Genomic DNA, 142816 nt, shown 5'->3' with positions numbered 1-142816 from the left:
AGAACCTGCCCTTTGATTGCCATTCGTGGCTCAAAGCGAATGTCAAAGTTTGCTAGCTCTACTGCCCACTTGGAGACCCTGTTGGATAGATCAGCCTTTCAAAAAAGGCTCTTGAGGGGGTGCTCCGTTAAGACGACGATGTGGTGTGATTGGAAGTAGGGCAGGAGTTTCCTAGCCGCCGAAATGAGAGCAAGTGCTAACTTTTCAAGGGGTAGGTAACGTGTTTGAACTGGAAGGAGTGTCTTGCTTGTGAAGTAGATTGGCATGTCATCTATGCTATCCCGCCGCACTAGTGCAGAACTAGTTGCGTGGGCGGAAACGGCAAGATAGAGATACAAAGTTTTGAACTCCTTGGGTTTCACTAATAGTGGGGCCGAGTTTAAGTATTCTTTGAGTTCGGCCAAAGCGGAGTTACAATCCGGGGTCCATTCAAAGTTGCGTCGACTTTTTCCTTTCAAGGCATGGAAGAATGCGTGGCACTTGTCTGAGGACTTGCTGATGAATCAGTTTAAAGCCGCTGCCATCCCAGTGAGCCTCTGTACTTCCTTGATCGTCCTCGGTGGGCGCAAGTCTTTAACAGCCTTTATCTGGTTAGGGTCAACCTCAATATCACGTCGGGTGACCAGGTGTCCAAGGAATTTCCTAGCGCTCACCCCAAATGCGCATTTTTCAGGATTTAGTCGTAGCTTGTGTAGTTAGAGGATTTCGAAGACTTCTGCCAAATCTCGGAGGTGGTCGGATTCCTTTTGGCTCTTTGATTGGCAGCTGTGGGCAGCCCCGTTCCGCAGTCGGCAATCTTATATGCGTGAGAAAAAAAGATCTGCTTCCTGTAGAAAAGAAAACCCTCGCCTCCAATGGTTTTTTTCGTTTCGTCCGTCCGCTTTTTTTTTCGCTTCCGTCGTACCCTATTTTTCATTGTATTCCCTCCTTTTATAACCTGTAGCCGACAACACCTTTGTAGCAGCAGCCAGCCCACTCCCTCATTACTTACAAAAAGCCCTCGTAAAATATAAGTAATTTGGCCCCATTCTTCTTTGTTTTGTCAGCCCTATTCATAATCAAACCAATTAATAAAACATTTACTTTGGGCCCACCAAATACACGTGTGAGTTGGAGTACTTCCTGCAACACATTTCAGTTCAAGCACCATTGAGCTGTGGAGGAAAAATTATATGGTGCAATTCACGCTTCGATCGGCAATTAACGTATTAAGCTTCCAAACACCTACAGTACACAAACTAAGTATTAAGCTCCGATTAACAATATAAATAGACTTAACAAAGATAAATTAGGAAGTGTTAATGGGAACATTTACGCTCCTATCACTCTTGACAACGAGAATGTCATTGTAGACTTCCACGGTGTGTCCAATTTGTTCTTGCAGCATTTTAAATATGGCTTTGTTGAATGTGGCGCTTGAATTCTTGAGCCCGAACGGCATGACTTGGTAGCAAAAGATGCCATATGGTGTGATAAAAATAGTTTTTTTCATGTCGTCCGGGTCCATGGCGATTTGGTGGTAGCCACGGTAGGCGTCGAGGAAGCTTAACTGAGCATGGCCTGCTGTTGTTGCTTGACGATTTCTTAATCCTAAATTTATGGGTTGCCCCAAGCGTAGGGCGGAGACCGACGTAGCACAATATCTGGTAAGTCCGGAATCGAATCCACAGAGACGGTGATGTGTGCTGACTTAAAAACTCGGATTGTTATAATTTAAACGGGCTCTTAGGTAGCCACCCCTTGTATGATTTGATTGAGATTAAGTAAAACCTAGAAATTGATTGTACTTTTCGAATAATTTAAAAGCATGTACGGTCGTAGGGTTCATAGCACTCGCAACCAGTTCCGAACTTATCTACTCCATTCAGTATTCTTAAAAACATTTGACTTTAGAGAGAAAAAGATACCCCGAAAGATGCGAACCTTTATGGTCGTTGTTTACTCATACGCAGTAGAGAATGAGTTTTGGACCCTCATTCTCCCATTCACATGGGCTCCGACGATGCCCGAGTTCGTCTAACGAATGTTCTTTAGTAACCTAAAATTGCCTTTGCATTATTATTCTAAAATAGGAGCAGAAAGTGTCCGACCTGGCCATGGCGTACTAATCATCCTGCAACCCTACCTTTACGACTACTCACTCAACATCAAATAAAAAATGAAAGAAACCCTAAATTGAAACATACTTCTATTGTGCGAGATGAAAAATAAACAGAAAAATATCAACTAATTAAATACCAACAAACAACTTTAATTAAGAGCAGAAATTAAAACTAATTATCGGAATACAGGTAATTGAACAAAGCATAAAACCTTGAAAGAAAAAGAAAATACTCAACAATATGCCGCAGCCCCGTCCGTAACTTGTTTTCTTTTCCACGGACAGAAGAAGAAGCCGCTTTCTGAAGTCGGTAGCCTGACTTTATAGGAGTAGGGTTTTAAACCCTAATAACATAAAAGGCCCTTGGACTTCACATTATAAGACATTAGTCATTCAACTTTGAAGGACTTTGCATTTTGATCCAGAACTTTTATAAATTCTTCTTTTTACCCAAATTATTGGTAACTGAGCTCGAACAACCTAAAAACAGAAAGAAAAACAGAAATAAATATCAATTAACCAAAATGAATGACTAATAAATATAGTTTTGAGGGCCAAAATATGTATATTTTGACACTTATCACACCCCAACTTACACTTTGCTAGTCCTCGAGCAAAGAAAATAAAGAAGACAAATTCTAACTACGCCACTTTCATAAGACTCACGATTGCACTTAGCCTGTACAACAAGCCTTTTAAACCCCCAGGCGATCCCTACAGGACGAGTAGAGTCTCGTGAGGATTTTCAGCAGTGATCATCCACAAAACACCGCGGATCCCTTTACTTGGAACCCAAAAAGAAAATGCAATGCAACTCTTTGATACGCCAATACCAAGAATATAGCATATGCGAAAAATAGTTCTAGAGGCTATCAAAACATAGAAATAAATCATTGCACCCAAGCTTAGCGTGTGTGAGTAAGGACCTTAACCACAAGTGAACCATAACCAAGTACTCTCTCCGAACCGAGTCTTGCCTTCAATTCTCATCATGTCTTGCACTCAACAAAAGAAAACGCTCAAAACTAGGTGCATTTAATAAACTCTCAATATATGCGGGCGGAAGTTATGCAATATGAAATTAAAGTACCCCGCACACTTAGACACGAAAAGAAAGCTTTTTAAAGTAGACACACGATCTAATGAAAGGAATGTCAACCATTAAAGACTATCTATCCATTGATCCACAACACATTACCCCTAAGATCAAACAGGATTTTTATTCGGTTATATCGTTAGGTAAGGAAAAATGCTTCAAATGTTAGGATAAATCATAAGCAAGTGTCCGAGAATAGTCTAAAATAACATAGGGCAAGTGTACCAATGTGCACCCTTTTATCATTCTTTTCAACTCCACCATATCTCTCAAATTTTTCACCCTTCACACAATTTCCCAATGAAATTCACATGTTTCTTCAAACAAATGCATGAGTGTCTTCCCCTTTTTCATTCAAGTTCCTTTCTTTCTTTCTTTCTTTTTTTTTTTTGTTATTTTCTCAATTTTTTTTCCTTTTTAGCTATGAGGAAGAACACACCACATTTCAAGCACATTTCTCAAATATATTTTCTTCATTCTCTTCAAAAATTAACCCTCACATGATTTACTTGTCATTCTCAAGACACAATATGATGGTTTGTGAAGCTGAACAAGAAAAAGACTCATGCAAAAGGCACAATGTGACTTGCAAGGGATTAGTGTTTAAGAAAAAGAAACGAACCGGTTCAAAGCACAAAAATGGCCTGCTATCATCTCCTAGGGGCAATACAACCATATAACTTTCCATTTCCAAAAGAAGAAATAATAGGCATGCATTAAGTCCCAATACTTGACGACAAAGATAATGAGATCGACAACAATTAAACTTCCCTTTTTTTTTAATGACAAACAAAAGAATTTGTGTGACACCACTCCAAAGGAAGATAAGGCGCTAAAGCTCATATGGGCATAAGTCTCCACTAATCTAGCCATTGAAAGCACTCAAGTCACAACTCACAAGTAGTCAAGGTCCAAGAAACGTACAGTGCAAAGATGCCAAGAGTGTATGCCAAGATAAATTCCTATCGCCAAGTTAGCAAAAAGAACTACCATGCAACATAAATATTCAAGAAATGACCACAAATTCTCAGCACAAGCAACCAACAAGTAAACATTGCAATCTCCAAATCTCAACGAAAGGATCCAACAAGTAATTTTTTTTTTAATTTTCAATTTTTTTTAAAAAAACTTTTATTAACAAAATAAAGAACAACGTGATCCCTTCTTAATCCTAAATTTATGGGTTGCCCCAAGCATAGGGCGGAGACCGACGTAGCACAATATTCGGTAAGTCCGGAATCGAATCCACAGAGACGGTGATGTGTACTGACTTAAAAACTCGGATTGTTATAATTTAAACGGGCTCTTAGGTAGCCACCCCTTGTATAATTTGATTGAGATTAAGTAAAACCTAGAAATTGATTGTACTTTTCGGATAATTTAAAAGAATGTACGGCCGTAGGGTTCATAGCACTCGCAACCAGTTCTGAACTTATCTGCTCCATTCAGTGTTCTTAAAAACATTCGACTTTAGAGAGAAAAAGATACCCCGAAAGATGCGAACCTTTATGGTCGCCGTTTACTCATACGCAGCAGAGAATGAGTTTTTGACTCCCATTCCCCCGTTCACATGGGCTCTGATGATGCCCGGGTTCATCTAACAAATGTTCTTTAGTAACCTAAAATTGCCTTTGCATTATTATTCTAAAACAGGAGCAGAACGTGTTCAACCTGGCCACGGCGTACTAATCATCCCGCGACCCTACCTTTACGACTAGTCACTCAACATCAAATAAAAAACGAAAGAAACCCTAAATTGAAACATGCTTCTATTGCGCGAGACGGAAAATAAACAGAAAAATATCAACTAATTAAATACCAACAAACAACTTTAATTAAGAGCAGAAATTAAAACTAATTACCGGAATACAGGTAATTGAACAAAGCATAAAAACTTAAAAGAAAAAGAAAATACTCAACAATATGCCGCAGCCCCGTCCGTAACTTGTTTTCTTTTCCACGGACAGAAGAAGAAGCCACTTTCTGAAGTCAGTAGCCTGACTTTACAGGAGTAGGGTTTTAAACCCTAATAACATAAAAGGCCATTGGACTTCACATTATAAGACATTAGTCATTCAACTTTGAAAGACTTTGCATTTTGATCCAAAACTTCTATAAATTCTTCTTTTTCCCCAAATTATTGGTAACTGAACTCGAACAACCTAAAAACAAAAAGAAAAACAGAAATAAATATCAATTAACCAAAATGAATAACTAATAAATGTAGTTTGGAGGGCCAAAATATGTATATTTTGACACTTATCAATTGCATCCACAAGTTGGTCAATCTTGGGGAGTGGGAACCAATCCTTTGGACAAGCGTCGTTGAGATTGGTATAATCCACGCAAACTCGTCATTTGCCGTTTTTCTTCTTAATGACCACTGTGTTGGACAGCCATGTTGGGTATTGTACTTCTTGGATGGCGTTGACTTCCAGCAAACATTTAACTTCTTCAACGACAGCGTCGGCGTGTTCAGCTGCAGACCGCTGCGACTTCTGGATGACAGGCTTGGCATCTTTCTTGATGTTGAGAGAGTGACTGATAAAATCAGGATCGACCCCCGGCATCTCGTTGGGGGTCCAAGCAAAAACTTCTATGTTTTTTCTTAAGGTATTGGAACATTTTTTCGCGGTCGGCCTCGCTGATGGAAGAGCTGATTAAGAAGAATCGGGAGCCATCTTCGTTGATGGGCATTTCGACGAGGTCTTCTTTTGTTTTGTCTTCAGCTTTCTGGCCGACGTCATCGATCACGGTAATGTCTGGGACTTCGACCTATTGCACTTGCTTGGCTTTGGTGGAATTGTGGACGGCTGAGACGTAGCACTTTTTAGAGGCTATTTGGTCGCCTCGTAGATCTTCCTATCTCCCATTGATACCGATGAAGCGAACGATCTGGTGGTAGGTTGAGGCGATTGCTTGCATGCCGTGTAGCCAAGTTCGGCCAAGAATTGCATTGTATGAGCTAGGTACGTTGACGACGATGAATTTGACGCTCAACGTTTTTGAGCCAACGACGACTGGTAGGAAGATTCGACCAAGTGGCCAAACGGATGCTCCATTGAATCCGATGAGGGGTATTTCGGCGGGTTGCAAAGCCAATTTTGGGAGATCAAGCTTTTTGAACAAGTCATAGTACATGACCTCCGCCGAGCTTCCCTGATCGATTAGAACGCGCTTAACGTCATGAACTCCAATTTGGATGGTTACGACGAGAGCGTCGGAGTGTGGTGTTTGCACATGTTCTAGATCGCGCTCGGTAAAAGTTATTGTCCATTTGGGTAACTCTTCTAGACGTGGACATTTGGATCCAGGTCCTACCGCAAGTACTTGCTTGGAAGTGGATGCGCAGTTGAGGTCGGCCCGAAGGTTAGTTTCAGATTCCTTTGTCACGGGGCCGTGAATAACGTGTATCGTTGGCCGCTGTTCATTTGGGTTGGGATTGCCAGCAGGTGGTTGGGTGGGTGTTTTGGTTCGATTGATGTACTGATCGAGATGGCCTTGTGCTATCAGACGCTCCAATAGTGCTTTGCATGGTGTGCATGCCGTTGTGTAATGACCAAGCTCGTTGTGGTATGAGCACTTCTTTCGTGGGTTCTATTCTTCTTGGCCAGTGTCTGTGCCCAGCTTTCTTGTTGGCCATTCGAACCATGGTTGCCTCATGATTTCCTTCAAGAAAGACCAAATGGGTTATTTGAAGTGTGTGGTTTCAGCCACATAGTCATGTACCTTCGGCTGGTGCTTCTTTCCTTCCTTGATGTTGTGGACAAGTTTCTTTGGCTGAGGTTGCTGCGGTGCGACTGGTGCTGGCAACTGAGGTGTAACCGTTGGGAGGCTTGTAGTTGAGTTTGTTAGCCTTTGAGCCGCGCGGTCCGCGTAAAATTCTTCAAGAGCGCAGAACCGTTCCACGATGCGCATCAACTTGCCCATGCCATGGGAGGGGCGAATAGCAAGTTCATCCAGGATTTTGCTGTTAATCTCCCAGCCATTTTTGAAGGTTCTTGCGGCCCAGTACTTGTCGATTCCAGGAATTTCGTTGAACAGTTGCCAGTATTGTTCAGCGTACTATTGGAGAGTTTCATATGGGAGTTTCCGCATTTGGGACAATGACTCAGGCTCCTCGGTGGTCCTATTGCTTGTGATAAAGCAGGTGTTGAAAGCGCGTTCAAGGTCGGCTAGGTTCCGTATGGATCCAGCGGGCAATTTGTTGAACCATTGGAGTCCAATGGAGCCGAGGTTGGACGGGAATGATTTGCTTTTGATTTTGTCCTTTGTGGTGCACAGCTCAATGATTTGACGGAAGTGAATTAGGTAGGTATAAGCTTCGCAAGTGGTTGGATCGAACTTTGTGAACTTGGGCAGGTGGAAGTTGTGTTCGGCCGTTGTATTGATTATGTGGGATGTGAAGGGAGAGACGCCGAGGTCCTTCAGCTGCCGGTCAAAGCCAGGGCGCGGTGGCTTGTTGTGCACATCAGTCTTCGTTCTTTTAGAGTCTCTGTCTGGGGATTTTCCAAGGTTTCGATGTCGAAGTTTATCTCGTAAGTCTGCTGTCATTTGGTGAGGGCTGTCCACAGACTTTCCTCCATCCCTACGGGTCTTGGTTTCGTTGTTCGGCTCTTCGATATGCACGCCTTTCCCGTTCCGTCGAGCCTGATTGTTATGGTCGAAATTTTCTGCTGGGATTTCCCCGAGACGTTCGGATACATGGCGTCTGGTGTCCATGGAATCTCGACTACAGTGGGAAACCGTTGTGCGAGAGAACTCCGCGCGACCAGTCGAGTATGTGCTTGTAAACGACTCAGTATCCCTGGTGTTTGTTCGATCATGGTGGCTCTTTGAGCGGTGTGTTCTGGATGTTGTAGGCCGTTTGTAAAGTATGATTTCCCTTGCATCTCCTTGGTCTAGTGTGATGCCAAGGCTGTCCTTGATGGAGCCCCGATAGCCGATTTTGGGAGGATGCTCGTGTGGTGGTGGCGGGGGTGGTGTTTGCTTTCGTCGTCTCCTGCTTCTACCTCTCGCGGATATAGATGTAGCAGGAGTGGTGTCTCGCTGTATCTGTTGTTTCATTTGGGCAACTTCCGCCCTCAGAACTGCCAGCTCGTTGTCCCTATCTTCGTCACGACGCTGTAATAAGCGGATGTAGGCCGTTGTTACGTCGTCCGCTGCTGGGGAGAGGTCGGAACTAGGGGGAGTGAAATGGACATGTGCCTCTCCGAAAATGGTGGAAGGATTGTGTTTCCATTGGCGTCTTTGGCCCCTGAGACGGTGACGTCCGCCAGATCTCCGCCCATGGTGATTGAAGCTGTGGTGGTTGTTAAGAGGAAGAGGGTGAATTGAAGGAGGTTCGAGCCATTTGGATTAGAAGTTTAACGTTTCACGTCAGGTTCACCAATTGTGTGGCCCGTGGTACTTTGATCTGGGATCCTCCTCCGTTGGTTCGTGGATTCCCTAGCCTTCTCTCTCAACCCTGCACAATGAATGCACGACTAAGACCTGGCCAGGGTTGCCCGGCAAGGCCCTCCGGCGAGAGGATGAGAAAGTGCACAGAATTGAGTAAGAGACTAGCGTTTTTAGATAGAGTAGTATGTGTACCTTTTAGGGTTTTTCCTTTGATATTTATAGTGCCTCCTTGACTTGCTCTCCAAGTACCGTCATGTGCTTTGCACGGGTCAAATGACGTTGCCTTGACGTCACTGAGCAGATCTGGTAACCGTCTTGGTACGAGACCTCCCATGTGTGCTCATCATTATCTTTTGGCGTAACCGTTTCGGTCACGTGAAAGAGCACGTGACTCAGCGGGCGGCTGAGCCCCGCATGTGGCCGAGCCCGGTACATGGCCGAGCCTGACGGGCGACCCGTGTGCGGTCGAGCCTGAACTACCCATGTCGCCTGAGCTTAGAGAAAAGACCTCGCTGATGGATGAGTCTCGGCCATTAGCCGAGTCCCAGTTCAAGCATGGTTCGGCAGCCGGTCGCGGACTGTTGCGTTCAGTCCGTTACAGCCCAAATAGCACTTACAATGGAATCCAACCAAAGCTACGGAGATAAGAAAATCTATGTGCATCCTAGCCAACAAATATCCAAATTACATCCAAGCGCTACCTAAATACTTTTATCAAGGCACATCACACACTACACTAGCAGAACTGAGTCAACCAACGACAAAGAAAAAGGCACCCAAGGGATCACAAATAGCGTCTAGCTCTTTGGGAAAGTTGAGAACAATCGGAAAGGCATAATTTTGGCAAATTTCAATTACCGACGCCAATTCGTATTCAACTTTTCCTAGGCTATACTCCATTTGTGAATCCATTTCTGAGTCCTCGTCATTTGGTATGTGCTGCAGATGATTGTCAGGCAGTAACATCACTCTTCCTTATGAGATGTACCTTTCTAGGACGGAGAAACGAACCCCGTTGTTCGAGTTTGATCTTGTATTCACTCACTCGCTAAAAATTTGTTTAAGATTAGAGTTTGAAATCGAAATTGAGTAATATTTTGAAGCTTGCTAAATTCTAAATCAAATCAAGTTATAAAAAGCTACTGTTTGGATCGTCCAACTTATTATGTTCAAAAATTTGCTACTTGTAATCTGCTCATTTAGAAAAATGTTTGAGCTTGGTTGGGCTTATTTGGAAGTTAAGCTTGAACTTGTCTGAAGCTCGTTAAGTATCAAACCAAAATTAAATACTTCCTCCGTCCCATTTTATTTGTTTTTTTTTATGTTTGTGTCAGTTTTCAATTGCTTATATCTTCCAATATGAATTTTCAAAAATATGTAATATGAATCTTATTTGATAGTTATCGATTAGGTCTATAATACAAAGTTTTTAAAATATGAAAAACATTATAGATTAGAATATATAAGCGTTTAAAGAACGATACAAATAACGAAAATGAACGAACAAAATGGGACAGAGGGAGTAATCAACTAATTAATTGCTCGGCTAGTTCGGCTCATTTGTCAGTCCTATACCTGTCTGTATATGAGCGGCGCTCTTAGCATATGTTATGTCTAAATCCTATTATTCATAAGATTGCCGACGGGGTCTTTACATAACTTCTGGGGCCTGGTGTTCCTTCGCCTAACTCTCAAAGTCCCTATACTAGCTTCAATCATAAATGGGTGGATTCTGGGAATTCTGAGAGATGTAAAATCATGAGATTGAGCATTATAAACTTTGGTCGTACATTTCCCATTGACTAAGATTCATCGTTTACCTTTTTTCTGAAAAGCAATCCTAAGTGGCTTTTTTTTTGATATCTTCTGGGGCCTGACTAGCACTTCTTCCACCGAACAGCCTAGGACGTCGTTTTGGGTGGGTTTTATAGTGTTGAAATATTTGATTTTATGGATCTCTCACGGCTCTTCAATGAGAGCTTTAGAGTTAAAAATTAATTATGACATTTTAAGATAAAATGATCATAAAAATAAGATCTTTGCACTAGTTCAAACGAATTAAAAATTAGAACACTTTATTTTTTAATTATATTTTTAAATATATAAACCACTAAGAGAACTATAAAACAAATGAAAAAATTAAGTACTTCAATTTTCAATTCGTTTGAATCAGTGCAAAGATATTATTTTTTTGATTATTTTATCTTAAAAGGTCATAATTAATTTTTAGCTCTAGGACTTTCGTTGAAGAGCCCTAAAATAATCATAAAACTAAATGAAAAAAATTAAGTGTTTCAATTTTCAATCCGTTTGAACCAGTGCTAAGATTTTATTTTTCTGATCATTTTATTCTAAATGGCCATAATTAATTTTTGATCTAAGGCTCTCGTTGAAGAGCCCTAAGAAAACCATAAAACCAAATGTTTCAACACCAAAAAAAACCATCCAAACGTCGTCGTATGCTGTTCGGTGGGAGTTCACTGACTCCCAAGATCGGTGGGCGTAGTGTTTTCGAGCGATTTGTGATTCGTCCCCAGCTTCCTCCCTTGCTTTTCCTTGAGGAGGTATCAGTTGTTATCTATCTTCTCATTGGTAATCTGGAAAATCTGGAACAGATCCCACCAACCTCAACCTTAGATCGTGTGGTCACACCGTAAGCCGTAGCCTCCGTCCACGTCTATTTTGCACCAGCTTTCGCTTGTGGGGAGGGTGGCCCTAGCCCTAGGGATTTTTCTCTTAGTAGTAGGCTTCTAATTATAAAGTTGCTTTGTTTGCATGTTATTTTGAGTCACACAAATAGTTGTGAGAATGACGTACTGCCATGGATTTAGTTAGGGAGACATTTGGGCTCCCAGAGCTTGATATTGGAAGAGAATTTAATTCTTTAAAAATATGAAAGACTGGAAAGGAATTTGTTTTGCTTTGTTTCTGATTTGAGATTTACTCTCTCTTCGGAAGTACGGCTCCTCTCCAATCCAATTCTTCAATAATCAGAGGATCATTCAATTCAAATTCAACGGCCAATATATTCATCACATTAAAAAGCCCAAGTGATTGAGCACACAGAAAACTCTCTCTTTCTCTTTGCCCCTCCCTCATATTCTCACTCCCAACCATTCTAGCAAAATTTTTCCAATCACCAGCACCTCAAACAAGGATACATCGGTATTGTTTTCTATCAGGAATATTTGACAGTTTTTTTAGATTGAAAAAGTTGATTTGGTTATTGGAAGGATAAATCGGTATTATTTTCTATCAGCACAATACTTGACAGTTTTTTAGATTGAAAAAGTTGATTGGTTATTGGATCTGTTACAAATTTCGACATCCATTCCGTTATTGGATTTCTTTTTTCGAGAACAAGATCAACCCAGTTAAGTTCGATTTTCCTTGCCAACAACACTTGAGATCACCTCACCCCATGCGTAAGCGTGTGAAACGGCTGTGGGAGAGGCTGTAGGAATTAGTCCGAGGTGCGCGCAAGCTGAGCTGAGACACTCTGCATTACCCAAAAAGACAAAAAGAAAACAAACAAGACTGTGTTAATTGGAAATTTGAAACCAAAAATTCCACTCAATGTCAATTTAGTGGGTTTGATGGTGATGTCAAGAGGGCATGGCAAGGATGGGAGCAAAGGGGATGCAATTAGATGGGCAACGAGAAGGGGGAGGAAGGTGGTAATTGTTTGCCGATAAAGAAATACTGTAAAATAAAAAAGATGGCAATTGTTGGTTTGATCGAAGAAGTGGGTTTGGTAATGATGGTAGCGGCATGTCGGCAAAGACACAAATGGGAAGGGAGAGAAGTTATCGCGTGTTTCAACCAGATTATAAGGAGGAGACCATGCGCAAGAGTGATTTCAGTCGTAAGATTTAATAGTAGCCACATGTCAAGTTAGAAATAAGATTAATCATCCTCCAATTCTAAAAGGATTGGAGAGGAGCCGGACTCTTTTTCAGGTTCCTAAAGTATACATGCGTGAATCTATGAATTACGGGTACTAAAAAAATGTTGTTGTACGAGTACCGAGTATGGGTATGGGTACAGGTACGGTGGTGCGGCAAAATATATATCCGGTATGCCAAAACGTATCGGGTATGTGTTGGTATCCAAGTACGGTGCCGATACGCCACGGGTAGGGGATGAGTACCACACCGGTACGCATGTTCTCTTCTTCTTCTTTTTTAAATGTACTAGATAGGAGTATTTTGCCAATGTTAATAACTACTCCACTGTTTTCCTCCCATTCTTATTTCATATTGTCTACTTACACTATACTTTCTTATTTTGCAAAACAACTAATTTGAAGTATCTCCACATTAGAAAAGAGGGGGAAAAAATCAATGTGGAGTGGAGGTGGGATGTCCATGAATAAACGAGGCCATGTTTTCCAATAGCATGCTAGAAATATAAACAATATTATCTTACCCGTACCCTACATTTTTTAGGGGGATTTTTTTTCGTATCTCGTGTCCGTACCTGTACCCGTACTCGTACCCGTACGTTAATTGGTGTGAATATCATGTGGATTTCTGAAGTTTTGTTGAATGGTTGTGGCTAAGCTGTAGTAGTTGAAAAGTAGTCTTTCAAGAGATTGTGGCTCAAACCAATTATACCCTTGTCTTAATCAGTTAGCCGGAGGCAATCATTTTTACAAGGACCGATGAAATTCCCCTTTCTATTGTTTTCCCATTTGTCAGCAGCAAAGACGAAATCAGGATTTTACCATAGCAATGGCGAAATATATACTACAAAAATTTAGTAGCGGCGAGACTATATAACTTGGGCATAATTATTTTTTTACATATAATAATTATATTTTCTAAAATTCTTGTCATGGATGTCGTCGCCACTAGACCTCTTTGATCCCATCCTTGGTCAAAAGTCTCCTGCCCTACTAGATCTCTACTGTTGACTCCTTATTACTTATTAATCACGAGAGCAAGCTTATCAATAGTTTGGTAAAATTGCTGGTAAACAATTTATTTTTTTCATTTTACCTACTTATATCTCTCTCAACGCTACATTAATACTATCTCTTTAACCTATTCTCTATTAAAATATTATTACTTTTATTTTCCTTTTTCTTTTTTGAAGAGAGAGAGAGAGAGAGAGAGAGTAATAAAGAAATGAGAAGCATGTGAACAAGGCTTCGGTAGATTTACCTCACCATTTCAACAAAGTCAATTTACCTCATCTTTTACCTCTTCTGCTGCTGCTTTCTTTTGTGGGTTTTTCTTCTGTAAAATAGCAAAAAAGCTAATTTACCTCATCTGATATACTTGCTCTCTGATATGTAAGTGGGCATTGGGCTGTTGCACTTTAATCTCTACTCTAGACCCTCCAAGAGGCTGCAAGTTCACATCCCACGAAAACCAAACATTCCAAACCTTGAGCCTCTGGAGGTTTTTCAGCCGTAAACTTCAAGACCTTGGAATTAGTTAACGTGCATGCAAGCTGGTCCGAAAATCCGGTTATAAAAAAAAAATTGTGAATGATTTCCTAAGGTTCTGTATCACCATCCCAAGTATATGATTCCGTAGCTTGATGGATTATCAATTAGAACAACTTCAATTGTTGAGCAAACAAAAAATTCAGGGGGAAGGTGTGGCACATGTATTTTTTTTTTTTGGGGGGGGGGGGGGGGGGGGGGGGGTCAAGAGCTCAAGTAGATAGCTGAATTCATTTTCTGATTAGTGATGCCATTATTTGACTAATTGCTGCTTCCATGAACTCCTTACTGATTAGTGATGCCATTAGTTGACTAATTGCAGCTTCCACCGGGAAATTAAAAAATGGTCAAAATCTTATCGAGAATAACTGGCTGGTTGCTAATCCACTTGGTGCAAAGGAAGGATGGAGATTAATTAGTGGTTGATGACACTAATTACTGTTGCCATTTCAGCTGGTGTTGTGAACCACAACTTTTACTACGTAGTCCAAGCTGATAAGTAACATGTGAATTTTGCTTAAATTTGTTGTTGCGTTTGTTTAGGTAATTCTTGTTGGAAAAAATTGCTTGCTTTTTGTGATGAATTCAATAATATGAAATACAAAAAAATCAGATATTGAAACCTTGAACTCGATGAACATAAAATGGTGATCAATGCGAGTGTGACACTTTGAACTTAAGACAGATTTCGTCTCTACTACGGTGCTTAAGGTTTGCAGGGAGGTCTATCATCTCCCAGTGCTACTTGATCGAACGCCCCACAGAAACAGCACTAGAATCGGTGGGTCTGTTGAACCTCTTTATGTTTTGTACTCTCTCAAAATGAATAACTCTGACTCGATGCAAATATGCACATAAACATCGTTTGGAATTCGATTTAGAATGAATGAGGAACAATCTATTTATAGACCAAGTAGTGACTTTTCCTGATAGTCACCAAGGGAGGAGACACATCTGTTCATATAAGACGTGTCCGTCCACGACGAACAGGTGGCTCTGGAAAGACTTGACTCTGATAGTATGAGACTTATTTGTGGGTGGCTTGACTCAACGTGGCGCGGGTTTGAGCTGCAGAAACATTCTCTATGGAAATGGTAACTAGAAGCCTGGTTGTCCCTTAATGAATTGATCATGGGCCACGGCTATCCTCTTTTACGGATGTACATGCATTCTTGTTGTCCTTATACCACATGAAATTACAAAATCAACATCTCATCAAAGTAAAAACGATTTTTACGCTCTACTTGCATATAAATTGACTCCCAAATTTGTCAGTTAGTGTTTAAAGTTACCCAATTGAATTCTCGAAGTACATGCACTAAGACAAATTTATCGTGCATTCATAAGAAAGTAGATAGAGTGTGGAAATCAATACGTACCTTTCCTTGAATTAATAATGCTCTTCTTTTTGTGAACGGCGAAGAAAAGATTTTGTAAAGCAATAGCAAAGGTTACAATTGATTAAGCGGAAACAATAATTCTATAACCATGCCCATTTTACACACCTAAATACACACCCACACATACAAGTGTGTGGGCTATACACATACTACACATGTGGAGTCCACACACTTGTATGTGTAGGTGTGTATTTAGGTGTATGTTTGGGTGTAATTGTAGAAAGACTCGAGCGAAAAAGAGCAAGACGGCATTCTCAGTCAATCTTTCCAATCATTTTCTTCCTCATGGCAAACTGGTACGTATTTCTCATGCCACAGAACGTGTACTAAGTCTGAGTGCGGTGTCATGTCTCACTTTAGCCCTAGTCCTTTCTTTCGGCATGGAGTTTAGTGCTGCAACGAGGGCGGCTACGATCCGGTTCGGGTTTTGACAAAGACTAGTCCAAGATAACTGACCTGGAGCTCTCCATCCAGGTATTTCAGCTCGTGTCTTAAATTTTGGTTCATTTTTTATTATTGTGATGTAATCTTTACCTTCGGGTATTTGAAATTTGTTGTTGATTAAAAAAAAAAAAGCTCAAGCTCAACCCGTACTATTTTATTGGGTAACTCGGGGGTTTTCCAAGAAAATGTATATGGATTCATTCGGAAAAAACAAAATCAAAAATCAAAATCAAGGTGAATTAATTTATGTTACTGGCTATGCTCTATTACCATTATTATTCTTCAACTTAGCGCTAAAATCATTTATCTTGTCTGGCAACCAAACGTGCCCTAAAACATAGTGGGTTGGGCTCGGATTGCATCTATAAACAGAATCATGAGTCAAGAAGGTACGATTGAGCAAGTATGAATACATAAAGGTGTGGTCCTGGTTTCACACTTTCATTTCCCACTTGTGAGTTTGCATATATTCCTCAAAGGCAGTGACGTAGCTCATCTGGGATGACTATCAAGAACGTGCAAAGATGGCTGTATTTGCAGTTTTGCACGTTCTTGACAACTGTCAAAGCTAAACTACGTCACTGCCTTTATAGAACCATCATCTACAAAACAAAATGCAAGTTTGCTCCCTGTTCTTTTGGCATGACCAAAATATGTTGGGATACTATTTACACTATTACCATCTTAAGAGCATCTACACTAGACTAAAGGCTTGTTTGATAACCTAAATTCAATACTTAAAGTTGAATCAATTAAGTAATAAGTGATTCAGTATGTTTGATAATCATATTTTACATTGCTTAACAAATTAAGTACCACTTAAAATATAGGCCAAAAAGTTGAAAAAAATTAAGTAACTTTGACCTACTTAATTCTGACTGAATTTTCATATATTTACATTCAACCATCATGCCACCACCACAATCACTCCCACCAACACCTCCACCACTCCACCACCACTACTACCACCACCTTCGCCACTCCACCACTACTCCTCCACTACCACATCACCACCACTAGCTCCACCACTCCACCACCACCACCACCACTTCCTCCATTACCACCACCAACTCCACCACTCCACCACTATCGCTACACCACCACCACCGCTCCTACCACCACCACCACTTCCACAACCTACACCACTCCACCACCGCCACCATTCCACCACAACCACCACCACTACCATCACTACACCACCACCACCACCGGTCCTACCACCACTTCACCACCTCCACCACTCCACCACCATCATCACAACCACCACCGCCACTCTACCACCAACACTACACCACCACCACCACCACCACACCACTCCTCCACCACCACCACTCCACTCCTCCACCACCACTACACCACCACTCTACCACCTCCACCACTCCACCACCACCACCTCCACCACCACCACCTCCACCACTCCTCCACCATTACCAGAAGTATATTGTGACTATTAGTAAATTAAGAGAGAATTGGAACAAAATTAATTCATCATTTTTTTAATTCAGTACTAAATATATTTATCAAACAACTTTTCAGCTTAAAAATTTCAGCATTCAGTTTCCAGTACTTAATTTTTCAGCTTTCAGTTTTCAGTTTTATCAAACAGCCCCTAAGCAAAATGTCCTCAATGAAGTACCCAAAAATATGTCCTCAAGATTAATTCTTGAATTTATCAAAACCATTCCATAAAAACTTAAGTGACTGGATTTAGTTTTGAACAATCATGGAACCAAAATTTCTTTGATAATTCAGCTCCCTCCAACTTTGATTCCTGGCTCTGCCTGTACTGCTATTCTTTCTTTAGTATTCTTTTTTTCTTCTTGAATTGTGCTAGTTGTTTATTCCTTATTCTTCTCTTTACAATGGTTGATTCTTTTTCGAATGGTATACTTTCTCATATTAATTTAAACGGTTATATTTCTCAAATAGTCATATTGCATTGATATAAATTAGCATTAGTGTTTGTAATTTGAAATATCCATTCAATATTGTTGTAAGGGTCGTATTTGAAAGATCATGTTTATAATTATGGGAGTGACTCATTGCAAAAGAAAAAAGTGATTTAAAATTAAAATTGCAATGTGGTACTTTTAAAAAATGAAATTGCTTGTATCTTTAATTTTTATGCAAGACAACAATGATTCTCCGGAAATGACGGATACTCCAGTGCCGCAAAGGCGATAATGTCTTACGATCTGGAGATCTCCGCGAAGACAGATACAGAAATCCTCTCCAACCGTTGTTTTTATCTCTCTCACGACCACGAGATCGGAGTAGAGCTAACGCAAGCGTTCATACGAATGAAAGGCATGCTCCACTAAGTAAAATAACAAGTAGATGGTGAATGGTGGCTTTCCACAAACAAAGAGAAACTATTCGCTTTGCAAAATACAGAGAATCGATGGTATGGAGAGCCTAACGGTGGTTTCTTTCGAAGAATTCGCTCTCCAGTTAAACCTCTAGAAAGAATTCGGAGAGGCTAGTGTGAATGCCCTTACTCCGCCGACTGAGATGGCCTTTTGAATGGTCATACCAATCAAATTATTAGCTTTCTTGCTTTCTTACACATTCAGGGTTGCCCCATTAGTTCGAGCGGATGCCCAGGCTTTGAGAGTACCCCTTAAGGTCTGGGGTTCGATCCCCAAGTAAGTGGGGGGGCTGTGACTGGTGTAGCTACGCTAGCTCCCCCGGAGGTTTGGGTTGTACAGTCGGATCCATTTAGTGGCCTAGTTGATGACTGTTCCTCCGTTAAAAAATTATTATTATTATTAGCTTACTTATCAAGGCTTATTTGCGGAGAGGAACATATATAGTGGCTTATATCCACCTTCATGCATGCATTTCATGATGATAGTGAGTAACCTGATTTCCCACTAATTTTGCAGAGCATAATCCAACCACCCATTGAAATAAGTTGCGTACACAACAATTAAACAATGATCGTGGCACTAACGCTTTAGTGCATGTCGTGCCATTATCACCGTCCAAAAAGGGTGAGTGACATTTGACACACAATCTTTTGTGGCATGTATGTGAGATCTAGTTAAAACACGTGCGAGCATTAAGTCTTACATCGGATAAATAGGATAAAAAAGATTGGGAACATAACATTGGGTGGCTCACTAGTTTTTTTTTTTTTTTTTTTGGCTAAGCAGCTGGCTCACTAGCTAGTTACCGGCTTAATTAAGTTTTTTTAAGTGGATCTGAGTTCATCGATGTTATAATGGGTTCGAGTGATGTGGTGGAGTCTCTGCAGTCACTCCTGAATTGATTAGGCTTTGTGCACCGATCAATGTGCCTAGTGCCAAACTCAAAAGAGATCCAATTTCAAAAGACTGATACCCAACCCTATGTCTCGGCTTAATAAGTATATATAGCGTCAATTTGTCGTAGTCCCTTTTTAGTCGAAAGAAGAGCACGTTTGTAATTAGGGAGACAAAAGTGATCAAACACTAGCAAGATGTAATTCTGTTTATCGTTTTCTTTCTTTTACTTTTTGGATTAGTCGTGAAAAGCCTAACATATCCTGTCGAATTGGTCATTACTCTTGTCCTTTTTTTTGTTTGAAATACTAGCGGAAGATAATACAAGGACTAGAGCAAAACAGAAATTAGAGTGTAAAAGTAAAATCGGAAAGAATGTATATGAGTAAAGCAAAGGCTGTACAGAGAGGACGTACTGAATTCTAAAGCAAAGTTGGATATTTCATAAATGCTCTTACCAATATTTGATTGAGTTGATTCATTACAAGGGACCCTAAACAAAATCTTTTAATTAAACAAAAATAACGGCTCCGATCATCTTTGTAGGATCCGATACTGGTCCAAAGTTGATCTATATCAGGTTGTACGGTCTTTGCTATACCCATAGCAGCTCTCAATGGTAATTAATAAATATTTTCTCCGTCTTTATTTTACGGTCCAGTATTCTATTTTGAACTGTCCCTTAATATATGTCCATTTCAAAAAGTTAGTAGAATTTGTACATTTTCCATTTTCCCCATATAGATTCCAAAGAATCCATAAATAGTACTGTAGTGATGATGTGATCTCTATGAAGAACAATCATTGAAAATTATAAACTTTAAAGTGTAATAATGATGTTTTTATAAATAAAAAAAGTTAGATTTACGTAGTTGGATACTTAAAAATGGAGTAATGGTTAGGGTTTTGAATCCTGACATGAAACAACAATCAACTGGTAGGCATTGTAAATCTATCTCTTCTGTTGAGCTTTTGGTATGAAGAGCCATTGCCTCAAGAAAGAGGAACACAAAAGAATGACAATCACATGGGTAAATTTTTTTTATTTAGTGGTGCCAATGGGCTCTGGCCAAGCTGGCACATTATTGACCCTCCTAACTGAGAGGCTTTGGTTGGTTTCTAGCCACCTTTTTCATCTTTTGGTAGCAGGTGGCATATGATTGTCCTTGACTTAGGTGGTAACATATATAGTTGGGATGTTGGTCTTTTGTTGTGATACTGTTTTCCCCGTTTTCTTTCAATCTCCGAAACTTTAGTTCTTTAGATTAATAAAATTTTCTTTGCTGATAAAAAAAAGAGAGGAGGCTTTGGGTCCAAACCTCGCTATAGGCGAGATAGTGTTACAGTAGTGGTTTAAATATTCAACTCCGTGGTGATTTGTACCCCACGTTGTAGTTTTAGTTCTCCTAAAATTTGACTCCAAAAGAAAAAATTATATACCAAAGTGGTTTAACATCATGACCGAAAACAGAACAGGATCTTCTTTTCTTTTTTTAATCGGCAAAAGAATTTTATTAATCTCCGAATCGAAAGTTAAAAAGATCGATTAAACAGGAACGGGAGGAAAACGGCATCACAACTAAAAACCTACATCTCAACTATGTTGACACATAGACTAAGGACAATAATATGCCACCCATTACCAAAGAAAGAACAAGATTAAAACCTCATGGTTCATAATTTTTGTAATCTCTCCTTATTAAAAAAAACCACATGTGTTCATTGAACGACAATAATTTGCCTTCAACGTCATTAGCTTATTGTTCCACTAATCCATCCACTGAAAATTGATCTAAAGCATGTGTCTTTTTTATTATTTTTTATCAAAGAAAACCATTTGTTAGTTGGTTGCATAGCTCTAGAGATTAATGCACAGTTGAATTATCAACACTAATCTTTAAAGGTCTGCCATTACTTTTTTAAAGGTCATTAATGAAGCACATTACCAACCAATTTGAATTCCAAATGGATTACATATTTACATCACAATAGCAAAGACTCAGCTAACATACTACGAGTAACTTTTAGGATAACTCAGGTATTCGGACTAGTTTACGCGCATCTCGATTAAGGGAACCAATTCTACCGTCCACTAACGGAGTGCCCAAAGGAATTAATAGCACCCGAGAGGTTTCAAATAAGAAACCTTAGGATAGAGCGAACTCCTAAACTCCTAAATCTCATGTCTTGAACACCCAATTAATATATTTATTTTGAATATATATATAACTATATAGTAAGTCCCGGGATAACTCCACAATGTGCCCAAATCGGAGGAACTCGTTTACCTTGTGATTGAGAACAAAGTGGGACGTACTTTTATTACATCACCCTTGCAATTGCAAGTTGCAATCCTAAATGCATATGCTTTCCTTTACTTGCAAGCTGCTCCTTTTGTTCTTTTATGATACGTTTGGGTCTCGAAAAAGAAAACTAAAAGAAATTGGGTTTCTTCTCTTGTTTAGTTTTGGTTAAGGAAAATGAGAAGAAAAGAGAGTCCCGAACGCAATGTTAGGGTTTTTATTCTATAACTCAGGATCTTTCTCTGCTAGGTCTTGCCCTGTGTAGTAGGCCACCGTCTAGGACCTTCAATTTTAGATTCAAAATGTAACGATCCGGATTTTTGACCCAATTTTTTTTTTTTAAATATAATATTATTAGAATTATTTTTCTTAACGCAATTCTTTTTTTTTTAATACAATTATGCATGCACATTCATTCTCCTCCCTCACCTCAAACTCCTTCCGTCTCTCCGTCTCCTACTCAGTCTCTACTTCCTCCCTAACCCTCAAATCAAGCCCAATTCGTCTATTTCAAATCCCATGAACCCAATCCCATTAAATTCACCTTTATCCTCTTCCACCAAAATTCTCCTATAAATACCCCACCCCATTGACCCACGAAAATACCACGATATTTCCCACACTCCACCGACCAGAAAAGAAGAGAAAAACAGAAGAAACCCCAAGCTCTAATCAATGAAGTTTTAAAGAGAGAAAGAAAGAGAGAGAGAAAAGTGGGTTTCATAGCTACGCTCAACCGAAACTCAATTCAACCATCCCGATCACCTCCTACAACCCAGAGCATCCTCAAACAAGCCTTAATCCGATCACAAAGTCTCCCGATCAAAGAATCCGAAATCTTCTTCCCCAAAATTCAAGATTCGTTTTTAAATTAATTCGATCCTATTCAAGGTATTACAATCCATTCCAATCCCTTCTCCAAGTATATTAAGTGTTTAAATGCTTAACCCTATGTCCCGAACGAAAAAAAATATAGTTTAATGCGCGTTTTCTGCCGTATTCACCAATTTGATATTATTTTTGAGCCCGACATTTAATTTGTAATTATTTACGGAGAAGACGACCCTTATGATATTTATTTTACAATCTTTATGATATTAATATTATGAACAACTACTGAATTGATATTATTTTCTTACAATATAATATCATCTTAGTATAAACCGTACTAATTATATCAGTTTAATTTATCTGGTAGATTGAGTTTGTTTTAAATGTTTCGAAACAACTTGGCGACCTTCCAAACTTTATTTTTGACACCCGGACTATTTTTTCCTAGACTTTTCACATCTCAAATATCATAACTTGTTAAGATCATATTTTTTTTATTTAATTATCTATTTATTAAATTATTTATTAGTTATCTATCAAAGTTTACAAACGAAAAATCTTTGTGACCTTCCAAACAACGTTTTAACACCAAACCAATTTTTTCCAGACTCCTTGCATCTCAAAGATGATATCTTATTAAATTAATATTTTTTTATTTAAATTACTATTTATTGTTATTTTTAGAGTGTTTCCAATTAAAATTACCTTACGACCATATAAACATTATTATTAATGTCCGAGTAATTTTATTTAGACTCTTTTATATTCCTAAGATGAAACTTGGTTAATCTCAACATATTTTATTTATATAATTATTTATTATCTATTTACTTCACTTTCGGCCACTTTATTTAACGTCTTTATTTAAAAAAATCTCGCGACCCTCCGAACCCAACTTTTGACACTCAACTGGTTGAATAGGACCTTTGGGACTCTTATTAAGGTTATGTTAATTATTCTAATATTTTTACCTAATTAATGTATTTAATTAGTTTTTAATTAATCTAATTAGTTAGAAATAATTAATGAGAGCCTAGAAAAATATTTTTTTTAATTCTTTTAAAAAGTTCTTACTTATTATCATCTTAGTCATACGAGATTAAGGGCAACGGCCCATTCATAAAAAGTTGCGTGATTGCATTGCTTACTAATTGTTTTAATTATTATTCGTTTTAATTGTAAATTACACCGATACTTGATTTGAATGCTAGATTGGATCCTAGAGACATGGGATGGTATGCGAATAGAATTCACCTAGACGATGCTTGGTAATGGATGAATTGGAAAGTTTTATTTTTAGATTGCCTGCAGGCGTGATGTTGAGAAGTGATGAGTTGGATGCGGTAATTTGAAACTAGCAAAGTAAGCCCAGTGATGAAGTGATGAATTTGATTTAGAACTGGCAAAGTAAGCCCAATGATGAATTGAAACTGGCGGGAGTCCAGTGATGATTTAAAACCTGGCGGGTAGTCCAGTGATGTTTTGATAAAACCTGGCGGGTAGTCCAGAGGTGTTTTGTGATGATAAAACCTGGCGGATAGGGCCAGAGATATTTTCTGATGATAAAACCTGGCAAAGGTCCAGCGATATTTTGTAACAGTAAAACCTAACGGTTGGTCAGTGACGTTTTGCGATGATAAAACCTGGCAGGTGGTCCAGCGATATTTTGTGTTGATAAAACCTGACAGGTGGTCCAGCGATATTTTGTGTTGATAAAACCTGGCGGTGGTCCAGTGATGTTTGTGATAATAAAACTTGGCGGTGATCTAGTGATATTTTCTGATGATAAAACCTGGCGGTTGTCCAGTGATAATTCTGATGATAAAACCTGGAGGTGATCTAGTGATATTTTCTAATGATAAAACCTGGCGAGTGTCCAGTGATGAATTAATAGACTGGCGTGTGTCCAGTGATGATTGTGAAATGATTTGTGAAGTGGTGTATAAGATAGGCGAACCCTAGTTGTGATTCAAACATGATAAGCTTTCCCCTTGTTGTAGTTATTGGGGTACACACTCGGTACATAACTGAGGTGTATCTGCGACAGCAAAGGGAAGTGATCTCATGGGACCGAGCATGGCTAGCGATTGGGGGAGGAAAGATCTCGTGGAAAGATCTTAGATTTCAAATTAGGTTAATGGATAGTAATAACTGGTTTATATGGAAAAATCTCTGTTTTGCTTTTTCGTATTACTATTATCCTGTTGTTTGCTATCTGTAAAGTAAGAGGGGTGGTTGGGTTGGATTATTCTACTGGGTGATTTATCACTCACGGATACGTCTGTACCCTGGCAAATCTTTTGCTTCGGCGATCAATTTGCCAGAGGGCGCAGGATTCAATGAAGGGGATCCAATGTTGGTGCAGTTCGACACGGAAAGAATATCAGGAACGGAGATCGAGTATGCTTGGGATTCATGTCAAGCCTAGAGTCAGCTCTGAAGTTAATGTATTTTGATTCAGTAAATTTATCTTGAGATTGTAATAGCTAAAACTTTATTTTGAAAAATTATATTATTTAGCAAATTTTCTTAAAATTTTATTTTATTTTGCTTCCAGAAAATCGAGGCGTTACACAAAAGTCAAAACTAGGGCCCCGAATTATAGGTTTAGTCTGGAGTTGGGGGCCTGCCATCCCGAGGCAAAACGATATCATTCCGAGTCCGAAAACTTGATCTGAATCGTTCACTTGAAAGATCTCAACGCCTACTATAAACTATCTCCCATAATATCTTGATTGTGTGACACAGCTCAGTGGTATAGATGTTAGGCTTCTACCCTCATGTCGCGAATTCAAACTGTTATTTCCTACTTTTTAAGTGAAGAAAAAGAAAAAGAAGAATTCACATCAACTCAAAGTCCAGGAACCAGAGATTATTTTTTATCAGATGTCCCTGATGGACCAATGACCAAAGGTTGACATAAATGTTATTCCACTTTACAACTTTTTATCTTTTACATTCCTTTTTACACAATAAATTTAAATAAAATTGAAAGTAGGGTCCCATTTATATTTTAGATGTAGATATAAGTATCTTTTAATTTATTAAATATGCATTCTTATAGGCCTTTTTGCGTTAGTACTTTTGGTTTAAATAAATGGTCTCTTATTTCTTATTAAAAATAATTCTCACATGCTTGTCATTTTTTATTGATCTCTTTGATCATGAATACATTATCAAAAAAAAAAAATTTAAAAATAAGGAAAAAAGTTTTAAAAAATAGAATTAGTTAATTTTGACTTTAATGCATTTTTTAGTTGATACCGTAAATGCATTTTAGTCTTTCAACCCACCATTAAATACGAGAAACAAGAGCAATTTTTTAAAAAAAGAAGCTGAGTACAAGGTTTTATGCCAAAATACCTTTGATAGTCTGATTAACATTATAAATGCAATTATTATTCAACCACAAATACTTACATACACACTCACATCTTTTGATGTAGCCCACACACTGGAGGTGTAGTGTGTGTATGGGCCCCAATGTGAATGTGAATCATGAGTTTGTGTAAATATTTATGTAAATGTTTGTGGTTGTAAAATGATTGTTATAAATGTTGCACAACCCTAACACACACACACACACAAATGTATACATTCCTATATATAGAACCTCACCTAACATAATGTTTATTCACTCAAAACCTTTAATATCGACTTCTGATTCGAATGAGTTAAATATTAAGTAACATGGACCTATTTTATGTTGCATAATCTTTCTGATCATTTCATTTTGAAGGTAATTTTTATTTTGAATTTCTTAAAAGAAAACGTACAGGTCCCCCATTTTGTAATGTAGTCTCGTGTCGCAAAAATCTCAAAGTAGACCTTACTGTATGCTCGAACAGCCTCTCTAGCTACTTGCTGGAATAAGACTATACATTGATACTTTTCTAGATCCCGGATCAGAGCAACGAGAACTTCGTGCACTGAGGTGTCCTTTTTTGTACAGATGGAAATTAATGTGCCATCCGTAAGATATAATGACTCTTTCGTTGTCCTTTCTCATAACAGACCCAAGATCCAAACAAATTCCTAACTGCACTTTGTTTTTTTGTTTTTTTAACGAAGGAACAGTTCCACAGTCAAGCCTAACTGTACTTTGTTTTTTTGTTTTTTTAACGAAGGAACAGTTCCACAGTCAAGCCTAACTGCACTTTGTTTTTTTTTGTTTTTTTAACGAAGAAACAGTCCTACAGTCAAGCCTAACTGCACTTTGTTAGCAATAACTTGCATTTCGAGGAAGTTGATAACGATAGAGAGTAAAAGCAGTAGGTAGAGTAGCTCTCAAATCTCATACGATAAGAGATTATTCTTTCCACACCCCAAGTTTTCACCACCTATTGGAGACCCCACTGTGCGTTCATTACAGTAATCGGAACTATTCCTCTTCTAGGACTAGCAGAGTAGTATATTCATATAAAAAATCAGATTCATCAAACATCGATAGGTAAATCAAAAATTAAATTTCGATATATAAAATAGAGGGCCATGGACAGTAGAACAAAAAAAAAAACTGACCATCCATCTTACAAACCAAAATTCGATTTTTGATATACCTATTGATGTTTTCCTCAAATTGATTTTTCACATAAATATACTACTATGCGTGTCTTACAAGATAAACGATTCGAATTACCGCAATATTACATGCACGGTGGGATCCACAAATGGAGGTGGTCGAAACTTGAGATTTTCCACCTGTGATGGAGAGAATTTAATCTCATATGATAGAGACTAACCTAGCTAGGAACCGTAGAAAAGTTGATAAGTTACGTTCAAATATAGCTGCTCATTCGAATCCAGCTATATCAAATCAATCTTGCTTCCATACACAAACTTCAACCGTACACACAAATGATAATGACACGGTCAGTACATGAATGTATATATTCTACTGGTATTATGCAACAATTGACAAGCCGGCCGGACTCTGTAATGTGTCATCACTTTCAATTTCCCAGGAATGATACCCTGGAAAATTGTATTTCACACACCATACTCGAGAAAATTCCAAAATTGAACTGTTAGGAAAAGTTTTGCAACATTCGGTAATGCGTCTTATCTGTCAATGGATATTGACAGGGGAGAGAGAGAGACTATGGGTACAGACCATTTGTGCACAAATGGTGAACATATGCTTTGTGGGCCCTACTTCGAAGTCTCGCACAAATGATATATTTGGGACGTTCCTTAATTTTAGATTAACTTTCGATTGGCCTTGGGAAAAAATCAGTTCAATCAAATAATTATAAGTGCTTCCTGCAATCTGTATAACTTTTCATTCACGGTTGAGGATCCTGAATTTTGAATGGTAAGTTAAAAGCTTGGATCAAATTAACTCTAATAGTTTACTTCGATTGAAATGATTTTTTTGGGGATTACTGGAAACTATTTTGACATTATTAAACAACTTGGATCATTTGTGTGGAATTCCGTACTTATAATATTTTCGTAGTGATATATCAGATCGACTGATTTGATACTTGGACAGACTATTAGGTATTTATATCTGTCAGTATCTTGCATGCTCAACAGGTTAGAACTTCTACAACAATATACTCTCTCCTCCCCAAATTTCTTATCCGTTTTTCAGCATGCATGCCATTTTCGAATTACTACTTATATTGTTTGATCTATAATGTTTTCTATGATTTTAAAAACTTTGTTTAATAGATAAAATCAAGGTCTTAATGATGCTCCGATCCTAGCTAGCCTCTTAATTAATTCCCTCTCCTTTTAACTCTTATGCTCTTTGCCTTATCATAAAAGTGATGATTAGTATATATATATTCATAGACGTGTTAATACAATTGACACATGCATGCATGTCCTCGATGATCAAGTACTGTTATTTTGTTTTTTAGTTCGATCTCTCGTTTTCCTTATCTTTTGCTAGCTACCACCAAATAACTTAAATAGGATTTAGACTCATGCATGCATGCACCCCCCGCCAGTCAACATCCTTAATTGGGAAATTACAATATCACCAAAATCCCCTTAATTAATTTGTTTCCACGTACCTAATAAATTTAACCATTCAATTACCCATATGTCTCGTACTAATATATGACTGTAATCCTTCTCATGTTTCAACCACTCAAAGAATTTTTCATGTGTACAGTAAAACTGCTTAACTCCACTTTCCTAATTAATCTCTTTAGCATATTTCATCCCTATTACTGTAATTATTTACTCAAATCCCCACAAACTTAATTTTCAATTATATTTATCTCCATTATTAACAGTTAATCGGAAGAAACATGAAGTACGGATCTCACACTCGGAAATGTCCAACGAAAATAGCTAGGGAGTGCTGAATAAACACTCTAACAACTCTGAAGATTCTTTCTACAAATATGATGTGAAGGGTCATTGGCAGTGGCGTAGTTAGGAATTGACAATAGTGGGGCATTTTTTAAGCACGCTACAATAAACAAAAAAAAATCGTACTACAATGCCAAAACAATAAAAGAACGCTTGTTCTAAAAATAATAGAAAAAGAAAATACATTTACTAAGAAAGATAGTAATTCCATAAACTATCAAAGCAAATTAATTATTTGAACTGTCCCAAAGGATCAAGTCTTAGAGCAGTTAGATAAACAATAACTAAAATGTCAGTATTCAACAATCTTGATCCAATTAGGAAAAAAAAAGTTTTCTTTACAAATTTTGTCCTTAAAAAACCTTTAACTTCATCTTGATGCTGTAGGTTCTATCAACAAATACAATACTAATTTTGGAATTGTAAATAATTAATATAGTATAATGTGTATAACTCATGATTTAGCCACTTATGAATTTGGACATTATTTATTGGAGAGTTTCAAATGATAAGTGGTGGCTATTTTTTGCATTAGACATCTCACTTCGCCAATTTAATGAAATTGTTGTAATATTTTTAAAATAAAAAATTAATAGTGAAATCATATACAAAATGTATTGAAGTGATTAAACAAAAAATAATTTAAGAAATCAAAATAAGAAAAATATAAAATTTAGAAGAAGAAAAAAAACATTCAGTGGGGGCACATGCCTCCACTCGCCCCCAAGTGGCTCTGCCATTGGTCATTAATCACATACCTGTCAGCTGTCGTACACCAATGCATTTGGTTGATCTTTACTGAACATCGCTCAATAAAAAAGAAAATGAAATTGAAATAAACTTTATCGATCCATCAAATCAGTCAGAATGAGTCTGTTGACCCTTTTTTCTTAATTTATTTAGATTTTTTAGTCATCAAGTCTTGTAGCCTACATAAAGACATGTTAGGCCTATGTTTTAGACACAATCAAGTACGTATAGACACAATCAAGTACGTACATATTAAGAAAAGCTAAATTTTTCTAACATTTTTCAAGGCTTACATGTACGTAACGAAATATGGTACCTTAGAGCATCCACACTGGTGTTTGCCATTTCACCTCTTGTTCTTCTTTTTATCAGCAAAAGTGACATTTTATTAGAAGGAAAAAGGGGAGGAGGTTGGAAAATACATCCAGTTGGGATGAAGCCCAATCTCCTAAAGAGTCAAAGCCCAAACTCCACTTTCCTAAGTAATCTCTTTCACCCTTACCATTCTCATTTTTTGCCAATGAATAGTGTCATTTTGCCACAGAAAATAACAAGAGTGCTACACTCATGTATGTCATTTTCTCATACTCATTTTTCTCCACTCTCAATCAAAAATGGCAACGTTGTCATCTATTTTCTAAAATTTGGCAAATAAAATGACATTGCCATATTTGACGAACTTTTGATCTTGTGGGTGTAGTTGCCATTTCTTTTGCCATTTTTGAAAGATGGCAACAATTTTTTAAAAAAAAAAACCGGTGCGCTCTTAGCATTGCTCTTAACGTAGATTTTAGGAATGTCATTTCTCGCTCTATGGGCCCCTCAAATAGCATTAAGATTTGTCTTCTTAATTACAAAAAATTATGGTCTGTAACTATAGCTAGCATTAAATCGTACGAGGCTACGAGCAATATTGTTACAAAAAGCATAAAACAATTTGGCCGGTGGTGGTCATTGGTGGCAGTTTGGAGGTTGGGCCGGATGCAAGGTGCTTGCGGCTGACATCTTTCGGATTGGTTTTTGGGACCGGCAACATACGGCGGATTCACGGCAGTCCTCGCGGCAGCGGAAGCGTTTCGTATTCAGTCAAGTGTGGTGGCAAATCGGGCGTTAAAAGACAGTTAGGGTTGTTTTCGGGTTTGGGAGTGTTTTAGGGTTTTGTTGCTCTTTAACCAGCGTTTAGGTCTCGAATACCTTTGGAGATTAATTAATTTTAATTTTCTTGTACCCTTGTCCTTTTAGTCTTTGTAATTTTCGAATTCGGAGATTAATAAAAAAAATTGCTTATAAAAAAAACAATTTGGCATTGTTTGCAAATAGTTATCCGAATGACATTTCAACCACTGGAGCTTTGCTAAACGGTAAACGTACACGTACGCTTACTGCTATTTCAGTATTTTTTTTTTTTTATTGGCAACAAAATTTTATTGAACTCAACGAAATGTACATCGAGGTTGTCCACTCGACAAAGGGTGCTATTTCAGTAATGTTACCAATTATTTCGAATACCTTTTCTTTAGAACCAAGATATATTTAAGGTGAAATTATACAATAGTCTAAGAGTGTCGTCACATGGTACTTCAGACGGTTGATCTATAATTAAGTTGGATTAAGTTTGAAGCAAAATTCTCCAACTAGTTAGGGCACGCACATTACTCACGTGATTATTTGGGAGTAGTTGAGAAATCTTTTTAATCAAAAGTTGGATTTGATATTGGCCCACTAACCATCACAATAATTTCTTTCTTTTTCCTTCTTATAGACCGTATAACTTAGATTTGATTGAGAGTATCTACTTTGATAACTCCTAGTTTCCAGGTGTCAACTTCTGCATATCTCGACTATTTCTAGGGAAGTTAAGATCCAATCTCGGTGTTTAAATAGTTGGGGGGGCATTTAAATCGGAGCAAAATTCAGCATAAACTGATCTTATAAGAGTTGATAGAACTTGAAAAAAAATTCTTACTTTAGTACTTTAAGAATTTGAAGAAATTCCGAGTACTAAGCCTTGACCAGGGAGTCAAGGTTAGATTAAGAGTATCTATTAGCTGATACCTTTATACAAATGGCTTTTCAAGAAAATCCATAAAGTTTGTGCAGCACTGAGCAAGTGTTAAACAAATTCTCATCAAAGAAAAGAGGAAGATAAAGTTTAGTACATCTAAATAGAAGAAAAAGAATAATAATGCTTTGGTTTATGGTTATCCCTTTACATCTTTTTAAAGAGAGATTAGAATTTGACGGAAGATATCAACTGAGCATGAAAAGGGGGGAAAAAAATCTCAACCTACTTCTAGAAATCTAGATGGAATACTTGTACCCGGGGATGTACCCCGCTTAGGGGTGACAAATTGAACCCAGACCCATTAACAAACACAGATCCATTAACAAACCCAGACCCACCAATTAGAAAATAGACCCAACCCAACCCATTTATTAGTTGGGTAAGAATGGGTTCAAACCCAACTAACCCATTATTAGTTGGGTCATAATTGGGCATCAATTAAGTCAACTTAAATGATCCAATGGGCAATGAAAGTAACCCACCAAATTCCATCTCTTAATTGGTCTCTTTTACAATTGGGAAGTGGAGGAGTACGACCCACACCCCCCACCCCCCCAGGAGCATGGCCTTCTCTCTCTTTTTTATTCAATTGTTTTGTGCTAAATCACACGCGTCCAAAAATATTTTGAATGGTCCGAATTAAAAATCAATTGTGACCGGTAACAATTATTTTGACCAGCCAAAATTTAAAACACATCTCATCCATTAATTGCGCGAATGGACCCGTGAAATTGTGCTCCGCCGTGAATAAATTTCTCTCATGGTAGTCCCGCAAAAGGTTTGGATTAAAAAATTGACTTATTTTTTATCCTTATTCAAATTTTTTTTGCATTTTTTTTGTTTTGTGACTTATTAATTTGTTTTGATGAGAGGAATCAGAAAAGTAAAAAAATTTGATCAAAACTTATAATTTTTTGAATAAAGACAAAAAAAAAATAAATAAGACAAAAAAATTACTTACTCTCGTCTTTTTGAAAAAATTTATGAGTTTCGATCATAATTTTTTTTTACTTTTCTAATTTTTCGATCATAATTTTTAATATATATGTAATTGGGTTAATGGGCGGGTCGGGTTTGCTTTAAAATAAATGGGTCGGGTTAGGTATGGGTATGGGTAATTAGACTCATAGTTAATGGGTCTAAATGGGTCAATGACCTATTAAAGACCCAACCCACTAACAACTTACACAATTTGACCCAAACCCGCCCGTTTGCCACCCCTCCCCGCCTGACAGCGGTGCTGAGCTGTTTATTTCGACAATGGACGGCTTGGCTTCGCTCGGCCTGTTTATCCACATGATTTTGAACATGTTCATTTTTTGCAAGTCACCCTATATATAAACATATGGGGCAGTTTGCAGACACTTATTTTGACGCTTATTGTGTGAAACCCATTTTCGGAGTCCCACGCAACTAATTGGAGCTATTCAATTTGAGTTCCCATAAAAAATTAACTCGTTCAGTTATTGGTAAGGGCTCGATCGAATATTCATTTAGTTTTTATCCAATCAAATTTAGGGACAAAAACTAAATGAATCAGTCAAGCCCTTGCCGATATTCGAATGAGTTAATTTTTTTACAGGGAACTCTCAAAATCATGTTTTAAAGAAATTGAACGGCTCTGATTATTAGCGTGAAGCTCCGATAATTAAATAAGTGTCAATATACATACATGTATATATGTACGTGTGTGTATATATAAATATAATTATCGATAGCTAATCAAGTTGGACATTTCAAAGACCTTTTTTTGCGAGACTCATCATTGTACTGTTTGGATCACCGTTGTAGCCATAGCGGAGCCGATCGAAAAAGTTGAGGTTTGGAGAAATATGGTGGATAATGGATATATAGTGGTATATAAAGGTGAGTTGACCAGGGCATTCTATGGATTTTTCCTGGTTTTTTTTTTTTTTTTGGGCTAGTTAGGGTATTTTGCAACAAACAAGAAAATGGTAGAGTGTGTGTGGAGCCCATACACTTGTATGTGTGGATTTGCATTTGGGTGTGTAAAATGGGTGTGATTGTAAAATTATTGATCATGGCTTATTTAGGCTCCGTTCCGTTAAGATTATTATTTTTTAAGTATTTTTTTTTATGAGACAGATCATTCTCTCACGGTAGATCACCTTTAATTTAAAAATAATTACTTCAAAAAAAATCAACAAGAGCTGAACGGTTTCCACGGCAGTAAGAAACATTCACGAATTTTAACCGTTGTTTATCAAGATGCACGATCAAAATGGGTGCTTCCTGCAGTCGATCCAAAGAGTGCAGATAAGCCCGGTCCTAAAAAGTATGAGTAGCTTATCAAAACAGGGCACATGAACCCTTTTCTTTTTTTTTTTATAACAGAGGAACAGCCCTACAGCTAAGTCACTAAATGGATCCGATTGCGCAATTCAAATTTCCGAGGGAGCTAACGCGGTCTCACCAGTCACGACCTCCCACTTACATCAGGGTACTCACCCGGTGAGAAATCAAACCTGAGACATTGAGGAGTATTCCCAAAATCTAAATATCCGTCCGAACCACTGGGACAACCAATCGGTGTGTCACACGAACCATTTTTTTTTTTCTTTTCTGACCCTCTGATACCAGGAGTCGAGGACCATCCAACAGTATCAAAATCCACTTTTTTTGACTTTCTATCCCGTAGAAACCATCCAATGGAAATGGATTCTGTTTTTCTTTTCCCTTTCAAAGACCACTTGGGAGATTTAAGTGGACGGAATGAATTTTTCTTTTTTTTCCCCTCTATTACAGTCATTTCCAACTTTCTGTTTTTTGGTTTTTTTCTGAGCTCCCAAACAACCCTTTCCCTCCCCTATATAAGAAGTAAAAACCCATGCACCCCACAGCAGATATCCTCTGCAGTATTTTTTCTTAAGAAAAGAGGCATCTGTTCTGGTTACAAAATTCGGTCCTGCTTGGCAAGTAGTGAAACCAAAATTCTGAAAACCAAAATGGAACGGAGAGAGAAATGGGTATATGATTCCTCTTTGGATCACAAAGGAAGGGTTCCTCTCCGAGCCACCACTGGTGTTTGGAAAGCCTCACTCTTCATTATTGGTAAGAATAAGTACAGTTGATATTTTGTGACACCATGCCCAAAAAACACTGATATAGATTTTTTGACTTGCTTGGCTTGCACGAACATGAAGAAGCCTTTTTCTTCCATTTTTTTCCGGGCAACTAAACGCGCTAGGGTCTTAGAATTGTTTCCGTTTTCCTTTTTTTTTTTCGTTGTCATTATTCGTGTTCTCTTGAAAACAAAACCAATAAAAGTTCGGAAAAGATTTAAGATAGGTGCAAAGATTTTGTTCACAGTTATGAACACAAAGGTCGACTCTGAAGCCGCAGGCCTCGCAGTGTTGTTTACACAACGCCCATCGGTAGACGCTGCACAAAACTGGTTCTGTCAAAAACCGGTTCGCGTAGAAAATTCCTGTTTCTCTAGTGTTTTTAGTTTTTCCCAAAAACACAGCCTTCGGAAATCTGGTAACATTTTTAGCCCTTTTTGAAGAGTTTTTGCAGGAAATTTCCCGAAAACAGAATTTGAGAACATTTTTTTTTCCTGGGAAAAGCTTTACATGTTCTCCAGTTAATGCTAGTAGATAAATGAAAACGAGGAAAAAAAAAAAAAAACCAAACTTGGTATTGTTTTTTCACTACTTTTTGAATGGCTACTTTGTAACTTGAAACATTAGTAAACTAGTCTGGCTGTGGCTGTGATGTTTTTGTGGCAGCAATTGAGTTCAGTGAGAGGTTGAGCTACTTTGGAATCGCGACAAGTTTGATCATATACCTCACCAAAGTGATGCATCAAGACCTCAAAACAGCAGCAAAGAATGTCAATTACTGGACTGGTGTTACCACCATAATGCCACTTCTGGGAGGGTTCTTAGCTGATGCTTATTTGGGCAGATTCACTACTGTTCTTGCTTCATCCATTGTTTATCTTCTGGTAACAAATCTCAAATCCCACTTTAGATGGTCAAATCATTTCGGTTTTTCTCGTTCCTTCTCTTCGATAAGAACAACGATTTGAAACGATACGAATTCCTTTTCATTCTGTTGTGCCTTCACATAGGCCTCTATAACCAAAACTGGACTAGTGTTCTTTTGGAGGAAATAATATCGACAAGTGCTTTCTTCTGTTAGTTTGATCTTCCCATATGTCAAATTTAACTGATGACCTGTCTATTAGCGTTTTTTTCCTTTTCATTTCATTATAAGAATTTCCGATGTTTGGCAAACAGGGTTTAATCCTCCTGACAATGTCAAGACTAGTTCCAAACCTTAGGCCATGCGACTCCACCACTTGCCTTGAACCAAGAAAAATTCACGAAGTATTCTTCTTCCTGGCCATCTACTTGATCTCCATCGGCACCGGGGGCCACAAACCCTCCTTAGAGAGCTTCGGAGCAGATCAATTCGACGATGATCATTCAGAGGAGAGAAGAAAAAAGATGTCTTTTTTCAACTGGTGGAACTTCGGCCTGTGCTCTGGCTTATTGCTTGGTGTAACAGTAGTGGTTTATGTTCAAGACCATGTGAGTTGGGCTGTTGCTGACATCATACTTACTATTGTGATGGCTTCCAGCTTGGTGGTTTTTTGCATCGGGAAGCCGTTTTATCGGTACAGGAAGCCGCCGGGGAGTCCATTGACTCCCATGGTTCAGGTTCTTGTTGCAGCCTTTGCCAAGAGAAATCTTACTTCTCCCTCGAATCCTAGTCAGTTGTTTGAAGTTCCAAAGTCCCAGAAGACGGAGGGGAGGCTCCTCTGGCATACCGACAAGCTTAAGTAAGTTCATTTCCATCGATGTACCTTGTCATGACACAGGATCCTTTGCTCCTAAACTTTATGCTCCCTGTCTCATTGTACTCATAGTTGCACGAACATGGCTTGGTTCGTGCAACTACAAGTGAATTGGGGAAGAGACGTGAATTTTCAGACAGAGGATCCATGTCGCTTGTTTCGTTAGGGCATGTCTAGTCCTTTTTCTTAACTAGAAAACACTCAAAACCCATATACTCTCCTTGACTCGCGTATGCAATACCATATTACGTGTTTCAGATTTCTTGACAAGGCTGCAATCCTCGAAGACAAACAAAGTTCAGGTGAAAAGCAACAAAATCCATGGAGACTTGCAACTGTTACTCAGGTAGAAGAGATGAAGCTAATCGTCAACATGATCCCCATCTGGCTGACCACATTACCATTTGGTATTTGTGTAGCACAAGCCTCAACATTCTTCATCAAACAAGGCACAACCCTAGACCGCAAAATTGGCCACTCCTTCGTAATCCCTCCAGCCTCGATTTACTCTCTCGCTGCCATAGGAATGATCATATCGGTCATAACCTACGAGAAAATCCTCGTACCCTTTCTGAGAACCGCGACAGGAAACGAGAGAGGCATCAAGATCCTCCAGAGGATCGGAATCGGTATGGCTTTTTCGGTCTTGACTATGGTTGTTGCAGCCCTAGTAGAAAAAAAGAGGCTAACCCTCGTTGAAAATGATCCAACCAAAGGTTCAAGTACAATGAGTGTTTTCTGGTTAGCCCCTCAATTTCTCATAATTGGGTTTGGAGATGGATTTGCTCTGGTGGGATTGCAAGAGTTTTTCTATGACCAAGTCCCCGATTCGATGAGAAGCTTGGGGATTGCACTCTACCTTAGTGTGATTGGAGCGGCGAATTTCATAAGTAGCTGGTTGATAACAATTGTGGACTGTATCACTGAGGAAAGGGGGAAAAGCTGGTTCGGAAAGGACTTGAACAGTAGCCGTTTGGACAATTTCTTTTGGCTTCTAGCGGCGATCACCGCGGCTAATTTAGGGGTTTATGTGGTCTTGGCACGGCGGTATGCTTACAAGAATGTGCAGGGAAGGGCTGTTGTGGCTGTGGCCGATTGTTATAAAGGTGATGGTGTAGGAGCAGTGGAGATGGCATAGTTTTTAACTCTACTATATAGTATATAGCTTTTGTGTCTTTAAAATAGTGGTGTTGTAGTTGTTGTCTTCAGAATTAGTATATGATTTGTAGTAATTGTCTTCGGCATTATGTGATCAAGTTGTGGGTCATAATATGAATAGTTGATAATGCAAGATTGATGTACTTACATACAAAACGGGGGGGTTAAATTGTTTTAAGTTGAAGACTCCAGTAGCCTGTGAGTAAGGTTGTAAACGAGTCAAAAAGTTAAACCCGAGCTCGGCTCAAGCCTTAACGAGTCGAACTTGGTCATTTACTAAATAGGCATCTTTAATCGAGTCGAGCCTCCCTTAATGAGCCGAACTTTTGTTGAACAAGCCGAACTCCACTCGGCTCATTTACTATACGATTCAAGCTGAGCTCACAAGCTGCTCAGTTCAATTACAGCCCTACCTGTAAGCCAATTCCAAAATAATAACTGGGTCAACACTCAAGACTTGGCATTAAAATTTTGAAATTCTCCAGCAATGTCAATCATACATGTTTACTGTTCACACTTCACACTGTTCTTTTGGTATATTACAACGTCATAACTTGCTTATCAGAAAACTTGAACTCTTCTTAGTGGAAAACACTTATTCACGAGCTGTCAATTTCAGATGATTTTTGTTGACCACAATTTACATCGTGTCTGGAAAATGACAAAAATGTGAGATGCATGTGTCAAGAAGTGAAGTGTGAATAACACAGAAGGGACGATCAAAAATAATAATAACACAGAAGGTGCAATTGAAAGCTGCTACAACACAAAATTAGGTCCCATCCCACCTAATTTTTTCTAAAACTTTTAGTTTTACTCTTATTTGAATTTTTTTCGGGTTTATTAGTTTTTGCTCCAAATTTTTGTGGATTATTGATTCATCTCAATGAGATGAATCGGTAAAAGTAAAAAAAACCCAAATAATTTGAGAAATAACCACTTTTAGGTATTAAAAAAAAAAAAGTTGACTTTTTTGGCTTAAAAGTGGTTATTTCCCAAAATATTTGGGTAAAAGTAAAAAATTTTAACCTTTCCGATTCGTCGAGACGAATCAATAATTCACAAAAAAAATTGGCACAAAACTAACAAACGCGAAAAAAATTCAAATAGAAACAAAACTAAAAGTTTTAGTTGATGGAAATAATCCACTTCCAACTTTTTACACTTCTTGTAGAGGCTAAATGGGAAAAGGGTAAGCTTCACTGACCTCCCCTGAGAATTCTAACAAATGCAGAAACCTCGCCCTGCCCTTCCTTGCTTTTACTGACAATATACATATTTCCCCCTATTAATTTACTTACTTCACCAATAAAATGACCAAATTATCCTTTGGTAATTATTACTTGCTCCTAGAGTACCACGTGGCAATGCTCTAGGGGCCTTCTCGAGCACACATTTGTGTGAACTTCACCACCAAGTGTGTGACTCACACAAATGTGGTAAAAAAGAACCGTGCATGACCACACGGCAGTGCTTCGAAAACACCGAATAATCTGCTTTCGTGTTACATGGCCACAGAATTGCTAGGGATTCACACGAGAGTTCTCTATATAACCTGGAGATGCTACATTCAAAGAAAAGGAACCAATCGGTCCGAGACAATGGAAGGTATTCTATACAACCTTAAAGTTGGGGAAGAACGAATAAAACTCCAGAGTAAAGGCATAAACTTCATCTATACCTTAGAAGCAGTAGCAGTATGAGAGTAGAGCTGAATCATTAAACAAGGCGAGGCCAAACCTCCGTCTTCCTATCAGACTAGTACTTCAACTTGAGATGTTGATTGATCAGGCGGTAACTTCTTTTTCCCCTGTTAGAAATCTTCTACGCTAGACAGATAGGACTGAGTAATTACCTAATCTTCAGAAGAAGAAAGAAATTCCAACAAGGGAAGTACTACATTTTTCTTTCTCAAGAGATCAGCTGGTTTAATGCGGTTGCAATTTTGGAGCAAACAAATGGTGTTAGAGAATAAACAGGACAATTGGGCTTTCTGATTGTTTAGTCTCTTGCTTAAACAGTACACGATGTATTTAACTAACTGTATTGAGAATGATTACATCTTTGTTGCGAGATTTGTGTCGCAGTTTGTAATTGAACTGGAAGGGAAATAAACACTGCCATCAGCATAAACTACAGGGATGGAAATACCATTTTTCTGTTGCCAAGTGGAGGATGGAAAGAACACTGCCATGTTTCCTTCACATTTCTCCTTTTAAGTACAGAAATAAAAGAAATTTACTAACATCTGTTTCTAAGATAAATAAAGAAGAAAATATCATAAAGCAATGCTCCTTTGAGTACAACAAGATGTAAAACAAAATTTAAGGCATCCCGGCCTATACTGTCACGGTCACCAAAGAAATCCCCAAAAGATGATGATAAGCTGGAATCGCCAAAACTATAGTGAAGATGAGTCGGATGAAAAAACACAAACTGCATTCATAAAATGGAGCACCTTTTGAAGGCATCACGATTCATTTATCAAAGAATGCAACTGTTGCCGGAATGCAGGAACTTTTTCTGCTTCTAAGGCCATAACTAAACCCACTAACCGGTAACTTCTTAGCTGCAATATACGGTAGTTATCAACAAATGAAGCAAGATACATATTTGCAATATAAAAGTCACGAGCCAAAATAAATAAAGTCAAAACAAGGTCTAAGTAATAGTGTCAAGTCATATGAAAGAACTTCAACTTTCATAGCATCTATCAGAGAAACAAGATGTAGGGAAAAGGAAACCAAAAGAAATATACAAGCACACTCTTCAAACGCCAAAGCACCTTTCAATTTCATTTTCCTCTCGTCCCAGTTGAGAAATGAATTGCATACATCAAATAACACATAATACTAGAAAAAGTGATTTGGTGCTTGAAGATTCTATTGGAGTACACAACTAAGATAGCAAAACACAGACGAATCAGTGTAGTAGCAACTTAGTTTCATAAATCTTGCTCTTCAAAACGCACAGAAAGGTAGCAAGGTACATTTTAGACAAGTTGAGAACCCTGCTACTTACCTCATGTGTTGGAAGCTGCTGGGTAAGTAATGGGAACCTGAAGGACCATGAACTGAGCTGAAATGGATTCAGAGAAAGTAACAATCAGGTAATTGAGCCTCAGTATCGTACATGGTATTCTACTTATCAAAAAAACTTCTACCTGGTGAATAATTTCATCTTCTGGCTTAGTGTAGATTATAGCTTCGTCAATGTTACTACTTGCCCCCTCTTGCTGGCCAGCATTCTTACGCTGTAGGTTCCCATAAGAAACCCAGAAGAAAAAAACGGGGAAAGATTATGAATTTGAGGGTAGGTCATAAGCAAAGCGAACAAAATGGGACGGAGTAGAATCTATTACCTCATAGATTTTGGTGACCAATACATAGTGCTTAAAGCAGAAGGACTTCCTCAGCTCCTTTGTTGGCTTCAACAAATTGAGAAATGGTTGATAAGCTTTCACGTGAAAATTGTACAGAGTGTATAGTGATAAAGATACATATGTCAAGCTCACCCAACTCACAGGTTTGTCATCTAACCTCATCTTCTGTAGCCCACGAGACTTCATCAAAGAGGGCATCGTAAAGAGGTGGCAAAAGCTGGGGAGGAAGATTTACAACCCTTTGAGAGACCAAGAGCCCAACATTTTGTGCTTGCGCTCCCAAAAATGAGCTCAAGTTATTTAGTACATCCTCTTCCTTGCATACTTTAAGCAAGAACTCTTTGAGTTCCTTCATACATCTATGATCCTGGTCGAGATAAAAAATCATGTGACTTATGACAACACCATAAAGCAAGTGAGCAGCACTAACAGAGGGGTTTTGAAAATCTGTTTCTTGCCTTATATCTTCCCAAGTTAAGAGCAGTAACTAGAGAATAAGGTGTATCATCTTCATCGTCCTCTATTTTAACTATGGTACCTACTGTGGTCTGCCCCAAAATCAGGTCCACAAAACCACTCAGATCCCATTGCTTATTGTCAATGTATGTCTGCAGCAGGCCCTTCACTCCATGGAAGTCGTCAGGTTTGGGATCAAAGAAAGCAAAGTCTGCTTGAACAACTCCCTTCAGACACACAGACCAAAGTAAACAGGAACAAACAAGATTAAGCAAAAACTAAAGGAACTTCCTGCAGCAAGCCTGTTACTGTGGCTTTATTGACACTGACAACTAGCTAACTATGTGTGCTTACTTCAAACTCTCCTTCGTCAGAAGATCCAGACTCGCTCTTCTTATCTTTTGAAGCATCAAATGGAAACTTGCCACCTAGAGGTTTGAATTTATACCTTCTATAAGAAATATAAACAAAACGAAGAATGCACAGAAACAAAGTGCATGCTGGCAACATCCCCATTCCAAAATTGACGAACTGAGAAGTTGTATAAAACAGCCGGAGGATATACTTATCTCAGAAGAGTTCACTGAGAATAATAATACCTGCAGAACTCTGGGAAGATTTTCTTTGAAACTTAGAGTTCTGGATCTGATGCTTGACCTTGTATGCCATAGCAACTTGTGCAGCTGATCTAGCAAATGGGGAGAACGTGAAAGGCCGAGGTTTTGAAAATCGGTGGCGCCTGATTGACTTTCGCGGCATTTTGTCAAATTATAATAATCTGAAAATATCACACAAAATAAGATTATTGAGAATGAACAAAAACCGGATGTTCAAACAAAATTCTATATTCTGATGTCCTTGCATTAGCTTGGCATCTCAAAGCATTGAATTGAATCCTTTAGGGTAGCTGGCATAGGGAAGGCAAAAGCACACAGCAGCTATGCCTTTATGAATGTAACATAACATGACCAAAATGTAGTCTAGGCATGGCGAAAAGCAAAACCCGATCCTTATTCAAATTTCACAAGATCATAGTAGATTATCAGATCAAGATCCACTAACAAAGTAGCAACTGCACTACTATGATACCGATGATGAATACTCTTTCCCAAGCAGACCAGGAACATATCTGTCCCTGTAAGAAGCAGATAGCTGGCAGCCTAGGAAATTAACCTAAACACCACAATAGCATCACCAAACCATAAACCATAAACCATCATCCCACGTGCTACAAACTACGTACTACGCCAAACCAACATGTAACCCTGTTACATACACCAGTAGGACTATCCCACCTGTGAAAACAGATTCCTAGATTCATAAACACTTTGCAACAAACCTTTTGGTACGAAAACTCAACTTGAGGGCAGAATGATAAGCATAAGAGAAAGGGAGAGAGAGAGAGAGAGCTAATAAATCCCGGATCCCCTGCCCTTTCCATGTCCCCATTTTTTTAGAAATCTCGTGTCCTGTGTCCCTGCTACATACGCTAGAAGGGAGTGGATGAGCACGGACCCAATAGGCTGCTGCTCCAGCATCCCTTCCAGGTTGCCATTCCATTCCCCTGAAGCAAGGCTTTGATACTACTCACCACTTCGCAGTTTGTAAGAGACAGCCACCACCACCACCACCCCACCGCCCCCCCCCCCCCCCCCCCCCCCCCCCCCCCCCCCTTCACTCAAATGCTGACCAAAATTCAAATTCGAGAGCCCAAAACATTCCTCCAACCCTGGGCCAAATCCCTATAAATATGAGTTTTACCCAAATTTTTAGCCAAATAAAAAGGATAGAATTTTTGTTTTTACTTAAAACTTTCAAGGTTATTTTCTTTTCTTTTTTCCTTTGGTGCAACTGTTAAGGAAATGAAAGACAAGAAACAAAAGAAGAAAGGGAAACTAGACAAACTGTTCTAAAGCCACCCCAGAGATATCAGCAAGGAAGGGGCCTATAACTTCACTCGGTGGTTCTTCCAAAATGGTCTCTTTAGCACTAGCTTGAGCACCTAGGCCAGGACATCAGCCAATTCATTAGCCAGGACATCAGAGCATCCATTAGCCTCTCTGTAAACGTGCTCAAGGCTATTTTGTTTCTTTGATAATGAATCTGCAATCTTCAATCAGGCCACGATAGAAGTTGTTTGGTATGTGGCAGTCGTCGATTAATCTCAAAGTTCTTGACTAGCTAGGCCTGGTTTTTGATTAAAATCATCTTGGATGCCAACCCACCCCAACTGACATGGAAACTACACAACCCTTATTCCTTACCACGTTATAATGCAATATTCTAGATGGCATGACTAAAGTAAATACTCATTCCCAGTATTACTCACTGACTTGAACTAGCAGACCTCTTTCTACAGGATTGGGGGAGCTGTAGTATAGAAAGCAAAGTTGCAGAGAGCGAAGCATTTAGACTTGTCAAAACAATTTCATTTCGACCGTGTAACAAACAAAATCAAATAAAAGCTGCCAAGTTTTGTCCCTTGTAGCAGAGCCAATATGATTGTTTCGGAAGCCACAATAATCCTTCTTCCAAGCTGCCTTGTACTGCACCTTTTCATAGTTTTCATTACCCCTCCAAAACTTCATCCATGGAAACACCAAGAGAATCAACAAGCAGGACCATCGAATATTTATCTAAATGAAATTTTCCTAGAATTCAACTCCTTTATAACAGAGAGTTCAACTCCTGGAAATCTAACCTTTTATTTCAAGTTGTGGAGGTACTTTGGAATTTCCAAAATAAATTAGAAAATGAGTTGCAGTGTAAATAATACAATGATATATTAATCTAAGAAACTTCAGTCATCGAGAAATTTCATCACAGCTTGAGGTGCAATGCAACAATGAAATTCAAAAACTACCACTAGCAATAAGAAAACGCAGACTGTTAGGTCTAAAACAAAACGCAGACACTTACCTGTAGAACAACATCTGAAGTTCAAATTTCAAAGAAACTGGTCTAGACAAGGGATGGACAGATGTAAATCAGAGGAATTTAATCATGCAATCGATGGAAGAGGCAGGGGAAGAGGGATGGCACCCGTGCAATCTCATTGTGAAAACACAATCACTGGAAGGAATTTCAATACCCATATACTGAACCACAAAGCTCAATGCCTCAACTGAACGACTAGGTCAAAAAATGCCCAACCAAACAAAGATCTTGGATTGGTGGTCCAGGCCCAGCCTTGGGCAAAGGCCCACCAGGCGGCCACCTAGGGCCCCAATTTTTTTGGCCCAAAATAGGGCCCCTCTTTGGAAATATGTAGTACTATATAAAGTACCTCAAGTTTGTAACAAACATATTGGCTTAGCTTAGCGGCTCATGACAGGGCCCCTACTTTCTTGTTGGCCATGGTTCGAGTCAATGCAGTAGCAATTTAGCTACGTGTGCATAGCGCTTGCTAATTTTCCAAAATCCAATACTTTCGCTAAATCAACAGAGTAAAACATTTGACATTGCTAAAGCTCAGTAACTTCAATTTTCTGTGTATCTATATATATTTTGTTAATATTTGTCTTGTATATGGCTATATGCTCGATCTAAGTTTTGATAAAATATATTTGTTTACAAGTCAGCGTAAACAAAATGTTGTGCATATATTTGTCTCACTATATTTTTGGTTCAGACCATCTTCAAAGCACTGTTCTTAGTTGTGTGACTAGCAATATATATTTTAAAAAGAAATATTCTTTTTTCTATGGGACCGTAACAACTTCAATAGAAATACTACAAAATTACTTGGATGGAACTTCCAATTTCAAGTTGTAAGCATAATCAGTTAAATCTTAAGCAACGAAAACTTGTTTATGTTTTTTCGATTCCTAATTATATCATGCTGAAGTTTAACTTTGCTATTCTAAACTTCTTAATAACGATAATTAGGGCCCCATTATGTAAGTTCGCCTTGGGCCCCGATAATCTCAGGGCCGGCCAGTTCAATTTTGGATTGATGATGAATATAAGAAGTTCACCCATATTTAATGGAATCTGAAAGGACTCAGAATCTTACAAGTGTTTCAACCCCCAAGTTTTCTAAACCCCTCCCATATAACAACAGATTCCATCCTCCAAAAATCAAAACAAGATAGAACACTCGAAATCGCAAGTACTAGGATTCTGCCTTAGATTTTCACAGCCCTAATGTTTTGATCCAGAATAGGAAGAAGAGAGGATTAAACCTGTTATTATTGAATGGAAGGTGAACGGCGACGGAAGAAACCGAGAAGCTCCAATGGAGAGACGGCGCCGGTTGGGAAGGGTGGAGGCGGGGAGCACCGTTCTTGCAGATGAAGAATAACAGCGTTTACTAGGAGTACTAAAGCAAAAAGTGTGTTTTCCCTGATACCAAGTTTTCAGACACCGAATGGGTATAAACACTAAGTAGGTTAGGATCGTAGAGAGAACACAAGACAGGATTATAAGTAACTGGAATATTATTACTCGGACTAGCCTGGATTTCATTACGGGGAGAGTCCCCCTTTTATAGGCGTAAAAGGGACCTCTGGTTACATCATGAAGCCTTCCGCTTACATCATAGTACAGTGCAACCATTATTATAGGTTACTATTACGTAGGACTATGACTACTTAAGTTTACAGACTACTTTTACATTTATTACCTTCCTGACTTTTACCCCTCTCCGGAAAGAGGACAATACTACCACACTTTATATTACAGTACACACCAATAATATGATACAGGAACAAACAGTAATCACCAATAATTTACATCACATAAAAGAGACAGCTGGTACGAGCACGTGATTGTCACTCTGGATCATCTGAACTACTTTTTTCATCTCTGTCAGTCAAGTGATACTGGGTCAAAAGATAGCGAATATTTTGGCGCCATTCTTCCGGATAAGCATCATTGAATTTCCAGTTTGCAGACTCATAATGGAGGAGAGATGAGGGAACGTCGGCAGGTGTTAATCCATTGAGTGAACACATTGTTTGAGTCATGACCAGATAATTTCCACTGTGGATCTCAATACTTGGGGACTCTTGATATGCTGAAAGGAATATAGTGTGATACTCCTTTTTCCAGGTGATAGAACCATCAGGATTAGGAACACATCTGTTGTTGCGAGTTGTCCAAAAAGCAAATTGGAGATCTTCATCTGGACCTGTGGGAACTTGTCTGATCTTTTGCTGCCAGTAGGGTATGCTTCCAAAAAGCAAAAGAAATTTTAAAAAGAAATCTTCTGGGCGTTGGACTTGATTGAACGCCACATGAACCAAATAAACCAAGACTGCTGATTTATTAAAACAGACACTTATAGTATACACATCGACTAAATACCATAAGAGGAGAAAGGCTTCTTTTTTAAAATAAAAGGTATTATGGTACGAAACTTCAAACTGAGTGAGAAAAGGATAGACAGGATGGAAGGGTAGACCTTTTATGGGACCTTCATCAAGACCATACTTGAAAATACAGAGATGTTGAAGGTTTTGACACATTTGGACACATCTAGAAAGAAGGGTTAACTCTAAAAGATGACACTGAAGGTGGACAGGAAAATTGATCGGATGGAAACAAGAAATCATGGGAAAACAACCAGGAACAAAGGGATGTGGTTTTGTTTTGGAAAACTGATTGATTTCTTTTTTGAGCCTTGATAAAAAATCAGGGAGGACATTTGTTTTTCCTTTTATGTGAACAGCATCAAAACTCCAATTGGAAAACCAATTTGCCCATCTGAGTAACTGTGCCTTTGGAAGGTGCTTTTGTTTGAACTTGAGCATGCTGGAAAAACTCATCATATCAGTCTCAATTAGGAAATGATGACCGATTAGATGAAATTCAAACTTCTCAATACTCCTTTTGATTGCCAAAATTTCTTTGTAGGTAGAGTGGTAATGAAGCTCTGCTGGAGAGAAAGCACCACTCTTGTATCCACAAATTCTGCGCTTTTGATCTGAATTTTCTTCCAAAAGAACTGCTCCCCAATATAGATCAGAGGCATCTGTCTGAAGGACTCTCTTTCCATCTGAAGGTATGGCTAATGGAGGAAGAGTTTTCTTTAGTAGAGCTGAGAGAGGAGTTCGGTATTGGGCCAGGTTGGGAATAAAATCAGCAATATAGTTAACAATTCCAAGGAACTGTTGAACTTGTTTGACTGTGAAATTTTCATCTGAAAAATGGTCAAGTTGGGAGGCTATATGAGGCTGGAGGATATATTGACCTTTAGAGATGTGCATCCCTAAAAAATCAATTTCTGGTTGAGCAAGAAACATCTTTTTCTCTGAAAGCATGATGCCATGGGTTTGGACTAGGGAATGAAAAATTTGTAGTAAGACAACATGAGACTCAATATCTGGGGAAAAAAGTAGGATATCATCTATATAGACAAGGGCTGAGGATAGAATTGGAGCGAATACCCGAATCATGGCCTTTTGAAACAAGGATGGAGCTGTCTTCAATTCAAAAGGCATGACTGACCACTGGAAGTGGTGATCTGGAATGCAGAAACCAGTTTTGGGACGATCATCTGGATGGATGCCCAGTTGCCAAAAACCTGCTTTTAGGTCAAACTTTGAAAAAATTTGAGCTTTAGGCAAGTTTGCAAAAAGAACACTTCTCCGAGGAAGAGGGAATTTGTTATCTTGCAAAAAATAATTAAGAGGCTGGTAGTTGATAACCAGGCGAAGCTTTCCTCTTATCTGCTCTGTTCTTTTGTTGACATAAAATGCTTCACATGCCCATTGAAAGGTTGTGGGCTCAATCAAACCTTCTGATTGAAGTTGCTGAAGTTCTTGAAGAGCAAGCTGGTAGTGTTCTGGGTTCATTCCATGATGGGTAGCTTTGGTGGGGTTGATGTCTTCATTTTTCTTAAAGGGAAGAGAAATGAAGAAATCTGGATTTTTTCAAAGTGGGTTAGAGCATTTGGTGAGGAACTGGGAATGGGATTCAGCACAGGAAGTTTGGATTATGGCTTCTTTAATGGTGGAGAAAGTTTCTATGGAAAAGAGATTTGGTTGGGTGGTCCAAGGTATAAGTAGTTTTTGTATTTCAAGCCTTTTTTGAGTCAGGAAACTTTGCTGAGATTTTGGAGAATATCAAAGCCTAACAATAAATCTTTCCCTGGGAGATCAGAACCATAGACTTGATGTTTTATGGTGTATCCAGGAAAAAGTTGAATGGAAACAGGCTTACTTATCAGAGTGATAACAAATGTTTCTCCATTGGCTGCTGTAAAGGGTCTGAAACAAGACTGCCAGTAAGACCTGGGGAGAATTGCTGGGTTGAGAATGGAGGCTGCTGCACCAGTATCAAAGAAAGCGATGACTGGTATAGGTTTCTCATATTTTCCAAGTAAAATTTTGACCTTGGCTAAAGGTTGAGCCAGCATGATGTTGGGGAATACGTTGTCAACTTTGTCTCTCTCTCTCTCTCTCTCTCTTCTCTTCTCTCCTTGTTTTAAATATCTCTCTCTCTCTCTCTCTCTCTCTCTCTCTCTCTCTCTCTCTCTCCCTCTCCTTGTTTTAAATAGAGAGCTGTTAATTGCCCCCCCCCCCCCCCCCCCGGGTCAGGGGGGGTTTGACACCGATTCAGGAAATTTTCCCGTTTTACCCATGCTTTCTTTCTTTCTCTCTCTCTTCCCGTATTCTCTCACTCTTATTTTATTTTTTTATGCTAATAATTTTTTTTACCTGTTTTTTTAAAATAAATTATATATTTTTGAAATCTACTCAACGAAACCTATCAAACGAGCCTAATATCGATAGTGAAATAATGTAAAACAGAAAAATTATATTTTTGTGGTAGTTTAAAATGTATCTGTAAGGTCCATATTTTGGCAAATCCCATGACAAAAATCTCTTTTGATTTGTAGCTCGTTAGTTGAGTTGTAATTTATTGTGTTTCCTTTCTAGAGCATTTGTTTTAGGAAGTATATTGTGTAATTGAGAAGTAGAGATTATTAAGGCAATTAGAGTATAATGAAATCAAGGTGTCAAGAGGATTTCGTGCAATCAACAGCTTGATAAGGAAATGCATTGGAAGGAAATCATCGGAATTTCGTCATTATGAGAGACTTTATGGAAAGGGGATCAACGGAAGCAGCATTAGAAAAACATGGGCACATGCAACGTTTTTGGTTGCTCGAGCAACTCCGGACAAGCCTTCAAGTATGGTTGAGCAACTTGGTAGATTTTATTCAACTATTTATAGACGGCTCTTTTGGGTTTTCTGTGTCACTTATAGGAGAGCTGATTCCCTCTGCCTTCAACACTGAGACAATACCGAAAGGAGAGTGGAGATTATCTCTTGGAGTAACACATGATCCGGTGATCATCAATCTTTCTGAAAAACTCCAAGAGTTCTTTTCAACATTATTTCAACTACTTAAAATATTCTTCCGGTGGATTCTGGAAGTATATTGGAGGACTTGTGGATTCAAGGCGTGTGGCAATTAACCACTTGGTGCGGTGTACGTGGATTCGGCAACTTGATCTTCAATCAGTCGGTGAGGATTCACGGTTGTTTTAGTTAAGATCGTTTTGTAACTGCACAATGATTATTTTTAGTGGTTTGATTTCCTCCCGTGGTTTTTACCCTTTTTAAGGGGTTTTTCACGTATATCTGTGTGTTCATCGCTTATTATTTTACAATTCCTATTATTCTGCTTCTTGAGTATTTAGATAGCGAAAAAGGAATTTCAGTATCAAAAGTTTGAAAAATTAAGTGTTCCAAATTTCAATCCGTTTGAACCAGTGAAAAAGTTTTAGTTTTCTTATTATTTTATCCTAAATGGTCATAATTAAATTTTGAATATGGTGCTCTCGTTGATTAAATATCTCTTAGGGTTAAAAAACGAGAGCCCTAAAGTCAAAATATAATTATGACCATTTAGGATAAAATGATCAGAATAATAATATATTTTCATTTATTCAAACGGATTGAAATTTGGAACACTTAATTTTTTAATCATATTTTTTAATATATAAACTGTCTGAAAATGTTGAAATCAAATTTTTTTGTAAATAAATTTTATATATTTGAAATCTACTCAACGAAATCTATCAAACAAGTCTAATATTGAACATGAAATATTAAATAATTTTTTTGGGCCCAATATATTATCTTCTTTTTTTTGTCATTCATTTTTTGAAACTTCTAGATTTGAGTTTTTAAATAAATTATGTATGTTGTATTCACTTAAATTTACTTTATATTTCTCTGAACAATCAATAATGTAAACTGAAATCGAAATTCATTTAATTATAATTAAGTATATAGAATCAATACATGAACATAAATAAATGCACAAATTTAATCAATATTTCCGCCAAATTGTGGTTGTCGTCCCGGCGGATCTATCTGCATCACTTCGTACCACAATTGGAGACGTGTTTCATAAGGATGAGCCCATCCTTGTGCTTCATTTGATGCATTTGGCCTCCACCATATGATGATGGGTGGTACAGGGTAATGACGGTATAGGGAAACTTGCACGAAGTGATTGCCATTAACACGGCCAATAGTTATATGTGTGCGCGCTTCTAATGGAACCGGATGAGAGCTCAACGGCAAGTAAGTGAAACAACTCGAAGCAATCATATCGAATGTATGTAGTACAACGTTGTACGTTGATGCGATGACAAGTCCCAATGATATAGAATCCATCCAATGATCCTCTGGTGCCGATGGCTGGAAGCAACGAAGTCTCTGTAGCACCTGTGATACATAATTACGTTCTGGATAAACCTGATCGTACATGACCCTATTTTGTTCAATCTCTTGGATAAGGTCCTGTCGTACTTGAGCCCATTCATCTTCAGAACCATAGAGTTGCGCGGCTATCGCCCTAAAGCCACAATGACCATCAGCTCGAACGTCAACACAGTGGGAAATATAACGCTGATACTGCTGAGGAAATTTCTGAACGAGGTGATCCCTCCTATTGCTCCCTTGTGATGTTGGAATACGTGAGTCTCGAGATTCTGAAGGGGATACTGTGAAGGAAGGTATACGACCTCTATTCTGCTCATCCCTGCCTGTAGGTCGACCCCTGTGTTCTGTGTTGTATGCTGGAGGTCGAACTGTGCAACGAGATGGATCCGCCATATCAAGAAACCTGTCTATCATAGACTCTCGACTGTCGGAATCCATTTCATTTAATCTTTCAATAAGCTGAGCTGCCCTGTCGGATCGTGCTCCTTCATCAGTATGCCTCTGGGCGTGCATGGACAATGTACTCCAGTGAGGGTGGATAGAGCTTAGAGGAATTGGTCTATCCACAGAACGATAAAGTGCAATATCGTGAAAGCATGGCAATCCGTGTGTCCTTTTGATCTTACAAAAGCAAAGGTCGGCTTCGTTTTCAGTGCGTTGTGCCTGCTTATGGATCAAATTCATTGCCTGTAATGAAATGCGGCCTCTGATTTCACTATAAATGCCTTCATGTAGATGTATGTGACGTGGAATGTTGAGAGATTTTTGGAATGATCCCTGAATATCCCCGAATTGACTGGTCAACATCTTTTCTATTTTCTGAAAAGATGTTTGAAGCGAGGACATGGTATCTCCCAAATATCGTTTGAGCCTCGCATGCGCAGACTCTGCCCTACAATTTAATAATATACTATGTTAAATAAGAAAGTTATATAAAGTATTATTTAGTGCAAGACAGTAAAATGTACAATGACTATAGGAAAGTTACCTTTGGCTTGAATTGCTCCCAAGGTGCATAAATTGGTTTATATATGCTGCAACAAATCGCTCTTTGTAAGGACCTAACCATGTGTCCCAAAGGTATTGCATGGCATCAGAGTATTGCTCAAACTTTTCGCACATGGCATTCCACCTCTGTTGCAAAGACATCGGTGTCGATGAATAAATAAGCAACTGCCGTGCCTCTGAAAATTCGTCCCACCTCGTACCAAGCATAGGGCTGCACTTTTTTATTACACACTGATTTATGTGCCAAATACAAAGGATGTGTTGTGCGAAGGGAAAACATATTTCAATGGCGCCAAGAAGTGCCAGATCCCTATCTGAAACAACCACCGATGGCAACGTTGCCCCTTTTCCAATCATCCATCTCTTTAAAGTATCCAATGCCCATATCAGTCGTTCTTTTGTCTCATTATTCAAATATGCAAACATAAGAGAGTAAGTTTTCATTGTGGATGTGATACCCACAACTTCCAAGAGTGGAATCCGATACTCATTACTCTTGTATGTCGCATCAATAATCAACACGGACGGAAAATTGACAGATAGCTCTAGGCTTCTAGGATGAACCCAAAGAATATCTGTGATTTCGTTGGTGTGTTCATTTGTATGATAGTCGTAAATGTAATTTTTCTCCTTTAATTCATTCAAGACGTACCCAATAGGAGATAGACCCCCTAGTTGTTCTTTCTTATATTGTGCCTTCACATTGTAAATACTCCTGATTCCTGTACTAATTGACGAGTCTTGTTGTCTCAGGAAATTAAGAATTTTTCGAGGCGCGGTACTGCTAGACATGTCACGAACTAATTGCTGCTGGATTGGGGTTAACCTTGACGGGTACTCATGTCCCTCAAAACTTTCAGCTGGTTCATGGTTATGAAAACCTTTAACAACCTTCAAACTCCACATGACACCGTCTGGAGGTTGTGGTACACCTCGCAGCTTAAACGGGCAATCACATTTTTTAGTTCCAGTAATCCTTTGCATTGAATGCCCTTCCGGTGGCGGTCTGTACAATCCTCCCCTTTCACAAATAAAAATGCATTTCGGCATCTTGTTGCCCTTTATACTAGCAGATTTACTTAGAACAATCACAAAACTATTTTCCTTTCCAACTCTTCGCACCCAATCTACCATCACAGCTCTAGTTTCAAATATCTATAACAAAAAAAAAATAAATACGTATAAACAAAACATTATGCAGCCTACTTTCAAAATAAGTAACAAATATGTATAATAACAACAAATACGTACTAACTAACCTGGTCAGTCGTAAATTCGGCTGTGTAATCTCGCCCAACGTAGGAGCTGCTCTCCCCACACGAAACATCATTCATAACATTGTTTCCAACTGACCAACTATCCGAAAATGAAAAATTGCACTGATCCATAATGTTCTTCTATGAATTACGAAAATGAAATGAAAGTTGAGAAAATTTTAAGAATGTGGTGAATGAGAGTAAGTGTGAATATATAGGTCAAGACATACACAAGTAAATATGTAGAACTGATTATATAGGCGCTACTGTCGAATTTACAACGGGCTTTTCAACCAATCGTACAATTAATTTTTACCAACTTCAGAAGGACTTTTGAACCGCAATTAATTTTTTTACAACTTCAGACTGCCAACTTTTGCAACTTTCAACAATAGCAACTTCCAACTTTCAACTTTCAACCGTTGCAATTAATTTGTTATTTTTTTATTTAATTAATAATATTTATACTATGTATCTGTTTTCTTTTTTATTTATTTAAAATTATTTTAGTGTTCCGATTTTCAATCCGGTTCAATTGGTGGAAAGATCTTGTTTTTTTTTTCATTTTATCTTAAATGGTCATAATGAAATTTTGACCTTTTAGAATCAAATATCTCTTAGGGCTTATCAACGAAAGTCGTAAAGTCAAAATTTAATTATGGCCATTTAGGATAAAATGATCAGGAAACTAAAATCTTTCTACCGGTTCAAGCGGATTTAAATTTGGAACACTTAAATTTTTAACTATTTTTTTAATATATAAACTGTATAAAAATGTTAATAACGTACAACTTTCAACCGTTGCAATTAATTTGTTATTTTTTTATTTAATTAATAATATTTATACTATGTATCTTTTTTCTTTTTTATTTATTTAAAATTATTTTAGTGTTCCGATTTTCAATCCGGTTCAATCGGTGGAAAGATCTTGTTTTTTTTTCATTTTATCTTAAATGGTCATAATGAAATTTTGACATTTTAGATTCAAATATCTCTTAGGGCTTATCAACAAGAGTCCTAGAGTCAAAATTTAATTATGGCCATTTAGGATAAAATGATCAGGAAACTAAAATCTTTCTACTGGTTCAAGCGGATTTAAATTTGGAACACTTAATTTTTTAACTATTTTTTTAATATATAAACTGTATAAAAATGTTAATAACGTACAACTTTCAACCGTTGCAATTAATTTGTTATTTTTTTATTTAATTAATAATATTTATACTATATATCTTTTTTCTTTTTTATTTATTTAAAATTATTTTAGTGTTCCGATTTTCAATCCGGTTCAATCGATGGAAAGATCTTGTTTTTTTTTAATTTTATCTTAAATGGTCATAATGAAATTTTGACCTTTTAGAATCAAATATCTCTTAGGGCTTATCAACAAGAGTCCTAGAGTCAAAATTTAATTATGGCCATTTAGGGTCTCAATATAAATTTCTTCTATTTACATCTTTTTATTCATTATTTTTAAAAAAATTTCTCAAAATACAAATCGAACAGGGAAAGATTTTTGAAAAAATATATACAATTCCTATCCGAATTCAAACATAATTACTAGTACTACCATCTAATCTCCAGCCTTCAATTCGTCATTAAACATCCCAAACTACCCACACAAGATCTCTCACGCCTTCAAAACAACGCCAGACGCCCCTCTTCGTGGCATTATAGTAATTCCATCCCCGAACAGAGGCCGATTTCTCTCGGTCACCCTTTTATATACTCTCTCCGACGAAAAGGCCCCTCTTTTTACCGATCGCTCTCCTCCTTCATCTCTCTCTCTCTCTCTCTCTATCCATCAATTCCAACGGCCATGGCAGAATTCGAAGCCAACCACGTCGAAGACGACGAGATCTCCAATGCCAACAACAACAACAACCACGGCTGGCAGAAGGTCACCTATCCCAAGCGCCAGCGAAAGCATCCCACAAACCCATCGGACCCCGCAAAGCTCCCCGCCAACGGATCGGGCCCCGCCGGAACCGGATCCGGCGCGGTTTTCCGATCGCTCGAGAAACACTCGGAGGAGCGGCGCATGCGGTTGCAGGCTCAGAGGGAAGCAATCGTCCAGTCGGAGGCTTCGACGAAACCGAAGGTCCGATCCGATGATTACGATGATGATGACGATAGTGATGATGTCGAGGTCGTTCGAAACGGCGCCGCTGCGGACGAGAAGAAGGCGAAGGTGAAGAAGGTTAAGAAGCCGAGGGTGACGGTGGCCGAGGCGGCCGCGAAGATCGACGCGGCTGACCTGGCGGAGTTCCTCCTCGAGGTTTCGGTGAGTTTGTAAGCAAAAGATGAGAATTTTCGAGGTCTGGGGTGATCGATGGATTTTGTGTGTACTTGACGGGGTCTATTTTTTTTATTTTTTTATTTGTTGATTTGGTTGTAGGGGTCGTATGAGGCGCAACAGGATATACAGATGATGCGATTTGCGGATTATTTTGGCCGCGCGTTTGCGGGGGTGGGAGCGGCGCAGTTCCCGTGGGCGAAGTTGTTCAGGGAGTCTACCGTTGCGAAGATTGCTGATGTAAGTTCCCATTTGGTTTTAAATTTCTTTGAGATTCTATTAGTGAGAATTCGGAATGGTTTGTGTTTTGAAATTTAATACCTGATACTAGTAAAATATAATTTAGTACAAGGCAACAAATATCTACGAACGCCATTATGCTGAAATGAGGCGAAGGCGATTGATGTGGATTGCTTGGATATTGCGAAAAACAACTATCTTCTGCTATTGTTTAATGTGATTCGCATAGCAAGCCAAGGAAACGTAGGCACTACACACGATGGGTCCGATACGAAGAACAGATTGAAGTAGGAAGAAAAGTGGGGTTGATTTTTTTAGACCATGTAGGAATCCAGGAATTTCTCTATTATCCTCTGCCTGATGGCTGATCTAGCTTTTGTAGATTCGACCGACAGAAGTAGATCTCGCTCAAGCTGGGAAGGCAGAAAGAAATAGGATGGGTAGTTCGAGTCCTAATCATATGAAAATTGAAAATTAGAACATGGCTGCAAGTGGAAGTGGTTTAGGCCTTCACTGTCACTTTCCAAAAGTTTGAAGCTCTTCCTTCTTTTTGCAAATATCGACTCTGGAAGCATTTGTCCATTGTTTTGCCAATTTACAAATCTTTGAATCTCCATTATTTCCCATAGAGGACACATGACTTGTTATTTTGTGTGCTCTGGTGGTTCGAGCACATCCTCTTTTGATATCGTATTATGATTTGTTCACCTTAATGGAAGTATGATGATCTACTATGTCAAACTTTGTGGTGCAACAGCTATAGGAAACTGATTAACCAGAAATTCTTTTGTTATCCGTGCGGTGGGTATTTATGTTTCGTTTTGTGCTGTATGTCCTTACCCTTTTTTAGGACGGGTTGCACATTCCCTTTTTAGTTGAGTATAATGAGTTCTTTATGCTCAACAGATCCCTGTAACTTATACTATTTCTTTTAGATATTTTTGTTTTTAAAGTTCTTTGAGTTTTAGTGGGAATTCAGAATGGTTTGTGTTTGAAATACAATACGGGATACTATAATTTGGTACACCACAACATATCTATGAACGCCATTATGATGAAATCAGGCAGAGCTGATTGAGGTTTTGTGAACCGCTTGGATATTGCAAAAATAACTATTGGCTGTTATGTTTTAACATTATTTTCCTAGCAATACACACTATAGTTCCGATACGAAGATCAGATTGAAGTTGGAAGAAAATAGAGATTTTCAGAATTCAGACCTAATTCTGTCTCTTCCTTCTGGTGATGATGTGCATTTGTGTAATTGCTCCTTCATTGCAAATTTATAATTTATTTGAATTTTTTTTCTACACAGCACTCCTATTAAAATCGTGTGCTGACAGTATTTTCAATCTGACTGTCCACGTCGTGGAGTCCTTCATGTTTTTTTACTCAAGTGAGGTCCATATTTTTCTAGACCATTTATGTATGAGTTCTGTGATTATTCTTTTCGTTGAAGGAATTTGTCCATTGTTCACTGTCTGATGGCCAATTTAGCTTGTTTTCAAGACCCAATCGTATGAAAATGGAGATTAGAACATGACTACATGGGGAAGTGCTAAATATTAACTCTGGAAGTAATCCTCCATTGGTTTGCCAATTTCCAAATGTTTTAAGCTCCATAACATCACAGAGATGACGCATGATTTGTTATTTTGTATGCTCTGGTGGTTCAAGTCCATAGTCCAGGCAAAGATTCAACCACTTTTTCCGACTTTTGATTTCTTATTGTTTGTTCACCTTACCAGGAGTGTCATGTTCTACTTTGGTATACTTTGTGATGCGACGACCATAGGAGACTGATTAACTTATATGTCTTGTTTATGCGGGGCGTTGGGTAACTTATGTTTCATTTTGTCCTCTATGCTGGGTCTCATTCCTTTTCTAGTTGAGCATAATGAGTTATTTATTCTCAACAGATCCCTGTAACTCATATTTCTGAAGCTGTTTATAAGACATCAGTTGACTGGATCAACCAGCGATCGTCTGAGGCACTTCAGTCGTTTGTTCTGTGGTCACTAGATAGCATTCTTGCTGACCTACCAAGCCAACACGCAAGTGTTAAGGGCTCCAAAAAGAGTGTGAATCCAACTTCATCAAAATCTCAGGTAACTTGTTTGTTTTCCATTAATTGTTAATTTTCAGCTTGCCTGGGTACAAATTTGGGATATGGTGTTGTTGATTAACTACAATGGTTATTTGTTCAGGTTGCCTGGATATTTATGTTTTTTTTTTGTTAATTGCTAATAAAAGTGCAAGTGTATTGTTAACAACCTAGCATGGTAAGAAGTTAAGAACATTTGGTACATGTGAATTATTCTTTCGTTACAAAATAGTCTATGATTTCCCTAATTGTCATGTTTCATCCAGTAAAGGAGATTTAGAAAAAGTTCCGTATGGCTAGTCTGTATTGAGCAGCAATGTATTATTGCTAATTGTGGTATCTGGGAGGTGGATTTTTGACTGACATATTCCCATACACTGTCTTTAATTTTTTGAAAGCCGTTGGAGCTGTTTGTGTTCTTAGTTCCATTGAAGGCTCTTGTCTGCAATGCCTGGACTGTGTTAGGCTTATAGGCTATAGCTTTATGATACTTCTGCAGTTGTGAAATTATCTCCTTTTACCTAAATTAGAATTGACATTCTTTCGAATCTTTCCCCTATGAGCTGTCTCCTGATGGTGTGATCAAGTCCAGTTTTTTGGGGAGGAGTTTTAAGAGTTAAGAAAATTCTTATTGTGCAGCTGTCGTAAATCTTCATTTCAGTGAGAGCCCTCATGAAATTCCTATAATGTTGGTCGATAATACGGGTTCGACTGAATACATGGGTCGGGTTCGGCCCACCACACATGTCATGAGCTACCTTCCATCATTTTGCCCCTTTATTTAACCTGGCTCCCCTCTTTCATCTCCCAGTAATGTTCTCCTTTATTTGCTTGGGGACTCTGGTCGTCATGTCGATGTTTGTGATCTCCATTAATCCTGTCCAATATTCAAGTGCTTGGAGGGACGAAAATAAATCATTTCTGTCAACGTATCTTGATTATATTGGCCCAAGAGGTGCCCAAGGTGATTATTTATGGTACTTCGATATTTCTTAAAAATTCTAGTCGGAATGCAAAACCTATAGGCTGGAGGTTGTATCTGAAGACTGTTAATGCAGTCTACCCATTCCATGATGATGCCGTCTCACTAACAGTTTCCATGTTGATTCTGGTACTAAATGTCCATGTCTTAAATTGCTGGCTTTCCCTCGCCCTCCTCCAGTATTGCTTGGATTCTATTGTTATATTGGTTCGGCGGTTTCTTTGGCAAATAATTTGGTTCATAGTTGTGAAGTCCACCTTTTGTGTTTTCAACTCTCTCTCAAACATTTTGGAATTCCCTATATGCTGAAGTGCTGAAGTTTTACCATATCATTCATCACACAATCTTTTGCTTGAAGTATTTCTCTTAATTTGGCTGATGTGCCTTTCATGTGTCTCTTGAACTGGCAGGTTGCTATATTTGCAGTTTTAGCTATGGTATTACGACGGAAACCTGATGTTTTGATTGGTATACTGCCAACATTGAGGGAAAATTCAAAGTATCAAGGACCAGATAAGCTTCCAGTCATTGTATGGATGGCAGCTCAGGTGAGTGCAGTGATTATTCTTTGTTCTCTGTCCTGTTCATTATAAGTATTTGTGTGATTAGATAGTAATATCAATTTGCAGGCTTCTCAAGGAGATCTGGCTGTTGGATTGTACTCGTGGGCACACAACCTCTTGCCTATAGTTGGTGGCAAATCAAGTTGTAATCCGCAATCAAGAGATTTGATTTTGCAGTTGGTGGAAAGGTTTGGAAGCATTAGGCTGTATTGGTTTGCATTTTCCAGAATCAATTTTGCAGAATAGTTTTTAGAAATAATTTTTGAAAACACAATTCTTATAATCATATTCGCATTTATTTTTGGCAGACAATTGTTTTCGACACTTTGAAACACATTTTCATTGCTTTCTCAAAATGGGGTTTTTAAAACCTATTCCCAAAATTGTGTATCTATAGTGTTGTCAAGAAGTTTCGAGGATATTTTTGTGAAAATTTGATTCTGAAAACTGTATCCAAACAGGTCCTCCGGATATCTTTTCCGTTGCTTCTATAACTTCTGTTAATTGGGTTTTGTTTTGTGGTTGCAGAATTTTGTCTAGCCCGAAAGCTCGTATGGTTTTGGTAAATGGGGCTGTCAGAAAAGGGGAGCGCTTGTTACCACCTTTGTCCTTAGACTTGCTGATGAAAGTAGCATTTCCTGCGTCTTCCGCTCGGATAAAGGTGGGTACTTATAATTTCAGTACAAATCTTTTGTTGTGTGGTCATTTATTGAAACCTCTTGTCACTACCCCCCGTCTGTTCTTTAATGTTACGTACTAAATACTAAAACGGAAATTACCCTGGCTTATCTTTAAGTTTGGTACTTTTTGCAGGCAACTGAAAGGTTTGAGGCCATATATCCCACTCTCAAAGAGGTGGCTCTAGCCGGTTCTGCTGGAAGCAAAGCCATGAAGCAAGTTTCACAGCAAATATTGACTCTTTCGGTGAGAGCAGCTGGAGAAGGTAATATTTTGTTGATTAAGAGACTTCCTTCTCATCTCTGTTACTGATTCTGTATCATTAGTGTTGTAATGAAATCTGTAAAATACAATTTCATTGATTGAACCATTTTGTAGGCAACCCTGAGCTGTCCAAGGAAGCAACGGCCATTTCTATCTGGTGCTTGAAGCAAAACTCTGATTGTTACAAGCAGTGGGTGAGCTTTGTCAAAATAAAGTGCAATTTGAGTTGATGAAAAATTGGACTTTCATCAAAGTTTTTTGAAAGGTTTTATTACAAGACCTTTCTGATGTAAATTAACGTCAACAGGACAAGATTTATATGGATAATGTGGAAGCAAGTGTTTCTATTCTGAGAAAGATAACCGAGGAATGGAAGGAGTTTTCTGGGAAGCAGTCTTCTCTTGATGCTCTAAAGGAATCTCTCAAGAGTTTCAGGAACAAGGTACTCGCCCTCTCTCTCTACGTGTCGTCCCCCGCTTACACCACTTTCACAATTTCATAAAATTTCAACTGACAGCACACCTTTTCGTGTAATTTGTAACATCTGCTCAACATACACACCTATTAGTAACTACTAACTAACCCCAATACATAACAAACACTACAGAAAGTCGCAATGAAAAAGCCACAAAGTGCATAACCAGCACAAAAATGCATAAGTTTAGCTCTCCATGATACTCGGGTTATCTAGGGATGGCAACGGGGCGGATCAGGGCGGATATTAGGATAACCGTACCCGATACCCGAAATTGTTCCCATACCCGAATCCGCCCCGATAACCGAACGGGGTGGGACTAGTTGTTCCATGACCGAACCGAACGGATTTCGGGTTATACCCGAACCGAACAGGTAACCGCATAAAAATAATATCTTCATCAACCCAAGAACGAAATCATTCACGGGACAAAAACAGATCATGTTCAATACTCAAAATAAACCCCATAAAACTTCAAATCAGTTCAAATCCACAGATATTTCCAAGTCAAATACATGTATCTTATACCCAAAACCTATACGTGTACAAATACATCCATTACAAACCTATAAATGAGCAAATACATGCCTGATAAGGCTTTGAAAGAATGGGATAGATGAGTAGATCACAGCAACGAAGAGCAAAACACCCTTCGATTTCATCTGGCGACCATGAATACGACGAAGTTGGAGGGAGAGAGAGACCTAAACTAGAAATCAGCACTGCTTCGATGATTGACGACAACGGCAAGGGAGAGACGGCAGACGGAGAAGAGAAGCTTCGGTGTGAGAGTTTGTGATTTTGTGAGAGAGAGGCGAGAGAGGGCTGATTCTGATTTCTGGGAACCCTACTGTTATTGTAAGTATATATATATATAGAAAGGGTTATCACACTTCAGGTCCTTACACCTTAACACATGCAACAAGATGGTCCCTAACATTTCTGAAAGTGTGCACTTTGACCCCTAGTCTCTTTATATATATATATGGTTTCGGTTCGGTTCGGTTCGGGTATCTGCTGAACCATATCCGAACCGAACCCATTCGGTTATCTCACATCCTCCACCATTCCCGCACCCACGGGGAATTTTTCGGTTATGGTTCGGGGAAAAAAATCGGTTATGGTTCGGGTACCCATCGGTTCGGTTCACTTTGCCATCCCTAGGGTTATCTTATCTAACCCACAAAAGTTTGTAACTAAAAAGGCCACAAAATACTTTAACTTTCTGTAATTTACACGGGTTAGTAAATGCATACATATATATTCATATACATACATCTTATTTCCGCTCTCTTTTTTGTCTGCTAGAACGAGAAAGCATTGGCTGGAGGGGAGGACTCTGCTCGTCAATCACTTTTCAAGGATGCAGAAAAGTACTGTAAGTGGATACTGGGAAGGCTATCTCGAGGCCATGGGTGCTTCAAAAGTATGACTTTTGCTGTTATTGCAATAGCTATTGGTGCTGCTGTCATGTCCCCAAAAATGGAGTCCTTAGATTGGAACAAATTATCTGTTTTGTTCACTCAGCAATCCTTCTGAGTGTAACGACACCAGCAATCTGCTTTTAACAATATTCGGCATAGGCAAAGTAAAATCCAATTTGCCCCGCACAATAAAGTGGCAAAGAGTGAGGTATCTTTTTTAAATACTTTTTATGAGCCCCATTGGGATACTGAATACTGAAACTAGAAAGGCTTGGAATTCAACACCCCATAGAAAGGTTCAATGGTGTTGCAGTTGTAGGACTGATTTGTTTTTGGTTTTTTTCTCTTCCTGCTGGTGTAGATTTATTTATGTTTCTTTTGTTCAGAGCATTTTCAATACTTGTGAACTAATGTTATACAGATGAATACATTCGTATTCTGGGATAAATTAATGTTGGTAAAGCCGCAGTGGATTACTATGAGATATCATCTGTTGTTTAAAAATGTAGGTTTCTGTTTTTTGTCCCTGACTTTTGATTCAATTGAATACGGTTATGATAGTGGCCTGTATTCTGATGGGACAGAATCCTGTCAATATTTTGTTCGGCAGACTTCCTATTGCATATGAATCACATTAATGTAATCATCATACCCATTGAGATCCTATTGCACTATCTTATTGTGTTTAAGTTATTCAGCACACCAATTGAAGTGTTTTTTTATTTCTTTTAATAGTCGGTGCTAGCCAGTGGCTTGCTGTTGGTAGTTATCCTCGAGATGTTTCAGATTTGAAATTTGAAGGAGTTGGCCTGCTGGTAATTCAGTTCCCCGCCCTCTCTTTCTGTTGTTGCACCCTAGTCTGAGGCCTGATATTTACGTGGTATATATAGGCGGGACGAGAAATCCGAGGGATGAGTCATAGAGAATCCCCGGATACTATTGTCATCAAAATATGTTATGGAAAAAGAAAAAAAATTGCTTAGATTTCGGGGTGCCAAGAGGGGCAGAATGTATTTGCTATGATGAATAGTTGTCCATAGAGACTGCTCATGAGGTTTACTTTCTGAGCTTGTCAAAACGATGCTACATGGTTTCATTCTCTGAAAATTTGCTACGACTAGCGAAATGGTAACATTTATGTTGTTGCAGTGAACATCTTCAGGAAGTTAGGAACTGAATTGTACAGAATACATGCAGCTCACAAGCGCACATTACGTGGGTATGAATATGAGAGCTTCTTACTTAGTCGAAATCGTAATCTTCGGGGGAAGCCCATGGATATTTGAGGTATGAGTTGGGAATTTTGCTAGGATCCTCTGGTGTAGACCAAGGATACTTCATTGATGGATCCCTTGGGAATTTCCTGAAGTTGAGAAAGGGCGCCCAAAGCAGCAGGCTGGAGATGGGTAAAGTAAATTCAGCAAGTTAACATGAATCAAGATCAGAGCTCAATTTCTAGATTCCAAATAAATCGCGGTAGAAAAACTCACACATCCGCAATGAATGATCTGTTTCTATACAACAAGAGAGAGAGAGAGAGAGAGAGAGAGAGAGAGAGAGAGAGAGGAAATGCACAACTTTTCTTAGATATTTGAAAAAACATGGTCGGAACTGCACAACTATTCTTAGATATTGGAAAAAAACATAAAGGTCATAACTAATACTTCATCCGTTCCAAATGTTAGGTCCCAGGTAGCACTTTCTTTTAAGTGTCCTAAAAAGATTGTTTCGGTTGAAAAGTAATGGGCAAAAAAGTGATGAGTTTACTCTTCCACTCTTATTTTTTGAAAGTACATGTTATGATGATGTTTTGAAGAGTAAAAAGAGAAAGAACAAATATGACAAGTGTCTGGTGATGTTCTCTTAATACTTTGAAATTCCTAAAAGGGATCAACAAATTAGGACCGAGGGAGTAACTCTGAACATTGTTGCAACAAAATAAAGTGAAAAGATCCGAGCATTTGTAGTGGTGTTGCTAAAAATTGTGTGTTATATGACATTAAGTGTATAAAGTGAGGCCCAATTTTGTTTGTTAAGAGCATATAAATTTACAAAAATGATACTCATACAACAATCCAAACACAACCTCTCACATACATGTGGGACTCACACACACTACCACAACCTCTCACATACATGTGGGACCCACACACATGTGTGGGTCCCACATGTATGTGAGAGGTTGTGTTTGGTGTTGTATTTGCATTATTGTATTGAGTATCATTGTTCATAAATTTAGGAAGTAAATGTGTGTTGTAGTGGTGTAGTTAAGATGTGTGTTGGTGCTGGTTAAAGATATAAATAATGTATATATATGTGCATGTCCCTTTCTCCTCTGCCACACACAGGAGTTGAGTTTTGTTCATCTTCCAGTTAAGAGAGTGAACATTACCTTCATTCATATTGGTGAAATTGTGTGGATTCCACCACAAAGTGATATCATGCTTATCATGTAATACATTTTTTGACAAGTATGACATCACTTGTGGTAAGATTCACACCATTTTAATCAATAGGGAGGATGATAGTGTTCACCCTCTTTTAAAGAGAGTGAATAAAATTGCACTCCACGCACAACCCACTCCTCTGCCACACGGCAGAGGCTCCAATCCTCTCTCTCCTCCTTTTCTCTCTTTCTCTCCCCTCTCTCTTCCTCTCATTAGCTGCCACACCACGGTTAATCACACAGTTAGCTTTTGTTAATGTTAGCCAAGTATTAACAAAGCCATTAGGAAATCCAAACTAGAGTTGGTTAACTAAGTCAGAAAAATTCTGACCAAATCAAGCCCTTAACTCTACCACTAGAGATGCTCTCATAGGGCCAATGTCAAGTTCAAACCACTGGTCAGTCAGGAAGTTCATGAAATTTCACAACTGTACAAAAATTTATGTGGATTCAGTTCAATGGGATTTACTTTCACAATATTGCTTTTATTGATGGTCACTCTTATGCAACAGTAAGAAATGGTATAAAACAGTTGTTTGGGACACAACTTTACAAAAATTTTAAAACACGACTTTGGACACAACTGCTTCTAGAACCCTTCGATGCATGTGGCTCAAACATATACATCAGTTCCAAACATAGTTGTGCTTAGAGTTGTGTTCCTAGATTTTTCCAAACGAAACAAGGCTGAAGCACTTTGAAACAAACCAATCCTGCTACACACACAACATCCCCTTACAACACGTATCTCTCGCCGTCTATCTTAGCAATCAACAGTCCGGATTTTGAAAACAACTTTTACCGGTAAAAGTTCATTTAAAATCCGAACCGTTGAAAATACATTTTGACAGCGAGAGATGCGCTGTAAGGGGATGTTGTAAACCTCTGTTGTAGGCGTATCATTTTGGGAAACCAAAAGCAAGGGTTGTGAAACAAGGACCCATTGCAACTGATTCTTGGTGTCACAAAAAGCAGGGCATTTTAAAAAAACACTGCTAAGGATACAAACATTCGGACATAAATTCAGACACAGGGTCGTCGAAGTACGTGATTTCACAGTGCATTTATAGAACTCACGTATATTTGTGTCCCAATCTGTGTCCCAACTTGCACCAACTACACACTTGAACTCGTCAGATAATGGATACACACAAAAACTAAATCGGATAATGGACACAGGGTCGTCGAAGTACGTTGCTCCGTTCATGTTCAGATCCCAAGTGCTAGCAGTGGCAGTTATGTTCCAGGTTTATTTACATTGCACAAATTTTCTCTCCTTCAACACCAATGCTAGTGTGCTTTTGCAATAGCACCATGGGGCCCGAGTTGTGAATTCAAAAGAAAAGAAAGTCTAAATCTAACTCTAAATTTTGATTACCATAACAAATGTGAATCGTCCAGGTTCCACATCAATGAAGTTTGTATAATGCAATCAAATTTTAGCGACCCATCAAAATATTATGTACGCGTTCTTTTTAAAAGGAAAAACCACAATATTCAGTTTTCAATGCGTCAAAATCGCACAGAAACCAGCCGCGGCTGAAGAAAGAAGTGAAGGGAATAGGCACTTACCCTGGAAAGAACATGAACACAAGCATGAACTGCACATACGTCTCCAATAGTTTTCTCCTGTACCATCTGATCCTAAGCCAGTTCAAAATTATGGGCTGCAATCGAAATTCCAAAAAACAATCACTAAAACTACATAAATTCCCCTAACCTTCACCGTTCACTAGCCGATGAAAAACCCTGAAGACACCACAAAATTCATACAACAGTGACTGAAATGCAGTTTTGCCTCACTGCATCACGGTGGAGTGTGGGGCCTAGTTAATCCCAATTTTCCAAGGTTTGTTTGTAATTTGTAGTTTCACTCACAGGTGCGACAAGAAAGTATATGAAGGCCGCGATGCCTGATTGTATCAAATCAACTGTGAGGTCGTAGTCGTTATTGTTTTCTCCGGTAACAGCAAACACTGGCTGCACAACCTGTTGAAATGAACCTCATAAAAACTTGACCTCCAGGAAAAAAAAGAAACCAAACTCGTAACAGTCTTACAGTGCAGAAAAGAGCTCCAACTTGGATAGCCAAAGATGAATTTTTAGGACTGAAGCAGTCTGTGAGTTTGCCAGTAATGGTTGTTGCCCGTTCTTCGCAACGCTGAGATTCATTCAGTTTATGATAATATCAAGATTTTGCAGGTCAAAATATTGATGTAACACAAAATACCAAGTGAAGAAATGTACTGAAAACATATGTACCTTGTTTGGTTTGGAGTTGTGGTGTTGCTTTAGTTTGGAGTGGATGGAGAGAGAAGGAATTGCACTGTGAGAATTGCAGAGAGAAGGCAAAGCTCTGGGGATTTGGAGGCTCAAATTCAGTGGGCTGCTCATTTTAGAGCTCTCCCTTTGTGGTTTCCTTATCTGTTTCAAGATTCAGTTACATGGTGCAGTGTCCACCCAAATAGAGAGAGAAAATGCAAAAGAAAGGACGAAACAAAAGAACTTAACAAACTTTACATCTCCAAGGGCAACCCCGGTGGTCAAGGCCTGTAACTTAATCACTTGGGTCTTTGTTCCTTTTTTCAATTCCTTTGGAGCCGGTCCATACGGAGCATTTGCTATGGCTTCAAGTGGGGCTCCCGCAGTGGATGGTGGGTTTATGGTCCCCCAAGATTAGTTGAAGTGCGCATAAGTTGGCCCAGACACATGGTTATGAAAAAAATTGGGAAAATGACGGCCCAGGACGTGTTTTGATAATTAATACCTGCCAATGACAAGTTAAGAACATTTGTTAATGCTGAAAATGCCCTTGGTGGATATTAAGTATCAAAACACGTCATTGGCCGTCATTTTCCCAAAAAAATTCTTGCCTTCACATTGGCCCTTTGACAACATGGCTGGCTTGAAGCTCTTCTGGCCCAAAACAAACTCTTGAATGAGTGTCCTCCATACATTTTGCACAAGAGCAAAAAAGATAAAATCGTCATTTTTTTTCTTAGAAAAATTTGAGTTTATAGTACTCCTATCTTGTTTACAAAATAAAAATGAAAAAATATCCTATCCGGTTTACAAAAAGATTAAAATGGCAAACAAAATCTAAATTTCTGAGTCATGAATACTTGCTCCATGCGTGTTTGACTTAGGAGAAGTAGTCTCTCTTCAAAATAGGATTTAAAATACTATCTACGTAATTAGAGTGAAATAAGTTTGGCTATTATTTAAATTGGTGAATATCATCCATAACTTTATATTATCAAAACTGTTCAAAAAAAAAATTTATATTATTCAAGAGAGGTGGCATAAGTGAAATGGCATTTTCGATGAATTTCTATGTCAATTATTTCTGTCGTAAGTAACGATTTGATTATGACACCAAATTTGTACCTTCTACCTAATGGAAAAATGAAAATGAGATCTAGTGAATGATCTTTTATCTCCCTTAATCACCCAAGAAACCAATGCTTCTACAATCATAGATACACACACAACTGCAATCACAATAATGTGTACGTCTAAGGTTAAGTTTGGACAAACTTCTTTTTGGACTTTTTGAGCGAACAAAAAGTCCATATGTTTGGACAAAATACAAAGACGTTATCTGGTTGTTTTACCGGACACTACGGGGGCTTTTCACAACTACCACAAGAACCCCTTGTCTAATTTCTATAGGCCAACTACCACAAGACACTTATACATTAGCTGAAACAAGTCGTTTTTTACTCAAAGCCAATTTTTGCAAAATAAACAAAAAATAAAAATACTCCTATATAGTTACTCCAAACTCACCCTAAGGTGGTGGGATTATAGAATTTTCCCGAAGAAATCACCTCTTGACCGTTTTCCTTTCTTACTTTTCTCCCTTTCCTCCATAAATCCGAAAGTATCAGGATCTTCTGCCATATCTTTAAAAGGGCTGAACAGTCTTGTCCAGGTCAATTTCGAGCCTTTCCTGGATCTGTTTTCATGATCGGGACGGTTGATATTTTAGACCTTGTTGAGAACATTAGGCACATTAAAATTCATGTAATCGGATATTGCTTAATGCTTTTTCGAAACACATTTATCTCGCCAAAAATGGGTTTTATCCACTTTTCTAAACCTATTTTTGTCCAAATAAATATGCTCTTGAAACGATACCGGGTTAACATGAATTTTGACATGCATAAGATGCTCGACGAGATCTAAAATATAGACGGCCCTGATTATCAAATGGAAATGGTCTGATCAGGACAGTCAACCGGAGGGGATCCTGTTCCAATCGAAACCCAACGTAAAAAATTGGTGCAAGAAGGCCAAGCCGGGAATGGAAATCTCAAATATTGTGTGCCCCATTGTTCTGGTTTCCAGAATTTTCCAGCACATCCTCGCCATCCAAACATTCCACATATTTGGACTCTCTGTAGAACCCAAAAAGCATACTCCCAAGTCCCAACCAGTGAACTACTACTTACCTTGTTTATTTTTTTCCGGGAATATCATCAAAACCCAAAACCTCCACGGCTAGAAAGAACTCTCCCAAAAAATGATGGCCTTGTCATTCCCAACTTACTTCAAATTCAAGCCTCCAAATCTCCAGCTCAAAAAATTGCATACCCATTTGGAATTTATTAGTTTCAGAACACATGCTTTCTACTTCTCAACCCATGGTTTTAGACTCGACCCAAAATCTCTCTCTACGCCTATAGTCGCCACAAGAGCTTGCAGTGACTCTTCCCCTTCTGTAAGCTTTATATTTAATCCGGGTTCCACTTATTTCATACCCTAATGATTTTACAGAATAAGAAAAATATTGTGTATGCAAGTTTTTGTTGATAAGACAAACAAAAAATAATAATAATTGTGTTTGTAGATTTTTGTTGCTGAGAAATCTACATTGCGATTGTATAGAAATCTCTGTTAGTGTATGTTAGTTTTTGTTGCTTAGACAAGTTTGATGATGCAAATGGTTCGGTTTCACTGAAATGTATTGTGCATCAATTGACGGGTTCTGTGTTCCATTTTCCCTTTATTAGTAAGAATTTCTGGTAGAGTATCAGACTACTTTTCCTGCTGTGGCGAGGTACTTTAGAGAAGTAGGCTTTTGAATGCTGGCAATAGGTAGATTTTGATTCCCGGGGAAAGGTTATTGGGAAACCCATGGTGCTTTGGAAGATTGAGAGCGGAAGCGGAGTGTCCTACTGAAGGAGTATGCGATTGAAGTTTAGATGTACTTTGGAGGAGTAGGGTTTTGAATGCCGGCAATATGAAGAACTTGATGCTGGGGAAATATTATTTGGGAGTTCCATAGGATGTTAATTGGCCATGAAACAGGAAATTTTTTGAAACTGTTAATGAAATTGAATTCTGGATTCTGATTATTTTTTTGTGAACTGGTGTGTAATTTTTTGTGACTTGATTTTTAGTGCAAGTAGTTTAGTGAAAGTTTAGCACACAAAGCTTTATGTTTGTTGTGATGAAAATAAGTGGCTGCAATGGAGGACTGGGGTTTCCGGTTCTTCTGCAATTGATAATGTATTTAACTACATGAAAGTTTTTCATAGAAAGCTTTTTTTGTGTATCAGTTGTTTAACTGATGATTCTTTTGTGAATTTTTTGATGTAATCAAATGACGGTCTTGACCGATGCCCATTTTATCTTCCATCATGCTCAAGGGAAAATTATCTGGGTTTCCATTGCTGTCCCGAACTATGATGACCTTATCAATCCCAATTTCCAACCCTCTTCAACTTGCCTACCAATCTTTAGCACCAGATTTTATCAACAAAAATCCCTGGCACCAGAAATTGCACGTGAGAGCGCTTGTTCTGAATAGTTGGACGTAGATCAGCACAAGATCTCTACCAGTTGGGGCTCGGCGCAACCTGCGAAAGATCCATTACCTGCCTCTGGTTCCCCACTGGGATCAGTAAACACCACATGCCACATGCTTAGTAGTTTTCAATATTACGCTCTGCACGTACAAACGTCATAAGAGTTTGCATTTATCGTTGAGTTCCACCCACACCAGTCTGTGCCTGTAATTCCTTGGCTAAATCCAGATGGGTTCCAATTATATTATTTCCCAATTTCATTATCGATATAGATATATACGAACATGCGTATGGATATTACTATATCCATCTATCTATTTATGATTATTTGTTGTTATGACAAGTTTGATAATGCAATTCGTTCTGTTAAATGAAGGGTATTTTGCATCAATTGAATGGATTGGTTGGTCCTTTACCCTTTTCTTAAAATACATTTTCCGCCGTGGCATGATGCAGTACCCTACTGAAAATTTCCAACTTCAATTTTTTTAGGACATTGGGTCATTAACAAGCAGCTTATCCAAGTCCGGAGATGGTTCTGTGGCCTTGTTTGTTCAGATGCTTGGATTAGACAATGATTTTCTTGACAGAGAACAGGCAGTAGTCTCACTATGGAAATATTCACAAGGAGGAAAAGAATGTATTGATGCTATCATGCAATTCAGTGGCTCCGTAATTCTCATTATAAACCTTCTTCAGTCGCACTCTGGTTCTACATGTGAAGCAGCTTCAGGGCTCTTGAGAATGATATCCTCTGTTCCTGTATACAGAGAGTTTGTCGCAGACCATGGGGCAATAGAAGCTATAACTGCCCTGCTGAGCCGCTCTTCTTTGACTCCTGAGGTATGAAAGAGCTGCATTATAATTGTTATTTTTCTCCGCATTTCACTTGGACATGGGAAATATAAGTAAAGTTTGCATCTGTTGACAGGAAAAGGAGCAAAGTATAGGTACGTTATGGAACTTGTCTGTTGATGAGAAACTTAGGGAGAAAATTACAAACTCTGATCTTCTTCCTTTACTTGTCAAGTTCTTGGAGGATGAGGACAACAAGGTGAAAACAGCTTCTGGAGGGGTTTTGGCTAATTTGGCTCTGAGTCGCTTTAATCACAAGGCCATGGTTGAAGCAGGAGTTATACCAAAATTGGTGAGGCTTACTTTTAATGGTGCTATTAACTGCAAAAGCCAAGTCAAAAAAAATCTGGTATATGAAACTAGAATGAACAAAAAAGAGTAGAATCTGTTGCAAGGGTTCCTTTTTTCTTTTGTTAATTATTATGTAAATTGCTCTTAACCTGTCACACTCCTTGGAGAATTGAATACTCTAATCGCCTTATGTATAGTATCATGTTGTGGACTTAAGGTACAAAATAATAACAGCTGATACTATTCATCTCCATTAATGCATTTCCAAGTCCTGACATGGAAATTACCTATAGGTGATTTTGAGGTTTCAACTGAAAATTTTGATGCCTTGTTCATTTGAAGCATCAATGTGTTTGCTATCTGTTGACTAAAGAATGCATCGCCTGGTATTCTCCCTCATCTGCCTTATCATCTTGTATTTGGGCAATGAAAATTTTGAACAACACGATTCACAAATGACTTTTATAACAGGATATATCAACAACTATGCATATAAACAGTGTTCAAGTTAGGTTTGCAGAATTTAGAAAGGCAAAGACAGAGAAGGGCTCATAAGCTGTTTCAACAAACTTCTTGCTAACCATACTGTAACACCATTAGCCTGCCCTGCACTAAAGTAACGTGTTGTCCTCATGTAGTTAAGCTATATGCTCATATATGAACCTTCTTAGAATGAAGTTATCTCTACCAGAGAAGGGAAACTAAAGGCAGGTTCATGTATGCGGGCTTGGCACCAGATTTAAAGTGGGCCACAAGAATGCAGAGGGTGAATCTTTAGTGAGGCCTTTAGGGTTTGTTTTCCTTGATTTTCATTTTTTCATGAGTGTTTTTTTCCTTTATACCTGTTCTCTTTTGTCTATTCTAGTTTCTACAGAGAAGGAAAGCCAGTTCACTCATATATGATGGTACGAGAGAGAAGTCCTTTGACTTACAAGATGTACGTATTCACCGAGTGTTTTGCTTGTTTATCGTATATACTAAAAGTAATTGGCAATAACGAGTAATTCCCTTCCCGTAATGTGCATAACTGCATAGAATATCATCAAAACAAAACTTTTTTCTGCAGATTTTTACTTTTTCTGTATTTGGTTGGCTCCTCTTTGTTTATTAATTTAGAAGTTTCCATGCAAATTCTTGTACTAGTTCTCTTTCAGTCACCATTTACCAGTAAAAAAGAATGTAATCACCTTGCAAAATCAATGCAGGCAAAGTTCTTGAAGACTTATGAAAAGGTATTGAAGGTACCGAGAAAAGAAGCAATTAATATATTATCAGAAGAAAAAGAGTTGAAGGTACTTAGAAAAGAAGCAAAAAATGCATTATTAGAACTTGCTAAAGATAAGTACTACAGAATTCTTATTGTGGAGGAAGGTCTTGTCCTAGTTCCTCTGGTTGGTTCTGCTGCCTACGAATCGTTCAAACCAGATTCAGATTCAGGGCTTACTTGGCCTGATGGTACAGAGATTGAAAAGATTTACGAAGGACCTGCACCATATGGTGCCTCTGAAGTACTTATTGAATTAGATGTCAACGGAAAAATTTCCGTAGATGATGCAAAGGCAAACGCAATGATTGGACAATCAACTCAACAATCTCTTGCTCGTGCTGGGGTTATAGAGATGGATGATGAGAAAGTAAATCAGAGTGAGTCTTCTTTGGATTCGAAATTCACCGTTTTGGAATGGATTGATGGTATTGCTCGTCTGGTTCTGATTCTTGGACTAGAAGATGAGTCAGCAATTGCTCGAGCTGCAGAGGCAATTGCTGATGCGTCTATTAGTGAACACATGCGGACATCTTTTAAGGAAGCTGGAGCTATCAAACCTCTACTCCAACTTTTAGACCATCGCAGTGATGCTGTTAGATTGGCTGCTGTTGATGCTTTGGAGAGGTTATCTATCAGGTTATTCATTAATGTCCCTCTTTCTATGAGTTTTTTTTTTGGGTAAGTCTCTTTCTATGAGTTATCCATGTATCTTTTGGGTATGTTGTTTCGGTTAGCTTGGAAAAGGAACCATTTTGATAAAATTTCGAAAAAGTAGCCGTAAGAAAATGTCCGAAGAATTTGGGAATGTCTGAAAACGTCGTAGTTGGATATTTTCTAATAGGTGTTGAAACTCAATGGTTCGGTTTGTTTCCTAGAATCTTGACATATTTCGGTGTGTTATGGCATTTGTCGGTGACTCCGTGGAAACATTAGAATTTTAGGATTCCACTAATGCTTCATTTTGATCTCCTAGGAAGTAGAAACATCTCACCCATTTCGTGGGAACGAAAATGAAGTTTTCTTCCTTGGTGCTGCGCAACACTTTTAGCAGTTAGGAAAGTTTTTTCAAAATAAGGTAGCAGAAGAAAAAGCTTTACATGGCTCATTGGCCCTCGCAAATCGAATGGCGCATTTGACTGCAGCGTCCAAGTCATGTTTCTGTGATATTTTTATCCTTTGAGAGAGAGAGAGAGAGAGAGAGAGAGAGAGAGAGAGAGAGAGAGAGAGAGAGAGAGAGAGAGAGAGAGAGAGAGAGAGAGAGAGAGAGAGAGAGAGAGCGCTCCTCCCTGCTCTGTCCTAGATAGTGAATTGCCTACATTAATGGAACAGAATGGCACACTGCACCATACCCCTTTGTGATATGTCTGCATCTTGTTTAGATTTTGACTGTTCAGACCATCGATGCTTTTAATCCACAAAACTCAATGCTGGACACCTGCTATATGAGCATATGTCCTGGTGTTATGCCGGTAGGGCTGCAGCTACTGCTTTGTGTAACAACGTTTTCTCTTTGCATTTTTACTTGTACTTTTTTTAAAAACTGGGTCTCTGGGCCAGCATGCGCACACCTCAACTAATCTCGGAGCCCTGAACTTAACGACCAAATGACCGGGCAAACCTCCGGTGGCCCCAATCTTGTACTTGTTTCGTGCACTAGCACCTCTTTTGTTATTGTGGTTAGATATATTAGTATTTTCTGCTGTTCAAATTTTTCTGCAAGGTGAATTTAAAAATTCCTCCCAAGTTGAAGCACTTTTGGTGGCGTGCTTGTCGTAACAGACTGGCAACCAAGGAGAATTTTGTGCATCGAAAATGTGCCATCTCACCAATCTGTCAAAGATGTCGAAAGGAAGTTGAATCAGTCGAACATATCCTATTTTTCTGTAAACGGGCTAGGAAAGTCTTTTTTGCTAGCCCCCTTGTTGTGGGTTTTTTTCCAAACCAGATTGGTTCAACTCTGGGATGGTCTATGAGGATCAAAGAGGAAATCGACAAAGGAAACTTGGAGCCCGATTATTTTTCCAAAGTAGTTTTCCTGTGTTGGTATATTTGGAAGGCCAGAAACGAGCTTGTTTTCCATTCCTCAAATCAATCTCCACATGTTATTGCTGCTCGTGCTCTTGGGGCATGGGACGAGTTTGTCTCAGCTACAGAGACCTCATCAAGTAACTTATCTAGGCCTCCCCCCTCCACCTCCTCTCTCCACTGGATTCCCCCTGCTGCTGGTTATCTAAAAATAAATTGTGATGCTTCTTGGTCCAAGGATCTCAATAGAGGCTGGGGTGGTATTATTTTGAGAGATAGTCTTGGTACTTTAATTGATGGAAGGAGATTTAGAATCTCAGCTACTTCGGCTCTTCTTGCAGAGGCCTCTGTTATCAGAGAAGCATGCCTCTTCGCCAAGGCCTTGAATCTGTCCTCTGTTTGCATTGAGAATGATAATTCGCAACTTATTTCTTTGAGTGTTTCGGAGCTCGTTCCGCCATGGGAAGTTTTGGCAATTATCTCGGATATTCGCTTGCTGGCAAAGAATGAAGGATTCTCTCTGAGTTGGACTCCTCGGGAGGGAAATGAAGCTGCTCATTGGGTAGCCTCCTCTCAAGCTTCTAATTTAGGTCCAAATTGGATGGTTTATCCACCAGAAATTTTGTACTCAATCCTTTGTAAAGATCTTTCTTAGTCTTCAATGAAAGTCTGTTCAAAAAAAAAAAAATTTCTGCAAGGTATGTCAGTGGTAATGTGCTAGAGTTTGTTGACAATGTAGACCAATTTCTTATCTGCAGCAATACTGTTTGCCAAAAAATTGAAGCTGAAGGTGGTCTACCTCCTTTGATAGATTCACTGAAGAACTCAGAAGTCTCCGAAAGCTTTATGGAGAAGGTATTGAATTTCTTTTATTTCCCACTCAAATCTTTTTGCAAAATGCATTTGTTTATAGAGTTCCTCAAGTCTTATCCAATACAGACTTTGAATATTCTTGCCCGGATGTTGGACCCTAGCAAAGAAATGAAATCAAAGGTGAGTAAGATAATGCTCACTGCAGTTCATGAGAAGTTACGTTCTTCTTGTTAGATTTTTTGTCTGTGTACTCTGTTTTGGCGTCTGGCAGGTTTATGATGGACCAGTTAATGGGTCAAAGGAGGAACGGGAAGCAACAAGAAAGACAGGGTCAGAAGTAAAGGTGGATGAGATGCATGTATCTAACTCTACTTCCAGGTTCTTTCTTGGTTGTCAAAACCTCTTTGTTGTTGTCATTTCTATAACTTTGGTCTTGATAAGAATGCTTTTATGACTTTCTCAGCAAGTTTCAGCTGTCATTCCGGCTTAACTAACAATGTGCACCTGATACCTGCACACTAACATTTCCTTGACCTTTTGCATAGCTTTCCAACTACCCATGCAAGAGATCTGTTGGATTCCGCTGCCATTGCTTGTCTCGTTGAGTTCCTGAAGAAGTCATCACCAAATTTGCAAAGAAAAGCCGCTTCCATCCTTGAGTGCGTGATACTGTCTGGGCAATCCATTGACACAATCATCTCAGCGGACATTGAATCTGGTTTGGATGCTGTTTTCCAACAGAAATCTCTTCATGGTGAGGGAAATGCTTCTCACATGATCTGTAGACTTGTCACATGTGCTGCTTGTTTATTTCTTCCCTTATCAGCGTTGCCAACTGCAAAAATAACTTGCAATGAGGAAATGGCTTATCTTCCCTATGTGTGCGGATTTATATGTATTTATCTACACATATATACAGAAAATGCAGCGGAAACTATAGAGTCGTACTATTATATGGAAGGGAAGCCTTCTCAAAATTGAAGTCCTTCCACAACAATGAAGTCAGCTTTCTTGGTATTCTACTTTTAGGTGTGCGTGTGCTTGAGACAGAAATAGCTGAATCCAATGCTTAGACACATACCAGCACTGACACCCATACTCAAGTCCTAAGATAGAAGATCATATTCGGAAGTTGCAACCTAGTAGACCCATATAGACAATACAACTAGTTTATGTCTATATTTGCTATTCAAGTGCTCTGTCTTCCTATTTCCTAATTGAGAATAAATTCTTTACACCGCCGGTGTAAACATTTATTTCCTCCAAATCAATTACATTGCGCCACGTTACAAAACAGTGGTCCCAATCAATAAAACATGGCGACGTGGCGCAATATAATTGATTTGGAGGAAACAAATGTTTACACCGGCGGTGTAGAGAATTTAATCTCTTCCTAATTTTCTGTGTCAACTTGATATGAGAGCAGATTCAGAACTTGAAATGGACTTTGAGCAGCCAGAACTCCACGCCCTGGAAGTTGAGGAAGCTGGTCTTGCGGTCTCAGCGGCATCCCAGTTACTAACAAGACTTCTCGACTTTGATTCATTCAGTAGTACCATACAAAATCCATCCCATTTTATTAGCTTGCTACGCAAAATCCTTAGGTCGAGTATACCTCTTCCTTACAAGAACTGGGTTGCTTCTGCACTTAGAAAACTCAGTTCTTTGTCCAACGGCCCCTTTATAAGCTGTGAAAATCCGATCAATCTTGAAGTCATTCGTTATGAGACAATCCCGAGATTGATAGAGCAGATGGAATCACCTTCTTTAGAATTACAAGAGGCCACTGTTGTAGAACTTTACAGAACAATCTCTGAAGGGGGTGCGGATTCGATTGGGGCAGTTGCTGCTGTGGGGGGAATATTCCCTTTGGTGAAGCTGATTGAAGAAGGGACAGAGAGGGCTGTCGAAGCAGGATTAGCGATATTGTATGATCTGAGTATGGATATGGAGAACCATCCAGCGATTATAGCGGCAGGAGCAGTTCCAGCTCTGAGAAGAATCATTCTCTCGCAAAAACCACAGTGGACTCGAGCACTTGATCTGCTGAGGGCTTTACCTACATGATGCGACATGGTCAATTTTTCTGTACTTGTGCTGATAAATGGTCGAGAGAAAAGTAAAAGTTTCTTGATTTTTGTTGAATTTTCAAGATTACGCTTCGTGTTGATTAATTTTGATGGTAACAGTATAGTTCCTTGAGGGCAACATGAATCTTCTGTTATTGAAACAGAAAGGTTGGGTAAGGTTTTGTCAGGGAATGTGCTTCCTCCCAGTTTTCTGTTGCTTTTTTTTTTTTTTTAAATGGAAATTTTTGTACATGTGAAAAAGTTGGGATTTGATTGAGGCAATACTGGATTCACCTGAGGGTATGAATTTTGCATGCCTGATGACAATATTTGTTGGGAAGATATGTGTGACAAATTTGAGACTAAATGGGCATCTAATACAGCTCTTTGTTGATTTGATTTGGTTTGTTCCCTAAATCTAGAAAATACGAAACCGAGTCCATAAATAAACTAAACGAAAGGACAAACCATAGGCATTGCGTTGCGAATAACTTTGCAAAACCTCCATGTCTCCTACCCGTTGTTCCCCTTTCTTGGCCATCTCTAATTGGTTTTGTCCACGGATTTGGAATCAAGTTCTATCTCCAGATCAATATTGAGTTCTAGATCCCAAGTTTACTACCCTTTATTGTGAATTAAGATAACGAATCAGATTTCTAATGCTAAAACAACACGAACTTATCCAGAAATCCCAAAAGGGTTGTCGTTGCAAAGCATCTGCAACATTGTCAAAGACACAAGTAGTACTATTCACTTTCAAATGCATCCTGGAGGTTAATGCAAAGCTAGCCCAGGAGACCGAGTGATGAGTCCTGGATCTTCGAGGGAAAAATGTGACTTACTGGCCTCGGGCACTCTCTTATCCTTCTATTTTTCTTTTATTTAAGCTATAGATTTTTCTTTACATTATGTAAGTAGATTCTAGATTTTAGTAAAAGCAAAAAAAAAAATATATATATTATTTTAGTTGTGAAATGAAGATTAAATTGCAATAAAAATTGACAGTATTTGCTACAAAAAGGATGAAAAATCAGCTTTCAAAGTTTATCTAGATTTATCTAAATCAGCTTTTAATTTGATCCACAAAACCCAGCATCTATATAATCAAAGTTTATCTAGATTTCCAAATTAAGAATTTTAGACAAATACTTACAATTAGTAACTGTTTTTTAAAAGTTTCGTAAAATTGTCACATCCTTCAAAATGTCCTCCGCTGTCATATTCATTTTTCGCTCTGCGCTTACGTTCTCAATCATTGCTCTCGCAAATTTTTATAGGCTGAGATGTTTTTTAAAAACGCTTACTAGTTGCACTTGCGCATGCAAATTATGTGATTTGTTATAGGGTGCATATATTTATAAAGTTTTTGGTAAACCGCAGCAACGTGTGGAATTGAAATGAGCTGCTACTAGACCTATCCTGATATGGCAGATATTTTCATTTTCCCAACACACTGCCTCCTTAGCTAACATATCTCCATTGTTGCACTGCATATACTTATGTAAATGCGCAACCAATTGACGCAGAGCGTCACCATGCATTGTTCAACCACTTTATCCTTCTCAAAGCCTCAAATTCTTGCTTCTCTGTCCGGTAATAACTCACCTCCTCCTCCTGGACCTCCTCCTAATGCTAATCCAAGGCCCCCACAGCACGCTTTAACAGCAGCAGCAGCAGCAGCAGAACAAGAACAGATAAGGAAGCTACAGAAACGGAAACGAAAACCGCCCTCAGTTGCTGAAATTGAAAGGGCAATCGGAGCTGGAATGTTCAAGGACAGAGACACCAGCAACAGGTATAGAAAACCCAAGTTTTTGTTTTTCTGGGTGAGGTGGTATAAAACCCAGCACGTATGATGTCGCTTACATTTGATTGTTGGGGCAATAGTGATTATGTTTGTATTTTGTTGTGTGTTTTTGTTTCCATTGTTTAGGAACGCAGAAAAGAACAAGACTCTGTTTGATAGATTTCTGTCGATTACAATCGGAGAAACCGAAGGGTCGGTGGAGAAGAAGCTCCGGGAGTCCGGGGAGTGGATCATCGATCGAACCGAAAAGGCGCCCAAATCTACCGGTATCTTCTATTTCATGTCTGGTGTTAATTTTGTTGTATTTCGCATCTTTCCTTCTTGTTTTTATTTTCAGCTTGTGTGTCATGATATTTGCCTTGTAGTTATGCATTTTGTTAACTTCCAAGAGCATCTTTCAGCCCTTGCTCAAATTTGAGAAAAATTTGAGCGAAAGCTTCGTATGAAGTACTCCAGCAGACAAATTTAGAAGGGTTGATTTTGTGACATTCGAACTTTTCCTTCTTGTTTTGCACTCCCTTGATTTTGTGAAAATTTTGAGTAGAACTCCATCTAATATGAGTTTGAGCCAAGGATCGGAGTAAATTTAGGAGAGTTATACTCAGAATTGGGTTCTGAGTCAATTAAATGAGTAAGGGCTGGAGATGCTCTTATAGATTTATAACAAAGTCCGGGGAGTGGATCATCAATCGAACCGAAAAGGCACCCAAATCTACCGGTATCTTCAATTTCATGTCTGGTGTTGATTTGATTGAATTTTTAATCTTCCCTTCTTGTTTTTATTTTCAGTATGTGTGTCATGATATTTGCGTGGTAGTTATGTATTTTGTTTTCCAAGAGCATCTCCAGCCCTTGCGAAAGCTTTCATATGAAGTACTCCAGTGGACAAATTTAGAAGGGTTGATTGTGTGAAATTCGAATTTTTCCTTCTTGTTTCACAAAATCCCTTGATTTTGTGGAAAAAATGAGTAAAACTTAATCTAACATGAGTTTGAGTCAAGGACTGAAGTAAAATTAGAAGAGTTTTACTCATAATTGGGTTCTGAGATGATTACATGGGTAAGGGCTGGAGATGCTCATATAGATTTATACTCGTAATAAAAGTCCTGTTTGTGGTAGTCTACAAATTGCATAAAAGAAGCAAGAAAAAGACTTGTGTAGTGCAATATAAGACTAATGCTATAGTAGGAGTAGGGACGTCTCCAATCCTTTGTCCAGTCCTTCTATCCCATTTGGACTAGATCAAAAAGGGGTCGAACTTGAGCTTCAATCCTTTCACTAAACTTTCATCAAATCAAGCAAGAACCAAATCCTTCGACAAATTCCATCAGTCTCGTGTTCATAGAATCTGATGATAGTTTAGAAATGGTAGGGGTTGCAAATGGTTTTAGTTCATCAGAATTTTGTTGGAAAAGGTTTTCGGTAGTTGTTGAGCATTTTTTTTTTGTTGGTAAAGATATACCGGAAAATAAAATAGGGTTTGGATTCCTGTATATCAGACCAACGTGTAGCCAAACTTGCACTGAAACCTCATTATACGTACGGTTTTGAGGTGACCTACGAGATGAACTTCGCATTTTCAATACGAGTGGCTGGGTTGAGTACATTCATGCTTAGTATTTACTTGTATCTGATGGATAGGAGATGCAACCAGCAAAATCTACTGTTTGCCTGTTCTCAGTCTGAACTAGTCTCTCAAAACTTTTTACTGACAGAACAAACTGCTAATACTTTTGCTCGTGTTGGTGCTCTCCTAGTTGATTTTCTTGGACAGTGTTTGGAACAATGGAGGAATTGTCTAGACTAACAATGAGGCAGCATTCAAAATAGTGCGGCCCCTGAGGTGCATTTGGAGGAATGGGGTAGAACGAACATAAAGTAAATATACCTTGTAACACATAGAGTGAACATTATGTAATGGATATCATGTAGATAGGAGTCAAATTCTCTGTATGCGGTGACTTGTCTTGCGTTATGAATGTCTCTTTATGATAAGTGGCTGCACAAGTCTGTTGTTCCATTAAGGGTGTTATAGACCGTAAAGGTAGCGACTGTAGTCCCTCATGGAAAGGTATCTGGTCCCAACTAAGATATAGGAGTTTGTCCAACAAAGTTAAACAAGTATAAGTTGTGCCAATTTTGGTGGGTAGCAGAAATTTATTAGTCTAAAGATTGTTGCAATATGTCATGTACAGTTGAAGGAATTCAATTCTTTCTGCACGTCTCCGGTCATAGTACGTATATTAGCTTCCGAGTCCATTTTTGGCGTCTCATTTTGCATAGTTTGGTAATAATGAAGGAAATATGTATCTTATGTCTCTGAGTCTCTCCCAGTCTCTCTCTCTCTCTCTCTCTCTCTCTCTCTCTCTCTCTCTCTCTCACACACACACACACACACACACACACACACATGCCTGGACCCTGGACACTATAAATGGGTAAAATTGTGTATTCATCCATTTTGTTTTGCTTTCTAGTCCATTTTTTTTTCTTGGCTTATAGTTTGGGATGTTCAGAGTTTAGTCATATTATTTGCTGGTCTAATGTCTCTGCAATCTTTAACCTCGCTACCCTCCTATCCTGATTCGTTGGCATATTCCAAGTCCCATTCCTGAAACTCTTTTGTTCTTCTGATATGGCTTAACGTGTCCTTTTGGTATCATTTCACAGGTAAAAACATTCTCATGGCTGTGTTCTTAGGGGTTCTACCACTTTGGATGTTGTCATTTCTTGTAGCTTCCGGGGTTGTAAAGCTGCCATTCAGTACCCCTTTTCTCGATGACCTAATCATGTGAACAATTTCAATTGACGCAAAGAAATGTTTCTGCTCTTGCTTGATTTGTTGTAATAGGTACATTTACTACTCAGTTTGAAGAAAATGATCAGTTGGAACTTAAGTACGAGGAAAATGACCCCTCACATCTGAAAGGCAGTCTATCTATTCATTTGGTATGCTTTCGATTTGTTTTCTGTATTATTTATTCTTAGTCTGCATTAGATTTTCGTCTATGGTTTTCACAAGGTTTCTTGTAGAGGACTGTTTGTCATACAATCTTTGCCAACAATATGCAAGATCCATTTAGAAGAGGTTTTTCTTGGAGGAGTTTATGTTGAAGTACTAGAAAATGATGTAAGAACATTTTTGGTTGTTACCTGTCTACCTGATGATTTTTTATCAAACCAGCTTTTGTTATAAGCTTGGACCAACTATTAACTGCGGGATAACAGAAAACAAGCCCCCATGTTACAGACTTATAGCCTTTGTCATGCATTATCAGAAAGATGTTCGTTAAACGTGTGGCACCCTCATTAAAGTAGATAGCTTCTTATGAAAAATGTTCCAAATTTGTCTCGAATTAAACCTGGATTTATGTTGATGATCCATTTGCTGCACGAGCTCTAATGAGCAAATAGCCTGGCTTTTTCACATTTCAGATTGGGTACCATACAATCTAGTTTAATATGTAAGGTCCTCTATATAAGGGTATTTTTGAATGCCTCAGATTGATTATGTTGGTACCCGTTGATCACCCGCATGACTTGGCCGATTGGTTAGTTGCATTTTATTTGTTTGGGATCTTTGGACTTGATTAGTATGTCAGATTTCCTACATATAGGGGTTAAGGGGGTTCTAGAGTTGTTACCAGAGTTGCACGTCATAGCCTTCTTGTTGTATTCTCTTCTTTCATAGTTGTTCATTGGTCTTCCCGGTGGATGTAGACTTTAAGTCTTAACGACATATATCTTTCGTGTTCTTTGTGTGTTTGCTCTCTTATCTAATTTGTGATTTACCGTTCAGTCTTTGCAAAAATTATGTCGAATTCACGTAAGGTTTTAGTTCTCCCCTATTGGATATGGTGAATTGACTTCCATAGTTCTGTGGTAGGCTCTGCCAGCATATTTTCAAGTGTAGCTAGTTTATTTCAAAGAACTTGTGTATACGCTTGGACTAGACTTGTTTAAAATATAGAAAATGGGTGCCATGAAGTATGAACTGCTAACTTTTTGCCCCATTTCTCGAAAAAAAAAAAAGAAGGAAAAATACTTTTTGCCCCCACATTTTCCCCTGTTTTCCTTTTTTTTTTTTGAAATATATATCATTTTGTTAAAGCATCCGCCTCAAAATTAATTGGCAATGAGAGGAGAGGTTGCTCAGGCTCTTATACTAGTTTCCGAGGTGATAAATAACTGATATGGGACAATTTCCAACACTCCCACGCACATGCGACCCCTGACTCACACGTGGAAAGGTCAACAAATGATCTGGAACACACGGATCACAACGAAACAAAGTGTAACTATGGCACAAACAAAGGGGAAAAGCCTCCAAAAAGTTAGCTTTGATACCATAATAAAAATGGAATGAGAAGAAAACTACAACGGTTTCTCTCTTCATACATAACAAGAACCTCACATTGCTACTGATAGATATACAAACTGTTAGAATACATTGACCCTTCTATACAGCTAGCAAATCCCACGATCCCAGCTAATCAAATCAAATCTAGAACACAAGAAAGGAAGGAAAGTCTAGGAATGATTTGCAGATACCAAGGATTGATTTGGGCTTGATAGGAAGTATCCACAATTGACTAGGCTAGCTAATTGATGCTTGATTGATGCTATAGTCTCTAATACATTCCACGAATTTGAAACTGAAACTAATGTAGTTTATCAGAGAAAAATGAATCCCAAGGGTAGAGTGAGTTAGAATTCGGTCGCTTTTGATCTCATTTTTTTTGACTTGAAAATTCTGGTACTCCAACCTTAATTTAGTGTTATTATATATCCCTCCTTCCCATTGAGGAGCAAACATTTCCCTCTACAAAATTTGAGCGTCATTGTCTGGGCCATTTGTTAATTCTTGTTTTTACTAAGTATAGTTCTAGATAGCCATCCTATTTGACCCCTCATTTTTTATTGTTGTTAGTTGATGGCTTGTTTTGTATGTTAGGGTGGGCGACCAAATCACCGTTTTCAAGGTCAAACCTAGTTTGCCTTCAACATGGTTTTGAATGGGGAATCTTCAGGAACTCATTCAAAATGTCTAGGGTTCAACAATATTTGTCTGAATTTCATGTTGATCATCATGATGTGGAGAAATTAATGAAAGATAAGGTATTTACTCTTAGGTAAGAAGATTATATTGATCGAATAATCTGAAGCCGTTGGCTTGGTGATCTTAGCCTGAGACTTAGGCGTTTGTTCTCTCCTATGGTCTCAAGTTCGATCTTTCTTGTCAATAACTTTTGGAGCCACTTCACCACACGCTAACGCGTGTGAAATGGTTATGAGAGGGATTGTAGGGATTAGCTCCAGGTGCGCACAAGCTGACTCGAGACAGCCTGCATTACCAAAAGGAAAAAAAGAAAAGAAAAGAAAAGATTATTGAAATGGAAAGGCTTTATTGAAGGATAATTGTTAGTTCATATTCTCTATTAGTAGTTACGAGTAATTTCTTTTAATAATGATGATCTACACTACCTAACGACCAAGAAGGAAAATTTTCAAAAAGAGCTCTGAGAGCTCCGAATGTGGAATCCACATTGGTCATTGATCATACAATTCGTCAATTACTACATGTGTCTCATTTATATCCGACTTTAAGGCTAAGATCCACTAAGGGTTTTTTGGGTTTTTTCTTTTTCTTTTTTTCCCTATTCAATTTTTTTTCACGCTTGTTAGTTTTGTGCCTAATTTTTGTTAAGTATTAGTTCGTCTCATCAAGATGAATTGTATTCCCTATTATTCAATAAGGTAATAACAATTCAAATTTGAAACATGTAGAATTAAAAAACATTAAAATGTGAAAAGTCAAAACAAAATGCCTTCGAATATCATTGATTCTTTTAGGACCAAATCATGCGGCATTATAAATTCGAAAGGTTATCTGCCTGTCCCAATGTCTTCTATAAAAAAAAAAAATTCAAGTAAAAATATAAATGTTTAGAAAAATATACTTAATTCTGTGGGTTCAAATCAGATTGCATTTGAAATCTATGATGATATGGCAACTCTTCTATTAGGATTCTCTTCAGCCATATCAATATTCCCTACTATTTTCTACACAAGTTCTATTGTCGTTTAAAATATTTATCAAAACAAAGTATTTTTCGTGAATAATTTCTAATATTTTTTGCACCAATTTAAAGAATTAATTGAGATCTTTAATTTGATGCAAAAAATTATGCATGGAAATACTTATATTTTGATCCAAAAACTGCATGTTTTTTTCGCAAGCAACACTTAAAAATAGACGGAGAGAGTATGATTTATAGAACTCCATCTAGCCGTTCCATGATTTCCAGAAACACAACAAATCGCCTACAAATATTAAGTTCTTTAGTTAACACAGAGAGAACTTTTCTCCAATTTTATGTTGTACACACACTTTTATGTGATGACCAAAAGCCGAATCTTGTTTCTTTAATGGTTGAAAATTATAATTGCGTATATATAAATTATACTTAATTCATTTACAGGAGTAACAGGATCACTAACAAAAAATATATGCCCAAATTTTTTGCATTGGTGCTAGCTAGAAGAATGTTTCGACGTACTAAAAGGTGAGTTAGTAGAATTCTTAAATGTAGCTATAGTCCGTTATCATATTAGATTGTCATTTATGAGTGGGATTTTAGATTTTATTTTTATGTCCGTGAAAATGTTAGTATTTTTTTTTGTAACGGAGGAACAACCCTACCGCCAAGCCACTATATAGATTCGATTGCGCAACCCAAATCTCCGGGGGAGCTAGCGCGGCCACACTAGTCCTGGGCCCCCCACTTACCGCAAGGTACTTACCCAATGGGAAATCGAACCCTAAATCTTGAGAAGTACTCCCAATTCAAGACATTTGTCCGAACCGCTGGAGCAACCCCTGGGTGTGAGAAAAATAAAAAATAAAAAAAGTTTATGCTAGACTTCTACCTGTCAATTAGAGCTATTTATTTGCCGAGCAAAAAAAATATTAGACTTATTTATTTACTGCGATTGATTTCTTGGTGCAAGTAGTCCTTCATTCCATAAAGGCATACAAGTATCGGACAATTAAAGGAGTGATATATAAAAATATTCTAGGAATATTTAAATATTCATCCTCTTTTTTCATGCTATGTAAAAATTCATCCCCCCTTTTTTTATGCTTATGTTTTCATCCTTACAATATGTAAATTACCTTTATTACCCTTTATTCTATTTTATATACATATATTAAATATACATACATTTACACATTTAGGGGGGGGGGGGGGGGGGGGGGGGGTTATGGAAACTGTTCCTAAATTTATGGGAAACATATGGGTTGAATATGGAAGCACCTATGAAATTAGGTGAGATATAGAAGGGGAAGAGATAAGGATTTTCAAAATTTCAAATTTCCAACAAAAAAAATCCCACTGATTGCTTGTTCCATTTATATTCCACAAAGCAGATAGCCAAAGCCCTGTTCATCATGAATCGTTCCGGTGATTCCACCGTGCAACATGTATCGAATACGTACAGGAACATTTCAGCATTATCAATCATTGCAGAATATTGTTAATCACGTTACCTACAAGTTTTGGTGGTATATTAACCATGAAACGTTGGCCAATACATGGTCCTGAGCCAAACATATTTCATAATCAGTTGCTCATATCTCAAATGCCCACAATCAAATTAATACATTCTGAATGCCAATCAAAATAGTAGTAAAACAACTACACAAAACCACCTGCACATATTATATTACTAGTGCATGCCCGTGCCTGAAGGCACGGCTTGAAATCGGTATTCAATTCATATCCAATTATGAAGGCCAAGGCCCCATTCACAAAATTCTAACTACGCAAAAAATAGAAAACAATAGCTCAAGTATATCTATCAATTAAACTTACAAACTAACAAATTAATAGTTGTAGCACCCGTACCTGAAGACATTTATCACCAGCCATTTAAACTATGGATCACAACTGGCAAAACTCAACTGTAATCACAAAATTCACTTTACGTGCTTAAAAAAATCATCAAGCTTTAGAGTGTAAGAATAAAAAATCAGTAAGTAAACTTAATGATGATATAGCAACATCTAGTTTTTATTCATCAAGTTCTCTAAAATCAAGAAGAAAAGACAAAATATAATCAGCCCTTCAATTGAATATAAAAATGTAATTCCGCTTTTACTAAATCATTGATAACAAAGTTGTAGACTTTCCAAGCTTCAAACTCCAACCAACTCAATATCAGTTATTAATTAGCAAATATATATGGTGCTTCAGTTCATATTTCATTTCAATCATCTAGCAAGAAATTTTAATGTCATACAACTTGTCAAAAAAAGAAGTAAACAACTGCAAACCATGACATAATGATTTTTACGTGGTTCTCCCTAAATAGAGACAGCAGTTCGATTCAAAATCATCCACTATAAAAATATAATTGATCTCGTCTATTCGTCCGAACACTATTGTAGTACTATCATTTCTTTTGTATATGTACTTGTGAATATACTTAACACATCTCATTCCAGTAAAAACTTTCACATTGATTTGGGGATTGAATAGTCTAGCAAGATATGCATTGTAAGGGACCACATCCTTGTTATCAACTGTTTGACCTCTCACAAAGTACACCTAAAGAGTATAATGCTATTTAACCTTTATACAAAAAAAAAAAAAAACAACAACAACGAAAGAATGCAAATAAAAATTGAGTAAGTTGCTCTTACAGTTTTCTTGAAGTCTCCGTTGAGCTGCATAAGAAAATAATGAATTCAATGAAAGACATATGAAACAAATACTAGTTTGATAACCTGTGACCAAGGAATAAAAGGAAACGGATCAACTCACATGGTCATATATGGTTAGATTTTGCTTAATTAAATGTCTGATGGAGTTAATTAAATGAGTCTAAGAGAAACAGTGGAGAAGAAAATGCAAATGATTGATCTGGAAAGAAAACTTACATACGCACCCCAATTTGAACCGAGCGTAAATAATTGATCTGGAAAGAAAAATTCCCACACTGTAACGAACTGGAAAAAAAACTGCAAAACTGGAGAGAGAGAGAGAGAGAGAGAGAGAGAGAGAGAGAGAGAGAGAGAGAGAGAGAGAGAGAGAGAGAGAGAGAGAGAGAGAGAACCGTGGATGGAGAACCAAAAAAAAAGAGAACAAAAGATCCATACCTGTGGAGAGAGAACTGAAAAAAGAACTGGAAGGAAAACGATTAGGGAGAAAGAGAGAGAAATTCATTCGCCCAAAATTCATTACCTAGAACAGAAAATGAGAATCAACGTCAATTGTATTTTCCATTATAGCACGGCAATTAATTTCTATTACCCGATCAACGGCAATTAATTTTTTCTTACCCGATTTGTAGCATGTCATTATAGCATGTCTTGATAATCCCCAATCAACGGCTAAATTCTTCCCGTATAAAACAGAGAAATTATATATGTTCACCCAGTCAAGTCTAAATAGTCCATAAATGAATATAAATCTTCCCCCTGTTATTTAGGCACATTTAATATAGTAGTAAGCATCATTTCCAAACATGCCTCTAACCTTACTATCCGTAGATCTCAGTCGTCGAAAAAATATATACCGATGCTAGGGTCCAAAATATACGGATTTGAAAACCACTCTCTCATATTATATAGATTTAGGAAATTTAGAAATTTAGAGATTTGATTAGGATAACTCCTAATAGGATTCAAATTTCCGAAATATTAGTCACAAATTATCATGATTGATTAGGGTAACTCCTAATAGGATTCAAATTTTGGTAATATTAGATTACCATGATTGATTAGCCTATCAAAAAAAAAAAAAAAAGATTACCATGATTGATTAGGATATTTCAATTCAAATGAGCTCCTTTTGTGGTCTTGAGGTTTCCAATATTTACCAAATTGCCATGTTGTAGAAAGAAGGATGAAGCTGAAGATGAATCTGAACCGTCGGATTTGTTTGTATGGATAGATAAATTTTGGACAGGAATAAATCTGAATCATTGAGAAAGAATATTCTGTAAGATACCCGTTCTGTTTTATAATATAGATACCAATTGAAAAGTATCCACCCAAAAGTTAATAGACACTCCAATTAGGTACATGTAAAATATGAAAATAACATCTAGACTTCCCCGATACGCTGTCTCACGTATTTCTCCCTTATTTTCATCTCGATGTTTCCTCGAGCAAGGATGTTTTGCCTTAACCCCTCGTGCTACACTCTCTGATCTTGTGCGTCTATTGAAGGGCCCTTCCACGTCAAGATTTTCTTGTATTCTTGTACCTTTACTACTTCTCTAAACTATCTTCGAAGGAGGCGTATCCTCAACTGTTGCATCATCTAGAGCCACTTTTCTTTGTTTCAACCTAGCTCCATTTTTCACATCACGAGGCGTAACTCCTGCAATAATGGTCAATAAACCATTATGTCAGAAGAAGCATGGAATATTCCGTGATTGTTCACGACCGTTTCATGACCTCTCAATACTGGATAATTTATGAAACATGAATAATTTACCATCAAAACTAGTATTGGCTATTGTTTCATGTTCAGTTGACAAAATTTTGCACGCTTTGAATAAGTTAAATTGTTCATGGAAGTATTCGGTTCATGTATAACGGTCGAATCAGAACCGTTCTTGCTGAAAATGCATTTGGCCATCAGCTCTGTGGCTTAAATTTGTAATGTTAGATTGATCCCCAAAAAGGAATAGGTATTGGCCAATCTGACATGATAAAGTAATCATGTTTTAAAGAGTATTTTTCTTTAAACATTGACCAACTTTCATGTAAACTAGTATTGGCAATCGTAACATGACCAATTAACCAGCAATTTGCATCACTTGACAATGACCAATTGACCAACAAAACTTTGCAAGCAACATAGATTATTTTTCCTTCAAACCCACCATTGGCCAATATAACATGACAAATTGACCACATTTTTCCATGTACTGATCATGCTAAATTGCTCACTTTTTTTATTTTCCTTGATATTATTTCATGAAACATGGTTACAATACCATCAAAACATGTATTTTCATCGTTTCATGGTTATATTATCACCATGATTTCAGTTTCATGGACGTTTCTAATCTAGGGAAACCAATTTACTTAACATGACATACTCCCACAATATTATCATTCAAATCATGGAATATAACCCGCACAATTGAGGAATCGACCTCATTAGGGAAACTTGACATATCTACATCATAACGTGCTTCCAGACAATAAACCATTAACCATAAAACTCAAAATCATGATGGTAATTTAATCGGCAGAATACCGAACTGAATCACAACAAAATTAGTAGAATGGGCACAAACAGATCAGTATTATACGCAAACCCTAGATCCAACAGGCAAAACCTAACAATGGATTCGAATAATGAAAGGGTGTTTAACGGATAGACTTACGAATTCTGGCCATGTCGGTTTCATCCCTTTCTTCTTCGCCGGCGACTTCAACCACATACAACTCGATTGATTTTTGTCGTCGTGAAGTTTTCAGCAAAAAATCCCATTCTGAAAGGACGAGGGAATGCATTTGCTGTGGTGCAATGCCAGTATTTGAAAGAATGGAGGACGAACGAGATTGGGTTTCCGATTGGTTTGGGTTTATACCGACTACGGTTTCTCGAAAAATTGAGCTCCAAAATCAAATGGATGGGTTTTGTTTAAGATGGATATGGTCAATTAATATCATCAACGAGAATCTCGGGATGTGCACGCGAGAATTTTGCAGATTTGGTAGGCGGACGAAACGGGATTATCGCGGGATGAAACGGGTTAACGTGAGGGTGAAAGGTATTATGGTTTCATCCCCAATTTGGACTATATATATGATAAGCACCCGATAATGCGATATAGAGTGCGCTAGTTATCTAATTTTAGTTAATTTTATCGTTAATTTAGTTGTTTTTAATTACTTTTTCACGTAAGATATGTTTTTAATGTTTTCAAGTGAATCGTGTGAATAAGGCATGTTTTGACGTCATGGATGGTCCAAATGCGTCCAGTGCCCGAGGAACCAATGAAGACCCTATCGGCCCCTGAAAATCTAAGTATGAAAAAATGACTTTTTGAAAAACTATCGATTTTCAAGATAAAAAATGGCGGTAATTAATCCTTGGATTTTTCTAAGAGCAACTTCAAATTTGCAAGGTTTTATTCAAAGAGCAAGTCATGTTTTGAGCCCTTTCTTCTATAGAAAATCGTGTTGTTTTCTATTTTACACTAAAAGCTGGGGGTCAACATTTTGATTGGATTGAAATCTCAAAATTCTGGTATTGCCATTGTTTTCAAATGGGGGTACTTCTTTATTTTCATTAAATAAATTAAACTAAAGAAAAGGTAAAAGAATGGTTTAAAATGCAATCTTTACTTAAGTTTAGATAATGAAAATAAGATGCTGTGGAAGCTGCTAGGAGCTATGAAGCTGAAGTGCTGGAGATAAGAGCTCGGCATCGGTAGAAGAGATTAAGTTCAATCGGTAGCGAGCTCATTACACCAGCTTCTAACTGCTTCGGCATCGATGGGAACTTCTAAGTTCAATCGGTACCGAGGCCCCTTCAGGCACAACAACTTAAGGCCGTCGCCATCGGTACCAAGGGTCTTAGAGAAGGATTTTTGGATCTCCTAGAGAATATTCCGTGCGCAAAACAGGGGCGGTATAAATACCCCGTTATGTCATTATTGCACGATTTGGACAAAAATGTACCCATTTTTAGATCTAGAATTAGATTTGTTTGCTTTTTGAATTGTTCTTGATCGTTCTTCATTTCCAGCACTTTAAATTAAATTTTCTGCCTTAGTTAATTAGTTTTTGCTATTGTAGTATTCATTAAAGTTGTAACTGCTACTCCGATCTATCGTTTAATCTAATTTTCTTCTAGCGTTGTTATTTCAAGTATGCTTAGTAGATTTTTGCTTGCTCTTATCCTCATAGATATGTGTGAGTAGTTTTTCAAGATTAGGTCATGGAGTGATTAGCACCTCATGGCTCGAGTAAAATTGCATTTTTCACCATAAAGTTTGAATCTTTGGTTCAAAAATTGATGTGAGGTTCGGGTTTGTTTGTCAAATTGCTAAGGTGTTAACCTCCTTGATCATGTGTAGGTAAGAGCATCGCCTACTTACCACACATGATGCTTGGAGCTCTGTCGCATGAGGCGTTTGCTAAATAAATTCTAGAGCTAGCTTGATAATCGAACCATTCTATCTTCCGGGTTAAGAACCTTAGTTGAGTATCTTAAACCACGTATTTGGGTGAGAAATGTAATTGGACTTGAGTCGTGGGTGTTAATTATTCCTAGACCTAACCTGCGTTTTATCTAGTTTATTCACTTTTAATTTAGCCTTTTTACTTTCCACCGCATACATAAAACAAAGTTGGCTGTCTAAAAGCCGAAAGCCCTTGCTTACATCTACAAATCCAACCAAGCCGTATTAATTTTTTCCTTGGGGACGATCCCGGTGTTCCGGATTATTATGCTTCAATTGGACGCTTATACCCTACGCTTGGAGTAATCTTATTTGATATATCGACGAATGAAGCAATATATAATAATAATAATAATAATAATAATAATAATAATAATAATAACAACAAAAGGGCATTAATGGGATAAAAACTAGTACGAGGACGAATTCATAATTAGCTCAAAATGGGAGGACGAAATCATAATTTTGGAAGGCTTCTAGGACAAATAATTAAGCCTCCCAATATTCTATTCAATTTCAAATCTTGCTTTTCTATTTTTTTTTTGTCAATCAATAGAAGAGATCATTTACAGTATATATGAAGTACAAAATATAAATCTAGAACACTATATTAATTATGAGAGTCAACGAGACAACCAAATCCAATAACTCAACTACAAGAGATAAACCCATTATTGCTCTGTTCAGTTGTCGAGAATATCGTGTGGGAAATTGGTTCTCAGAAAAAGTGAGGTGGGGTAAAGTAAAGGAAAATGATATTTATTTTCCTTTTTGTGTTCTGTGGATAAAAAATATTGCAGGAAAACAAGAATTCCTTCCTTTTAACAAAACCTATTTTGCAAAAAAGTGTTTTTCAGTGGAAAAGTTGAAGTTGTGGGTCCTACATTTTTCTTAGTAACTGAACATATAGAAAATTAAAGAAAAGTTGATTTTTCCGTCTTTTCACATCCTTTTTGTGCATCTAAAGGAAAGTTGATTTTTCTGTCTTTTCACATCCTTTCTGTGCAACTAAACGGGGCTTATAAGGTGGAAACAACGAAATAAAGGAAAAACCCTCTAAGATACTGTTCAGTTGTCAGGAAAGTACAAAAAATGATGGAAAGATTCGAATTACTGACCTTCTAATAAAAGATGCAAGAATTATGTCCAATAGAGCTAGGCCAGTTGCTTTTCCATTTAGAACCTGATATACATTTTTGCAAACTAAACCCAATGAGTTCCATACCAACTTGAGTACGCGAATGTTTTTGTTCCCAACAATATCCAAAATATAACCTATTTAAAAAATAAAAAACCCACATGTCATCAATGATGTCATGACCTTTAAAGATTCTAACCTTCTCCATCATATATACTGTAAACAGAAAAGAAAAAGATGCCTCTTGTGTCACCTTAAAAATGACCTTTTTTTTTTAGTTTAGTGGCCACCTGTGAGATCCAACCTGTAAAAGACACAAAACCGTGTCACATTCGCTCATTTCATTAACAAGGTACTGGCATTTTGTCCGTTTGATACAGGTACGGAAAAAAAAAACATCAATGATAACTTCATGAAGAAGAGAGAGTTTCGTTTTATTTTAAGTAACTATATTTTTATAGTATATAGTATAGATTTCTCTGAAATTAAGTAGTACATGATTTATTACAATTGGCACAAACCTTCTCACCGAGAAATTAAGGGTTGGCTTGGCTTGTTTAAAAAGTTACTCTTCCCATCAGTGGACTCAGGGTTACTATTGTCCCGTTCATTCGAGTCTTGTCCCGATCTGAACCAGACGCAATGCAAGCAATAACCCTACAAAAATTCAAGTCGATTGAGTATCGATAGCTTAGTGATCAAATCAAATGAATTTATTGTGTATTTATAAAACTGTATATGCTGCTACGTGTATTGTATTGTGAGAAATATTAATAATTGAGCACTTAATACTACATTTTCTAATTTAAAAAATTATACATATTTTGTTGTAGACTAATTTTGCGAGACAAAAGAGAGTAGTTTTTTTTTTTTTAGTGTTTCTTAACATAGTTTTTCATTTAGTTGTCATCTCTCTCATGTATAGAATCAAAACACTATGTAAATATAACTCAAAAGATTTAGGAAACTTTAAAAAAAAAAATTGACTGCAGCTATCCCTTTTTCCGTTTACATTTTTTTTTCTGAACAGTATCTTTGCAATGTGTAAAGAAAAATATTTACAGAGAATTACATATAAAGCCACAATGTTAGATCCATAGCATATATTTAAAAAAAGGGAAATTTATAGAAATAGTCCTTCTAGTTTCACCCGAGTCTCATTTTCGTCCTTCAAGTATCAATTACAACTCTTTTGACCTTCAAGTTTGGTTTTTGTACCAAATTGGTCCAATTGATATCTTTTGTTAGCCAAATTGGATGGAAAAAATCAGATTGATGGCAGTTTGGACGTTGCAGTTTGTACCAAGTTGGTCCAATTGATAACGTTTGCCCTCAATCTGATTTTTTTCATCCAGTTTGGTTGAATGATGTTATCAATTGGACCAACTTGGTACGAAAAACAAACTTGAAGGTCAAAAGAGTTGCAATTGATATTTGGAGGACGAAAATGAGACTCGGGTGAAATTAGGAGGACCATTTCTATAAATTTCCCTTAAAAAAAAAAAAATTACCTCAAGCGGTTTGCCCAGTGGTCTAAGTCCCGAGACTTAAGGGTTTGCTCCTTCATAACCAAAATGCTAAAAGCACCGACCATATGGAAACCGACGGTGCACAGACTGGCACGTGGGGACCACTTCGGGTCCCACACGTATAATCCAAGCCGTTCAATAATTCTAGAATAATTTTTTGAGTGCCCTTGTGAAAAATTAGCTCAACCGGATAAGTGTAGATGCTTAATCCAATCGTCCAATTTTTCATTCAGGAAGATTGGATTAAGTACTTACACTTATCTATCCGGTGCCTAATCCAATCTTCCAATTTTTCTTTCAAAATCTGAATGAAAAATTGGAAGATTGGATTAAGAACCTACACTTATCCGGTTGAGCTTATTTTATTCAGTGCTTAATCCAATCTTCCAATTTATCATTCAGATTAAATAAGCGCTTAATCCAATCTTCCAATTTATCATTCAGATTAAATAAGCTCAACCGGATAAGTGTAGGTACTTAATCCCATCTTCCAAATTTTTCATTTAGATATCTGAATGAAAAATTGGAAGATGGGATTAAGTACCTACACTTATATATCTGAATGAAAAATTGGAAGATTGGATTAAATACCTACACTTATCCGGTTGAGCTTATTTTTTGTGGAGCCATCCAAATTTATTTCAAAATTATTGAACGATTCAGATTATCCATACAGAATCCGAAGTGGGCCTTGCGTGCCAGTCTGTGCACCGTCGATTCCCATAGTAGGGTTCCCCTCATAAGGTCTCCGTGCTATCACATTCTTTGGCATCGGTCCATACATAGCACTTGCTCCAACTTCAAATGTAGCCCCTGCTAGTAATATCTCAAATTTGTTGAGGTATGCGTTAGCCATCCCGAACCCTCGGTTATAAAAAAATACTCAGAAAATTAAATACTCATACGACACACAGAACCGAACTGGGGCCGTCAAATGCCAACGAGGCCGGGGAAAAAGCCTCCCTCAAGAGAGAGAGAGCCTTTCAAAGAGAGAGAGAGAGAGAGAGGGAAAGAGAGCCAAAATAGTAAAAGGAGCCATTTCTTCTGCCAAGTATTGAGAGAGAGAGAGAGAGAGAGAGAGAATCTCTCGTTGCCAGAGAGAGAAACGGGGCGATCGCAACGGTAACGGAGTAATATTATTGGACGAGAAGAAGAAGAAGATGGGAACGCTACAGTCTTGGCGCAAGGCATACGGTGCCCTCAAAGACCAGACCAAAGTCGGCCTCGCCCAAATCAATTCCGATTTCAAGGTCCTCTCTCTATATATATACACACACATCAAATGTTTTATCTATATGGACTTGATTGCGTTAGGTTAATTTTGTTAATTTTGATGGATTGTTCTGTAATTAGGATGTGGACGTTGCGATCGTTAAAGCCACGAACCACGTTGAGTGTCCGCCCAAAGAGAGGCACCTCAGGAGTGAGTTTTTATTTTAAATTCGCAGATCTAATTCTCTATCAATAGGATTTGTGGATTTTGGTGTCCGTGTGTGTGGGATTTCTTCCCTAATTTTAGGGGCTTTTCTGTTTTCAGAAATTTTGGCTGCCACGTCAGCGATTCGGCCTCGAGCCGACGTCGCGTACTGCATCCACGCCCTCGCGAGGCGATTGGCCAAGACCCATAATTGGACGGTACGGAATCCTTGTCTTTTGGGATTCAATTTGCACATTTCCCCCAATTTTGTTGGATTTTGGTTTGTTACTATGGAAATGAACTGTGGTTTGCTACTCACTGTTGTTTACTTTTGCTATTGTGGTTTTTTTTTTTATTCTCAACTATAGCTATGGATCTGATCAATTGTGATTGTGTGGGTGGTGAAAAACAGTTTTCGGAACGTGGCCGGGCATAGATTACTCGAGAGAAAGTTCTTTTCTCTCTCTTAATCAGGTGTCCAATATTTGAGACTTAGATTCTTGACTTTTAGGTTATGTACATGGTTTGGTTGAATGATATTGTACACACATGATTTGCAAGTCGAACTCCTTCACATGTATACTGCTTATTAAGTTTTTTTAACCTATGTTGTAACATTATTGCTATGATCCAGCCTTGCTGGCCGACTCTGGTTTCCAAATACTAATTGAACAATGGGTGCCATGTACTTATGATACTTAGTTTTACTTCTTTTACCATCTTTGGGTCTAGTGTAATGACCGTTGGTTGCTCCGCAATGAAGGCCCTCCCTTGCTAATGCAGCCTCTTGTCTGGTTACTGCACACCACTAATATTGATTGAGGTATAACCAACTAGTATATCCCACATGGACAAAACTAGAGGCCCTGCAAGTTAAACTCCCTGCTTATTGCTTGTTCCATCAAATTTTAACAAAATTTGACTTGCACACGCATCGCGTGTGTCCTGGCATCTAATAACATATAAATGTTAGATATCGTTTGGTCCGATGGGATGAGGAAGAATGTAAAGTTAAAACTCTACATGAGGGCATCATGTGGACTTACAAAGTTGCACAAAGGAGGATGATGAACACAAAAGGCTTGATGCAACAGCTATGAAGCACCGACACCTCTAAAGGTCGAAGTATCGCAGTGTCAGGACACGGGGACACCGCGGGACACCTCGGAGATACGTACGGGACACGCCACGTGGCGTGTCCCATATTTTAATATTAAATTTTGAGGGGGACACGGCTGGGGACACGGCGGGACACCGCTGGGGACACGGCGGGGACACCGATGGGGACACGGCAGGGGTCAAACTGTAATTTTTTTAAATTTTTGGGGGCCAAACTGTAATTTTTGAAAAATTTGGGGGTCAAACTGTAATTTTTTTTAAAAATTTGGGGCCAAATTATATTTTTTTAAAATTTCTGGGTGCTAAACTATAATTAATTAATTATTTATATATATAAATAAATAAATATATATACACGTGGCGTGTCCCCCGCCGTGTCCGTGTCCCCATTTTTTTAGAATTCCCGTGTCCCGGTGTCGGTTTCGGTGTCCGTGTCCGTGTCCGTGTCGGTGGATCATAGTGCAACAGGAATCACCGAGCTTGTGCGTCGAAAGTGTGCAATGGTGCAAAGTGTATGGAGGAAGATGGTTACAGGTAATGTTCGGGGGTGAAACAAAGGGAAATGAAGTAGATTTTGTGATAGGGGAGAAGTTGCAGTGGGAGGGAAACTGACGTTGGTTCATTGGGTGGGTAGTTATTAAGTTGGGTGGTTATTTGGTGTTCGTTTGTCTATTATGTCTATTATGCCCTTACAATTAAGTCCTCTATAACTTCAATTGTGTGTGAATCTTTTTATCTTTTGTGGGCAGTTTTGGAAATTAAAAAACATGACAGGGGAGACACCAAAGTGGTGCTCTCCCTTTATATATGAGAATAGATAGATAGATTAGGTGGACTAGAAAGATGTCCTTAATTAGCTAGTGAGCAGAGTGGCAAACTGGGAAGCACGGGTATGCCAGAAACCTTGCCGTACCGGGTACGGGTACGGCAAAATCATACCGGGTACTTTTGGTATCTTTGGGTACGGCAAGGGTACTCCGTCGGTACGCCTTGGGTACTTCACGGGTACACCTTGGGTACTTTGCAGATCTGATCTCACCGAGTAGAAGAAGAAGAAGAAGAAGAAGAAGAAGGGGGGAGAGAGAGAGAGAGAGAGAGAGAGAGAGAGAGAGAGAGAGAGAGAGAGAGAGAGAGAGAGAGAGAGAGAGAGAGAGAGATACCAGTCTTGATGCAGCAGCTTGTGTTCAATCTGGACAGCTACAGCAGCTGCTGCAACAGACGCAAGAAGAAAAGGAAGAAGCAAACTTGTAGGGCTTGACTAGTTTTGTTGGGTTTGTCTACTTATTGGGCTTTCATTTAGTTATGGGTTTGTGGGCTTTTCTATTCCATAGAAGAAGTGTTTATGGGTTTGGGCTCCTTCATTAAATTAGGCTCTGGGCCTATTAATTGTTTATTGGACTACAACTGGATTATCTTTTGAATGTTTTGCAATTTAAGTGATATAAAATATTTTTTTTGACATTTAAAGATAAAAAAACACATAAAAATAATAATAAATTATATATATCTATTCGCTGTACCCCCACCGTACCCTACTTTTTTGAGGTTTTGCCGTTTCCCGTACCCGTACCCGTGCTCCATAGGTGGCAAAAATGACTTCTTCATGAAAATGGTATAACCGTATAAGTAGCCATTATCCTCTCAGCCGAAGGTAAATCTTTTGTGGATGCAATGGAGAAACCAAATTATGTTAATTAGTTTGTGGCTTTGTGCTATGTTTGTACTACATTAACTTTTCCAGCGTTTTTCGTGGTTTCATCGCTCTTATCTTCCTTGTAGAGTTGACATTTGGTTCTTGATTTTGTGAAGTGGTGGGGAAGATGTGTACGTGGGAATTTCGAAAATGGTGGGACAATTGTAGAAAGATGAGATTTAGGTTCAAATTTACACTCGAATAGGTGTTTGTTCTACTTCTTCTTAATTCAAGTAAATCTTTTTTATCCATGAGAGTGATAGTTCTTCAACAGAATTTGTAAACGTACAGTATTCTTTATATGTTAACGTATGCAAAAGCTAAACCTTTTTTGTTGTTGTTGTTGTTGTTGGGCAGGGGAGGGGGGGGAGGTCAACCTATGTTATGGTTTTATCTCTGTAGTTTAACTCATCTCATTGTCAATGAGCCGTTCATGAATCCCAGTGGTCTAAAAATTGGGATAGTTTTATCTTTGCATTTTAACTCATTTGTCAATGCTCAACCTATGGTGGTGCCTGGTCACCTTGACACTATGGGCTTAAGCTTTGAATTAGGCGTCGGGACGATTAGTTGGCCACTAGACGGGATTAGTTGGCGACTAATCGGTTGGGTGGTTTGGGGGGATTAGGCGGCGAGGTGGGATTAGTCGGCGACTAATCGGCTGGGCAGAATTAGGCGGCTAAGCGGCGAATTAGGCGGCTAGGCGGGATTAATCGGATAATTAGGCGGCTAGGTGGGATTAATCGGGGTTAAATACATGATTTTTCAAATTTAAGGGGATTAGCTGTTATGGTAATATACTACAAGGGTTTTTTGGAGGGATATGGCAATGAAGAGGAGTAATTGACTAGTAATTTCATACTAGTTAGTTTTATTTGGTTTTGAACTTTGAGCATTGAACTTTGTAATTGACTAGTTATTTGGTACTACTTGGTTTCATTTGTTTTGGACAATGAACATTAACCTTTGCATTATGTATTGACTATTTATATGGGAGTACGTCGTTTCCATGTCTCTATAACCTATATAGGGTATAATATAAAGTTTGATTTTGATGGATGGATAGATGGATGACTGATTAATGTTCACACTTTGGATGTTATGTAATGTTTTGTTCTACTTATGTTCCACTTATTCCAAACTCGGGGAGGAGGTGGAGAATATTTATGTATAAAAACAACTAATCTCTGGGCACTGATTAATCCCCCATTAATTGGCCTTGGCACTAGGCTGTGCCCGGCTGCTTGACTAGCGCCTAGCCACTTTTAGAACACTCATGAATCCTTATGTGGTTCCTAATTGTTTGAATTTCATTTTGTCCCAGGCCATAACCTAATAATATGTACTTTTGCACTATAAGAAGTCCATGTAAGCACTTATTTGGCCGTTGACCATGCAAGAGCGTTTACCTTGAGGAAGGGTTTGTTTCCGATCTAAGTTAGAAGAGAAAGAATTCATAAGAATCGGTTTCAATGAGAATTGTTGTAAAAGAAAGGATTTGGGATAAGAGACACTAGACTTAGGGTTCTAACATTTTTTCAGTGAAGGAAAGGGGAAGAAATAGACAAAAAGGGTGATGGATTTGATCAGAGAGGAATCTAGTATGCCTTATTAGATACCTCTCATATTGAATCCAAATTTTGAACGATAGGGGACTAGGTTGTTCTGAGACGGAATTTTCTTTTCTTAGATCATGGCTGTAATGTTTTTTTTTTTTGGGTAAATATCATGGCTGTAATGTTTGTCAAGCATATTGGTATAAAGCTGGTGTGTGTGCTAGGCTTCTCTTGGTTTGATAATACACTCCTAGAAGTTGAGGATTTCATAGCCGCTTTCCGTTGACTCACTTTATCTTATTTACTTTGAAGTAACTCCATTGCTTTTGTGTGTGTTTTTTTTTGGTGGTTTAAAAACATTACTTGTTCATAGAAGACCATTTGTTAAACACAATTTGAGGACCCTATTGAATGCTGTTCATCTACAGTTTATCCTTTATGTTGCCATTTTTGTATTTTCTCGTGCCTATGTCATCTATATAGTCTAATATGCCCCTTGAAAATGCCGGATCCATGTTGCAAATCTACTCTTCATGAACGGAACTTTGTGATGAAGGTAGATAACAGTTACTTAGTGACAGTTGATGGTTACAGTAGCAAAAAATATAGCTCATAATTATCCTTCAGTAACTCAGATTCATATATACAATTTTTTTTGATTATTTTCTTTCTCTTTATGAGCAGGTGGCATTGAAGACACTAATAGTTGTCCATAGGACATTGAGGGAGGGGGATCCTACATTTAGAGAAGAACTTCTGAATTTCCAACAAAGAGGGCATATTCTCCAATTATCCAATTTCAAAGATGATACAAGCCCCATTGGTTAGTTTTAGGACCTGTTTCTTGTTATTTCAATTGCTGCTGCCTGCTGGGTCGTATCTTGCTGACATGAGCTGTCATATAGTTTTTCTACTGTGGATGCAATTTTTGTGCTTTTGGATGTTTTGTTGAAGTTGTTTTTCCTTCCTGCAGCTTGGGATTGCTCTGCCTGGGTGCGTACCTATTCACTGTTCTTGGAAGAACGACTTGAATGCTTTAGGATTCTGAAATATGACATTGAAGCCGAGCGTCTCCCTAGACCTGGCCAAGGGCCGGAGAAGGTATGCATCAGATGAATCATCATATCTACTTAAGGGGATTGGAGACTGGAGAGATTTAAGGATTCTGTGTAAATTGGGACAGAAATGATAAGTAGGACAATTAAAACTCTTGATTTGGTTCTGTACTGTATTTCTTGAGATTGTGCTTTTTTTGTAATCAGATTCCATTTTAAAGTCTCTCCGATATTACGTGTGTTTCTTTTACATTATGAATTTTAACTGAACATTAATTTTGGGGGATGATTTTGGTTCTTGGTGAGTGTTGGTTAATTGTGTTGGTCTAGTTATGTTAGCTGACATTTTCCAATCCCCATCTCTCTCTCTGCTCATAGGGCTACAGCAGAACTAGGGAGCTGGACAGTGAAGAATTGTTGGATCAGTTACCTGCTTTGCAGCAGCTGCTATATCGACTCGTTGGATGCAGGGTACTCTTTCTGAAACCTCATTATTTAGTTGCATATCCGTTTCAATTTCAAAGATGATGCACATGTGGATATTTTGAAATTTTTTATGATAAAATCTGATGAAATTAGGTATTTCATTTTTGCAGCCTGAAGGAGCAGCAGTCGGCAATTACGTTATACAGTATGCCCTGGCTTTGGTATGTTTTGTTTAACTTTTTCGAATCACAACGGAGTTTAGAAGTAGATGTTACTGAAATGATATTGAAGGATATCCCAAAGACCATGCAGAGTAGATAACTAAGCATTAGGTCTGTCAAACCATGTAAAAATTAATTTGCTAGTCATTGTAGTAATAATGAATTCATTTGAAGAAAAAGACGAGAACTTGGGCCTTTCTTAGTTAAGCGAACACTTATAAGATTGGAATTGTGGCTGAAGTTGGATTTTTTAGGGCTTCTCATATATATTTGGTTAATTGTTTTGGTCACACAATTGCCAACCCCTTTGTCATAACGTGCTTGTCTAATATATCTTTCTCCAGGTACTCAAAGAGAGTTTTAAGATATACTGTGCAATTAATGATGGGATTATCAATCTGATTGATAAGGTGAGTTGCCTTCATTTTCCTGCAAGATACTTTTAGAAAGTGCTATGTGTCAGTTTACACAGTTGATTTCTTTTTGAAATAATGTTTTCTCTTCTTCAGTTTTTTGAGATGCCAAGACATGAAGCAATCAAAGCCCTTGATGTATATAAACGCGCTGGCCAACAGGTGATTTGCATTAATTTTTTAAATCTTATTAAATCATCTACTCTTTAAACAATCAGATTTGGGGTTGTAATTCTACGAAGATTGGTGTTTCATTCAGGCTGGAAACCTTTCTGATTTCTATGAAGTTTGCAAAGGTCTTGAACTAGCTCGGAATTTCCAGTTTCCTGTTTTAAGAGAGGTGATGAAGCTCTGACTGGAATATAAGGCATAGGTGGTTCTATTTTATTTCTCAATGCTGTTGTTTGCGCCTACTTGACATTTGTTCATCTTTTCCAGCCTCCACAGTCTTTTCTTGCAACCATGGAAGAGTATATAAGAGAGGCACCAAGGATGGTTCCTGCTCCCAGAGACATATTGGTCGGTACAATAATATTTCCCAGACCTGTTTTCATGCTAGAAGTACTTTCTTGAGTTTTGTTGGACATGCATGACTATTTAGTATTCTGATGATGTTCAACTTTGAGTTTGTATGTGCGTTATTGTTCTATCAGGAATATCCAGAAAGGCTCCTATTGACATATAGACCAGAAGAAGGTCCTGAAGATACAGAAGAAGTATCCATTGATGAATCTAAACCTTTGCCTGTAGATGATGTTGCTATCTCGGAATCGGATGTTGATGTTCCTCCTCCCCCACCTCCTCCTCCCACCAACTTGGATACTGGAGATCTGCTGGTAAAATTCTCTGAACTCGTTGCTTTTGTTTTGTTATTTGATATTTATTATGTGCCAACAAGGACATGTGACACCAACTTTGATGCGCAAATTACTAGGACATAGAGGACATGACATGTTGGGAACGCGTTAGTGTATGTTGGATGTTCAAATATGAACGATGAAAAACACTATCACAGCTCTTACCGTTAAAAAAATACCGGGAAGCTCATTAGCAGATGTTGTTAGATGATTAAAATTTGTCATCGTACCATTCACTTTATTGTTCGTGGAAAATGTATATTCGATAATCTACCGTGGATGCAAATTTTCATAAAAGTACCATTTAGTTTATAATTTTTCAACCATCACCTATCACAGAAAAAAAAAGAAAGAAAGAAAGAAAGAAAGAAAGAAGAAAGACTTTCATTGTCTTTAACTATAGCTTATTGTTCCATTTGACACCCCTGATGTGGAGTGTCCCTGCAGTGTCCAAATGGGAATTTTTTTAAACGTAAAATAATTCACTCGTATTTGGGAGTGTCTGACACCAGTAGGTGACCTATTACAAGGTGCTTGTGCTTCAGAAATTCTTAATCTCTTTTTGTGATATATTCTTCTCTATTTTGGGGTTTTCAGGGATTATCCGTCACCTCAGCTGCTGCATCTGCAATTGAGGAAAGCAATGCTATGGCTTTAGCCATTGTTCCATCTGGTAATCAAGATACACCATTACATCTGTGTTTGGGAGTATTCTGTGTTAAATGGTAGTAATGTCAGATGTCTCCAGGTACTACTTCATCCCTTGACTCTGGTGGTTTCCAAGCAAAAGACCTGGATCCTACTGGATGGGAACTTGCCTTGGTCACCACACCTAGCAGCAACATCTCCTCTGTTAATGAGCGGCAATTGGTAGGCCCTTATATTTGCTTTTAGTTTTCCACTGCTATATTTATATTATTCTTTGTTTCTAGCCATGTCATGAGTATATCTTACCACTTTCTTTTTCTAGTAAGTCTTAAAACATGATGACCTAAGCATTGGCTGTATTTTCATAGTGAACTTAGAATGTTGCGACAATGGAGTACCAAATGCTCTGATTTTCAAAACAAAAAAACATTTGGGACATTCTTAACTAGAAATGACTAAAAATACAGTATGAAGGGGGATATATTAGTTTCGCCAGTGCTGTATCTTAATTCTTGCATTCCTTGAAATTATTAGATATATCAATTATTAGTATCCTTGCTTCTGAGATGATAAGGTAGTTTAATTACCATAATAAACTTCAATTACAAAACATGCTTGCCAGTGCATGTCAAAACGAAACATGCTATACACATTTCCTGTACCCTTCCCCCAAGGGCCTTGTGTCAAATATGGGTGCTTTCATGATTTTTGATGAGGCCATGTGATGTTTGTATTTTGTTTCTTGTCTTAGGAATTAGCAGACTACCAATATGTTTGTTACAAAAGGTACACCCTGCTGGTACTCATTAAGTGATGTCCATGAGGGGTAGATTGGGTATGAGGCAATCGTTGGTATTGGTTGCACAAAGTGACTGCTCGCAAACTTGAGCCCACATTCTAGACCTTACTAGGCTCAGTGTTTGCGGACCAAAAGCCATGGATCGTGGTGTGGTGATCCCTACCAACAATTATAAAGAAAATGTGTGTATCCCACTCGCATTCGTGGTTTAAAGTGTTTGATTATGATAGCACTTTACAAATGTAGAGAACTCTATCTCAGATTACATGTGTGTTCACTATTGGAATTGCAGGCTGGTGGAATGGATTCGCTCCTCCTAAACAGTTTGTACGATGATGGTGCGTATAGAGCCTCTCAGCAGCCCATGTATGGAACGCCAGCCCCAAATCCATTCGAAGTCGCGGATCCATTTTCCTTTTCAAACAATGTTGCCCCTCCTCCATCAGTCCAAATGGCAGCCATGGTTCACCAGCATAACAATCCCTTTGGTCCGTACCAACAACCTTCCTATCCGCAGCAACAGCAACATTTGATGATGGGCCCACAAAATCCCTTTGGTGATGCCGGGTTTGGAGCATTTCCTACCAACCATGCTGTTCATCCACAACAATCACATAATCCGTTTGGGAGCACAGGTCTTCTTTAAATACATGTGAAAAGTACCCAAGTAGTGTAATGTACGCGGCACAGTTGGTTTTGGTATGTTTGAAAGCGAGTAAAAGCAGATTGTGGCTTTTTGATTTCCAGCTTTGTCATAGATGATTTCGGAGCTTGGAATCATGTGTTTTCTTGTAAAAGAATAGTTACAGAATAGTTATTGCGCAATGGTTTGATGTGAGATTTGCAGTTAATATGCATCATGGTTCAATCTATTGTTGCTACGATGTCTGCTTGTCCTTCAAATTTATTGTGAGATATTTTCTAGTAATTCTTGATTATGTTTGGTTAATCTCAATTTGTTGTGTATGATATTAGCTTTGGATAAAGCGACATATTTTATGGATTTACTAATAGGAATATATACGGAGTATTTATGAATTTTGCTGTGCGGTTCTGAGGACATCTAAAAAAATCTCATAGTTCTCAATCAAATTTTGATGATCTGAGCCGCTCAATATGATCAGAACGTGATTTTAAGGGTGTTCTCGAGAAATCAGCAAAAATAATGACTGGGAAGGGCTTGATATGAGCAGTTTTTAGCTCAGATTTGATGAATGGTTCAATTAAAAACTGTTCAAAATAAGCACTTTCCGGTCATATTTTTTGATAATTTCTCACGAACGCCCTTAAAATCACATTCTGCACACATTGAACGATTCGAATCATAAAAATTTGATTGGAAATTATGAGATTGAGATTTGGGGTGTTTTTATAGATGTTTCCGGAACCGCCTTGAACAAAAATTATCTACAGTTTCTCTGTTGTATTGCGTCGTGGTAGCAGCTGGATAGAAATTTATCCTTGATGTCGATTACTTATTGACTGGGGTTATCAACAATCCAAATCATGATTTCAAATGCTTTTCAATAAGATAAGAGAAGGAAAACTCAGGGTAGCCATACTGTCACAATTCTTCTCAGAATTTTTATACGGAGTACTTGTTTTTTTGGGGCGGGGGGGGAGGGGTTACAACTCGTTTGGAACGGTGGATGGAGGGAGAAGGGATTTTCTCTCTTGTTTGGAAGGCCCAAAAAGCGAGATAGGGTGAGAGGAGGAGGGAGACAGGAACCCCCTTACACCCCAGTTTCGTTTCTCGCCAAAAGTGGCGAGATTCCGTGAGAAAGGGAGAGAGTGAGGTGAGTGAGAAGTGTAGGTGAGAGTAGATCTCACTCCACAACTTCCGGCAGCACATTTGGTCCACCCTCTCGTCGGATCGTCGCCGTACTTGCACCGTTGTCTTCGTCTTGTCAAGGAGAAGCTTCTTCTGTGATCAAAACTGAGTTTTGAACACTTCGATTTTGGACCAGACGCCGGAGATGGAGTTCCAGTTGCCGGAGATGACGTTTGGTCACCGAAGAAGAGAGAAACAGAGAGTTTCAGGTCGTTGGAGATGGAGTTGAGGTCGCCAGAGATGGAGTTGAAGTCGCCGGAGATGTGGAAAGAGTTTGATTTCTCACAATTATTTAGATGGGTGGATTCGGTGGGTGAGAAACTACAACCCTTTCTTCTCTTTTCTCACTAATAATGGAGACCACTCCCCTCTCTTTTCTTTTCTCACCTCCATTGCCAAAGAGGCTGGTAAAGAGCTTGATGGCATAATGTTGACTTATCATTATATATTTTGCTTTTGGTTTTAATTGCATAACCAAATGGTACTTTGTATTTTCTGTATATTCGCTCCCATAATCAGGGAAGTTCAATGTTTGGTGAACCCTGGCACAGTGGTCAAGACTTGAGACTTAGAAGTCATAAGTCTCAGGTTCAAAACAGTGCTATCTACTCCTTCGAGGCCAATCCATTATGAGCTTTACTCTTGCTTTACTTGAGACCCTCGCAAGTGAGCGGTGGGATTGGTCCTTTAGATTGGCCGATGTGTATGTAAGTGAACTCAGACACCTTGGTTATCGGGACACCTTAGTTATCGGGAAAAAAAGGGTTCAATTTGGTAGTGATGTTGACTAGCACGTATGAAGGAAGAGGGTAAAGGTTGGTAGAGGTTTCCAGCTGCCTGGGCTATATCTAGCACAAATGTGCTGGTGCATGTTAGCACGTACATACCTGCACGATGATCTTTTTTTCTTTAATTATTAGGTGGCCCTAATTCTTGGAGATTTTTAAGTTCCAAAATCATTGTGTTTCTTCTTATAAACATAACAAAAAGCTTTTTGTTCCTTACTTTTTGAGCCCTCCCTTATGTTTAGATCTTATATTTACGGTAAAAAAAAAAAAATGAAAATGAAAGAAAATGCGAATGATATACCGGAGAAATACGCTTTTTTTTTTTTTTTCTCTTTCTTGGTAAGATCATTTTCTTGGTTTAGATGCCCACATAAATTATGAATATGGATATAACATGGCTACATTTCAACAAATTTCCCTTTTCTCCCAAGTTAATCCATGGCCCGAGCATAGAGGAAAATAATCTCAACATGGGGACGTGAATGATAATACAAATCCAATCTTTTCGAAATCATTTTATGGCATCTTGGTTTGCTAGCTAACTTGCCTGAGCGGATGAGCCTGAGGAAAAATAATCTCAACTTTGTCTCAAAATCTCTTCACATGGTCTGAGCAGACCTTGATCGTTTTGGGTTTTAAAATTTTTGCACACGGTTTTCAAAAAAATTTCTCCATCTACCTCTTTCCACTCATTATTTTAAAAAACATCCCTCAAAATCCAAACCGAACAGGGTGGTCACGGGTGAATTTTTTTGTTATCTTTTGTTTAATGTGTTTTTTGAGTTGAGAGAGGGATAGGGGGAGGGCAAAAGTAAAGGGGACCCTAAAACATGTCTCCAATTGACTCCAAACGCTCTGAAATCACCACCATTCCAATGGGGCTCCCCATTTAAGACGATTCCCTCTTTTGCTTTTTCTTTCTCATTCTTTCGTTTTCTCTCTCTTTTTAGGCTCTATTTGGAACTTAGGGAAAAGACAGGAAAAGAAAAGACAATTAAAAAAAATTTCCCTCCTATTGTTTGGTTGAAAGAGAAAGAGTGAAGAAAATAAAGATTTTAAGTTCATTAAATAGTAAATTCCGCCTCCTATTTTCCTCTCATTTTCCTTCTCTTTTATTTTCTTTTCCTTTCTGTAAGTTCCAAACAGAGCTTAATTGTTTGCTTTTATAAGAGTATTCACAATGCTATAATCAAAAGTAAAATGTTTTTAAAGTTAATAATATTTGTGTAAAATATGGCTCACAATGCAATTGTAACGCCCCGAATTTTGGGAACGTTAAATGGACAATTTCATTGAAAATTAAATGGAGTCTGACTCAATATTACAACATAAATCATAAAGAATTCTTTTATTCGACAAAAGGAGGGTAAACTAGGGTTCCTATCTACTGCTCTGTCTATTCTTCCATTCTGGCCAACTCCTCGGCTCTAAATGTCACGCCCTCGATTTTTAATATAAATAACAATACCGTTTTAAATACAAATCCTCACAATAGTACATACGGTACCCCAAATTACAACATACAGTTTCTAAATCTCACAATTTTGTCAACTGATACAATATTCCAAATTTGAGAAAATAGTACAATACAGTTTGATTTACAAGGGAAAGACAAGTTCTTCAAAAAAATAACTTTAGCCTGTGATGTCTGCATGCACTTCACACCCTCCAAGGCTGTGTCCATGTAGTGTACCTGAAAATGGTAGGTTGAGCTACACTAGCCCAGTAGAGAAATCTATACTCAAGCTATATGAAAATGCGATAAAGTATGCACAAAGAGTGAAAGAATTCGATAAGTGAACATGAGAAACACGAGTTTATCACAACGAAAGACAGACTACGGCCAAAGAGTTTCAAACAACTTGTAAGTATTCCTAACCGTTCACATGTCATGTAGAAACATTATTGAAATCACATCAATCAAACGTACTCACAATAGGTTCACAACCATTTCGACACTTCTCATAATCTCAGTCACTCTGCATTTCCACCCCTTGCGTTGCAGTTTGCATTTCCACCCCTTGCGTTGCAATCAACATCACCCAATATTTCGGTCTCTGCATTACCACCCCTTGCGTTGCAATCTGCATTTCCAATTCTCAATTACAGCCAATCAAATCCCAATAATCATACAGCTCATTCATCAAACGCTTCTCTAATCTCATGACACAATGAAGCACAACAATCAAACTGACTTATAGGTCAAACACGCATCGACAAGCACATGACAAAGTACTCCAAACGATCAATCATAACAGAATATCGACTAGCAAATTAGTACACGCCTTTTTCTCTTTGTACATCACAATATCGTACCAACTCCATAGTGACTCTATAACATACTACTCGCTAATATTGATTACTTAGATCTCATGGAACGAGCGCCAAAGGAGTTTGAAGGATAAGTGAATCGTGCAGACACGCATTACTATGCTACCACTCGGATCACTAGAAAAGCTCACGTCTACCAACTATACTTCCCACAACGTCTCACTTAGCCTTCGGTACTCCTAAATAACCTTACATCACATATTTACCACGACACTAAGATTACGCTTAACGGGTAACGAAAGAATTAGAATAATCATTAACTCATTGGAACATGAGTAATCAAGTTTAGGAATGGTTTAACGATGTTTAAAAGGGTGTTAGAAGTGATTGGGAGTCAAAACAAACGAACGAGAATCAACGGACCAAAACTGTCCCAGAGAGCAGTCACTGTTCGACCATTCATTAAATATTCCATACTCGACATTTTTCAATGATTCCAATGCCAAAAGATCACCAACTTACCAATCTTTAAAACCCATAAGGACCCGTAACCAATAGTGTCGTTTAACCATAGTAAATGACGAAAAAAAAGCAGCTTTATACACTGCCCAGATTTTCAGATTTTTGTTCAATCTTCTAAAAATCATTATAAATCGAGTTCTTAATATTTTTGAGTGATTCCAGTCCCAAAAGTTTCACGATTGAACAAAGTTTGAAAAACGAGAAGGAACCCTAGTCAAATCTGCACTCCAAGGGTGGTTAAACAGGGGTTTACCGAGGTTAAATGATTCTGTCACGCAGAATGACACATCTCCACTCAAACAATCATAACTTTCTGTGTACTAAGAGTTTTAAGACGATTCCAGTGGCCAATGAAAGCTAACTTCAGGACCTTCGAACCAATATAAAATTTGCGTAAAACGGACATCGGACGAGGAAGTTATGGCCGTTCGAAGTGGGCTGAAACCCAGAAAACGAGAAAGATTGCAGACCAGTATTCTAAAAATCACCATAAATTCAATTCTCAACCGTTTCGAGTGATTCCGGCGGCATTGGAACGGGCTCTAAGTCTACTCTATTTCATACGAGGAACCCAAAATTTAATTCCGAGCTTAAGAAGGCATAAAACTGCAGAAACGAAGACCCTGTTCTGCAGATTCTCAAAACTGGAAGAAACAACCTCAAACAACGAAACAAGGCACGATCTAAGTACATAAACACCGTATAAACGCATAACGAGAGTAAGAAATCCCTACCTCATGGGTTTTGAGCAAAACCCCAAGGATCCGAGCGAAACCGAAACTCCTACATGATCCGATCGTAATTTTTCTTGGATGGATAGGTAGCCCTCGTTCCGTAGAACAACTTTAATTTTCGGACTTTGTTCGGAATCATACTCCATGGAGGTGAAATTGAGGAGAGAAGATGAGGGAGAGGTGAGAGCTAGAGAGAGAGTGTCGGCCGAGAGAGAGGAGAAATAAAGGAGAGAATATCTCCTGGGAAATAAAAGAGAGGAAAAGACGGGAAAAATTATCCCATGCTCTCACTTCACAAACGCACACATGCACCTCTCACCTAATCATATCCTTATATCCTTTCACGAACACGTCACACCGTAAATCCACACCGCCTATCTTGACAAGTCGTACTATTGCAAAAGAAAAAAAATACGGCCTAAAAAATACAGGTCTCTACACTAAAAGCTTCCAAGGTGTAAAGTTTATCATGTTCATCTATAAGATCTGACGCATTATACGGGCGTCGCCACCCATATATTATGTCAGAGTCACCAAACTGTGAGCTACGAAGGCTCAATAAAATAACACATACCCTCTAACCCTTAACTTACAAACAGAAGATCATAATATACATAGTACAAGCACAATGACACATTCATATTCATTATTCAACTATCATTGGTGTCCATGATTTCTGAGTTTCTCCTACGCGACTCGTCGTATACTGTGTCACCAGTTTCCACTTCCATAAACCAAATCAACATTTTCAAAATCATTTTTAAACACACCCAACATCGGTTCCGCCGCGCCGGTCTCCCGAGTATCCTCACAATGGTTCCGTCGCGCCAGGTTCCCATTGGCACACAAAAACATGGAATTTGGCATTGGCTCCTCTCCACGGATAACCAATCTACAATTCAAAACCCTCGGTTCCGCCGCTCCAGGTTCCCAAGTATTCCATAATGGTTCCGCTGCTCTGGGTTCCCATTTGGGTTTTAAAAAAAATCCCTCGGTTCCGCCGCTCTAGGTTCCCGAGTATACCACAATGGTTCCGCCGCTCCGGGTTCCCATTGGGCTTTCAAGATAATCCCTCGGTTCCGCCGCTCCGGGTTCCCGAGTATACCATAATGGTTCCGCCGCTCCGGGTTCTCATTGGGCTTTCAAAATCATTTCTTTACACACACCTACCACACAATGGGCAAGTCCGGCCATATTGGGGTTTCAAAATCATACATTGCCTTAAACACACCCTAAGTGTCATGTTTCTACTTTCTCGATTTTCGCGTCTCGTTTTCATGCAATGACTCTGCGGTAGGACTTTTCACATAGGAAATCATAAATTATTCATTATAATCTTGAAACTAAACTAGCAAGATCATTCAACTCTATATTACTAATCATGCTCAAATACACTTTTAAAGCATAACGTCACATGTACAGACGCCCTTGGAGTAAAAATCACTTATGTTTTATCACAAGTAATACAAGCAATTCATGCATACATGCTCATATCCATCCTAAAGATCAAAATCCGAATACTACTAATCAAGTGTTAAATTCCATCTTTCGAAAACCATTCTTTCTTTGTGAAAAGTTCAAAACAACACATGTTTATTAGAGTAAAAGTCGTCTGTTGAACATGCTCATACTTCCATTAGCAAGATACACTTACCGACATTTATGCATTTACGACTATTATAAACGATAGATAACCTTATCTATTTGAAAAACTAAATGATAGACAACCTTATCTACTTAATGAAACTAAACGATAGATAACCTTATCTACTTAAGAAAAACAGTTAAGGATATTTATACTTTGAACTAAGGACATTCTACTTTCCAACATACGGTTCTATGCTATACGTAGAGTTATTGGACTAGGAATTCTACCTTTCTTCTTGGCGGTAGTGACGACTACGGAGAGATTAGGTGCGCCGTACGGAATGACTTCCTACGGTATGCTTCTAGTAGCTTCGAAAGAGAAAGGTTTCTCTCGAAACTAGATCGTGACTAAAACTACTAAACTTTATGGATCGAAAAGGTGTTTTAGGATGAGTTTATTGAAGAACTTAGGAAGAACTCAAGAACAAGAAAAATAAAATAAGAACACAATTTTCTAAAGAGAAGTTGGACGATTGGAAGGTGTGAGTTGAATGCTTGGATAAGGGTCCTATTTATAGCGAAATTTGGCTCTCCCTCTCCTCCCTTTGGCCGACCATATCTCTCACTCTCTCCCATGGATTTGTTCCATTGTGTTGTCAAATCTCACCTTTAATCATGCCCATGCCTTGTCAATCTATCATAGGTGCAAGGCTAAATAATCACGGAGATTTTCCAAGGCTTAAAGGCAAATCCTAGGTAATTATAACCTAGGTTGGTAAGTCTTGCAAGTAAGAAGGAAATGATAGCTAGGCTAAGGAGTAGTCTTCCCATGTTTAGTCAATCTTAGGTCTAGGTTTGTAGTCAATTTCTAGGGTTATTAAGGCTAGAATTGTGTGCTTGAAAAAGACTAGAAATGGGTTGTCACATTATACTTAGGCTTGAGTGTAAAGATGGTAAAAGAGGTAACTTGGTTGAGTGACCAAACACATGTACACACTTCACTCTCACTCTCGGCCTCTCTCTCTCTCTCTCTCTCTCTCTCTCTCTCTCTCTCTCCCTAGTACAATGTGTGTGTGTGTGTGTGTATATATATATATATATATATATATATACACACACACACACACACACACACATCTAGAGAAAATCTAGGAAAGTGACTTTGGTGGGCAATTTAGGTTTAGGGCTATTAGTCTTAGGATGACATGCATGACAAGGCTAAGTTTGCTTCTTTTGGAAGCAAAATGATAGCTTCCTAAGGCCATGATTTGTGTTGTCAAATCATATGTTCATTGGCAAATACTAATGTCCATTACCCAAGGAATAATAATTTTCTTAGCAAATATTATCCAATGGTTAAAGAGATAATGATGATGGTATGACCTTGATATGACTAGTCATGGGTGTAATGATGACCTCTCTAAGTCTAAAAGGTTCAATTAGGGTTGGAGGGGTTCATAAGGCTCAAAGACGGTCAAAAAGGTCCATCTAAGGTTAGGAAATTGTAACTCGGTGAATTGGTAGTTCGGTTCTCCAACTAATCGATTGGAAACTAACTTTACTAGCCATGTAGGATTCTTAGTCAATAAATATAATTTTAAAGGACTTAAATCTAATTATGACGGTTTATTAGAAATTAAAAAGGAATCCAAGTAATTAAAAATAAAATTCAAATATTTAACGAAATTTTTATTTACCGAAAATCAGGATTGTTACAGCAATAATCAAACTTAACAACCTCCTTAGCAATAATCAAATTTTGGACTTTGGATAACCAAAACTAGCAACCTTTTGACAATAACCAAATTTAATAGACCTTACATATTCTAAATCAAATACACCAACCATGACACAAAAATGTTCTATCTCTCTCCCATTTTCCTCTCTCACTTTCTTTTTGAACAATATCTTTGAAAAATAAAAATTTTACTAATTTTTTTATTTAGAAAAAAGTTTTTAAAAATAGTTTTTTTTCAAAAAAAAAGTTTCAAAAACTATTTTCTATTTCTAGTAATTAGTTTTTTATTAGTTTCAAAACTATTTTCTATTGTTCACAATTTTTAATTTTTTGAATTTTGAAAAGATGATGTGACAAGTTTTGGTTATCCAATTTTGATTATGTCATTGTAGGCATCTACATTGCTAACTTTAGCAATCTTCTAAATAAATAATCAAAAACTGATGTAGCAACTTTTGATTATCAATTTTTGATTATAGCATTGTGGATACTCTAAGCATGTCATTCCAAAACTATAACTCTAGAAGAGATTAATAAAAGGCAAAAAAATAAATCAAGAGATGGAATCATCAAATTTATTTTAATTGACTTGATAAAGAATGGCAGAAGCGCGCTAATCATATTAGTGACCTCTGTACCTTGTGAAGGTATATTGTTAAAACTTTTTTTTTCTTTTCCTGATGATAGGACGTTAATACGTTATCATTAGTTAAATTGCTATGATGGTCAACCTCCTGTCTATAAGATTTGAACCCTAGATCTCATGCTTCTACACGACCCTTGGGCCAAACCCCAAGGTTGGGAAGGTAATTTGTGACTCCAATAACTTAATATTTACTCATAACCCAAAATTTAGAAATTTAGATGCTCTCATGCGAAAATTCCTCATCTAGTTTATCATGTGACGAAAATTATATGACTCACAGATCATTTTACAATTTGAACCATTTATTTTGTAAGTCTTAATTTGTTTATCATCCATTCAGACACTCAAATAGATCATATTTGATAGAAAAAGAAATAAACCATTTGAAGTCTTACTTCAGATGGCATTTTTATTGATTCCTCACCTCACTCCATCCTGGACTCCACGGTTCCTCCTCCTTCCGATCGTGTTTGGAAGTGGATTTGGCGGTTAACTTGTGCCTACCGTATCCAACACTTCATCTGGCTAGTCGTTCGAGATCGGTTACATACTTGTAGCAATCTTTTCGCTCGTCACATCACGGCTTCGCCCAATTGTGATTTGTGCCCCCTCTTGACGGAGAACATTTGTCATGTTCTTCATGATTGTAGTAGGGCTTCTAGTATTGGGGCTTCCCTCCATTTTCCAGTTTTTCACCACACGGATAACCCCTTTGATTGGGTGCGCAAAAACTCAAAAATTGCAGGAACTCACTGCTCGGGTTCCCCTTGGAATGTCATCTTTCTGTTTGCGCTTTGGCACATTCCATGATAGGAACATGCAAGCGTTCCTTTGATGGTAACGTACTCCAAGCCGAATTACCCAGACCCAGATTCACTTGCTAAAATTATTACTAGCAAATCTTTGAAGTGGCACGTCTTGGTTCAACAACATCCCCCTCGGCGCGCATAGGAGTGATACTCTTGTTGGTTGGCTGCCCTGCCTCCGAAGGAGAATTTTTATAAAACTAAAAACGGATGGCTCCTTTGATCCGGCTTTGGGTACAGCTTGTACGGGAGGATTGATATGTGATAACTTTTGGTCGTTGGCTAGGGGGTTTTCATAGAAATATGAGATGATAGCTAATTCTAGTTTGATGGCAGAGCTTTGGGCCTTGCGCGATGGACTGACCTTTGCCAAGGCAGAAAACGTCTAAGAATTTGGAAGTAGAGGTGGATGCTTTGGGGATAATTCTAACTACTAAATGAGCAAACTGAAAATCATCCTCTGGGTATATAGCATTCTTTTTTATTGCAGGTCACTAATGGCGGAATTTGAGACGGTTTCTACAAGCATGTTTATTGTGAAGCAAATCACTATGCGGATGCATTGGCAAAGGACGCACTTGTTGCGGTTGGAGATTTATATATATATATATATCTACCCTAATTTCCCAATTTGTATTGCTAATCTCTTTTATGCGAATTTGATAGGAGTTATTTACCCCCGGCTTGTAAACTCTGTTTAGTTGTTTAATGCAACGTATTTTACCACACAAAAAAAGGGTGTCCTCGATAGCATATCCAAAATTATAAGATTTCTAAAGTTAACAATGGTTTTTTTTGCTAAGCATAAAGTTAATTAACAATCTTGGTCCAAAATATGACTCACAATGTTATAACCGAACTTAGTAATCCCTTAACCAATAACCAAATTTTAGACTTTGGATAATAAAAGCTAAAAACATTTTCTCTCTTCAAATAACCAAATTTAATGGAAACCACACACTCTCTCTTTCTGTCTCCTCCCATCTCTTTCTCTCTCCTCCCATCACTATCAATGATCTTACCCACTTATATTTATTCCCAATTCTCTCTTATACCTCTTTACCAAAAATGTGTTTTTGATTATGGACCATTATAGGACTTCAATTGTTAAGCTTAACAACCCCTTAAATGAATAACAAGAAAATGAGATGGCAAGTTTTGATTATCCAAATTTGTTTATGCCATTCGAGATATGATAAGTGCCAAATTATATATATATATATATATATATATATATATATATATATATATATATATAGGCCCCCCAAACTACATTTATTTGTCATTCATTTTGGTTAATTGATATTTATTTCTGTTTGTTTGTGTTTATAGGTTGCTCGAGCTCGTTTCCAAGAAATTTGGATAAAAATAGAAGTTAATCTTGGGGTTTAAAGTGCAGAGTGCTTTAAAGTCGATTTTGTGAGTTGTTATTACACATAGCCCAAGGGAGCTTTGTGTAATTAAAGCATGTTAAATCTATATAAGAGCATTTACATTAGAGTAGTCAAAGTGCATTTTTAGGCATTTTAAAGTGTCAAACACACATAAACACCTGCAGCAGCTTAGGTATACGACCAGGTAAAATGAATTTAGCTACGGTGCTTAGGCATAAACACGTAAGAACTATTCACTGGGTTTTGATTATTTTATTCTTTTTGTGGTCATTTTGCACTTTCTCACTCTTCTCTAATTGGTTATTCTTATTTCCTCTACTTCACCACATAATGAATTGATAATATTATATTCACGGATAAATAAAATAAAGAATATTGGTGTAGTATTGAAAGAAATGTGGGTAGGTAAAATAAAAAATGTATACTATTCACTATTTTTTTTACCCTAATGACTGATAAACTTGTTATAAGGAACAGAATATTGACTTCGGACGAGGAAAACGGGGAATTGGTTCCCAATGGGAACAGCAGCTTCGGACGAGGAAAATACCGACATGTCAGTGTAAGGAGAAAGATGTTGTTCTACTTGTTTTTATGATTCGATCTTATTTTTTTCAATCTACTTTTTTTGTTTGCTTTCTGTGATTGCAAATACATGGTTATGCAACAATATTCTTTGTGCATGTAATTGAGAGTTAGGATAATCTATGTCTAGAAAAGACGAATTGTGCCTAGATTAATTAGTTATAGAATCGAAGACGATTCATGCCAACCCAAGATAGGTTGTGCCTGGTTTTCAATTACATGCTATTTTCTTGACGATATCATTAGGGCTTGTAGCTTCTGACGAATCATTGTCACTCTAGTAATTGGTTTTCTAAAATCGATATAATCACATTGTTACGAGGTTAGGGTGGATTCAAACTCCTAAAACATTTTCCATATTTGAATTCAACATCTCTCTGGCTTTTAATTATTTGGATAATTTTAGCTGACCAAAATCCAATCACTCTTTCTTGAATTGAATTAGGAATTAATTTTAGAAATACAACTTAGCCTATTAATCTCCGTGGAACGAGACTTGGACTTAAACCACTATTCTATTGGAATTGAGGTTTAGCTCAGTTTTAATTATTTATTTTTGGTGATACCCTAAGGAACCTTACTAAAGATCACAGGGTGCGGAGTTCCGTTTTATGTCCAACACTACGGTTCTCAAGAAGATTAGGAGATAGCTATGTTAGAAAGTCTACTCTTACCACACTTTTACCACACAAATATAAATGTGCGGTAAAATCTGTGCGGTAAGAGTAGCACTACTGTATAGCTTTACCAATTTGTTGTATCCGTCCAGTGCTTTTCGTTACCAATTTATTGTATCCGTCCAGTGCTTTTCGTTATCACTCTTCTGCTTCAGTTTGTTGCGTTTCAGTTTTTAAAGCCTATTTGGTTTGATTTTTTGTGGTGTTTTGAGATTTGAGATGGATGAATATCTCCGTGTTTTGTGATAATTGATCAATTTCGGTTTCGTCTTGTTAGCCGACTAGATTATAAGCGCGTTTCTGGGAATTAGGGCTTTGAGATGAATTTGATGAACGAACTCTGTTTGATCCGTTTGATGATTTTACTTATGATTTATCCTTCTCTTGTTGTTGTTTTTGTTGTTGTTTGTTCTTCTTTGAACGGGTTTCGGAAAACATCTGGTTAGTGCTTTTGGAATTATGAAACTATATTTTCTCAATTGGTATTAGAAATATATTTCTGGAAATAGGTTTTTTCCAACTTAATGCTTTTTATTTTTGTGTTATATTGAGACTGGAAGTTATATGTTCCAGAAGTGGGGCACACGTAATGCGCATGGATGTAAAGCGAAGCATACCAACAATAAACTAGGATCATAAACAAAAGTAAAATCAAACTGAGTTTTGGCTGCCTCATTATACGTTCCCGTTAGCCCTATCAATTTTTCGCATTCTAAACTCATCAAAATTTCATCGAGAGTACGAACAAAACCATATAGAAAATGAATTTAATTAGCTTTTTTGTGAATTATTGTAGGGAGGCGTTGTACTGTGAATTGATCGGTGAGTTCAGACAATGAAAGCCCAAGGGAGAGGAACATGTAGAAACATTTTTGAAAAACTATCCAATCGTGGGTGGGTTTGTTGGTAAATTGATTGGTGAGTTTACCGAATTGGCCTTAGTGTAACCGCTCATAATTTGGTGCTAGGGTGTAAAAACTAAAAACATTTTGTGGTAGACATTTTTGGAAAGGGAGAAAATATGGCATGGTTTAAAAAAGGGAGACACCAACTTGGGCTCTCCGGTTACATATTAGTATAGATAGATAGTGCCAGGAGACTTTTTTTTAAGCAAAACTTGTTGCCGAACTTTGGCCTTGGCAACCAATGGAGTTGCTCATAGTAGTTAGTTCAATTTTTCCAAGTTACTTCTCATATGATATGTATCCAAATCAAGGTGGGTAATGTTGTATGTCTAAATTTTTGTTCACTGTTAAATTTTTTAAGCAAATTTTGATACTTATATTCTTGTTCATTTGTTTTGCATACATAATTTTTGTTGTTTCGTATTTTGGTATAAGATCATACGACATGGATGCTGAGTATGCTTGTCGTTGCTGGAAAGATGATGGCATTCTCCCCAAAAAAGGAGTCCAGCCTTACTCTGAACCTGCTCCCTTCATTTTTGTTGAAATGAGGTTGTGTAATAAACTCAAGAAACATGCCAATGGCGACACTGGTGGGGACGATGCTGTCATAGAGCTGGTCTCAGTAAGGAGACCATTCTGTTTTAACCACGTTTTGTTTTTGACAAGCGAGAAAATGAGGCCCTTCGTGTCTGTCTTTCTGTCTTTTCTGTGTTTACCAGACAGCGTTAAGGAATAAGGACTCGATTATAGATGAGATGTTCCGATTTGCCCGTTCAATGCTGGATGATGATGAGAATGCGGGCCTGGAGGTGCTTCCGTTTGTTGTGGATGTTGCGGTTACTATATTGCAAATGCCTGGAGAGAGTGAAGATGATGCGATTGCCCGGGCTGGGAACAAGCTGCAAACACTTCAGTTGATGTTCCCAGGACGCAGCAACTCGTTATTCAGCTTGAAACGGCTACTAGTAATCTTGTTTTGTTCAGCTTGAAACTGCAACTAGTAATCTTGTTTTGTTCAGCTTGGAACTGGAAGTAGTTGTTCAGCTTGAAACTGAGTTTCGTGGTTGAAAATATGATGGTATTAGAATAATTTTTGTTGAGTAGAAGACAACAGCCATGGGATTATGTTATTCGTAATCTTGCAACTGATTATATGCATATGATGGAAACTGGATCACTTGCTCCTCTTCTGTTTCGGTTAGATGCGTCTTCATTTGACTTGTTTATGAATCTGTGTCGCGCAAGGGCTTAACTCAGGCAAGAGGCTTGCAGGTTGGACGCTGCTGAGCAGCTGGATCCACAATTGTTTCTTTTGGAAAAAAGCAGAAATGGTGCATAATATTCAAAACAACTGCGCTCAGTCCATAATCCTTTAGAACCACCCAGAGTCAAAGCATTGCTTTATTATCCCCCACCAGGGATCAACCCCTTTGTTATTATCCTGTAATGCTTTGCTTTTCCTTTCAGTTTTTGTTGTCTCTGCAGACTCGATCAACGCTGCAGCCATTATGGGAATTCAGATAAAGAGAGTTTGAACCAATTGAAACTGTAAATCCCCATATTGTTAAAGAAAATTGGTTTTTCCATCGCCGGGTACTGCCGAAAATTTAACACGCAAACAATTGCAAATGGCAAGTAACTGAACATCCAAATGCTCAGGATAAACGCGTCTAAATAGTCTACTTGAGACAACACTAGTCTAAAGAGCAATAAAGTACACTACAAAACACTTACCAGACATCTTGCAGAGAAAACATGGTTTCATTGGGCAACCAATGTACGTAGGCCCCCTTGAATCCAGCTTCATGACCCTTTTTCTCGTACACCTAACAAACACCAACCCATACCCCCAAAAATTCATCAAAAACAAAAACCGCAATAAAATATATGGTCAAAAAAATAAATTGTCTTTTTGAAAAGAAAAGAGGAGAACCCAAGCATAATGGCAACTACCTCAGCTTATTAGGAATATTACTAACAGTAGACATGATGATACTAACTAGAAGCATGTAAGTTTCACCAAAACATGAGAAATTATAAAATTACACCTTTTACAACTTGTAACGATCCGGATTTTTGGTCTTTTTTTTTTTTTATATAATGTTATTAATTTTATACTCCTTTGATTAATTAGTTATTTCATTATTTTCTAATTTGACTAATTAGTGATGGTTGACTTTCGTTTGACTTTCCCAAATCGGCCAATTATGACCCAAATCAAAATTGGATTTTGACCAAGCTTTTTTCAACCTCCCAAATAAAGCACCATACTTTTCAAATTTATAACTAAGAACCCTAAGATCATATCCTATCGATTTAGTCCCTAGGACATTCAAATTACTCCAAACTACCCCCCATGGCCCATGGGTTTTACGTAAACCACTTGGCCTTTGTTGCATGCAGGGGCCAATATAGGCTGTGTATAAGCCAGCTTTCTCAGCCTTCTTGGCTGCCACAAACCACCCCCCACTGTGGAGGCTTCGGTAATCGTCTCGGTAATATAACCGGACCACCATCAACCGAGGCCTCATATTGACATGGGCCTGTGTATATCTTTCTGTTTACTCGCTCGGAGTCAAGTCTCCTGTTTACACTTCGGCTAGTTACCGAGGTGTACATTCCGCTTGGGACTTTTGGCAGAATGCAGCATAGCAGGAGGGGACCATGAGCGATACGTGGCGAAAAGGATCATCTGCCCATGTGCTTCGTAACCGTCTTATCCCGTGGCGTCATCTATGATGTCACCAAGGGCGGTTACCTAAGCGTGACCTCCACGCACTGGCTTGGAGCCCAAGTTAACCTAGGTCTATAAATACAAAGGGATATTCATCTTTGAGAGGTATGCCATCTTCCCCTAACCCTAGACCTAAAAGCAACTCTCCTTACATCTAACTTGATCGTCGGAGGGTCACAGGGCTATTCCAGCCTTAGTGACTTGTTGCAGGTCCATCGGCGGAGGAACGGAGCAGCGGAAGTGAAGTACAAGTTCAGGCGAAGGTCCTTCCTCCTAAATCGAACCCCTACAATTGGCGACTCTGCTGGGGACCTAGCCATCCTTTCAACTTTCACTTCCCCCCATCTGCTCCGTTAAAACATCCAGAATCAAACATGGTGGAGATCGACGACGCACATCACGGTGGTACCGCCCACGGGCTCGGTTCCCTCGTGGACCACAGCCTGGCTTCTGGAGGAGCGGCGGCCCATGGAAAGAACCACATATCCATCGGAGTTGGCGCCGGAGCATCAGCTCCAGACGCAGGCCCATCCTCCGAGCTCCACTCCTACATCCGCCATCTCGAGCGCAAAATCGATGATCTCACGACGGTTGTAGACCGCGACAGACACGTCCGAGACGAGTTGGCAGAGATCAAACACCTCCTCATCTCCCCATCTCATTCCTCCGGGAGCCGCGGCGGAAGAACAAACCGTCGCACCCCCCCACGCAGTCACGAAGCCGGTCACCTGCTAGAGCACAGATCCCGTCCTTCAGTCAAGGATCGTCTTGAGTCACCAAGACCGGTGGACACACGAGCCCCAAAAGAAACATCGCGCAGGGACCGTTCTCGCTCTCCCGCGCAACTTCGAAGGAGGCCATCGGCCTTTGACAGGCTCGGTGGTGGGAGCGTCTCTGCCTCCTCCACCCACTCCGTCCTTGTGGGCAGGACATGCCGGGAATCTACCCCTAGCCTCACAAGGGCATCCAGGGGAGATGACGGCCTTGTCGAGATCCAGACTAGAGGATACCGGGAGCGCCTGAAGGGCCCCCGAGCCAGAAGTCCCATCGTCTCGCACCCCGGCGGCGCAAACAGCAGGAGCCCGGTCACCGAGCGCCTCGAGGCTTCCGCTCGGGATAGCTACCGACATCATCGCCAGGAGCGTTTTCCCAGAAAAACGGTTAGTATCGATCCAAAGAGAAAGGAGCACGAACGATTGGACAAACTCGTCCCCAAGAAGCGTACAGCGACTGAGCGTCCAGACGGCCCCGACCGTTCGATCCGACCTCATCGCGATGCGCGACTTGCACGACTCTCGACCTCTCCATTCACAAGAGAGATCGACTCGGTTACCCCACCCAAAGGATTCTCCCAACCCAAGTTCGCAAAATATGACGGCAAGACCGAGGCGTACACTCATCTGGTCCAGTATAAAACCGTCATGTCTCTATTTCTTCGGAATGAACCCTCGGATGATGCTTTCCTGTGCAAAGTGTTTCCAGCAAGCCTCGGCAACCTGGGCCTCACCTGGTTCAATCAACTCCCGGCTCGGTCAATCTCCTCGTTCGATTCCCTCTGTGACGCCTTCATGGCACGGTTCGTAACGAGCAACAAGCACGAGAAGGAGATCGACTCCCTCTTAGCCCTCCGTAAGAGGAACGACGAAACGCTTCGGCAGTACGCCGGCCGTTATTGGGAGTTGTTCAATGAGATAGAAGGTTGCGACGGTGTCATCTCTGCCCGAGGATTCAAGCTCGGTCTCACATCCCAGGACGAGCAAGTCTACGACGACCTCGCTCGCCATAAGCCGAACTCTATGAAGGACCTTATGACTCGAATCGAGAACTGGTGTCAGCTCATCGAGTCCAAGGCAGAGAGAGGCATCGGGAAGCCTACAAGTTCAAAAGCGTTGAACACTTCGGTATCCATACCGGCCCCCGCACCTGTCTCAACCTCGAAGAAACAGGTCAACACGATCAAGCAGTCGCCGAGGAGGGGGCCGAAGCCAAGCGACTTCAACGCCGAAAAGACCGTCTTCACCATTCCCATCTACCGGATCATTGATCAAGTGAAGGATCAGCCTTTTTTCTCCTTCCCCAATCAAAAGCTCGGAACCGAAAATGGGAAAATCAAGAATCCCATCGTTCGATGCAGCTACCATAGCGAGCAAGGTCACTTCACCACAGCATGCAAGCCCTTCAAGGCCTACTTGGAACAGCTTGTTGCTGGTGGCCACCTCGGAAACTTCATCGATCACGAGAAGACGACGGCTCGGACACAGAGGACCGAATCACATACCGAGGAAGAGGTACAGACAATCAACGTCATACATGGTCCCTTGAACCCCGAAGCCGCTCGAGTCATCCGGGCAGAATTGAATGAAGCCTCCTCCTCCAAGCAGGTCATGATAGTTGGCCCCGAACCGAAGCGCCCAAGAACCGACGACGGCTCCAAATGGACGATAACGTTTACCGAGAAGGATCTCGACCGTGTCCAACTTCCCCACAACGACGCCCTCGTGGTCACGCTACGCATCGGAAATTTCAATGTCCGTCGCGTCCTCGTAGACCAGGGCAGCTCGGCCGAAGTCATGTACTACTCCCTTTTCAAGGATCTGAAGATTCCCGAGACCGACCTCCGTCCTTCCGAAGTTCCCCTTATCGGCTTCAACGGAGCTCCTGTCTGGCCCATCGGTATGATCACTCTTCCTGTCCGTGCCGGCTCGGTAACGCTTGAAATAGACTTTGTGGTGGTCGACGTCCCTGGCCCTTACAACGCCATTGTCGGTCGAACCTGGCTGCATAGGCTTAAAGCGATTGCTTCCACTTATCACCAAGTGGTACGTTTCATCGGCACTAACGGGCACCAGGAAGACCTGTACGGAGACCAGACCGCGGCCAAGCAGTGCTACGTCAACGCTGTCCGAAGCACCAAGCAGACCCCCCGGGTGAATCTCATTGAAGCACCAGAAGCCCCAGTTTTGGAGGACGTCGGCAGATCCCCCGACGACAAAACCGTCGAAGATGTGGCCACAATCCCAATCACCGAGGACGGCTCCCGCTTCTTCCTTGTCAGTTCCTCACTTAGTGACACTGATCGGAACGAGACGGTAGCTTTTCTCAACCGAAACATTGAAGTGTTCGCCTGGACTCCCTACGAGATGCCGGGGCTCGACCCCTCTTTTATCTGCCACGAGCTCAACATCGACAAAGCCAAGCGACCGGTCGTACAGAAGGCACGACGGTCCTCTCCCATTCACTCCGAGGCCGTCATTGAAGAAGTCAACCGACTCCTAAACGCTGGGGCAATCAGAGAGGTCCAGTACCCCAAGTGGTTGGCTAACACCGTCGTAGTCAAGAAGAAAAATGGCAAATGGCGTGTCTGCGTCGACTACTCCAACCTTAACGATGCTTGCCCGAAGGACTTCTTTCCTCTTCCCCGAATCGACCAGCTTGTCGACGCCACCTCTGGCCACGAGCGACTCAGCTTTTTGGATGCGTACCGGGGCTACCACCAGATCGCCATGAGCGAAGGCGATATCGAGAACACCGCCTTCATTACCCCCCACGGGATCTTCGGTTACCTCGTAATGCCCTTCGGTTTGAAAAATGCCGGAGCAACCTTCCAGCGAATGATAACCAAGATGTTCGAGCAATTACTGGGCGACACTATGCTGGCATACATTGACGACATGGTGGTTAAAAGTCTTCGTGCCGGTGATCATCTAACCCACCTTGCCGAAGTCTTCGAGATACTAAAGCGCCACAAACTCCGCCTCAATGCCGAGAAATGTGTCTTCGGCGTCAGCTCCGGCAAATTTCTCGGCCATCTCGTCTCCCGGCGCGGTATTGAGGCCGATCCTTCCCAAATTCAAGCAATTGATCAGCTCTCGGCTCCCCACAACAAGCGCGATGTTCAGCGTCTAACCGGGATGGCTGCTGCTCTGAATCGGTTTATAAGTCGCTCCTCGGACAAATGTCAGCCATTTTTCGCTCTACTAAAGGGCAGCCGACGAAGCTTCAACTGGACAGAAGAATGTGACCGAGCCCTCCAGCGACTAAAGGAGTATCTTTCCACGGCTCCACTCCTCGTCACTCCAAGGGACCAGGAAGACCTGTTCCTCTATCTAGCTGTCTCCCCGCACGCCGTCAGCTCGGTGCTCGTCCGACAGGAGGGTCGGGAGCACCAGCCAATCTACTACTCCAGCAAAACCATGACTCCCGCCGAGACGCGCTACCTCCCCCTGGAGAAGCTCGTGCTCGCCCTAATCTCAGCCTCCCGAAAGCTTGCCCCGTATTTCCAGTCTCATCGCATCATCATCCTGACCGAGTTCCCCCTCAAATCTCTTCTCCGAAAGGCCGATCTCTCCAACCGAATTTCACAATGGGCCGTTGAGATTGCCAATTTCGAAATCCACTTTCAGCCTCGGACAGCAATAAAGGCTCAGGTTCTGGCTGACTTCATCGCAGAGCTTACACCGCCCAACGTATCTGCTTCGGCACCCCCACCGAGCACCGAAGCAGTACTCCAGGCCAACCCTAGCACAGCTTGGCAGCTCTTTCACGGAGATGTATGGAAAATGTACGTCGATGGCGCATCCAACAGCCGAGGCGCAGGTGCGGGCGTCGTTCTTCTCTCACCCTCCGGTGTCTTGCACGAAAGCTCCTTCTCCATCAATTTCCCAGCCTCTAACAACGAGGCCGAATATGAGGCGTTAATCTCCGGACTCAAGACTGCCGAAGCCATTGGCATCGAAGAGCTCGTCGTTTACAGCGACTCCCAGTTGGTGGTTAACCAACTCTCTGAAGAATACGAAGCTCGGGATGACCGCATGCGTACCTACCTAAGCGCCGCTGTCCAGCTCATTCAACGCTTTAAAGCAATCAGAGTCGAGCATATTTCAAGGGAACAGAACGCCCACGCCGACGCCCTGGCAGGTCTCGCTTCGGCATTCTCATGCACTGGGCACCGATCCATTTCCTTCAATTCTATTGACAAGCCCAGTTTTGAACTCGAAGACCTACAGAAGGAAGTACTCAACATAGAGCTCGGTCCGAGCTGGATGGATGAAATCGTCCTTTACCTAAGGGAAGACTCCCTTCCCACCGACAAAAAGGACGCCCACCGACTCCGCAACAAAGCTGCCCTCTTCTGGCTCAATCCCAACGGCAAGCTTTACCGAAGATCGTTTACCGGGCCGTACTTATTGGTTGCACACCCACATCAAGTTCCGGGCATTATCGAAGAGCTTCACGCCGGTGACAGCGGTTGTCACTCCGGTGGACGATCGCTCGCCCACCGAGCCCTCACTCAGGGATATTGGTGGCCGACAATGAAGAAGGACGCTGAAGAGTTCGTCAAGCGTTGCAAAAAGTGCCAGATGTTCGCTCCCATTATCCATCAGCCGGCCCGGGACCTGAGCCCTCTCACCAGCCCCTGGCCCTTCTCCCAATGGGGCATGGATATCGTTGGAAAGCTCCCAGTCGCTCCGGGTGGATTCAAGTTCCTTTTAACCGCAACAGATTATTTCTCGAAATGGGTCGAGGCCGAGCCCCTGGTAACCATCGAAGAAACAGACGTCATCCGCTTTGTGTGGCGCAACATCATCTCACGCTTCGGTGTGCCGTTCGCCATAATTACTGACAATGGAGGGCAGTTTACAGGACAGAAGTACCGGGCTCTGCTTGACGAATACGGTATCAAATGGGACACGTCCACTCCGGCTTACCCCCAGGGCAACGGACAGGCTGAGGCGGCAAACAAAGCAATTTCATCCGGGCTAAAGCGACGACTCGAGTCACGGCGAGGAAAGTGGGCCGAAGAGCTGCCCAGGGTACTCTGGGGCTATCGTACGACGCCTCGGCGATCAACCGGTCGCACACCTTTTTCCTTGGCATTCGGAATGGAGGCGGTCATCCCACTCCAAGTCGGACTCCCAACAATGAGAACAGAAAATTTTGATGAGTCGGTCAACAACACCACCATTGCTTCGGACCTAGATTTAGCCGAAGAAGAACGGGACAACGCAAGGATAAAGCTCGCTTCATACCAACAGGAGGTTGCAAAGGGTTACAACCGAAGCGTGCGCCTCCGGTCGTTTAAGCCTGACGATCTCGTTTGGAAAAAGGTGGTGGAGAAGTCCAAAAAGCGAAAGTTAATGCCCAATTGGGAGGGTCCTTACCGAGTTCTCAAGCACCTCGGTTCGGGTAATTACAAATTGGAGAAACTGGATGGTTCCCCCATTGCTAAGTCATGGAACGCCAACAATCTGAAGAAGTTCTACGGATAGTGCTCGGCCACCGAAGCCCGTTTTGTCCTTATTACGTTGCATTTTCTTTTAAGAAAGTTTTGAAAGCAATCTGCTTATGTATTGACAATACCCCGAGTTTTAATGAGAATGCTCTTTGGCACTATTCGTACACTGATTGTTTAAATTACTTATACTTGGCCTATTCTTGCCCGGACCATTTTATACCGACTTCAGGGATATTATTCTCCCATAGGTGATACCCTCGGAGAAAAATCCCCACCAAGTCGCCCGGGCCTCTTCGGTCGTCTAAATTTCTGGTCACTCGCTGTAAGGATACTCGGCCTTTTTCTCCGAGCCCCTTACACCGACCCATCAGCAATTTCTCACTGTTCGGACTCGCCGCGTCACGAACCTATGGCAGAAGCCATACCACTTCATTACGCCGGCCTACGTCCCTAGCAGTAATACAATCCCGCGCCTGCTCGATAAGCTCATTTCTATTAATCAGCAGGGGCGTGCAATGTCAAAAGTTCATTACAATGAATGGTTCTGATTCGGTCCTACTAAGCTGGGGCTTCGGAACGAGTCACTTTTTCTTGATTGAACATCTTTTTTATGCTTGGCAAAACGATTCGGTTAACGCTTCGGTTAAACTTGTTTCTACAAACTTTTTAAGTCCCACCGAAGCAGGGGCATCATAACCTAAGGAGCAAACCAATCAAACAAGCATTTCAAAGATAAAAACATTCAAGAAAAGAAGAGCATTCATTCACGAACAATAAACAAAAGGGGTACTGCTTCAAGTATCAAACAATTACAATCCCTGGAACGGCAAACTCCAAATGTCCGGAGCCGTCCAGTAAACCGACCATTCAAGCAAAAATTAAAGTACTTTTTCAGAGTTACAAAATATAAAGTTCCTACGCTTCATCAGAGAACAGGGGCACTAAGGTCAGCTGGCTCCTCGGTCGCTTGGGGCTCCTGGATCGGCACCTGCTCGTTTTCCTCCTCCGGTAGCACGAGCTCTTCAGGAGGGGGCTCAGGCACGGTTCGAAGCTCCGAACCCTCTGGCAGAGTAAGCTTGCTTATCAAGGCCTCGTGGCCGTACCGAAGTCCGTCCAAGAACCGATCCCTGAAGAGCTCGGCTTCTATCTCCCGGACCTGCTTCTGATATTCTACTCCGGCAGCATCCCAGCCCTCATCGTAGCCTTTGTTCCTTGCAAACTCGACCTCCCGAGCCCCAGCAGCCCTCAATGTGTCAGCATCCTCCTCAGCTTTTTTGGCTTTCGCTTCGGCAAGAACCCGCTCCCGGTCGCACCGCTGAAAGTCGGCTAGGTAGAGGTCACAAGTCTCCCTCGCCACTTTCAGGTCGTCCTCTCTCTGAGCAAGTGTCTTCCTCAGCAGCTCCATCTCCTGCTCCCGTGCCTGGCACTGTTCGTTCACAGCGAGCACCCGAGCGCCGGCCTACCAACACAATTAAAATTGATCAAAATTCCAATAAAACGATCGAAGGAGTAAGAAAAGAAACTTTCAGAAGTAACTTACTTTCAGAAGTGCCTGCGCTATCTCTCCTGTCAGATCCACGGTGCACCCCTCAACAGCTCGGGCATCCTTCGGAAGAATACACGACCGAAGCAGCCCAAACGCCGTCCCAATGTTAGAAGACGCGTTATCAGCATGATGAATCAGGCGCCCCGAGTAGTGACGAACCTCGGGGGCCCAGGGGACCTCCCTCGCCGGAACGCGAGTCCTCGTCTCGGTTCCCCCCCGGCTCTCCACATCCCCCTCATCTCCTCGGGCCCCTGTTTCATCTATCAAGATCGGCTCCCCGCCCCTCCCTTGTCCGAAGCCTTCTTCCTCGGTGCGAGCCCTCTTCTCCGGCGGCTCCTGAGGAGAAACAGGGATCACCCTCGAGGTTCCGGTCCCCGGCGAGCCAACCCTGACGCCAGCACCCCGCCCTCGTGGCCTTTGGCGCCGAAGGTTGAGCACTTCCCTTCCACGACCGGTCATCTCTCCACTAAGTCCCGTCCTTTCTGGGGTCTCCCGGTCGATTTCTTCCCGGATCACGCCTCGGGGAACAGACTCACCAACTTCGTCTTCTGTCGCCCCGGCTCCTCCTCTCCTGCCTTCTCCTCTTCCTTGGTTTCTTCCTCGGCCACGTCCTCGTCCCCCTCGAGAAACTCCTTGCTGCCTCGGCTTCTTTTTCAAATAACCGGTGTAAGTCGGTTTGTATCCGAGCAGATCGGGTGCATACCGACTCGTGATAGGGATTGCGTAGGCCGCTGTTATTTGCGCTCGGTTAGCTCTTGCCCGAAGCTCTGCAACGATGCCCTCGGCTGAAAGATAGAGAATGGAAGAATCAGTATACAATGAGGAAAGAAAAATGTGCAAACATAATAAAGCTAAGAAGATGTTTCTACCGACCAGGAGCCCCGGTTTCGAACTGAACTGTGGTGGCTGTGTCCGCGCTCTCCCCGGGTCCAAACATAAAATTCCCGGTGACCGACACATAAATACTCGCCCACTCTTCCGAGTCAGGAAGATGGTCGATAAGGAAGGTGTCGTATCCCGTCCTACATGAGAGGTAGTGACGGTCGCTCTCCCGGTTAACTCCAACGAGGTATACACCGAAAAGCTCCTCGAGTCCGAACGTCAGGTTATATTGTCTCCTCAGCTCTATAATGCTCGTGATGATCCGGTAGGAGTTCACCGTCAGCTGAGAAGACGTGAGGGAGAGAGCTCGGAGAACCCTTCGGACAAACTGATGAAGGGGGAATCTAACGCCCCCCTCTGTGATAGCCATCAAGGGGAATATGAGTGCTCCCTCCCGGTGTGGAAGGTCCTTGGGGTCGCTGTTCGGTAAGATCCGAATGTCAACGTCATGAGGAACGCTGTATACCCTCTTAAATTCGGCATAAGAAGCCGAGGAGCCGTCAAAGTATTGATTTCGGTATGGGCATGGCCTCATCGCCCTCCTGCGTCCCCGTACCTCCTCGGGGGCATCGGCGAATGGACCCGGACCTTGGTTCGAGGTACTTGGGGCTTCCATATCTTGGGAGTCAAACGTCGTCACCTCACGAGGAGCTCTCGAGGGTTCAAATGGTTCAACGCAGTCGATTGGAGTCCGGAAGAATGCCCTCTCCCGAAGTGTCTGGCGAATGTCCTCGGGAATTTCAACAGGAGAAGAACCTGAACTACCGGAACTGTCCGAAGAGAGCTCGATGACCATTCGCTTCTGCCTAACCAAGGAAAGGAATACAAAAACCCGTTAGCTATGTGCTCAGGGAAAAAATCAATGTCTAGCGCTCAGTGCGGAATGGTCATCGCTCCCCGGAGTCCTCGGACAATCGTTTCCTATAAAGGCGTTTCCCTCTCGGAAGAATTTCTAAAAACAGAAGTCCTTTCCCTTGGGATCAGGGTGAGTCTAGGTCTCGGGATGAGTTTTGGCCTCGGGATGAATCTAGGTCTCGGGATGAGTTTAGACCTCGGTAATAGCGTGAACAACGCTGGAGAAGCCCAGCGCCGCCTTGAACCAGACGGTGGCGAGCGGTTGCTCAGCCGTAACAAGTGCAAGAAAACGGCGAAAAACTCAAAACAATGGTCAAAACGTGAAGAATAAAGCAAGAAGGTCGACATACCTCAAGTTTGTGCAAGATCTCCCAACCAAAACGATCGAAATCTCGACTGAAAGCTGGAAGTATACGGCGGCGGCGGTTCGACTTCAGAAGCAGAAGAAAGGGTGACGATCTCACCTCTGTCTCTCCTATTTATATTGATAGAGATGGAAAGCTGCGCGGGAAACGAAGCGTCGTGCATTGAGCCGTTAGATCATCGACATGTGTTATCATCGAACGGCTAGTATCAAGGACTCTGCACCGAGGACAGGCGCCGGATATTCGGACCTTAGGCATGTTGACGCGTGTCACCGAAGCGACGTTTCGTACCAATCAACTGGCATGGCACGTGCCGAGGCAGCTTTTTGATTCTGAGATCTCGGCAACAGTTGACACGTGGCTCTTCTCTGGCGCGGGTTGAACGAAATCTACCGAAGCAACTTCACCCTTCGGTTATTCTCTAAAAAGAAAGATCAAGGCCTGATGTCTCATACGATAGGATCAAGACCCTGAAGCAGAGGTGCAACGCTCCAGGGACTTGAGGGGCTATTGTGGAGGCTTCGGTAATCGTCTCGGTAATATAACCGGACCACCATCAACCGAGGCCTCATATTGACATGGGCCTGTGTATATCTTTCTGTTTACTCGCTCGGAGTCAAGTCTCCTGTTTACACTTCGGCTAGTTACCGAGGTGTACATTCCGCTTGGGACTTTTGGCAGAATGCAGCATAGCAGGAGGGGACCATGAGCGATACGTGGCGAAAAGGATCATCTGCCCATGTGCTTCGTAACCGTCTTATCCCGTGGCGTCATCTATGATGTCACCAAGGGCGGTTACCTAAGCGTGACCTCCACGCACTGGCTTGGAGCCCAAGTTAACCTAGGTCTATAAATACAAAGGGATATTCATCTTTGAGAGGTATGCCATCTTCCCCTAACCCTAGACCTAAAAGCAACTCTCCTTACATCTAACTTGATCGTCGGAGGGTCACAGGGCTATTCCAGCCTTAGTGACTTGTTGCAGGTCCATCGGCGGAGGAACGGAGCAGCGGAAGTGAAGTACAAGTTCAGGCGAAGGTCCTTCCTCCTAAATCGAACCCCTACACCCACCACTCCTAGCAAACCCAAGGTTGCACTCCACCTAAAGCTCCTCCAATACCAAGCCATAGCCATGCATGCTCCCATTCTCCCACATCCTTACAACCACCTCTATATCTCTTCACAACCTTCAACTTCAGCCCCACTTCACCCTCATTTTCGTGCATAGCAATTGCAAGAAACCCATCTCCATCTTAGAGCATTTTTAGAGAGACAAAATGGGTTTTCTTATATATGTGTAAGCAAAAGCCATTAGTATCACGATTTTACTACCTAAATCCTTTCTATGTAAAGATTAGCTCGGTCGCAGCTGCTTCACTGGTAACGGAGGGAAGAAAAGATGCACAGAAAGGCTGATCATCTTCAACTCTGTTTGCTCCTACTGTATTCCTTGGCTGGGTATTTCTTTTCCAAGGGCCGTTTGGTTCATATATTACTAGTATTTGTTTTTTGTATAATTAAGATTGATTAAGACTAATTTAAATTGTCTCACTATATAATTGGTTTTTATTAAGTTATGAAAATTACTCCTTCCGTTTCATAATTTTGGTCCACTACTCCCTCCGTCCTAATCCTTCGACAGTAGCAGAACTGACTACTGAGTATTATTCGTCTTCTACCTCTTGGTGTGCTCTGTTTTTTTTTTTTTTGCAAATGAAGAAAGGGAGAGAGGGATATAGTGACAAATGGCTTTGTTCGTTTAAAGGTTTAGTTTTAGTTTTAGTTTTAGTTTTATTTTCAATCATTATCTTATTTCTTTCTCCAATTATTACCCTATTTTTTCAATTATTACTTTCTCATTTCTTTCTATCTCTCTCCAATCATTACCCATATATTCAATCATTACTCTATTTCTCTCTCCATCCACTACCAAAACTAAATTAAACTAAACTCCCAACCAAATACAACCAAAGAAAGGGGCCGTGTGTTAGCATATGAGGGGGGTAGGGGTGTGTATTTTTGGCTGGGGGTGGTGAAATGGCAAAAATGCCCCTTGTTTTGACGCTTGGGTAAGGCGTGAGGGGTGGGGGAGTCGGGGGACTGGATTGGTTTACATTTTTATACTTTGGGGACGAAAATTTTCCAATATTTTTATTGACGACCAAAATAGACTATTTTAATACTTTGGGTACAAAAAGGTTAATAAGAGGGGACCCTAAAACATGTCTCCAAACGCTTTGAAATCACCATCATTCCAATGGGGCACCCCAGTTATCTAAGACGTACGATTCTCTCTTTTGCTTTTTCTTTCTCATTCTTTCGTTTTCTTTTTTCTTTTTCTTTTTTTAAAGGAAATGATATTGGCATTCCAAAAATTGATAAAGACGCTCTAAAAAATATAAGAAAGTGGCTTTAAAATTATATTGATTTTGGAGTGTCTGCATCAATTTTATGAGTGTCGATATCATTTTCCTTCTTTAATTGTTTTCCTTTATAAGCATGTCATTCCAAAACTATAACTCTAGAAGAGATTAAATAAAAGGCAAAAAAATAATTCTCCTATAAAACAAGAGATGGAATCATTAAATGTATTTTAATTGACTTGATAAATAATTGCAGAAGCTAACCATAATAGCGACCTCTACTTTGGGAAGGTGTCTTGTTTGTTTAGTTTTTTTCATAGGATGTAATATACTATTATTTGTTAAATTGCTACGTGTGTCAACCTCCTCTTTATAAGATTCAAACCCTAGACCCCATGCTCCAAAGGAGTGCTACACGACCCTTGGACCAAATCCCAAGGTCGGGAAGGTAATTTGTGACTCCAATAGCTTAATATTTCCTCATAACCCAAAATTTAGAAATTTAAATGCTCTCATGCGGGAATTCATCATCTAGTCTATCATGAGACGAAGATTATAGGACTCACAAATCATTTTACAATCTGAACCATTAATTTATTCCGTAAGTTTTAATTTTTTTATCATCCATGCAAACACTCAAATTGATCATATTTGATAGAAGAGAAATAAACGGTGGTTCTATTTTGTGTGACATAAGCCATATAGGTAGCTATACAAATTTATTGTGTATCCAAACGGTTCTCTAAGAAAAGCAACGATATGGAGTCTGGACCGAGTCATAAAAGACCTGGACAGTTCAACCATAACCTAGCCTTATCCCAACTCCTTATTGAAACATGACACGGTCTAAGGATTTAGACATTTCTTTACAAGATTGATTCATTTAACGGAGACTCGGGTTTTTTTCGGTAGTGAAAATTTTGTACTCAGGGGTAGATTTTTATTTGTGGTTGAAAAGTTATTAGGTATTTTCGGTAGTGAATAAGTTGTTGATAGTTTTGTAAGTAGAGTTACTGTAGCAAAAAAAGTTTTTATGGACAACTTTTTTGTTAGTGAAAACGAAATGGTAAAATGCTGAAATTTTTTTGTTAGTAAAAATGAGATGGTAAAATGCATTAAGTTTTTAGTATTTTTTGTTAGTAGAAACACCTCCCGAATTAATTCGACCAAACCCCTAATCCTTTAATGCACACAAGAGAAAAAAGGTCCCTACTTTTTTCCATCAATTAACAGGGATGCTGCAAAGCAGCTCTCAGTAGAGCACCCTGTAAGGCGCATTCGGACCGCCTATCTCGACAATCGATGGTCCGGATAGTAAATAACTCTTCTCTGGAAGGGTTAATTTTTCCTTGAAGAGTTCATTTTTAATCTGGACTATTGAAAATATTTTGAACGGCTGTAGTGGTGCACTACAATGCTCGCTCTACACTCTACAGGGAATTGCTTTGTAGCATACCCATATCCATCCTCACCAATGGTAGAGTAATAAAGCATAGGGTCCAGTGTATTGATTATTTCACACAAAGAGTAAGCGAAGTACTACTTTGCCATTAATTATTTGTATTGAATGATGTCTTTGTAACCACGCGAAATGCGTATATAATAATAATAATACCAAACCAACAATTGGGTCCTCCAATCTACTCGATAACATTGGAATTGGAGGCTAGCTAGCTAATGTGTATGGTGCTAGACGTACTGGAGAAGCTGTACAAACAGCTTACACAGATTCATTTTGGGCCCGATTCAGGTTCCGCAAAGATGATCGGAATCGTTCATTTTGTTCAAAATTTGTTTTTAAGGGTCCTTGTAAAAAATCATCTCAATCCGATATCGGTAAGGGCGTTTACGAATCATCTAACTTTGCTTCAGAATTTAGCATAAATTCTGAAGCAAAGTTAGATGATTCGTAAACGCCCGGCTAAATTCTGAAGTAAAGTTAGATGATTCGTAAACGCCCTTACCGATATCAGATTGAGATGATTTTTTATAAGGACCCTTAAAAACAAATTTTGAACAAAATGAGCGGCTCCGATTATTTTTGCGGGACCCGAATTGGGCCCAAAATAGATCTATGCAAGCTGTTTGTACAGCTTCTGCTGTACTTATTTCATTTCTGCTTCTCGAATCAGTAATGCTACACACACAGCAAATGTGCACAGATTTTGTGCACAGATTTTTGTGGGGCCCACTACAGGTCCCACACAATTAATCCGAGCCGTTCATTAAATGTAAAACATTTTTTCAAGAGCCCCTGCAAAAAATCAGCTCAATCCGATACTCATAAATGCTTGATTCAATCATTTAACTTTTCATTCGAATCTCAAGATAATGAAAAGTTAAATGATTGAATCAAACACTTATAGATATCAGATTGAGCTGATTTTTTGCGGAGGCCCTTGAAAAAATGTTTTACATTTAATGAACGGCTCGGATTATTTGTGTGGGATCCGTAGTAGGCTTCACAAAAAATCTGTGCACATTTGCTGTGCGTGTAGCATTACTCTTCTCGAATGTATGTATGCCTGTCTTTATTTGCACTTATTAAAAGTACTTGTCAAGATTGAAATCGTCAACCGAAATTAGGATCTGTTTGGCAACTATTTTACGCGACTTCTTTTTAGTTTTTCGGGAGTATCGAATGGGACACGGTTTGGGATAACGACCTGATGTTTCTATGGTGAACCCATACTTCCAAGTTTGTTATTTTATTTTCTTTAGGGAAAAAGATTATTTTGGCGTAAAACCCTAGCCACTACTGTATATTACAGTAACAAATAAAAGTAATTAATAGTGAAATTGGTGTCATTATACTTTGCATTGCCGCTTAAATTACGATATCATTTGTAGATTTCACATTATATCTGGGATCATATTTTTTTCCCCTTACGTGTACTCTACCTGTAATGACCCGTGTTAGTTGATCTGTTTACCTTTAGTCTAACCATGTGGCTCAAAAAATTAATCTCGCAAATCCTTGTATATCATTTCATCTTTTTCAATTTTTCCCGATGTGGTATGTTACAATCTCCCATCTTTGACTACAATGTCCCTGTTGCACCACATTGTCCAACAACTTTCACTCACCAAGCGATGTAGGACGAGTACTCGCTTAAGCACATCAAACTCCTCAACCTCAACCTTGTTTCAAGTGGGACTTGCCCAAGCACGACAAGCACCTTAACCTTCTCACTTGTCGGGCCAACCCAAATGCGTCTCTTCACGGACCTATCCTACACTTTCGGTTGGTGCAAACTCAGATACCACTGTAACAACCTGCGCCAGTTGACCTGCTCATTTTTAGCCTAATCACGTGGCTCAAAAAGTTAACCTTAGGTTATACAGTAGCTGCTCGCAAATTCTTATATAGCATTTCATCTTTTTCCCGATGTGGGATGTTACACTGCCCTTTTTCTTTTTCTTTTTGAATTTTTTTTGTTAATAGTAGGCCCGTCCTTGTATCCTAAAACTTGGAGTATGATATAGGGTAGTAATAATGCCAAAATTGATTTTGTTAGTGCCAAAACTTCAGTACATAAGAGTCTTGTACACTACATATGGTACAAGCCTTTTGTGCACTAGAGTTTTAGCACCAACATTAACAGATTTGACATTATCATTTCCCTTAAATATAATTCTAAATAAACCAACTGAGGCTAGCTCAGTGATAAGCACCCAATAATGCATATTTTTGGTGCTTAAATTCTCTAGTAAGTTGTGTTTGTACATATATGTTGTCGTTTTTATCTCATAATGCACGTAAGGTATTTTTGTATGTGTTTCAGGTAAAACGTGCTAATAAGGCAGTTTTGAACGCCAAGGAACATGCTGGGATGTAACCAAGTGTCCAAGTGCTCGGCGGCATACATTTCATTGTCACCGGACGCCCAGTGGTCAAGAATTTCACGAAACGTGCCAAGGTTTCGGAAAGAAGGCAAATGCATTAGGAGTAGCCCTCGAGGGCATCCGAGAGTCCAAGGCCACAAGGCATACCACCGCCAAGTCCCGTTGATCATGTAATGAAGCATCGGAAGGCCGTCGAACTACAAGAAGGCTTGGTGAACCAATCTGTTCAGTTCTGTAGTTTTTGCACAGAGGTATCAATACCTCATTTTTTAGATATTGGTACCATCATGCCGAATTGAAAGACAGTTCAGTTGGTACCAATACCTCATTGTTTAGGTATTGGTACCAAAGCCTATAGTGCAGATTTTTATTAACTTTTTCAACTTTCCATATATGAAAAATTTCTACTTCTAGAATATTTTTGAGATATTTTGGAGGCTTTTTTGTCCATTGTAAGGCTGATTTTATAAGCCCTATAAATAAGTTTGTATGCCATTTATGGAAGGGATGGCCATTAGTTAGTTTTTAGGCCTAAGTTTTGTAGTTTTTGCTCTAGGTCTCTCCATAGCTTTGTTTCAAGCTTTTCTCACTTGTTTCCTTCATGAACACTAGCAAGCAATTGTGTTACGTTAATTTCTCAAGTATTAAAGTTATTCGTGTAGTTTGGATCTTCTATAAAATATAGTTTATTTTCGTTTTCATCGGTGAATTATGTTTTCTATGCTTAATTCTTTTTCTAGTCTTTTTGATATGAGTGAGTAGTATATATGTTTGGTTATGGGCTGAGGTTTACTCTATGATTTAGTGGTTTAAATGGTTTCTCTTATCTTTAGCTTAATTTCAAGGTTTTTGAATGAATTAAACCCATGATGTCTAGTTTTGATCATGGGGTTGGTGGCTTCTTTGATCAATGAAGTTTATCACCTTATGCTATGTGCTTGATAATCCTATGCGTGCGAACGATTCTTTTTTGTCTCTCACCTGCGTTAAATGAGTTCAATTTGAATCAGAGCTTTAAGTTAAGTTATAAGTAGTCTTCAGCTTTTAATTCTTCTAGTGGAATCCAGACAGTTTCGGTCCACTCTTGAGTTAGATGAAGAAACCGTTTGACGGCTAAAACGTGGGTAAATCAATCCCTTTGACTCAACCATTTCTAATCAAGTTTAATTCCAAGTTTAAATTTCGTTATTTAAATCAAATACCAAAGTTGGCCGCTTGAACGCCACAACTCTCTACGCAACATCTAATCCGAATTCGCTTAAGAAAATTTCTCTATGGGAACGATTCCGGTCTTACCGGTTATTATGCTTTCAACGACCTAGCACTACGTTTGGGGTGTGAACCTTTCTAAGAGGTTAGGTTGCGGCGAAGCACTCAGTTGGTCAGGATTCCTGCATCTCACTAGAAGGTCAAGAGTTCGAGTCTTTCCATCTGTGTGTGGGTGTTCATTCCTTTGTATTTGTTGGGGTTGTTTCTTCCCTTAATGAAGCTTGTAGTTTAGTTGGGCTTATAGTGATTGTGGTTTTTTTGATGAGCTTATTTATCTTGTTAGTTCAGTTGTTGGCTTAGTTATCTCGTGTGAATTCAAATCCTGGCTCATGCTTTGTAAGCACCCGCACATAGGTTCAATATCTAACAAAGCTTGAAACATAATTTTTAGCTTAATTTTTTGAAGGGGATTTTTAGCTTAATTGTTTGAAGGGGATGCTGTCGAAAAACATCCCTGCAAAGCACTACCAAGCGGTCGATCCTGCCGTTCATCTCGGCAGGGACGGCTCAAATTGAATCTGAACGCATACAAATCGGAGCCGTCGATTGCTTGGCAAAGATCCGAACTGTTGATTGTCGAGATAAACGACCAGATTGATTGCTTTACACCCGCTTTGTAGGGGGTGCTCGGCAGCATCCCATGGGGATCTTAGCTACAGGACAGTAGCCTATGAATCATTGGTCCCTTGATTACATTTGTGCCTAAGGTGCAACTCACATAATCTGCTTTTTGTGGGTAAGTGCATGATTGTCCTCGATTCAAAAAATTCAAAGGTTTGGGGAAAAGTAAACTAAAGGAAATAACATGTAATCAATGATAATTAAGATTTAAAGTTGAATCCAAGAAAGAGGGTATGGACATAATTAATCTTGGTTTAGAATACGTTAAACATGGTTAATTTCATAATCAGCCCCCACTGGTTTTACTCTCTCACCTTTTTCCACACAAAATTTGATAATGATCTATTAAGCCACTCTGTTTATGTTCCACAAATACCCTCGAATGATAAACATACAAATGATAAGTTCCAAGCGCTCAGCTTGGGAAACTCCTACCTAAGGTGGGGAAGTTGGGGGTACTGAGTTTATAAGGCCGTCGGGAGTAGGGCTGCAAATGAATCGAGACATATGTGAATTGTTAAGGTTCGACTCGGTAAAAATTCGTTTGAGTTCGATTCGCCTACTAAACGAAGAGAACATGAGCCTCAATTTTAAACTTGTTTAATACATGAGTCGAACTGGAACCTGACAGTATTCGGCTCGATTAGTCTCGTAAATTAAGTGGAGTTTATATATTTATCCCGTAAGAAATTTTTTATATAACCTTGCACATAATAAAACATTTGCAACTTGTACATTTATAAACTTTGAAAAGTACTATATATATATATATATATATATATATATATATATACGTGTTTGTATAATCTTATGCTATATGTATGAACTTATTTATGTACAAAACAAAAAAGTTTATTTATAGCTCTAGACTTGGAGGAGAGATTTTTGACTCGTTATAGGGGCTTGAGTGTATGTGTGCGTGTGGTGTTCTTTCTTGGTTTAATTAAGTAGCATAGGATTTATGAGCCATAGTATTCTCCTTTTTTTCTTTCTTACTCTCCTTTTTTTCTTTCTTACTTTTTTTGTCTACACCATCTCTGTAAGCCAAACATGTACACTAGGGTTCGGACACTGATCTTATGTAATCAAAAAAAGGGGGAAAAAAAAAACATGCCGGCACAGCTTTATATTGGGCCCTTTAAAAGAAATTAAGTACTTATTCTTTAAATAAAATGTGATATATTATAAGAAAATTATCTATCTCGTAAAATAAAAAATAAGTATTTAAAAAATAAGAACCTTAGCGGAACGGCCTTAATGATCGAGTTTGTCAAGCAACAATTACACACATTCATGTTTCAAGTGGGTCCCACTTGACAATTCACGTGGGTTAATAATACTTACTTTTGAAACTTGTTACTAGTTTGTAGTACGAATTTACTCATTTTTACACTTTGTTCATGATTTTTACTCTAATTTCTTGATGAAATTGTATGTGCTCAAGATTAAAAAAATGTTACCTTGAACAAAAGGCGTTAGCTGAGTAGATTTTCAAATTCCAGCAAAAAGGTCGCAAATGTTGATCACATATACACTTTCGCTTGGAAAATCTTTATGCTGGCCAACCAAATGTCGCACCCAATTTTTGAAAAGGATATTGCAATTGTAATGTGTCACTTTGGGACTGGGGATGATGCTGTGCACACCGTGCTCATGTGCAGATTCGGACCGTCTTCTCGGCAATCAATGGTCAGGATTGCCAAGACGGTTGAATGATTGAGGTTACACACAACACCGAGCGATCCGGGCTATTGATTGCAGAAACGGATAGTCTAAATGTGCACAGCACCATCCCCCAGTCCACACGGTGTGCACAGCACCGTCTCCCAATCCCTTTCGGACGGGGGATGGTGATGGGCACATCCTTCACTTTGGCAGCTAAACTAACATAGATTTATGCATCTAGTACCAGCTGCA

At 39.2% G+C, this 142816-nt stretch overlaps 10 protein-coding genes across 12 annotated transcripts; 6 read left to right on the top strand and 4 right to left on the bottom strand.

The window, feature by feature from the left end:
* Positions 1 to 6059: 6059 nt before the first annotated feature.
* LOC131299740 (uncharacterized) lies at positions 6060 to 7127 on the bottom strand. The gene is made up of 2 exons (XM_058325320.1): positions 6927 to 7127; positions 6060 to 6683 (listed from the first exon to the last, which is right to left on the bottom strand). The coding sequence occupies exons 1-2, from the start codon at positions 7125 to 7127 to the stop codon at positions 6060 to 6062; spliced, it is 825 nt and encodes a 274-aa protein (XP_058181303.1).
* A 26980-nt stretch (positions 7128 to 34107) lies between these two features.
* LOC131299739 (protein NRT1/ PTR FAMILY 5.6-like) lies at positions 34108 to 37568 on the top strand. Its single transcript, XM_058325319.1, has 4 exons — positions 34108 to 34504; positions 35182 to 35399; positions 35695 to 36239; positions 36513 to 37568. Exons 1-4 carry the CDS (start codon positions 34108 to 34110, stop codon positions 37390 to 37392), a joined length of 2040 nt encoding a protein of 679 aa, XP_058181302.1. The 3' UTR covers positions 37393 to 37568.
* Positions 37569 to 39537: 1969 nt separating this feature from the next.
* LOC131301871 (protein BCCIP homolog) lies at positions 39538 to 45595 on the bottom strand. 2 transcript variants are annotated; one of them, XM_058328356.1, is made up of 9 exons: positions 45435 to 45595; positions 41850 to 42028; positions 41605 to 41678; positions 41253 to 41477; positions 40952 to 41161; positions 40774 to 40839; positions 40576 to 40665; positions 40434 to 40490; positions 39538 to 39981 (listed from the first exon to the last, which is right to left on the bottom strand). In XM_058328356.1, the coding sequence occupies exons 2-9, from the start codon at positions 42007 to 42009 to the stop codon at positions 39883 to 39885; spliced, it is 981 nt and encodes a 326-aa protein (XP_058184339.1). In that variant the 5' UTR covers positions 42010 to 42028; positions 45435 to 45595; the 3' UTR covers positions 39538 to 39882. The 2 variants fall into 2 exon arrangements, with proteins under 2 accessions (XP_058184339.1, XP_058184340.1); XM_058328357.1 differs by lacking the exon at positions 45435 to 45595 and adding an exon at positions 44170 to 44463.
* A 4937-nt stretch (positions 45596 to 50532) lies between these two features.
* On the bottom strand, positions 50533 to 53276 carry LOC131299738 (PKS-NRPS hybrid synthetase cheA-like). Its single transcript, XM_058325318.1, has 4 exons — positions 53202 to 53276; positions 52401 to 53097; positions 51923 to 52337; positions 50533 to 51826 (listed from the first exon to the last, which is right to left on the bottom strand). Exons 1-4 carry the CDS (start codon positions 53274 to 53276, stop codon positions 50533 to 50535), a joined length of 2481 nt encoding a protein of 826 aa, XP_058181301.1.
* Positions 53277 to 54870: 1594 nt separating this feature from the next.
* LOC131301869 (uncharacterized) lies at positions 54871 to 62728 on the top strand. Its single transcript, XM_058328354.1, has 10 exons — positions 54871 to 55482; positions 55597 to 55734; positions 57654 to 57842; positions 59231 to 59368; positions 59450 to 59571; positions 59912 to 60044; positions 60197 to 60326; positions 60440 to 60519; positions 60633 to 60767; positions 62109 to 62728. Exons 1-10 carry the CDS (start codon positions 55018 to 55020, stop codon positions 62337 to 62339), a joined length of 1761 nt encoding a protein of 586 aa, XP_058184337.1. The 5' UTR covers positions 54871 to 55017; the 3' UTR covers positions 62340 to 62728.
* Positions 62729 to 63293: 565 nt separating this feature from the next.
* On the bottom strand, positions 63294 to 67194 carry LOC131301870 (NAD(P)H-quinone oxidoreductase subunit L, chloroplastic). The gene is made up of 5 exons (XM_058328355.1): positions 66933 to 67194; positions 66730 to 66831; positions 66549 to 66659; positions 66243 to 66337; positions 63294 to 63620 (listed from the first exon to the last, which is right to left on the bottom strand). Exons 1-5 carry the CDS (start codon positions 67062 to 67064, stop codon positions 63467 to 63469), a joined length of 594 nt encoding a protein of 197 aa, XP_058184338.1. The 5' UTR covers positions 67065 to 67194; the 3' UTR covers positions 63294 to 63466.
* Positions 67195 to 69032: 1838 nt separating this feature from the next.
* Positions 69033 to 77996, top strand: LOC131301867 (vacuolar protein 8). 2 transcript variants are annotated; one of them, XM_058328351.1, is made up of 9 exons: positions 69033 to 69393; positions 70976 to 71326; positions 71415 to 71630; positions 72835 to 73532; positions 75680 to 75776; positions 75861 to 75914; positions 76006 to 76112; positions 76280 to 76488; positions 76654 to 76978. In XM_058328351.1, exons 1-9 carry the CDS (start codon positions 69196 to 69198, stop codon positions 76713 to 76715), a joined length of 1992 nt encoding a protein of 663 aa, XP_058184334.1. In that variant the 5' UTR covers positions 69033 to 69195; the 3' UTR covers positions 76716 to 76978. The 2 variants fall into 2 exon arrangements, with proteins under 2 accessions (XP_058184334.1, XP_058184333.1); XM_058328350.1 differs by lacking the exon at positions 76654 to 76978 and adding an exon at positions 77161 to 77996 and having other exon boundaries at positions 69038 to 69393.
* A 1172-nt stretch (positions 77997 to 79168) lies between these two features.
* On the top strand, positions 79169 to 82573 carry LOC131301868 (probable NAD(P)H dehydrogenase subunit CRR3, chloroplastic). The gene is made up of 3 exons (XM_058328352.1): positions 79169 to 79598; positions 79737 to 79876; positions 82281 to 82573. Exons 1-3 carry the CDS (start codon positions 79309 to 79311, stop codon positions 82403 to 82405), a joined length of 555 nt encoding a protein of 184 aa, XP_058184335.1. The 5' UTR covers positions 79169 to 79308; the 3' UTR covers positions 82406 to 82573.
* Positions 82574 to 96415: 13842 nt separating this feature from the next.
* Positions 96416 to 106624, top strand: LOC131301866 (putative clathrin assembly protein At2g01600). The gene is made up of 15 exons (XM_058328349.1): positions 96416 to 96742; positions 96846 to 96915; positions 97030 to 97127; positions 101962 to 102100; positions 102251 to 102378; positions 102711 to 102803; positions 102929 to 102979; positions 103324 to 103389; positions 103489 to 103554; positions 103652 to 103732; positions 103831 to 103911; positions 104046 to 104228; positions 104847 to 104922; positions 104998 to 105119; positions 105989 to 106624. The coding sequence occupies exons 1-15, from the start codon at positions 96653 to 96655 to the stop codon at positions 106340 to 106342; spliced, it is 1698 nt and encodes a 565-aa protein (XP_058184332.1). The 5' UTR covers positions 96416 to 96652; the 3' UTR covers positions 106343 to 106624.
* Positions 106625 to 118514: 11890 nt separating this feature from the next.
* On the top strand, positions 118515 to 121266 carry LOC131301865 (uncharacterized). Its single transcript, XM_058328348.1, has 2 exons — positions 118515 to 118575; positions 120616 to 121266. The coding sequence occupies exons 1-2, from the start codon at positions 118532 to 118534 to the stop codon at positions 120917 to 120919; spliced, it is 348 nt and encodes a 115-aa protein (XP_058184331.1). The 5' UTR covers positions 118515 to 118531; the 3' UTR covers positions 120920 to 121266.
* The last annotated feature ends 21550 nt before the right edge of the window (positions 121267 to 142816 follow it).

This window comes from Rhododendron vialii, chromosome 9a (genome assembly GCF_030253575.1).
Source record: "Rhododendron vialii isolate Sample 1 chromosome 9a, ASM3025357v1".
Classification (NCBI taxonomy): domain Eukaryota; kingdom Viridiplantae; phylum Streptophyta; class Magnoliopsida; order Ericales; family Ericaceae; genus Rhododendron; species Rhododendron vialii.
The sequence above is the reverse complement of the archived record's forward strand: the minus strand, read 5'-3'. Positions and strand labels throughout refer to the sequence as shown.

Excerpts from the sequence above, each read along its gene's own strand:
- LOC131299740 (XM_058325320.1), bottom strand. The coding sequence starts at position 7,127 with ATGGGCAAGTTGATGCGCATCGTGGAACGGTTCTGCGCTCTTGAAGAA. Across the intron at positions 6,684-6,926 it reads GAAAGAAGCACCAGCCGAAG|TACATCAATCGAACCAAAAC; the intron begins GTACATGACTAT and ends CATCTCGATCAG.
- LOC131299739 (XM_058325319.1), top strand. The coding sequence starts at position 34,108 with ATGGATTCTGTTTTTCTTTTCCCTTTCAAAGACCACTTGGGAGATTTA. Across the intron at positions 34,505-35,181 it reads AGCCTCACTCTTCATTATTG|CAATTGAGTTCAGTGAGAGG; the intron begins GTAAGAATAAGT and ends TTTTTGTGGCAG. Across the intron at positions 36,240-36,512 it reads TGGCATACCGACAAGCTTAA|ATTTCTTGACAAGGCTGCAA; the intron begins GTAAGTTCATTT and ends TACGTGTTTCAG.
- LOC131301871 (XM_058328356.1), bottom strand. The coding sequence starts at position 42,009 with ATGCCGCGAAAGTCAATCAGGCGCCACCGATTTTCAAAACCTCGGCCT. Across the intron at positions 41,162-41,252 it reads TTAACTTGGGAAGATATAAG|GATCATAGATGTATGAAGGA; the intron begins GCAAGAAACAGA and ends TATCTCGACCAG. Across the intron at positions 40,666-40,773 it reads TGGTCACCAAAATCTATGAG|CGTAAGAATGCTGGCCAGCA; the intron begins GTAATAGATTCT and ends GGGAACCTACAG.
- LOC131299738 (XM_058325318.1), bottom strand. The coding sequence starts at position 53,276 with ATGAATGATGTTTCGTGTGGGGAGAGCAGCTCCTACGTTGGGCGAGAT. Across the intron at positions 52,338-52,400 it reads TCCACTCTTGGAAGTTGTGG|AACGACTGATATGGGCATTG; the intron begins GTATCACATCCA and ends ATGAGACAAAAG. Across the intron at positions 51,827-51,922 it reads GGGAGCAATTCAAGCCAAAG|GGCAGAGTCTGCGCATGCGA; the intron begins GTAACTTTCCTA and ends ATTAAATTGTAG.
- LOC131301869 (XM_058328354.1), top strand. The coding sequence starts at position 55,018 with ATGGCAGAATTCGAAGCCAACCACGTCGAAGACGACGAGATCTCCAAT. Across the intron at positions 55,483-55,596 it reads AGTTCCTCCTCGAGGTTTCG|GGGTCGTATGAGGCGCAACA; the intron begins GTGAGTTTGTAA and ends ATTTGGTTGTAG. Across the intron at positions 59,572-59,911 it reads ATTTTGCAGTTGGTGGAAAG|AATTTTGTCTAGCCCGAAAG; the intron begins GTTTGGAAGCAT and ends TTGTGGTTGCAG.
- LOC131301870 (XM_058328355.1), bottom strand. The coding sequence starts at position 67,064 with ATGAGCAGCCCACTGAATTTGAGCCTCCAAATCCCCAGAGCTTTGCCT. Across the intron at positions 66,660-66,729 it reads TTGGAGCTCTTTTCTGCACT|GTTGTGCAGCCAGTGTTTGC; the intron begins GTAAGACTGTTA and ends TCATTTCAACAG. Across the intron at positions 63,621-66,242 it reads GTGTTCATGTTCTTTCCAGG|CCTGCTGCTTTGGGCGCCCT; the intron begins GTAAGTGCCTAT and ends ACCCATCTCCAG.
- LOC131301867 (XM_058328350.1), top strand. The coding sequence starts at position 69,196 with ATGATGGCCTTGTCATTCCCAACTTACTTCAAATTCAAGCCTCCAAAT. Across the intron at positions 73,533-75,679 it reads TTGGAGAGGTTATCTATCAG|CAATACTGTTTGCCAAAAAA; the intron begins GTTATTCATTAA and ends TCTTATCTGCAG. Across the intron at positions 76,113-76,279 it reads GTATCTAACTCTACTTCCAG|CTTTCCAACTACCCATGCAA; the intron begins GTTCTTTCTTGG and ends CCTTTTGCATAG.
- LOC131301868 (XM_058328352.1), top strand. The coding sequence starts at position 79,309 with ATGCGCAACCAATTGACGCAGAGCGTCACCATGCATTGTTCAACCACT. Across the intron at positions 79,599-79,736 it reads GACAGAGACACCAGCAACAG|GAACGCAGAAAAGAACAAGA; the intron begins GTATAGAAAACC and ends TCCATTGTTTAG. Across the intron at positions 79,877-82,280 it reads AAAGGCGCCCAAATCTACCG|GTAAAAACATTCTCATGGCT; the intron begins GTATCTTCTATT and ends ATCATTTCACAG.
- LOC131301866 (XM_058328349.1), top strand. The coding sequence starts at position 96,653 with ATGGGAACGCTACAGTCTTGGCGCAAGGCATACGGTGCCCTCAAAGAC. Across the intron at positions 102,379-102,710 it reads CTGGCCAAGGGCCGGAGAAG|GGCTACAGCAGAACTAGGGA; the intron begins GTATGCATCAGA and ends CTCTGCTCATAG. Across the intron at positions 103,912-104,045 it reads CTGCTCCCAGAGACATATTG|GAATATCCAGAAAGGCTCCT; the intron begins GTCGGTACAATA and ends TTGTTCTATCAG.
- LOC131301865 (XM_058328348.1), top strand. The coding sequence starts at position 118,532 with ATGGGAACAGCAGCTTCGGACGAGGAAAATACCGACATGTCAGT. Across the intron at positions 118,576-120,615 it reads GAAAATACCGACATGTCAGT|ATCATACGACATGGATGCTG; the intron begins GTAAGGAGAAAG and ends TTTTGGTATAAG.